The 135704-nt window shown below is 52.4% G+C and overlaps 7 protein-coding genes, 2 non-coding genes and 1 pseudogene across 22 annotated transcripts in view; 4 read left to right on the plus strand and 6 right to left on the minus strand.

The window, feature by feature from the left end:
- The first annotated feature begins 12946 nt into the window (after positions 1-12946).
- Positions 12947-14895, plus strand: LOC137221073 (CAP-Gly domain-containing linker protein 1 pseudogene; annotated as a pseudogene).
- Positions 14896-21658: 6763 nt separating this feature from the next.
- Positions 21659-26056, plus strand: EIF3G (eukaryotic translation initiation factor 3 subunit G). Its single transcript, XM_067733832.1, has 11 exons — positions 21659-21761; positions 21901-21947; positions 22448-22531; positions 22643-22731; positions 22882-22941; positions 23930-24034; positions 24124-24313; positions 25040-25147; positions 25261-25397; positions 25484-25590; positions 25940-26056. Exons 1-11 carry the CDS (start codon positions 21742-21744, stop codon positions 25953-25955), a joined length of 963 nt encoding a protein of 320 aa, XP_067589933.1. The 5' UTR covers positions 21659-21741; the 3' UTR covers positions 25956-26056.
- Positions 26057-26059: 3 nt separating this feature from the next.
- Positions 26060-33665, minus strand: LOC137222493 (suppressor of SWI4 1 homolog). Of its 2 annotated transcripts, XM_067733830.1 has the most exons (13): positions 33537-33665; positions 33278-33448; positions 32687-32788; positions 32444-32494; positions 32166-32336; positions 31420-31496; positions 31116-31223; positions 30884-31007; positions 30713-30791; positions 30464-30593; positions 30224-30390; positions 30047-30133; positions 26060-27472 (listed from the first exon to the last, which is right to left on the minus strand). In XM_067733830.1, exons 1-13 carry the CDS (start codon positions 33552-33554, stop codon positions 26367-26369), a joined length of 2391 nt encoding a protein of 796 aa, XP_067589931.1. In that variant the 5' UTR covers positions 33555-33665; the 3' UTR covers positions 26060-26366. The 2 variants fall into 2 exon arrangements, with proteins under 2 accessions (XP_067589931.1, XP_067589930.1); XM_067733829.1 differs by lacking the exons at positions 30047-30133; positions 30224-30390; positions 30464-30593; ... (7 more) ...; positions 33278-33448; positions 33537-33665 and adding an exon at positions 29356-29769.
- Positions 31303-31382, minus strand: LOC137222887 (small nucleolar RNA U105B). Its single transcript, XR_010942665.1, has one exon. It is a non-coding gene; the product is annotated as a small nucleolar RNA U105B (small nucleolar RNA).
- Positions 32557-32642, minus strand: LOC137222882 (small nucleolar RNA SNORD105). Its single transcript, XR_010942659.1, has one exon. It is a non-coding gene; the product is annotated as a small nucleolar RNA SNORD105 (small nucleolar RNA).
- A 478-nt stretch (positions 33666-34143) lies between the features above and the next one.
- ANGPTL6 (angiopoietin like 6) lies at positions 34144-43380 on the plus strand. 5 transcript variants are annotated; one of them, XM_067733834.1, is made up of 8 exons: positions 34144-34304; positions 34604-34713; positions 36535-36725; positions 39932-40514; positions 41335-41512; positions 42068-42255; positions 42335-42605; positions 43112-43380. In XM_067733834.1, the coding sequence occupies exons 4-8, from the start codon at positions 39939-39941 to the stop codon at positions 43300-43302; spliced, it is 1404 nt and encodes a 467-aa protein (XP_067589935.1). In that variant the 5' UTR covers positions 34144-34304; positions 34604-34713; positions 36535-36725; positions 39932-39938; the 3' UTR covers positions 43303-43380. The 5 variants fall into 5 exon arrangements, with proteins under 5 accessions (XP_067589935.1, XP_067589934.1, XP_067589936.1 ...); XM_067733833.1 differs by having other exon boundaries at positions 36620-36725; XM_067733835.1 differs by lacking the exon at positions 36535-36725.
- Positions 43381-43513: 133 nt separating this feature from the next.
- On the minus strand, positions 43514-48050 carry SHFL (shiftless antiviral inhibitor of ribosomal frameshifting). The gene is made up of 8 exons (XM_067733838.1): positions 47720-48050; positions 47128-47251; positions 46890-46939; positions 45475-45513; positions 45196-45345; positions 44612-44715; positions 44329-44483; positions 43514-43796 (listed from the first exon to the last, which is right to left on the minus strand). Exons 1-8 carry the CDS (start codon positions 47738-47740, stop codon positions 43591-43593), a joined length of 849 nt encoding a protein of 282 aa, XP_067589939.1. The 5' UTR covers positions 47741-48050; the 3' UTR covers positions 43514-43590.
- Positions 48051-64460: 16410 nt separating this feature from the next.
- LOC137222497 (complement C3-like) lies at positions 64461-86956 on the minus strand. Its single transcript, XM_067733839.1, has 29 exons — positions 86765-86956; positions 86307-86468; positions 85784-85913; positions 84216-84293; positions 82654-82851; positions 82360-82471; positions 81956-82041; positions 81713-81852; positions 81106-81312; positions 80393-80444; positions 80130-80216; positions 79781-79984; positions 78597-78672; positions 78200-78368; positions 75184-75279; positions 74870-75023; positions 73834-74006; positions 73506-73664; positions 72208-72267; positions 71070-71160; positions 69420-69465; positions 68265-68352; positions 67858-67944; positions 67531-67636; positions 66977-67066; positions 66476-66559; positions 66307-66396; positions 66062-66197; positions 64461-65634 (listed from the first exon to the last, which is right to left on the minus strand). The coding sequence occupies exons 1-29, from the start codon at positions 86879-86881 to the stop codon at positions 65502-65504; spliced, it is 3411 nt and encodes a 1136-aa protein (XP_067589940.1). The 5' UTR covers positions 86882-86956; the 3' UTR covers positions 64461-65501.
- A 16865-nt stretch (positions 86957-103821) lies between these two features.
- Positions 103822-109882, minus strand: RDH8 (retinol dehydrogenase 8). The gene is made up of 6 exons (XM_067730185.1): positions 109780-109882; positions 107225-107386; positions 106406-106585; positions 105096-105189; positions 104701-104884; positions 103822-104591 (listed from the first exon to the last, which is right to left on the minus strand). The coding sequence occupies exons 1-6, from the start codon at positions 109880-109882 to the stop codon at positions 104376-104378; spliced, it is 939 nt and encodes a 312-aa protein (XP_067586286.1). The 3' UTR covers positions 103822-104375.
- A 1584-nt stretch (positions 109883-111466) lies between these two features.
- COL5A3 (collagen type V alpha 3 chain) overlaps positions 111467-135704 on the plus strand; it is a 40226-nt gene continuing 15988 nt past the window's right edge. For 4 of the 9 annotated variants that reach the window (XR_010942470.1, XR_010942471.1, XR_010942472.1 and 1 more), the window contains exons 1-41: positions 111467-111704; positions 115610-115771; positions 115863-116052; positions 116128-116284; positions 116982-117086; positions 117663-117815; positions 119396-119509; positions 119614-119763; positions 120998-121045; positions 121118-121159; positions 121479-121541; positions 121991-122065; positions 122165-122248; positions 122389-122445; positions 122544-122597; positions 122747-122800; positions 123696-123749; positions 124062-124115; positions 124301-124354; positions 124716-124760; positions 124868-124921; positions 125104-125148; positions 125299-125352; positions 125496-125540; positions 126506-126559; positions 126662-126706; positions 126853-126906; positions 128726-128770; positions 128878-128931; positions 129061-129168; positions 129595-129648; positions 131926-131979; positions 132899-132943; positions 133113-133166; positions 133290-133334; positions 133732-133785; positions 133879-133932; positions 134062-134115; positions 134246-134353; positions 134527-134616; positions 134850-134903. Coding sequence is in view for 6 of the 9 variants with exons in the window: in XM_067733840.1 (XP_067589941.1) it covers positions 111617-111704; positions 115610-115771; positions 115863-116052; positions 116128-116284; positions 116982-117086; positions 117663-117815; positions 119396-119509; positions 119614-119763; positions 120998-121045; positions 121118-121159; positions 121479-121541; positions 121991-122065; positions 122165-122248; positions 122389-122445; positions 122544-122597; positions 122747-122800; positions 123696-123749; positions 124062-124115; positions 124301-124354; positions 124716-124760; positions 124868-124921; positions 125104-125148; positions 125299-125352; positions 125496-125540; positions 126506-126559; positions 126662-126706; positions 126853-126906; positions 128726-128770; positions 128878-128931; positions 129061-129168; positions 129595-129648; positions 131926-131979; positions 132899-132943; positions 133113-133166; positions 133290-133334; positions 133732-133785; positions 133879-133932; positions 134062-134115; positions 134246-134353; positions 134527-134616; positions 134850-134903 (3027 nt within the window). In the remaining 3 variants the exon portion in view is untranslated. Of the gene's footprint in view, positions 111705-111777; positions 111824-115425; positions 115475-115609; positions 115772-115862; positions 116053-116127; positions 116285-116981; positions 117087-117662; positions 117816-119395; positions 119510-119613; positions 119764-120997; positions 121046-121117; positions 121160-121478; positions 121542-121990; positions 122066-122164; positions 122249-122388; positions 122446-122543; positions 122598-122746; positions 122801-123695; positions 123750-124061; positions 124116-124300; positions 124355-124715; positions 124761-124867; positions 124922-125103; positions 125149-125298; positions 125353-125495; positions 125541-126505; positions 126560-126661; positions 126707-126852; positions 126907-128725; positions 128771-128877; positions 128932-129060; positions 129169-129594; positions 129649-131925; positions 131980-132898; positions 132944-133112; positions 133167-133289; positions 133335-133731; positions 133786-133878; positions 133933-134061; positions 134116-134245; positions 134354-134526; positions 134617-134849; positions 134904-135704 lie in introns of those variants that run through there. The other 5 variants (XM_067733841.1, XM_067733842.1, XM_067733843.1 and 2 more) reach the window with 5 other exon arrangements.

The following is a 135704-nucleotide window of genomic DNA, read 5'->3' on the forward strand; positions in this document are numbered from 1 at the left end:
GCCCTGGGCTGTGATGCCTGGCAAGGCAGCAACTGTCCTGTGACCGTGAGGCCAGAAGCCCCATGCAATGGATAGTGGAGCAAAAAGAGTCACTCGTAGCCCTGGCCTGCCACCCCCAGGCAGAGCCCTTATTTGTTTAAGCATCTGGGAGGTGGGCTTTCCATACTTTCACCCTGACTCAGTCCTACTGAATTCTGAGATGAACGACCCTTTTCTTTGATTTGTCTTTGGGAAAAGACCTGCTATAAAATGACGACAAAGCAGAAGCAGACAAAGACATGTGAGTCACCAGCACACACAACCCAAAGGGCCGCTGTTAGAATGTCAAGTAACACCTGCCCCACCACCTCTACGTGTGCTTTTAGGAAAGCACTTGGTGGCATCTCAACTGTAACTGTCCATGTAAGTCACGGGTGCCTTAATCATAAGACTAAGGGACTAGGACTTCCCTGGTGGCGCAGTGGTTAAGAATCCACCTGCCAGTGCAGGGGACACGGGTTTGATCCCTGGTCCGGGAAGATCCCACATAACGCAGAGCAACTAAGCCCGTGCACCACAACTACTGAGCCTGCGCTCTAGAGCCCGAAAGCCACAACTACTGAGCCCTCGTGCCACAACTACTGAAGCCCGTGCACCTAGAGCCTATGCTCCGCAACAACAGAAGCCACCGCAATGAGAAGCCTGCGCTCGCCGCAACTAGAGAAAGCCACGTGCAGCAACAAAGACCCAACGCAGCCAAATCAATCAATCTATCAATCTGAAAAAAAAAGACCAAGGGACTAGAGATAATTCAAATGTAAAATTTAAGCTCCTTCATGGTAATTAATATGTTCCCTCTTCTCTTGTAAACGACACTGCACTGAACATCCTTGTATGGACTCTTCCATTGTATCCTTTAAGGAAATATGTAGAGAGCTTCCTGGATCACTGAGTATAAATGTTTTCATATTTCCCTTTCAGGTCATGTGGCTGACCTACCCCCCTGGAGAGGTTTTAATGCTTCTCCCACCAACAGTGCCACCTGGACTTTACCCTACCCTGGCTTTTGCCTCTTCGATCCTTGTCAATGGAATAGTGAGTCTTGTTAGCAATTTTTTCTTTTTTTTTGGCCACATGCATGGCTTGCAGAATTAGTTCCCCAGTCAGGGACTGAACCCTGGCCCTCGGCAGTGAAAGCACTTGAACCCTGGCCCTCGGCAGTGAAAGCGCGTGGGGTCCTAACCACTGGAACACCAGGGAATTCCCTTGTTAGCATTTTTTAGGAGTGATTCAACACTCCCAAGTGTCTGGTGGCCACTGGAATTTGTTCCTTATCTCCGTGGTGACACATGCTGTAACCTTCGTCCTTGCTAGGGGCTGTCCCCTGCTTGTGTTACTTTCATCTTGAGTCATCCTATCTTTGCTGTAAAGAGACTTTATTTTTAGGGATTAGATTTATATTTGTCTGCTCTTCTATTTTTTTAGAGCCTACTCAGAAAGGCCTTCCCTACCCCTAAATCAAACTAGTGTTTTCTTGCATTATTTCTATGACGTCTTAACATATGAATCATTTTTATGTGGCGGGAAATTGACATCTCAACTTATTTTTTCAACAGGTAACGAACGCACATGGTAAACACAACAGCTCGACATGGTAAAGTTCCCCTGTCAGATTTTATTTTTTAGCTATATGTTCTGTTTTGGTTTTTTTTTTAAGCTAAAAACACATGAAAAAGTATATCGTGAGTACAGTGAAAAGTATGCTAAGTCTTCATTCCCAGGCCCCCTGACCAAGACACCAAATCCTTGTCTTTCCAAAGTCCTTCTGTGCCCGAGTGCAGGTGTGTGTGTCTATCTTTGCTACAAATAAATGGTGGCATCGATTATAAGCGCTTTGCACTTTGAAGGTTGTTCTACCTAGGAGTGTCTCACTGGATTCCCATTGTAAACTGAGGTCTAATATGAAATGCACAAGTCCTGGGTGTGCAGCAGTTTATTCCGGTAAATGAATCAGTCTGAGGACCGACATCCTTATCAGACTATAGAATGTTTCCATCACCCCAGAAGTCCCCTGTGTCCCTTCCCAGTTCAGTATCCCCCTTTGCCACCGCCACCAGGCAACTTCTGGTCCACGTCCATCTTCATGGATGACTTTCTCCTGTTGGTGCAGTGTGGGCTTCTCTGGCTGCTTTCACTCAGCCTAATGGTTTTGAGATTCACCCATGTTGCTAATGTATAATCGGTAGTTGGTCCCTCCTTCTCACTATGCAGAAGGAATGCCCTTATTTTAAACCTCATCAGTCTGTGTTTTAAAGTCTTCATACAGATATTACAAGTTTCTTAACTCAATTCCTAGGTATTTAATCCTTTTATTACTAATGTATGCAGGATGTTATTTTCCAAACAGTGGTCCTTTGCCTACAGAAAGATTATTGACTTTGTATTTTCTATTTATATTTATATATATATATATATATATATATATATATATATATATATATATTTTGTGTGTGTGTGTGTGTTACGTGGGCGTCTCACTGTTGTGGCCTCTCCCGTTGCGGAGCACAGGCTCCGGACGCGCAGGCTCAGCGGCCATGGCTCACGGGCCCAGCTGCTCCGCGGCACATGGGATCCTCCCGGACCGGGGCACGAACCCGCATCCCCTGCATCGGCAGGCGGACTCTCAACCACTGCACCACCAGGGAAGCCCTATATATATATTTTTTAACTTAGCCAACTTACTGAATTCCATCATTTTTGTGATACTTTTCCAGTTGAGGTCATCGTTTCAGGTATTCAGTATGCTACCAGGAAAAATCTGAGGAGCACGTTAGCATAAAGAGTGGAAACAGTGTTCTGTGGCTCAGCCCTTGGGTCTCAGCTGGGTGGTGGGCTGTCCCTCAGGGGTGCAGTTCCAGGGGTGGCCCAGGGTATACCTGCCTGTGAGGTATACCCACCTCCATGCACCCCGAGCTCGCTGGCCTGAGCCAGGCTTGTGGACCTAGGGGGTGCTGCTGTGCTTGGGTGGGCCAGAGTGAGGGGACACTGCTGCCAGCAGGTAGCTCCTGCCACCCTGGCCGACTGGCAGGGAAATTGTTCCTTCCATCAGGGTGGAAGTTGAGCCTTTTCTGGGGAGAATAGTGATGGTAGTAGATTGGCGTACATGTACTCTATTTTTGTAAATTGAAGTATAGCTGATTTACAATGTTGTGTTAATTACTGCTGTACAGCAAAGTGACTCAGTTATACATTTATATACGTTCTTTTTTTATATATATTCTTTTCCCTTATGGCTTATCAAAGGATATTGAATATAGTTCTCTGTGCTATACAGTAGGACCTTGTTGTTCATCCAATCTATATATAAAAGCTTCCATCTGCTAACCCCAGCTACCCACTCCATCCCTCCCCCAACCCGCTCCTCTTGTAGACCACAAGTCTGTTCTCTATGTCATGTCTGTGAGTCTGTTTCTGTTTCGTTGATAGGTTCATTTGTGTCATATTTTAGCTTCCACATGTAAGTGATATCATATGGTATTTGTCTTTCTCTTTATGATTTATTTCACTTAGCATGATAATCTCTAGTTGCATCCATGTTGCTGCAAATGGCATTATTTTGTTCTTACTTATAGATGAGTAGTAGTCCATTGTATATATGTACCACATCTTCTTTATCCATTCATCTGTTGATGGACATTTAGGTGAATAGTGACATTTATTGTGAATAGTGCTGCAATGAACATAGGGGTGGATGTATCTTTTTGAATTAGAGTTTTGTCCAGATATATGCCCAGAATTGCTGGATCATATAATTTTTTTTAAAGATTTTTTTGATGTGGACCATTTTTAAAGTCTTTACTGAATTTGTTACAATATTGTTTTTGTTTTATGTTTTATTTTTTTGGCCACAAGGCATGTGGGATCTTAGTTCCCTGACCAGGGAACGAACCCACACCCCCTGCATTGGAAGGTGAAGTCTTAACTACTGGACCTCCAGGGAAGTCCCAAATTGTAAGTAACCCCCTAGGTAATTCTATGTTTAGTTTTCTGAGGAACCTCCGTACTGTTTTTCACAGTGGCTGCAGATTGGCATACATTTAATCAATGGAAATCCACTGGTGCTCAAAACCTCATTACCGGACTTCCCTGGTGGTGCAGCGGTTAAGAATCCACCTGCCAGTGCAGGGCACACGTGTTCGACCCTGGTCTGGGAAGATCCCACATGCCATGGGGCAACTAAGCCCGTGCACCACAACTACTGAGCCTGCGCTCTAGAGCCCGCAAGCCACAACTAGTGAGCCCACGTTCCACAACTACTGAAGCCCGCGCACCTAGAACCTGTGCTCCACAGCAAGAGAAGCCACGCAATGAGAAGCATGTGCACCGCAACGAAGAGTAGCCCCCGCTCACCTCAACTAGAGAAAGCCCGTGCGCAGCAATGAAGACCCAGCACAGCCAAAAATAAATAAATAAAATTAACAAACAAACACACACAAAAAAACCTCATTACCATTTGAGGTGACTATTCACAAATGCCCCCTTTTTTTTTTCGGCCGCACAGCACGGCTTGTGGGATCTTAGTTCCCTGACCAGGGATCGAACCCGGGCCCCAGCAGTGAAAGCACTGAGTCCTAATCACTGGACTGCCAGGGAATTCTCAGAAGTTCCTTCCTTTTTTTTTTTTTAAATAGTTTTTAAAATTATTTTTTAAATAAATTTATTTGTTTATTTTTGGCTGCGTTGGGTCTTCATTGCTGTGCGTGGGCTTTCTCTAGTTGCGGTGAGTGGGGGCTGCTCTTCATTGAGGTGAATGGGCTTCTCACTGCAGTGGCTTCTCTTGCTGCGGAGCACAGGCTCTAGGCGCGCGGGATTCAGTAGTTGTGGCTTGTGGGCTCTAGAGTGCAGGCTCAGCAGTTGTGGTGCATGGGCTTAGTTGCTCTGTGGCATGTGGGATCTTCCAGGACCAGAGCTCAAACCTGTGTCTCCTGAACTGGCAGCTGGATTCTTCACCACTGCATCACCAGGGAAGTCCCTCGTTTTTAAAACTGAATAGTATTCCATTGGATGGATGGACCACATTTTGTTCATTCATCCGTTGATGGACTCTGTGGTTGCTTCCACCTTTTGGCTAGTGTAAATCATGCTGCTATGAATGTGGATGTACAAATATCTGTTTGAGACCCCCCCCTTTTTTTTTTTAATCTTCTGGCCATGCCGCATGGCATGTGGGATCTTAGTTCCCCGACCAGGGATCGAACCCGTGCCACCCGCAATGGAAGCGTGGAGTCTTAACCACTGGACTGCCAGGGAAGTTCTGAGACCACACTTGCAATTCCCAGTAGAATTGCTGGGTCGTATTTCTATTCTACAGTAATTCTATTTCTAATTTTTTGTGGACCTGTCATACTGTTTTCCACAATAGAAGGGGTTTTTTTTTGGTCTTTTTTTAAATGAAATAAATATTCAAGGCACAGCGGAAGCCCATTTGTGTAACTCTCGGATCCCCGTCTGCTACTTCCCCAGACACAACCACTATGAAAGTGTTGGTCTGTCTCCTTCCTGTCTATGTTTTCCCACAGTTATCATGTCCCTAAACTCAGTTATTCTCTGTGTGTTCAGAAACATTAGGTTAATCTATTCTACCACACATATCTATCTGCAACCTGCTTTTCTCCCTCAAGCATGTTGGCAGTTTTTAAAAAGCAAGCTATAGAAAAAGAGACACTGAATCCTACGACTGCCAAAACGAATGGTCAGCACTTGTTTCCTCTTTTTGTGTCATGAGGAAGCCTTTCTAACACCCCATCATCACCACAGTGACCATGATCACACACATGTGTAATGTGCCTGTCAGCTTTGTCCACACTGACATGCAATCGTTTGCAACTACTAATCAAAAACTTACACAGACATCGTCACACAGCCACTGATCTACCGCTGACTATTCCAGTCCTGGTTCCGGGGCTGGGCATGCACGTAGCAATAAGACAGACCAATGCCGCCCCTGTCTGTCTCAAGAACAAGACAGGCAGGCAAACTCCACAACGAACAAGGGGATTTGAAAGAGTGAGAACTGCTACAATCAAAATAAATCAGAGAATTGGGATGGAGTGACTCTGATCTTTGCTTTGTTCCTCTCCAGATTTTATTATTAAAATGCACAGATCTTACATGTGCACCTGGATCTTTTTAAAGGATCTGACCCTTTTATTTTTAAGGGTAGCTGGAGTTTTTATGTGTGTATTTGTCTGTGTCATCAACCGCCCAGATCAAGATGGAGAAAAGTCCCATCACCTGCCTGGAACCCCTCGCAAGTGGGTCCCATCCCCATTAAGAGATGGTCACAGTTCTGATTTCTGTTACTATGCATTAGTTTCGCCTGTCTGAGAATTTCACACCAATGGAATCATATGGTATCTATTCTTTTGTGTCTGTGACATGCATCCATGTCACCGTGCATCAATGTCATTTGCCCCTCTTTATTGCTACGTGGTACTCCATTGTAGAGATGGAACACAGTTTTTTGTCCATCCATTCGTTGATGGACGTTGGAGTTGTGTTATGACCTGAACTGTGTCCCCCCGAAATTCATACGTTGAAGCCCTAACCCCCAGTACCTCCGAATGTGAGTGTATTTGGAGATAGAGTCTTTAAAGAAGTGATTGAATTAAAATGAGGTCATTAGGATTTGCAGCAGCATGGATGGACCTAGAGATTATCATACTAAGTGAAGAAAGAGAAGTACCATAAGGTATCAGTTACATGTGGGATCCAAACTGTGATACAAATGAACTTACGAAACAAAAACAGATTCACGGATATAGAACACAAATTTATGGTTACCAAAGGGGAAAGGGGGTAGGGGAGGGATAAATTAGGAGTTTGGGATTAGCAGATACAAAGTACTATATATAAAATAGATACAACAGGGAATTATATTCAATATCCTATAATAAACCATATTATAGGATATAATAAAACCTCCCTGCCTCCCTGTCTCTCCCTCTCCGGGAGGGAGGGAGGGAGAGGGAGAGACAGAGGGAGGCAGGAGAGGGAGAGAGGGAGAGGGAGGGGCAGAGAGGGAGGGAGGAGAGGAAGCAGGGAGAAATCAGAGAAAGAACACACCATCTACATTTCTGTCAAATGACACCGGGGATCCTTACACAACCAGGAGAAAATAACACAGCGAGGCTCTTTCTCAGCTGGAACTGGAACTGCAGACGGGGCCAGACACCACCAGGCTGGCCACACATGTCCAGCCGCCGCCCCAGCCCCGTGAGACCCGTCACCGGGGCTCTGAATGTCTGTTCCAGGGAGCTGAGGTTCACCCTCTCGCCTGGGAGGCCGGGTGAAGACAGCAGGGCCCCGGACTGGACACACAGGGGGAAAAGCAGCCCCACAGCACAGCTTGTGCGAGCAGATTCAGCCGCCAGATTCCAGAGGCCCGGGATCCCCCTGTGGCCCGTGAAACCCAGGAGCCACGTGGGTCTTGCTGCCCGGGACAGCGGCTTGGGGAACAGAAGTTAGGGCAGCAGAAGTTGGCGTGATGGACCTGAAGCATCTGCCTGGGTCCGCGTGCATCCGTGGCTGTCCCCGAAATCTAGCCGCCCAGAGGCAAACGAGGTGTCACATCTTATGCAGCAGCCTGTTACACAGAAGCGGTGAGGATGCTCAGCCCCGTCTGAACCCCGGGCAGAGCTCACAGGCCGATGCCCACCTGGCCTGGAGTTTACAAAACTGTCCACGGGGGCGAGATGGAAGCAAGTTTGTAAAAGGCTGAGGAACCGATCAACTGGGAAGGAGCCTGTAGAGACAGGAACTAAACGCAGTGCCTGAGGCCTGGCTCGAGCCAGATGGGGCCAGGAACATAAAGACTGCCATGGCGGGGGTGGGGTGGGGGGACTTCCCTGGTGGCGCAGTGGTTAAGAATCTGCCTGCCAGGCCATTTCATGGATGACGGGTGTGAGAGAGCATCTGCGGGTGCCAGGCGGGAGGGGACAGGGAAGACCCCGCCAGGGGTGTGTGGATTTGAGCCTCTGCATTTCTAACCCGAGATCTCAAAATGCACCGTGATTCCTGTCCATTGGAGTGTAAAGTTTATGTAGGGAATCTTGGAAACGATGGTAACAAGACTGAATTAAATGAACTGTAGGCTATTAGGGACCACTCCGAAGTGTGTGGGTAGCTAGATACCCTACCGACTTCACTTTAGTTGAATTTGAAGATCCCCCAGATGCAGCCGATGCTGTCCGAGAACAAGATGGGAGAACATTACGTGGCTGCCTATTAAGAGTGGACCTGTCGAATGGGGAAAAGAGAAGTCTTAATCGTGGCCGCCTCCTTCTTGGGGTCGTCGCCCTCGATATGATTATCAGAGGATTCCTCCATCTCGCCACAGATCTCCAAGACGGAGAAGCTTCTCCCGCAGCCGGAGCACGTCCCCTTCTAGAGATAGGAGAAGAGAGAGATCACTGTCCTGGGAGAGAAATCACAAGCTGTCCCGATCTTTCTCTAGGTCTCCTAGCCGATCCAGGTCAAATGAAAGGAAATAGAAGACCACTTTGCAAGAGGAGTGGTGCACAGGAAATAACTTCATTTGACAGGAGTATGTACAGAAAATTCAAGTTTTGTTTGAGACTTCCGAAGCTTGGTGCATTTTTAAAATGTTTTAGCTGTTCACATTTGTTTGTCTCTTGGAATAGTGACACATAAAGGTGTCATTCTCTATGGTTTGAAATGGATCATATGAGGCATGTAATATGAAGAATTGTTACTTTACAATGTTCCCTTTAGCAAAATTGAATTTGCTTTGAAGTTTTGGTCTTGCCTAGACTGATAATAAAACTCTAACTCCTGCCCACCTAAAGTGTGATGCTTATTATTATGGAAACAACACTGGTAAATATTGAAAAGACTTTCTGTAGCTGGGATATGGTATGCAGCTGTAGTTAAGCAAGCAGTCTTTAAAAGATGCTGTGAACACAAGCCAGCAGGTAAAAGTTAAAGCTGCACCTTTACCCTAGATTAGAGGTTTAAAAATTCCACCAGTCTTCACACCGGACAAGAGGTTGTCCAGTGGGTTTAGAATCTAAGGAGTTTCAAGAAAGTTAGTTTACCTTTGCTTTAGGTCATAAGTTCCTTCTGTGATTGCTGTATATGAATACATAACTCTTTGTAATATTATTTGGAAATTTGAGACTATTCAAGATACCAATGTCCTGCCCATTTAAGGGTCCATTGTAGAGCTGAACTTTTGAGTTACTGTGCAAGATTTTTTTTTTTCATGCTGTCATTTGTAACATGTTGTGTGAGAATCCTTGGGGATTAATGTTTTGGTTACAAAAAACAAACAAAAAAAAGAATCCTCCTGCCAATGCAGGGGACAGGGGCTCGAGCCCTGGTCTGGGAAGATCCCACGTGCTGCAGAGCAACTAAGCCCGTGCACCACAGCTACTGAGACTGTGCTCTAGATCCTGGAATTCACAACTACTGAGCCCACGTGCCAAAACTACTGAAGCCCGGACACCTAGAGCCCGTGCTCCGAAACAAAAGAAGCCACCGCAATGAGAAGCACGTGCCCACAACGAAGAGCAGCCCCCGCTCGCTGCAACTAGAGAAAGCCCGCGTGCAGCAACAAAGACCCAACACAGACAAAAATACATAAATTAATTAATTTTTTAAAAAGACCGCCATCGGGGCGGCTGGGGGACAGCTTCCCGCTTCCCGAGGGGGGCCTGCACCCGGGGACTCAGGAGGCGCCCTTGCTCCTGGCGATGTGTCCGGAGGCCCCGGCGCAGGAACAGCACACATGGCATCCACGTAGGGGGGCCGGGCCCGAGGAGCACACGGGGTCTCCCTGGTACTATTCTTGCCACTTTCCTACAGGTGTGCAGTTTTCAAAATAAAGCATTCGGGGAAGAGGGCAGAAGCTGAAAAAGCCACCCAGGCCCCAGCCTTTCAAGACCCCACGCCGGGTCAGGTGGGGGAGGACCTGTGAGATTAAAGAAACATCACAGAGAGCAGGGGGGGGGGCGGAGTCTCGAGGGACAACTCCCTTTCGGGGCAGAATCTCGGTAGACAGACCGCCACATTCCCCTAGGAAGGATCCAGAACCTTGGGACCCAAACAGTCTGAGCACCTCAGGGGAAGAAGGCCCTCCCGGGGGTCAGGGGCACACGGACGCCTCTCCACCCCCGCGCGGGGCCCGCACGCACCCAGCTCCTCGCGAGTGAAGGGCAGGAAGGTGGTGTCCTCGTTCAGGTTCTTGTTGAAGTCGATGCACAGGAGACTCAGCTGCTTCTTGATGCTCTTGATTTTCTGAAGGAAGAAGACGGCCGTGAGATCGGGGGTGGGGGGTGGGGTGGGGGGGTGCGGGGGCACGGAGGGGGGTTAAGGGAGAAGAGGCGGATGAGAGGAGGGAGATGGGAGAGAAAGGGCCTCGGGTCCTAACTGTTAGGACCCTCCTCAGGAGTTACCCCAAGGTGGCAGTCGAAGCTTCAGCCATTTCAACGGAGCTAAGTTTCTGCCCCTTCAGGGTCTATCTGGTTTGCAGAAACAGGTAGAAATGGACCTGCCTGGGGAAGGGAGCGACGTGGGGTGCAGGGGAAGGTGCCGGTTCCCCGGGGCCCCTGCCGGGCCAGCAGCAGGCGGGGCGCCTCGAGGACCTGCCCAGGCTGAGCGCCCTGCCCAGCCCAGGACTCAGCGCGCCCGCCCCGCTCCCGGGCTGAGCAGACGTGCCTGTCAGAGGACAGGAGGGGCGCTGGGGGAGCGTGCCCGCTGGCTCTGCCAGGAGGAGGGGCTCGTCGGGCACGCTTGGCTCAGAAGCAGCCCGAGGGACACCGGGCCTCTGGGCAGCAGGCGCCGTGCCGGGTACTGGCCTCCCTGCAGCCTCACGGCCCCACCGGCCACTGCTGGGCAGGAGCACAGGGCGCCCTGGGAGGGCGGGGCGGCACTCAGGACCCAGCCCCGCGCCAGCAGGCCTCCTCTCCTGGGCACCCCCCTCCACGGGCGTCCCCGTGGTCCCTCTGGCCAGTGGTTCTCAGGTGCCAAGGCAGTCTGCGCAGCCCCACGGTCCACACCCCCGCCTCCTCCAGTCTCGAAGCTCCATGCGCCTGCCGCTCCAGAGGACTTCGGGGCCCCTGTGCCCAGAACCCACCCTGGATGCCAGAGTTCCACAGTCCTCTGAGTCCCGTTTCCTCCACCACAAGGCACAGCACCGACCAAAGCAGGACAGCATTTGTGTTGAGTAACAAGAACTGTCGCTGAGCCCTGGGTCGGGCCTGGTACCTGCATTAACCGCTTCTGTCACTTTCTGACGCAAACCAGCCAGCGCAGGGCTGCACCCCAGCCCCTTCTGTACGGGGCTCCAACACTCGGGGCCACCGCCCCCCTGCGCTCATCATGCCCGGTAGGCCCGGAGCCCCGGGTCATTCTAGCCGATCCTGAGCTGCTCCTACCGGGGACCCACACCTCAGGCTCCAATCCCCAGCCACCCCTCCCCTCCTTGCTGCTGAACCCTCGTGCTCCCGGGAGGCCCTAGGTGACGAGGTGGGCCCCTGCCCAGGACCGCGAGTGACAAGCTCTTTCCTCATCTGCTGGCCTTACTGTTCTCTGTCCTCCACACAAACCAACTCGGTCAGCGCTCATGACCACCTGTGAGGGGGTCCTCGGGTCACGCACGTTGCAGAGGGTGAACAGGGACAACGGGGTCCAGTGACCGGCCTCCAGGGACCCAGCCAGTTGGTGGCAGAGCTGGGTCTGATCCCGGCCATCAAGACACGTGCAGCCACGGCGCCACACACCCCCCACCGAGGTGACGCGCTCGACCGTGGGTGGCTCACCATGCCCGCCCCCCTCCTCACCCTACGGGGCTGCCACCCGGGAGGGGCTGGGCTGCCCATCACCTGCCTGTCCAGGGCGCCGCAGGGACCCTGTCCGGCTGGACCAGGGGTGGGAAGAGCTGAGGGCTCTGGGGTCCACGCTGGGGGCAGAGGGGTATCAGGCAGCTGGGAGGACCTGAAGGGACGGGCCCTGGGGGACTGGGCCCACTGGGACCCCATGGGGCCGCAGGGCTCAGCCCAGAGAGGAGGGAGGGGGTGAAGGCAGACGCCACACTCGTCAGTCTCCCATTGCCCCCCAGCCTCCATGCAGGAGGAAGGAGACGGGGCCAGGAGCTGGCTCTGCGTCCAGGCCATGCTTTCCAGCCGGGCGGTCCGGGAGCCCCCTTCCCTTCCCTCGGCCTGGCCGCACCTGGGTTGGCCTGCTGGACTTGGTGAGCTTGTCCAGAAGCTCCTGGGGCACGGCGCTGCCCGTGCGGTGGTGCTGGGACATCCTGAGCAGCGGCTCCACCTCCCACACCCCGTTCTCCAGCGTCTGCGAAGGTGCCTCCACGAAGTCCCGCTCCCTGTGGCGAACTCGGCCTGCAAAGCGGCCTGTGGAGCTGCAGAAGGGCCCTACCCTGGACCACAGACCTGCCCGGGACACAGTGAGGCAGAGAGGCAGCCGTCCTGCGGGTCACTGTGCCCCCTCCCCACCCACGGAGCCAACAGTCTCCAGCCAAAGCCCCGCGCCCAGGAGGCAAAGGCGCAGACACAGAGGATCCGGATGGCGGCCGTTGGCAGGTACTCGTTGTTCCTCTTGTGCCTGAAATTCTTCCTGAAGACACGGCGCCTGATGCAGTGCGGCTGGAACCCAGGCCCGGCAGGTGTGGGTCCACACGAGCCCAGTGACCCCGGCATGTCCTTCCCAGGCTCCAGGGAACAGGGCAGACGCTGCCTCCTCACTCCTGGGTCACTCGACCCCCAACTTCTGGTTCCAGCCCCAACTGCAAACAAGCGTCCTTCTCTCGGTCTGCTGAATGCCCCGATGTGTGCATTTTTGTGTTTTCGGGGTGATTTCTCTGCTCAACACGGCTCCGACCATAGAGCTGAAGTGTTGGCCGGTGTCCCAAGTGCAGGAGGGCGGTGACATGCTCACGGGGACAGTGCGTGTGTTAGATGAACTTCCTTTAGGCGAGGGTTACAGCCCCGCCGTGAGTGAATCAACAACTGCTATCAGACCAGGTGTCTCTAAACAGAAACGCATATCACATGTGACCGCGTGGGGATCGGTGGCGACAACGTGGTGACAGAGGGTGACCCCCAGCCTCACACCACAGAAAACACTCCACCACAGTGGACAACAACAAAATGAAAAGCTTGACTACAAAACTTCTAGGCAGAAAATTTAGAAGAAACTCTTAGTGCCTCGGGTTAGAGAAGGATTTCTTCCATAGGACACAAAAGGTGCAAGAAAACAGTTAATAGACTGAACTTCAAAGTCAAAACCATCTGCTCATAAACATACTAGTAATAAGATGTCCCTCCACACACGGGGACGTCCCTCAGCCACGCAGAGGGGTGAAGCCCTGACACTCGCTGCCACATGGATGGACCTTGAGAACACGATGCTCAGCGAGAGAAGCCAGACACAGAAGGACACACAGGGTGTGACACCACTGAGGAGAAACGTCCAGAACAGGCAGATCCACAGAGTCAGCGAGTGGGTTCCTGGTTGTCAGGGGCTGGTGAGGGGAAGGAGTGATAGCTAAGGGCGTGAGGGACATATTTGGGGTGATGGAAATGGTCCAAAACATGGCAGTAGTGACGGCTGCACAGCTCAGTGAACTGTCCCCACGTGCTCCGGTGCAGCCTGTGACAGCATCGCTCTCGGGACGGAGGGCTGACCGCAGGAAGACTGAGCGAGCAGTGGGTCCTGGGCCCAGCCGCTCAGCTGGGGGCCCCAGGTGGGGAAGTCACTGGGACTTGCTGAGCCTCCACCGAGACTGGCAGCAGCCCCAGGGCCTCACTGGGCGCGGCGTTCCCGGCCCCAGAGCCTTCCCTCTGGTTCTCATCACCGGCTGTCACCAGACTTGCAGGCAACAGTTCCTTTCTTTTGTCTTTTTTAAAGGCAACTCTTGAGTACATGTATTTAACATGTAGGGAACTAGCCCTGACACCTTGATCTGGGTCTTCCTGCCTCCAGAACCTCGAGGACATCCATTTCCATTGTTTACGCACCGAGTACGTGGGGTTTGATGATGGAAGCTGACCCACGTGCGGGGTGACATCAGCGGAAGAATCCCGTGGCGAGGGCCTGCCTGAGGACCACGGGCGCCCGGGCCCTCCCCGCCCCCTGCCTGCAGCTCTGCGCCCGCACCGACCTGGGAGCAGAGCAGGTGCATCGCCTGCCGGAACTCGTGGAAGTAGGTCTCCAGCTCATCGTGCTGCAGTAGGGAGGGCGGGTCGGGCGTGGGCCTGGTGAAGTTGGCCACCGTGGCCGCGATGGCGATCTGGCGGCTCCCATCCTGCTGCAGGCAGCCCGGCTGCAGGCTGAAGCAGGCCGTCTGCTGAGACACAAGAGGAGTTTGTGGATGATTTTCAAGTTGGGGAGCGAGTTTGGGTGAATGGGAATAAGCCTGGATTTATCGAGTTCCTGGGAGAAACCCAGTTCGCACCAGGCCAATGGGCCGGGATCGTTTTAGATGAACCCACAGGCAAGAGCGATGGTTCAGTGGCAGGAATTCGGTATTTCCAGTGTGAGCCTTTAAGGGGCATATTCACGGGACCTTCAAAGTTGACGAGGAAGGTACAGGCAGAAGACGAAGCGGACGGCCTGCAGACAACTCATGCTTCCAGAGCGACTTCGCCTCTGTCCACTTTGACAGCCAGCACGGTGTCCTCTTCCCCAGCCACCCCCTCAAATATTCCCCATAAATCGCCCCAGCCAACCGCAAAGGAACCTTCAGCTACGCCTCAGACCAGCAACCTTACAAAAACCACCAGGGAATCTATTTCCAATCTTTCGGAGGCCGGCTCAATCAAGAAAGGAGAAACAGAGCTCAAAACTGGAGACCGAGTAGTGGAGACGCGGGTTTGATCCCTGATCTGGGAACTGATATCCCACGTGCCGAGGGGCAACCAAGTCCGGGCGCTCTGGAGCCCGTGTGCCACAACTAGAGAGAAGACTGTGCGCCGCAACTAAGACCCGATGCAGCCAAATAAATAAATATTAAAAAAAAAACACAAACAATACAAATTTGGACTTCCCTTCCCTGGGGAGGGACGCGGGGTGAGGCCCAGCTTCTGCAGAGGAGCCCCAGCCCATGGCCGGCAGGTTCCCCCACGCACGCACCGACGTAGAGGTCCAGGTAGAACTTGTCGATGGAGGACCTTGCCCGAGGCCGCATCCCGGACCATGTAGAGCCTCACGCCTTCGTGCCACACGTTGGCGCCCTCCTCCAGGTCGAAGGTCAGCCCCAGCAGCTCCTGGGAGATGCCCAGCAGCCCGCGCGTGACCGCCTGCATGGGGAAGTACTCCTTGAGCAGGTTTGGTCCACGCGGTAGCGCGTCTCCTCCCCCTGGTTCATGTAGTAGCGCAGGTCCCAGGCGTTGATGGGGCCGTCAAAGTGCAGGCCCCGCCTCTGGCACTTGGCCTTCTTTAGCTCCAGGATCACGGCCGCTCCTGGCTCCCCGAGGGGCTTCAGCTCCTGGCTCCCCGAGGGGCTTCAGCTCCTGGGCCAGCTCATCTGTGGGCGGAGGGGAGAGGCTCGGCTACGTCCCCGGGGCGGTCCCCCAGCCGCCTCCCACCCCGCACCCCTCGAGGCAGAATGAAGGGTCTGGGAAGGTGACCCCCAGGCTGACACAGTGGGTCTCAGGCAGCACCACGTCCGGTCAAGGTCCACCTGACCCCGTCCCCACTGGGACTCAGGGAGAGGCGGGTTTACCTAGGACAGTGGCCACCACCTGGCTGGTCTTGGCCACGTTCACCTCCAGCACGTAATCGGCATGCGTGCGGAACCCCAGCAGGTGGGACTTCAGGGCCTGCAGCCTCACCAGCTCCCCGAGGATCGCGCAGTTCTCCTGGAGTCGGACCAGGTCTCTGCGGGTGGGCAGGGCTCTCAGGCCGCTGGCGGGCACAGCCAATCCCCCTCCCTCCTCCTCCTGGCCCGGATTTCTAGACACTTTGGTGCTGTCCTAACACGTGGTCTTTATAAACACAGGTCCTTTTGGAACCAGAAAGGGCATGAACCGTGATGGGTTCTAAGGCCAAGGGCAGGAAGAAATGCGGCCAGCCTCTCCAGGAGTCACCAAGGGGCCTCCCCGGGCTCAACAAGACAAACTCGGCTGCCATGCAGACAGCAGCTCATCCCCACGGCGCCCGAACACCCAGCGCCTGGATGGTGAGACACCTGTTGCTGCAGGTGGCCCGTGGCTCGCTGGTGAGGCCCGGCCCCAGGCATACGTCCCCTTCTCCGGGGCCACCTCTTCGGTTCTGTGGTGGGGTTCTCCTGGGAGCCCCCAGTCACCACAGGACCAACGTAGCCTGTGTGCAGCCCAAGAAGGCGGGGACACAGGACTGTCCCCGGTGCCCCCCGCATCCCCCGCAAGGCCGAGCGAGCACCAGTGGTGTCTGCGGGGAGGATGAAGGGCTCACGCACAGCCCCCATCTACTGAAGATGCGAAACGGGAGAAGCACAGACTGCAGCCACACGCGGTATGGACCAAACACAAGTGTCCATGCAGGACCTGATGTCTGAATGTCAAGGCTGTGCCCGGGCCACAGCGAGAAGGCCCAGCCACCACGCAAGGCACAGAGAGGGGATGGGGAGGTCACCTGTGCATCTGAGCTCATCGGGCATCACCCCAGAGGGAGAGGGAGAGGGAGAGAGGGAGAGACGTCTCTCCCTTCCCTGGGGGTTCTCTAGTGCAGCCAAGGCTGAAAACCACTGCATTTCGGGAGATGGGTCCTCGTGGAAAAGTTAAATAGTAGCTCATGGCATTATCGACACATATTAAAAAGGCTCAAATTCTTGGGGAGTCAGGGAGGGTAGCTGGCAGCTGCCTCGTAAGCAAGGAGAGATTGGGCATCAGAGGAGGTGCCTGTGCAGCCCGCCGCCCAGGGCCCCGCAGACCTCAACTCCCAGCGGTGGTCCCGGGCTGGAGGTCAGCGGGGAGGTCAGGCCGTCCAAGCATCAACGTTGACTTCAGGGCTGATCTAAAAGGCGCCTGGTTGTTGTTGAAGCAGAAAGAAGAGAAAGCAGTGGGGAGAGGATGGGAGGGGGAGGGAGTCCCCCTCCTCTGCCCCTCTCCCTCTCTCCCTCCCTCTCTCCCTCCCTCTCTCCCTCTCTCTTTGCTGTACACCTGAAATTAACACAATACTGTAAATCAACTATACTTAACTATATTTTAAAAAATAGATAAGTAGGGCTTCCCTGGTGGCGCAGTGGTTGAGAGTCCACCTGCCGATGCAGGGGACGCGGGTTCGTGTCCCGGTCCGGGAAGATCCCACATGCCGCAGAGTGTCTGGGCCCGTGGGCCATGGTCCCTGAGCCTGTGCGTCCGGAGCCTGTGCTCCGCGATGGGAGGAGCCACGGCAGTGACAGGCCCGCAAAAAAAAAAAAAAAAAAAAAAAGATAAGTAAAATGAGGTCATTAGGGCGGGCCCAAACCAATATGACTGGTGTCCTTATAAGGAGGATGTGAAGGCACAGGGAGAAAACAGCCATCCACAAGCCAGGGAGAGAGGCCACAGAACGACATTTTGATCTCAGATCCCCAGCCTCCAGAACTGTGAGAAAATAAAATGCTGTTGTTTATAAGCCATTCAATCTGTGGTATTTTGTTATGGCAGAAACGAATTCAAATTGTTCCCAGTTTTGGCCATTGTGACTAAATCTGCTATGTACACACTCTAATGCGTGGTCTTTTGTGGACGTGTATTTGTGGCTCTTCTGAAGAATACTGAGAAGTGGAATTCCACGTGGACATCCAGTGAGTCCCCGAAGCTGCTGCTGAATTTCCAAGGGATGGCACACCCCGCATGTCCACGCTCTCCTCCTCATGCCTTTTGCAGGGGTTGCTTCTGCCCTTGTCTTGGCTGCTGTCCTGTGGAGATTCTGGATGTGGAAAGAATGTTTGTGCCATGAAAAGGACCAAAAGAAGGGCTCGGGGACGTTTTTCCTTTCAGTCTTGGACTCAGGCTTCTCCCCACTGCCCTATGCTTCCCTGGGCATATTATTCCTTGGAAAATTCCTGATTTTTAGAAAAAAATAATACACACTTGATATTTAAGAAAAAGTGTTCCAGGGACTTCCCTGGTGGTCCAGTGGTTAAGACTCCACGCTTCCACTGCAGGGGGCACGGGTTCGATCCTCGGTCGGGGAACTAAGATCCCGCATGCCGCACAGTGCAGCCAAAAAAAAAAAAAGAAAGAAAGAAAGAAAGAAAGAAAGAGAAAAGAAAAAGTATTCCATACAGAAAGAATACTGAAAAGGAAGTACATGCATACCTCAGAGATATTGCAGATTTGGTCGTGAACCACTGCAGTAAAGCAAATATCAAAATCAATCAATGGGGGCTTCCCTGGTGGAGCAGTGGTTGAGAGTACGCCTGCCGATGCAGGGGACATGGGTTCGTGCCCCGGTCCGGGAAGATCCCACATGCCGCGGAGCAGCTGGGCCCGTGAGCCATGGCCACTGAGCCTGCGCATCCGGAGCCTGTGCTCCGCAACGGGAGAGGCCACAACAGTGAGAGGCCCGCGTACCGCAAAAAAAAAAAAAAAAATCAATCAATGGATCAATCAATAAAGAGAATATCATGAGTCACCGTTTTTTCTTTGGTTTTCCAGTACATATAAAAGTCACATTTACACTGTACTGTAGTCTATTAAGTGCACGATAGCATTATGTCTAAAAAAAAAATAAATCTTAGGGACTTCCTTGGTGGTCTAGTGGTTAGAAATCTGCCTTCCAATACAAGGCATGCAAGTTCGATCCCTGGTTGGGGAACTAATATCCCACATGCTATGGGACAATTAAGCCCTGGCGCCACAACTACTGAGCCCATGTGCTCTAGAGCCCTTGTGCCACAACTAGAGAGAAGCCCGCGCACCGCAGCGAGGAAGATCCCGTGTGCCGCAACTAAGACCTGATGCAGCCAAATAAATAAATATTTTTAAAAACCCTTAATTTAAAAATATTGCTAAAAATGCTAACCATTATCTGACAACACACGGTTCCCACAAACGTTCAACTGGTAAAAAAAAATCTGCAAAGCGCAGTGAAACGAAGTATGCCTGTAAAGATGAGGCCAAACTGAAACACCCAGAAGCATCAGTGTTTAGTGGTTAACGTCCTTCTGGGCAGCCAGAAATGGGCACAGTTTTCCCTCAAGGGGTGGTGCTCATATGAGTGGGGCGACATTTAGCTAATCCCTTAATCATGATGGTTGTGCAGCTTTCAATTTTCCAATCCTTTAAGCCACACTGTGCTGGACACTTTCTTACAGATAATTTAGTGCACTTGGATGTGTATTTCCTTGGGCCAGTCCTGGAAGAAGAAGTGCAAGTTCCTGGATGTGAAAAACATATTAAAATACATTTATATGTTACATCTCGCATGTATTACATGAATGTGTGCTATATATTAATATACAAAGTATAATTTTATAGTTATGTATGTGTTTGTATTTAAACCAAAAAACATCACATGATAAAAATTTTAAATACAACAGAAAAATCCGAAAATAAGCTTTTCCTTCCTAATGGCTTCCTCTCAAAACATCCCTTAGCAACAGTTTGATATTTCTTTTCCAAAAATAGTTTGCATATATTTACATATATATGTGCTATTAAAGATTTACAAAATTGTTTCCTATAGCATTTGCCATTTTATATCTTGCTTTCTCTCCTTATCATATATATATATATATATATATATATATATATATTTTTTTTTTTTTTTTTGGCCGCACCGTGCTGGAATGTGGGATCTTAATTCCCTGACCAGGGATCGAACGTGTGTGCCCCGCATTGGAAGCGTGGAGTCTTAACCGTCTGACCACCAGGGAAGTCCCTCAGATATATTTTTTAACATGACCACAAAGGGATCTACTTCCTTAAAGACTGCATAACATTTAATAGATTACAGCATAGCATGTCTTAATCTATTTAAACAGCCCCATGAACGGACAGATAGGCGTTGCTAGTTTTTGTTATCATAAACAATACTGCCCGGATAGCTTATTCTCACATCTTTGCATACATTTACAAGTTTTTCTCACAGGTTGAGTTATTAGCTAGTTCAAAGGAAAATACATATGTGCATTTAAGTTTTAGCAGGTGTTGTCAATATTCCATCCAAAGGATTTGCATAATTTCACGGAATAACAAAGCGTCGGAGTGTCTTTTCCTCTACATCTTTGCTACCATTGGGTAAGATACATCTTTTACAGTTTTGCCCATCTGCTACATTGTTTGGATTTTGCATTCCTTGGAGTAAACTTGAGTGAGTTTGCACAAATGTTTATAGGTTCTCTGTACAAACTTTATAATAGTTTCTTCTGTGTGGACACTCTCTTTCTTTCTGTCTTTTTTTTTTTTTTTTTTTTTTTTTTGTGGTGCTGCATGGCTTGCAGGATCTTAGTTCTCTAACTAGGGATCGAACCTGTGACCTCTGCAATGGAAGCTTGAAGTCCTAACTACTGCATGCCAGGGAATTCCCAACCATCCTCTTTATTTACTTACTTTCCCAGCCTCCTTCCTGGACTCCTGCTAATTTATTCCTTTCCACTCTATCCTCTACAGGCTTCCAGAATAACCTTTCTCACAAGAAAATCTGGTCACATTGGGTCACCACTCAAAACATGTCAGAGACCTCACCCACACCCCGCAGCCTGCAGGATAAAGAGCCTATGCTCTTTAGTCTAGTTTAAAAAGTCCTTTATAATATGGTTCCTCCCCCATCCCAAATGCCCATTAATTGAGCACTAAGTTCAGATACCCTGTGGGTGCTGGGGACCCAGAGATGAATGAAACAGGCAGATGTCTGCTTTCTGCAGCAGTCTACAGCAGTTTTCACTATTTTTTTCATTATTGCCTCTCTATAGGAGAAAAATAGAATTATCTTTAATTTAAATCAGTTTTAATCTAATTACATTTAATTTCTCCCTAACAACAGAAATTAAATGTTTAGGAATAAGATTTTGTCAGGGAGGGTTGGCTTTGGAGGGCCACAAGCCATTGTCATGTCTAAGGTTTTTTTGTTCTGTTTTGTTTTGTTTTCGCCACCCAAGAATTAGTTTTGGCCCTCTTGGGAGCCATATCACTCCCATTGAGAATGCATGCTCTAGAGGGAGAGCTGGACAGTAAACAAGTAAATGGAAAAGATCATTCCAGGGAGCCAAGAATGTTACTGTGAATTCCCTGGTGGTCCAGTGGTTAGGACTCTGCGCTTCCACTTCAGGGGACCCGGGTTTGATCCCTGATTGGGGAACTAAGATCCTGTAAGCCCCGTGGCGCAGCTGAAAAAAAAAAAAAGTTACTAAAGGAGGAAGAATGGTTGAGGGAGCCACGACATCTTGATCATTTGAATCAGGAAATCTCTTTCCAGACAAGGAAGACGAGCCTTGGTTTCTTCAGCTGCAAAATGGAAATAATAATTTCTCCCCACAGTTCCTGCAAACAGTGAAAGCTCAATAACTGAGCTTTGTTGTTATTATTAATTTTTAATTTTTTAAAAAACGTAAATGAGATACGCTTCTATTTAGCTACCTAGCAGGGTACCAGCTCCCAACCTCTCACACAGCCGGCGCCTCTACCTCCGTCCGTACGGTGGCGCTGTGGGGCACAGCGGTTGGGCTGCTCTAGGCAGCGGAATCGGAAGTCTCGTGCTCCTCCCACTTCCGGTCTTTGGCCCAGGCTTGGGCTGCGTGGGGAAGGTGTCCCAATGCCGACCGGAGACTTTGAGTGAGTCTGGGGTCATGGAGGGAGGCTTGGGAGGCGGACTGGGCGTTCTAGGGGGTATTATAGAATCTGGATGCGCCGAGGCCGCGGGAGCCGGGCCGCGCCTCATCCAGCCCTCCTCCTGGCCAACTTGTCCCCGCAGTTCGAAGCCCAGTTGGGCCGATCAGGTGGAAGAGGAGGGAGAGGACGGTGAGTCTGCCCTGTCGCCCCCGATCACCACAGCCAGCCCTCCAGGCCGTCACTGCTGCCTGTTCCAATCCCCCACCCTGGCACCGCCGTCTGACCCTGCATCTCCCCTCACGGCCAGCCCCTGCCCCGCGCCATCCTTATCCGGGCCAGCCTATCTCCAATTCCGGACGTTCACCTCTTCCTCCCATGCCACCGCCCAAATCCTTGATCCCAGCACAGCTGCTCCCCTTCTCCGGGGAGGAAGTTGTAACAGCCTCCCTCCTGCCTTTGTACTAGCGCCCGGGTGCCAGGGATCCCCTATGCTTGCCATTGCTGGAAGTTGCTACAGCCAGCTTCGTGTCCCCAGACGGCTATCCCAGGACACTTCCTGGCCAGTCGTCTGCCCTCGGTCCCGCCTTTCTCAACTCTTGGTGCGGACATCATCCCAAAGTTCCCTCCATTTCGGTTTGGGAGCTCTTGCCTCTTTATCTAATCCCTGTTCCCTACACTCCCTTTCACAGACAAATGTGTCACCAGCGAGCTCCTCAAGGGGATCCCTCTGGCCACCGGGGATACCAGCCCAGAGCCTGAACTATTGCCGGGAGGTGAGTGACAGACTCCTCTCCGTCCCTGGGCTGCCTCTTCTCCCCAGCCGCCTTCCTGCCTGGTCTCCGTTCCCCAGGGCTCAGTTCCTCTTGTGTCTTCCCCTCTCCCAGCTCCACTGCCGTCTCCCAAGGAGGTCATCAATGGAAACATCAAGACACTGACTGAGTACAAGATAGATGAGGATGGCAAGAAGTTCAAGGTGAGGCTGGGGAAGAGGTGGGTGCCCTTTGCTTGGGGGCATTTGGACAAGGAGAGAATGATGTGTGTTGGGTGCATTGATGAGGAAGATCCCCTGGCCCCAGGAACCTTGAGGAGCTGGAAGCCCACACGTCTCCCCTTCTGTCTACAGATTGTTCGCACCTTCAGAATTGAGACCCGGAAGGCTTCAAAGGCTGTGGCAAGAAGGAAGGTAAGGACTTCCCTGGCAGTCCAGTGGTTAGGGCTCTGCGCGTCCACTGCAGGACACATGGCTTCAATCCCCGGTCGGGGAACTAAGAGCCCACATGCCGCGTAGTGTGGCCAAAAATAGAAAAGAATAAAAAAAAAAAGAAAGGGGAGGAAGGTAAGACCCTTCTTCCCCTGTCTTGGGGGCGCCTCCAGGGCTGACTCAGAGAAAAATAGGAATCCTTTTCCCCGGTACCTTTATTTTTAGAAGTGGGGTTTAACTGTTTGCACTTGTTTTACTGGAGCAGAACTGAGGCCTGTTTGTAGTCTGTGGGGGGCCCTGAAAAGTCCAGCAGGTGCAGCAGTGGGTGGGCTTGATTCTTACTCCTCTTGGGTTGTCTACCAGGAGGAACAGAGCCAAGCCTTCCCCTCAGGTGGCTGTCACAGCAGAAGAAGTGATAGCAATAAATACATGTGGCACAATTCCCGGCGTACTTTCTCTGTGTTAGACCCAGGTGCTTTGCAGGAAGTATTTTCTCATTCAGTCCCCGTAGCATTCCTGGGAGGTGTGGGGAGCATTGTGGTCCCTTTTTTTATAGGGGAGGAAGTTGAGGTTCAGGTTGTTTAATTAGCTCAAGGCCCCTGGAAGTCTGGGTGACCCTGCACACCCCTGCGCATCACTCCATGGTGGGGGCTGGTCCGCTACCTGCACGGCCCCCACCAGGAGCTGTTGGCTGTGGAGCTGTTTCCCCCCTGAGCCTCAGTTCTCTCATCTGGAACATGGGGCTGAGAGCTGCCCTTGCCTCCTGGAGCTGGTGTGAAGCTAGGGCCTGGCAGGCACTCAGGGAACAGGAACTGTCATCACCACTGCTTTGAGGAGCATTTGGGGAGGGTGTTGAGTGGGGTTCAAGGCCCAGACACCCTGGAGGTGGCGCTTGTAAGTCTAGGGTGCCAGTGGAGGGGGTCGCATTTGTCCTTGCCTTAACCTGTCCCCTATCCCGCCCTGAGCTCAGAACTGGAAGAAGTTTGGGAACTCAGAGTTTGACCCACCAGGGCCCAATGTGGCCACCACCACTGTCAGTGATGATGTATCCATGACATTCATCACCAGCAAAGAGGTAAGTGGGCCAAGAGGCTGGTGGCCAGGGTGGTGGTGGTGTTGGGGTTGTGCCAGCCCAGTCTGAGCTGCTCTGACCTGCCCCACCAGGATCTGAACTGCCAGGAAGAGGAGGACCCGATGAACAAGCTCAAGGGCCAGAAGATTGTGTCCTGCCGCATCTGCAAGGGCGACCACTGGACCACCCGCTGCCCCTACAAGGACACACTGGGGCCCATGCAGAAGGAGCTGGCCGAGCAGCTGGGCCTGTCCACTGGCGAGAAGGAGAAGCTGCCCGGAGGTGCCAGGGCCCGGGGATGCGGCTGGCAGGCTGTGGGGTGGAGGACAGGGATTGTGTGCGCCTCTGGGAGAGTCGTGGGTCGTCACCTGGTGTCTGAACGGGACCGCCACTGCTGGGGCTGTCGTCTCCCACACAACAGTGTCCGCACTGCAAGGCTGTGACCACAGGCCACGTTCGTTTGTGTGAGAGAGACTGGCAGGTGGGTGCTCTGACTGCTGGTGATGTCACCTGACTCTCCTCACTGGGGGCCGTGAGAGCCGCTCGTGGGCACGGCCGCGTGTGTGACTACATACACCGTGAGTGGTGGGGAGACGGTTGTTCCCCGGATGTGTCTGTGAGTTTCCTGACTTGAGTGCACTGTGTTTGCACGCCCACACCAAGGAGCAGACTCACCCAGGTGAGCAGCCACTTGTCACCTGCCCAGGGGCAGGTACCTGGGGGCTGTCCCTAACCCTGTGTACCTGTCTTCCCATGTGTTGTGAGGCTGGACATTGCTGTCAACCCCTGTGGGTTCTCTTGCTCTTCCTGTGCCGCCGGCAGGGTGTTGAGGTGGTGTCAGCTTCCTGCATATGACCTTTAAGTCGTGACCACGAGGCTTTGAAGGAATCAACCGATCACCTGTGGTTTGACAGATGGTGCTTGGGCGGGGCCGTGGCTGGAGCCGCCAGCATCCTGGGGCAGGTCTGTGCCGGGGAGGCCTGACTGGGCCTTGCTTTTGGTCTCCAGAGCTGGAGCCTGTGCCGGCCACTCAGAACAAGACAGGGAAGTATGTGCCTCCGAGCCTGCGGGATGGAGCCAGCCGCCGCGGGGAATCCATGCAGCCCAACCGCAGAGGTGAGGTGGCGAGCACCCTGGCACTGGGCCGGCGGGCGGGCACCTCCCTGCACCCTGTGATTATCCCGCGGGTGGGGCCGGCCCCTTACAGATGCCTCTCCTTGCCTGCCCAGCCGACGACAATGCCACCATCCGCGTCACCAACCTGTCCGAGGACACTCGTGAGACCGACCTGCAGGAGCTCTTCCGGCCCTTCGGCTCCATCTCCCGCATCTACCTGGCAAAGGACAAGACCACCGGCCAGTCCAAGGTGGGCTGGCGGCCAGGGGGCGGGGAGGGGTCCTCCATAGGTCCCAGTTGTGCCTTGAGCGTCCCTGACCCCACCCCCTCCCCCAGGGCTTTGCCTTCATCAGCTTCCACCGCCGCGAGGACGCCGCTCGCGCCATTGCCGGGGTGTCCGGCTTCGGCTACGACCACCTCATCCTCAACGTCGAGTGGGCCAAGTGAGACCCCTGCCTTCCCCCGCCCCCCCACGGTGTCACGGCCCACAGACGCTCAGGCTGACTGCAGGTCCCAGGCCAGGTTAACAGCCGCAAAGGCTGTCCTGGGGCGCAGGTCATTTACTGTCCTTCTCCTCTTACGGAGGGGCGCACGGCCCATGCGCGGTGGGGCCTTCCCGCCGGTCTGGCTCGTCGTGTGCTCTGCGCTGCCACCCGGTCTCGTCCTGCCCTGTCCCCCTCATCCCCGTTGAGTTCCCTGTGGTGTGGGTGTAGGGTGTGCTCTTGGGATTCCCTTAGGGGTCGGAAGCCCCCATACTTCCCATCCTCAGCCACCTCGTGTTTCTCTCTCTAGGCCGTCAACCAACTAAGCCGGCTGCTGCTGCTCGGCCCCCAGCCCCCGGGACCCTTCAGTGGCAGAGGGCAGCCTCCGGAAGCAGGGGGCTCCGAGGGCAATAAAAGATCTCCACCACCCTGTGCTGTTCCATTTATTCGCAGATGTCACTCACACTGTGGTGGGCGGGGCCAGGCCTCCTCCCCGCCTTCCCCCTCTGTTGTGGGTTTGCTCCCTGGCCCTGCCCAGGGTTACTGCTGCGGGTGGCGATTCCTGCTGCTCTGGCTTGGGCGCTCCCTGGTCCCACTGCAGGCCTTTCCTTGGGGAGGAAGTTTTGACTCAGGGCCTCTTGGGGGATCAGAGCCAGGGGCCTGCTGTGCTCTCAGCCTCCATTCTGCTGCTGGGTCCCGGTGTCTCGTGATGAGGAGGGGGCTGAAGATGGGCCAGGTCACGGACTCAACTCAGGGGACTGGGGCCCCGAGGTTTTGGGGGTGGCTGTGACATTGAGAGGCAGGGCTTGGCCGGAGCACTCCATGTTCTCTGGGGCCTGCCCCTGCCCGCAGCCAGGGCAGCGTCGGCAGCAGCAGTCCAGGCTGGGCACCACAGCCATGTAGAGCAGCGGGTGTACGCAGATGGCCAGGGGAACGAGGCCCCGTGTTACCTGATGGGCCACGTACGTCCTCCAGCTCAGTGCCGCCTTAGCCTGGGCCGCACTTGCAAAGCCTGGGCAGAGGGCTCTCCAGCGCTGCCGGGCATACACGTTGAGCACCCCTGTGACGTAGTAGGGCACATAGGAACTAGCGTAGAGGGCAATGCCACCGGCCACCAGCATCATCACGTGCAGCTTGTTGGCCGCTGTCATGCCGTGGCTCTGTAGCACGGCCTGCCCGAGGGCGCCATAGGCCACCAGGCTGAGCAGCAGCGGCAGGCCGCAGCCCAGAGCCACGAGCGCCAGGCTGTAGACCCTGTAGGCCTCAAGCTGCTTGTCATCTGCTGTCCCCAGGCACTTGATGCAGGCAAGGGGCCTGTCCACAGTGCACTTGCCTTCCTGCTGTGGCCCACTCAGGTGGGAGAAGCTGAGCATGGGTGCGGCCAGCAGGGCTGCCAGTGCCCAGCCAGCAGCACTGATAGCCCAGGCGTGCTTGGGCCGCAGTTGGCTGTGGGTGAAGAAGGGGTGGACAATGCCCAGGTAGCGGTTGAGGCTGATGCAGGTGATGAAGATGACGCTGCCCAGCAGGTTGCAGGTGAAGAGGAAGCGCTCCAGGCGGCAGGCAGTCTCCCCGTAGCTCCAGTGTTTGGGTGGGTAGAAGTAGGCGGCCAGTGGGGGCAGCGTCAGGGCATAGAGCAGGTCGCTGACTGCCAGCTGGGCTGAGAAGATCACGGCTGGGTGCCAAGGGCGATGGTCCTGGGTGCAGAAGCGGTACAGGGCCAGGCTGTTGCCAGCCAAGGCCACCAGAAACACAGCCACCAGCATGGGCCACAGAAAGTCTTCCTGGAAACTGCTGAGGATGTGGTCAGCAGCCGCTGAGAAGTTGGCTGGGCAGTGTGTGGGACCTGGGGCAGAGAGCATTGCTGCATCATGTCTCTGACCATGGCTCCCACCGCCTTCAGAGTCGGAAACACTGTGACACCCATACCGGCTGTGCGCCAGGAGCCCTTTGCGGGGCATACTCCGCTGAGTACTTTTCCACACCCAGGAGCGGGGGGCCAACCACAGCTCCTTCGTACAGAGGGAATCTGTACGAAGAGGCCCAGAGGCCCAGAGCGGTTAGAAGCACAGTCCTTCATTCAGCCACTCTCTGTGTCCCGCACCATCAAGAACCAGTTGGAGCAAGAAGCAGGGATGCAGGCTTCCCCGGTGGCGCAGTGGTTAAGAATCCACCTGCCGGGGCTTCCCTGGTGGCGCAGCGGTTGGGAGTCCGCCTGCCGATGCAGGGGACGTGGGTTCGTGCCCCGGTCCGGGAGGATCCCACATGCCGCGGAGCGGCTGGGTTCGTGAGCCGTGGCTGCTGAGCCTGCGCGTCCGGAGCCTGTGCTCCGCAACGGGAGAGGCCACAGCAGTGAGAGGCCCGCGTACCGCAAATAAATAAATAAATAAATAAAAGAAAAAAAAAAAGAATCCACCTGCCAATGCAGGGGACACAGGTTTGAGCCCTGGTCCGGGGAGATCCCACATGCCACTGAGCAACTAAGCCTGTGCACCACAACTACTGAGCCTGCGCTCTAGAGCCCGCAAGCCACAGCTACTGAAGCCTGTGCGCCTAGAGCTGGTGCTCTGCAACAAGAGAAGCCACCACAATGAGAAGCCCGCCCACCACAACGAAGAGTGGCCCCCACTCGCCGCAACTAGAGAAAGCCCGCGCGCAGCAATGAAGACCCAATGCAACCAAATAAATAAATAATAATAAAAGTAAAGGAAAAGAACCAGGGACGCATGTAACCCGGCAGTGACCACCCAGAGCCATCGGGGCCTGGGGTGGAGGAGAGGGAACCCAGGTGAGTATCCCACCCACTACACAACTCCCAGTCCGATCTGACAGTCGTCACCCCCTTAGTGTCACCCAAGTCCAGCCCCCACCATCTACCTGTTGGCTGCACTCGGGTCTCCCTGCTCTGGCCCTCACCCATCTGTTCTCTCACATCCTCCAAAGGGCACCTGAGACAGGTCACATCCCTATCCTCCCAGCCCTCCCCGGCTTCCTCCTCACATGGAAGAAAAGCCAGCGCTCACCTTTTCGCACAAGGCCCTGCAGGAGCTATCCCTCCCACCCCACCAGGGCTCTCATTTCCCACTCCCAGCTCCCTGGGACCGCAGTGTCCTGGCTGTTCCTTAAGTCACAGCCTGCCTCAGGGCCTTTGCACCGGCTGAGTCACAGGCAACAGGCATCCTTAAGGCTGTCCCACTCACCTCCTCCTGGTCTGGTCCTGAGAGAGGACCTGAGATCACTCTAACGTTGTGACTGCACCCTTGGTCCCCTACCCTGCTTATATTTTTGCCACAGCTTGTCACTCCATCTGATCACTGTAAGAAAAATCCCCAGAATGTTCCCTCCTGAGGGTGAGGCAGTGCCCTGCTACTGGCTTCCCAGTGCCCAGAACAGCACCTGGGACTGAGCAGTGCGGGGGGAAGCTGAGCTCTGCAGTTGACCCTTTACACACCCCACTCAGCCTCAACTTTCCAACCTGAGAATTGGCCTGTTCCCAGTTGGTCCAGCAGGCTGGCCAGGAGCTCTGTGCGAGGTGCATGTACCCCTTCCCTGACCCGGTCGGCTACCCCACTCTCACTTCTGCCTTCCTATCCCATCCCTCTGCCCTGGGAGGAAGTCGGTCCAGACGTGATTCTAAACCCCTTCTCCCCTCTGCCCTCCAGGAGCCGGCCACCTCCACCCCCATGGCCCTGGATGTGTGCCTGGCTCACAGCAGTGCTGGCTCCTCACCTGAGGTGGTGGTGGCCATGGCCCGCGTGGCCTGCCTCTGGGTCTGCAGCCCAGTGTGCTGTGCTGCACACGGTCCTTTGCTGAGCTACTAGCAGCGCTGCTGGCCCTTCCCCTTCCCTGCAGCACCTTCTTCAGCCTGCAGAGCTGGTCTGGGCACACGCCTCACTTCCACCCCCGGTTTCCTTCCTCATGACACCCAATCCTCCAGAGCTGGCCCATCTGCTTGTGGGGGCCTTTGCTAGGCTGGGGGAGGGGCCCAGGATGCCAAGGCACCAAAGCAGGGTCAAATCTGCCCGTCACCCTTGCCTGTGAAACAAGGCCCTGCACCTCCACTGCCCAGGGTCGGGGAAATGGGCCCAGGCTTCGGGCAGAAACCAGGCCCCCCATTTCAAGCACAGACTAAGACTCATGAGAAATCAGTTTATTAGAGGGGGAGGTTAGGAAAACAGTTCTCCTTTATGAAAGGAAACTGAGGGCTGCACCTGGAGGCCCAGGAGATGGGGAGCCCAGGGCAGCATGTCTCAGGCCCCAATCTGGGGCATTCCACCTGCCACCCAGGCTTGGCCTCAGGCTACTCTCTTAGGTGGCCACGGTCGGCCTCGCCTGTGGTCCCGGGCAGCCCCTCTGGGTCCCACCTTGGCCTGGGCCCCCGGGTGTCTGCCCTTGGCCTTTGGAGGCCTCCGGTCACTGCCTCGGTCAGGCTTCCGTTCCTTTACCCGTCGCTTCTTGCCTGGGGGCCCGGCAGGCCGCCTCCACTTGGCTGCCTTTGGGAACATGTCTGTGGGAAGAGACTGTGTCAGGGCCACCAGGGCACAGGGACAGACAAGCCCATGGTGCCCAGCTACACTGACCCCTGCCTGCCACACACCCTCATCAGGCTCCTCGCCCACAGCCTGGCGGAAATACTCGGCCTCATCCTCCTCTTCCTCTTGCTGGCTGACCCCCTCTGCCTCTGCAGGGGCCCCGGGGTCCTCTGCATCACTGTCCCCATCAGCCTCTGCCTGTGCCCGCTTCATGCCCGCCAGGCTCTTCTTCCTGGAGGAGGAACACTGGTCAACGTGGCAGCCTGCGCCCAGGACCCCGCCTCATCCGCCTGGCGACCACACACCTGTGGGCCTCTCGCTGCTCTCGCTTGCGCTGAACGTTCTGGGCCTGCTGGTCCTGCCTCTGGGCCTTGAGCCGCAGCTTCTCCTCCTTGGCTGCCAGGGTGGCCTGCAGTTCCTCCTCTGTTTTGTGCACTAAATGGGAAGAGACAGCCACTGAGGCCTTCACCAAGATCCAGGTGAGCCCCCCAGTACCTTGAGACCCACCTTCGATCAGGCCTCAGACCCCGGTGCCCCTCCAGCCCCGTCCTCACCAAAACTGTGGAACAGCACGTTCCCTTCTCCTACACCCTCCTGGATCTTGATGAGCTGCAGTGTCATCCGAGGCCCGATCTGGAGGAACGGGGAAGGGGGTTGGGGGAGTGTGTGTCAGTCCCTCCTTGAGACTGGGGGAAGCCACCGGGCCTGCCTGGGCGGGGCCTCACCTCGGTGAGCCGCACTGCGCTCTGCTGGGCTGGCATGTTGCCGCGCCCTGCCACGGCCTGGGGCAGCACCGTGATGTTGTGCTCGCCGTCCGGCTCCGCTTCACTCTCGGACAGCCCTGCGCCCCTGTGTGGGGCACACACGGGGCTCAGCAGGGGATCCCGGGCTCCTGGGACAGCTCTGGGGCCCGCTGGCGTGCGGTGGCCCCCTGCCCCCACCCTGAGCCCTCCTCACGTGGCCAGCAGCTCACTGACGTCCTGCAAGCGACTCATGTTGGGGAACTTCTCCTGAAGCAGTTTCTTCATCCCACGACTTGCACCCACAGGGACAACTCTGATGCTACTGCAGGGGTCAGAGCGAGGGAGAACGGGGGTCAGGAGCCATGGGGTCGCGGGGCAGCTCCACCCCCCACACACCCTTTCCATGGTCCATCGGAGCGTATACTTTGAAACTACGCAATCACAGAGGCTCAGCAGCCGTGCTGTCATCAGCTGCAGAGCGGGGCCACACCCGCCACCCCACCCCACCCCAGACTCACTAATGGCGGAAATCCAGCTCCTGGGAGTCAGGGTTGTAGTTGATGAGAAGGCAGCGCTTGATGGTGTTCAGGTTCACCTGGAAGGGAGCGAAGAGAAGGCATGGCGCCACGTGAGCTGCACCCAGGCCCCACTGTGTGCTGGAGCCCGTGCCAAGCCCCGGCTATGGCTGCACTCCTGAAACCTCACAGTAAAAGGGCACAGAGTGCTGAGAGCACTGCAGGGATGGATGGGGCTGCAGTTGGTGTCCATGGGCTACCTGGACGTTGGCTAGAAATCCTGGGTCCGAGGCCCACTGAGGCCGTCGACACCGGACTTCCTGGTGACTGGCATCTAACAAGGCTAATTTGAGATCCACTGGTGCCACGGATTAGAAGCAGGGGCTCTGCTGCCAGACAAATTTAAAAATCTGGTCCTGCCTTCTTCTCCCTCGTATCTGACCTGAGACTAGTGACTTCACCTCTGTCAGCCTCAGTTTCCCCCTCTGTAAAATGGAGCCACAGTACACGCTACTCTACTTAGACCAGCACTCAACGTGCATTTAGGAAATAAAGCACTATGGGCATAGTTTTCCACCTGCTAGATGGGACGGCAGCTCATGGAGGAAGCCTCTTGCGCAGTGTCACAGAACGCTATGAGTGGGATTCGACCTCAGAACCCGGAGTTCTCACCCTCAATGCTAGGAGGTGAAGACTGAGCAATCAACCCAAGGGCCCGTGCGTGGTAACTGTTGCCTGGCCCAGCCCACCTTGTGCACGTTGATGGAGGGGAACAGGTTCTGGAACATGGTGGCCATGAGCTTCACATGCATGCCGTGGGGGCCAAAGCTGTTGAGCACCAGGAGAGGAGGGTGGGCAAACTGCTGCTCGTGCATGCGGTGACGTCGCAGCGAAGAAACCACATCACGCACCAAGGTGTACTGCAGGACAGGGTGACGAGTGGATAACTGCCAAGCACACGTGGCTGGGGCAATCCCCAAACCCAGCTCCTACCCCTCGGAGGCCTCATACCACCTCTAGTCCTTACCTTGTTGATCCGGAAGGTTAAGGTAGGGCCTCCCGGGAGGCGTATCAGCTTCTACAGAAAAAAAGGATCAGTGAGGGTCAAGGTGTCCAACTAGGGAGCAGAGGGAATGCGAACCTCTGCCCATCTCTTCAGAGCGTTTACTTTGAAGCCAGAATCACGGCAGCTCAGAGGCACAAGGGGTCATCATGAGAGCTGGGGGAGGAGGAGGGGGTGGGGGAGTGAAGGGTGAGAGCATCCACTCACAAAGTAGACACTGGTCTCCGTTTTGCTCAAGATCAGGAAGTGTGTGACCCCAAGGGGCCCAGCCACTGCCACACAATCTTTCAGAGAGTTTTTCTTTCGAATCTGGAAACGATAAAAAGAAAAAGGGATGATGACTGATATCCCCTTATTGAACAAAGCCTATACGCTTAAGCTGTTATGCCCTTTCTTGCATTTAACCCTCGGAAGAAGGGGGGAGGAGAGAAGAGTGCAATGCTCTTGGCCTCTAGAGCCAGTCAGACTTGAATCTGAGCACCGCCTCTGTCCCTCGACAGCCAGCTGAGGCCCAGACAGGTTAAGTAACTTGACCGAGGCTTTTGAGAGAAGCCAGCTTTGCTGATTCCTGAGTCCCCTCTTAACCACCAGTCCTAGGCTCCCAGCCAAGCTGCGCGCGGTTCATCTGCTCGCCCTCGCTGCTGCCACTCAAAGCCCTGAGAGGCAGCCACGATGGTCCCCATTAAGGGCTCCTTTCTCCAGCTAGGGAGACTGAGGCCTCGCGCGGTTTCGAGGATGGAGCCATCCCCACAGAGGACGGGGCCCACAGCGGGTGGAGATGGGCTGGGCGATGCAGACCTGCAGGCGGGTGGCGGTGAGCGGCTCCATGACCCGCCGCAAGTCCAGGCTGAGCTGTCGGACGCTGCGACCCGCACGGCCCCGAGAGAACACGAAAGAGTGCGGCTGTGCGGCATAGGCCTCGAGGTTGCGGAGGTGCGCCTGGGCGCGCGCCCGCTTCTGGTGCCGGGACTGCGGGGGCGAGAGGCAAGAGGTGAGCACGGCAGCCACCGCCGGGACCCCACCCGCGCTGCCCGCTTTCCCGGCCGCCGCGTCTCACCCGCCCCGACTGCCCCATGCCACCGTCTCTTCCTCGAGGCCTCTTCTGCTGGCTGCTTCCGGCGCCGCACAGCTCACTTCCGGCGCCGGCGAGGCGACTACGTGAGGCGCCGCTGCGTGATGACGTCACCACATGGGCTTGCGCACCAGGTCGCGGGAAACCTCGGAGGGGTTGATATGGAGACACCTGGTGCCTGTTTCTGTGGAAACCGGGGCGGGGGGGGGGGGGGGCGGCACGGTTCGAAATGAGCCATGGGTGCGAATCCCGCCTCGGCCATTTCCACCAGCTGTGCGATTTTGAGGCACACGTTCTCCACTCCAAGGCTCCTAAAGTATCCCAAAGTGAGGATGATCATCATTTCCTCTCTGACCCGCGAATTAAGAGAGATGATGTATGCACAGTACTTGGCACACTGGCGCCAGGCACTTGGGGACCCGAAAAGGGGATAGCACCTTGGCAGTTACTCATTTAGGCCCCAGGTCCTGAGGACCAGCTGTCCCCCGCGGGGGCCCTGTCTGCGGACGGGCTGAGGGATGGAAATTCCACATCACCTTCTGGAAATTCAGAGCAAGGCGGTAGCTTCGTGAATAATTCACCCCCTCCCAGTTTCCGCTCAAAGCCCCAGCCTTGGCCTCAGGCCTCTGGCTTCTTCCCCAGAACCTTCGGGTGGGGGGAAGAGATCCCCCAACATCTCTCTCCCTGTTCCATCTGTCTCTGTCTCCCTCTCCCCAGCTTTGAACTTGCCAAAAATTGTCTCCTTCGTCATCTGTAAGTTTCCATCTTTCTCCTCTCTCTGTCTGTCCCTATCCCCATTTCTCTCTTCTCATCTCTATCCCCATCTCCCATCTCTCTCCCGATCTCCCAGACGTTTCTCCTTCTCTGTCTCTCTGACTCTCTCTCCCTCCTGTCATCCCCTCTCCTTGACTTAGGAGGTTTCTTCTCTCTCTGCTGCCAGTGGGGGAAGCTGGAGGGGGCCCAGCGTGGTGGGCGGGGGGGGGCGCCAGCCCAGGCCGGGAGCCCAGCCTGGCAGCCTCTCTCAGATCTGGGACGACCATTTCCTCCTTCAGCCCGGGAGGCCACTCGGGTTACGAGTTCAGGACTGTAGGAAATGGGAGGAGACTGCTAGTCGGGGAGGCCTTCTTACAAGTCGGAGACCCTAGCCTGGTGGGGGCTCTACGTGAGTCACTTTGTTCTGTCTGTTTTCGGCCCTGCAGGACCTGACCTGTGTGAGGATGTGAGAGTGTGTGTGGGAGATAAATGGAAACTTGCGCTGGGCTGTGGGCGGGTATCAGGGGCTCGCCGTGTGCCTGATTTGTGTCTCTGCGCTTGCCAGTGTGTGACCATGTGTACCTGGGTGTGTACATGCCTGATGCAGATTTACAGACACGCTCAGCCCACGGGGCATTTTCCTTTAAGTCGTGGTGTGTGCGTGTGTGACCGCATTTTGTTTTTAGTTTTTGTTGTTTTTTTAATTAATTAATTTATTTTTGGCTGCGTTGGGTCTTCGTTGCTGCGTGTGGGCTTTCTCTAGTTGCGGTGAGCGGGGGCTACTCTTTGTTGCGTTTCGCGGGCTTCTCATGGTGGTGGCTTCTCTTTGTTGCAGAGCACGGGCTCTAGGTGCACGGGCTCTAGTAGTTGTGGCACGTGGGCTCAGTAGCTGTGGCTTGCGGGCTCTAGAGCGCAGGCTCAGTAGTTGTGGCGCACGGGCTTAGTTGCTCCGTGGCATGTGGGATCTTCCTGGACCAGGGCTCGAACCCGTGTCCCATGCCTTGGCAGGTAGATTATTATTATTAATTAATTAATTAATTAATTTTTGGCTGCGTTGGGTCTTCGTTGCTGCACGCAGGCTTTCTCTAGTTGCAGCGAGTGGGAGCTACTCTTTGTTGCGGTGAACGGGCTTCTCATTGTGATGGCTTCTCTTGTTGTGGAGCACGGGCTCTAGGCGCGCGGGCTTCAGTAGTTGTGGCACGTGGGATCAGTAGCTGTGGCTCGAGGGCTCTAGAGCACAGGCTCACTTGTTGTGGCACACGGGCTTAGTTGCTCCGTGGCATGTGGGATCTTCCTGGACCAGGGCTCGAACCTATGTCCCCCGCATGGGCAGGCGGATTCTTAACCACTGCACCACCAGGGAAGTCCTGTGACCACATTTTGAACACATAGTTGCTTCCTAAATCTGTGCTATTTCCAGTTGTGTCTTTATTTATTTATTTTTTTTGACTGTACCACGCGGCTTGTGGGATCTTAGTTCCCAGACTAGGGATCGAACCTGGGCCCCAGCAGTGAAAGCGCTGAGTCCTAACCACTGGACCCCCAGGGAATTCCCTCCAGTTATGTTGTTGTAATTGTCTGTGCCGGGAAAATCCACGGACACACACACATACACATACACACACACAGATTCCATCTGTCTATCTTTGCTGCTTTATGCAGTGGTTTCCATGTCTCATTGGGTATCCGTGTGTGTCTTTGTGCTCTACTGTTATGTGCACACACAGAGGTGTGTGTGTGACTGTTGTGGTATATGTGTGTGAGTTCTGGAGCCATGTTACCTGGGCCGAATACCATTGCCGATCCTTTCTTTGGCTGTGTGACCACAGGCAAGTTGCTCACCCTCTCTGAGGCTCCGTTCTCTGCTGTAAAATGTGGCTACATACAGAAACCAGCTCTGGTTGCTAGGATTAAATGAGATACAAAATGTAGAGTTTAGAGTCATGCCTGACAGGCTGCAGGTGCCGCTGATATTCGCTACTGTTGTTCTCTGTGGGGTGTGTGTGTGTGTGTGTGTGTGTGTGTGTGTGTGTGTGTGTGTGTCTGCCTGTCTATGTCTGAGGCTGGGATCCATGCAGCCTCCCTGGGCCTGCAGCCTCCCACGCTCTGTGCTGTGCTGTGGGGGGAACGTCCAGGGCGCTGAACTGTGTTATCAGGCTCTGGTGGCCTGGGCAGGAGGGTCTGGCAATTCTGCCTCAGTTCTCACATGGGAAATGCTAAATATTTACAGTTTGGAGCTCCTGGGCTCAGCATCACCACTCTAGTCCCAGGCTCTGGGTAGTTACCAAGCCTCCTCCCTCCTGCTCTCCCACCAGCCTCTCCCCTTCTCCAGTTCAGAGGCCCTGCTGGACCCTCAGCTCCTCCTCGGACTTCTTGTGTCTGCTGCGGGCCTTGCTGAACTCAGGGTCTTGGTCGTGAGAGGTGAGAGCGCAGGAGGGTGGGAGGGCAGGTGGAGGCTGAATCTGTCTGTTGGGAAACCTGGGTCTTGGCTTGGCTGGGGGACTCCCCAGACCTCCTCTTTACTCCAGGCTGAGATCCTGGAAGGCAGCGGATGTTACACACACACAAGTTCAAACGGGTTTGGTCCATCCCTGTTGTGGAGGGCCTGATGTCTTCGGGCGGGGGGCGGCAATGAGAGGTCCCTGCTCTGCCCTTGGTAGCTAGTGCTTGGGGTGTGAGTACAGTAGTGAATATGCCTTTCTCCAGCACAGAGCCCTCCAAGATTCCCACATGACTCAGAGTAAAACCCCAAATCCTCCTCAAGGTTCACAAGGCCCTGCACACTTTGCCCCCATCACTTCCTCCTGCTCTCCGCCTCACTAATTCTGTTGCAGCCTTACAGGCTTCCCTGCTATTTCTTGGGAATATCAAGTAAGCTTCAACCTCAGGGCCTTTGCACTTGCTGTTCCCTCTGCCTGAATGCTCTTCCCTTTCTCTCTCTTCCTTCAGGTCTTCACTCAAGTGTCATCTTCTCAGTAATGTCTGACTCCTCTATTTAAAATGCACCCCCAGCCCAGGTCTCCCACCCCCTTCCCTGTTTTTCTACTAAGCACTTACCTCTGGCCTACCCACCATCTGTTTTCCCAACCTGCTCCACAAGGGCAGGGGTTTTGTCTGTGTTGGTCACAGCTGTGTCCCCATCTCCTGGAACAGCTCCTGACACACAACAGGTGCTCAAGGAATGCTTGTAGAGTGTGTGAACAAGGCAATGTGTGTGACAATGAAGCCTGCAGGACATGCGCCTGTGTGGCCACCAGGATGTGTGGGTTTGGAATATGGTGGATCGTGGCGCGGACAGGGCCAGCATGTGGACATGTGGAACATTTTCTTAATGTTGGCATGTGCACATGGGAGGGATGTGTTTCCCCATCAGACAGCCTGCAAGTGTGTGAACCCCAGGAATGAAGACAATGGAGGCCCGCGTGTGGATCCTGCAGGGCCGCGGGTTGGTGGCCACAAGTATACAGCTCACCTGTGGGAGCCAGGGAACACCTGGCGGGGGCGGGGCATGTGGGCAGATCCGGGGCATGTGGGTGTTGCGGGGTGTGTGTGATGCCTGGCACTGTTTTAGGCGCTGCGGACAGAGCAGTGAACAAAAGCCAGGCTCAGCCTCTGGGAGCTTATGTTTTGGTGGAGGAATTCAGATCATAAACAATGGCAAACAAACAAGGCAATTGCAGAGTGATAAATGCTAAAATGAAATGGACGGACTGTGCTAGGGCGTGCCCAAGCAGGGGCGACTCTAAATGGGGTAGTCAAAAAGGGCTTCTTTTTTTTTTAATTTATTTTTGGCTGTTGGGTCGTCTTTGCTGCATGTGGGCTTTATCTAGTTGCGGTGAGCGGGGGCTACTCTTCGTTGCGGTGCGCGGGTTTCTCATTGCGGTGGCTTCTTTTGTTGCAGAGCACGGGCTCCAGGCGCATGGGCTTCAGTAGTTGTGGCACACGGGCTCGGTAGTTGTGGCTCACGGGCTCTAGAGCACAGGCTCAGTAGCTGTGGCACACGGGCTTCGTTGCTCTGAGGCATGTGGGATCTTCCCGGACCAGAGATTGAACCCGTGTCCGCTGCATTGGCAGGCGGATTCTTAACCACTGTGCCACCAGGGAAGTCCCTCAAAGAGGGCTTCTGAGGAGGAGACAGCTGAGCTGAGACCTGAATAAGGAGAGACAGGGAGCTGTGATAAATTCAGGGAAGAATATTCCAGGCTGCGGAAACAGCAAGTGCAAAGGCTCTGAGGCTCGAGGGTCCCTTGTGTGTTTGAGGAACAGCCAGGCCAGGGTGCCTGAAGCAGAGTGAGCGCGGTGGGTGGGAGGATGAATGGGAGGAGGGGAGGGCAGGGAGGGGCCTGGGCAGAGCATGCAGGGCCTTGTGGGCTGCAGGGAGGACTTGGGCTTTTCCTCAGAGTGAGGAGGAAGCCACAGAGGTCCTGAGCAGAGGAGGAGGGACGTGACCTGTCTTGGGTGTTCACGGGTATCCTCTGGCCACTGTGGGAGAAACAGAGCAGAGATTGAGGATGGAAGCCTGGAGACCTGGCAGGCAGCTGCTCTAAGGAAATCCAGATGGTGTCTTGAGCTGGGATCATGGGAGGGAGTGAGAATAGGGGGGAATGTGGAGGAAGTCAGGGTCTAAACACAAGAGCTGATAGGCCTGGCTGATGGTTTCCATCTGCCATGAAGAGACATGAATGACTCTGGAGTTTTGGTCTGAGAACATGGGAAATAGGGTGTCCGCTACTAGACTGAGTTAATGAGACTTTCTCTTCATCTCCCCTCACCCGCCCCCCCCCCCCCCCCCCCCGCCACCTGTTTCCCCATGGCTTCTGCTCCAGTTTCCTCCAGGTTCCTTTAATACATCAGGCATGGTCCAACCTCAGGGCCTTTGCACTTTCTATTCCCCCTGCCAGGGACCTCTTTTCTCCCAGATACCCCCATGGTTTCCTCCCTCACCTCTTTCAGGTCTTTGTTCAAAACTGTCACCTCTTCCAGGCCTTCCCTCCTCTCAAATTGCCCCTGCACATATCCCCATATCTCTGTCTTTTACTGTTTTTTTTTTTTTTTTTTTTTGGTAGTTGTTTGTTTCTTTGGCCGCGCCATGCAGGTTGCGGGATCTTAGTTCCCAGACTAGGGATCGAACCCCGGCCCCTTGCAATGGAAGCCGGGAGTCTTAACCACTGGACACCCAGGGAATTCCCCTCTGTCTTTTACTAAAAGTACCTTTTATCTTTAGTACCTAGGGCTGTCTAATACACTCAATTAATTCTAAGTTTATTTGGTCCTTGCTCACCAGGGCAGGGATTTTTGTGTTTTGTTCCCAACTGTATTCCCAGCGCGTAGAACTCAGGCCAGCACACAGTTAGCACTCAGAGAATGCTTGCTGAATGAATGGACGAGACACACTGACCCGCAGGGAGCCTGGAACTCAGTGGGGAGGCCAGAGCTGGATTCTATTGGCGTATCTCCAGCCTCGGGACAGGGAAAGGGATGGAGGCGGGCGTGTGTGGACCCTGATCTACGCAGGTGTACACCTGTGCATTCCCGCGTGGGACCACATAGGTATGGCCCAGCTTGAGAGTCGGGGGTCGAGCCTGCGTTCCGGGGCCCCCTCCTTCCCGTTCATCCTCTGCCTGCAGGTCCGCCATGTCGGCACCCCGGCTGCTCACGATGCAGCTGCTGCTCTTGCTGGACGCTTGGTGGGCGCGCGCAGCCGCCCCGCGCTGCACCTACACCTTCGTGCTGCCCCCGCAGAAGTTCACAGGCGCCGTGTGCTGGAGCGGGCCGGCGGCTCCGCGCCCAACTCCGGAGGCCGTGAACGCCAGCGACGTGGCGGCACTGCGCGTGCGAGTGGGCCGCCACGAGGAGCTGCTGCGCGAACTTCAGCGGCTGGCGACGGCCGACGGCGCTGTAGCCGGCGAGGTGCGTGCGCTGCGCAAGGAGAGCCGTGGCCTGAGCGCGCGCCTGGGCCAGCTGCGCGCGCAGCTGCAGCACGAGGCGGGACCGGGGGCGGGGCTAGGCCTGGGGGCGGAGCCTGCCGCCGCGCTGGCGCTGCTTGGGGAGCGTGTGCTGAACGCCTCGGCCGAGGCGCAGCGCGCCGCCGCCCGCTTCCACCAGCTGGACGTCAAGTTCCGCGAGCTGGCACAACTGGTCAGCCAGCAGAGTGGCCTCATCTCCCGCCTGGAACGCCTGTGCCCGGGGAGTGCGGGCGGGCAGCAGCAGGTAACTCTGAAACTATCTCCCTCCCCAAATAGCAGCCACTTCTTGTGAGCATCTTCAGTAGATGGGCCCCCTGAAACCCCGTGCCCTTTTTTTTTTTTTTTTTTGGCCGCGCTGCGGGGCATGCGGGATCTTCGTTCCCCGACCAGGGATCGAACCCGTGCCCCCTGCAGTGGAAGCACCGAATCTTAACCACTGGACCGCCAGGGAAGTCCCAACCCCATGATTCTCAGTTCCGAAATACAAAAAGCTCCAAAAACGGACCCCTACCTCTTCCCCAGTAACTCATTTGGGTCAAAACGCAACTGGTAGCTACTTGAAGTCTTTACTTATCTACCTAATATGAATACTCATAGGATCCTATAATCAAGCATATTATTAATATGTGATAAAGACCAAAGACCTCGTTGGGGGTGTTAGGTAATATAGAGGTAGACCCTGCATTACTGTTTCTAACTCCTGCTATATTATTCTAAATTCTGGATTATGTCTCACCTTAGGTTTTGAATAAGCAATTGTTGCTTTGTGACAGTACCTAACTTACAGGGTGGTTGGGAGGATTCAGTAAGTTAGTAATATTGGATGTACTCATATTATCCCTACTTCACAGAAAAGTTTGGAGGCACAGATCGGTTAAGCTATTAACACCAGAGCAGGAGTTTAAGCCCAGCTCTGTCTCTTCTTGACTACTAGAGTTAGGCTTGGGAAGATCAATACACGCCCCTGCTTGATCTTCCCATCTGGGTGCTAGGAGATTTACGAGCCCAGAGCGTCCTGGGCTAAGGGTTAGTGCAATCACATCTAACTCTCTTGGTTACCCCAGGTCCTGCCACCGCCCCTGGTGCCTGTGGTTCCAGTCAGTCTGGTAGGTGGCACCAATGACACCAGCAGGAGGATGAACTCAGCCCCAGAATCCCAGAGAGACCAGACCCTGAGACAGCAGGGGCCCTTGGCCTCTCCTGTGCCCTCAGGGCACCCTGCTGTCCCTACCAAGCCAGCAGGTAAGACAAGGGCAGGGCTGTTGAGGGTGTGAGGAGCCAGGAGATTCCCAGTGCAGCATGAATAGAGGGAAATATGAGTCAGGACTTTAATGCCAGATTCCTCTCATGCTGGGGGGCCTGGAGGAAATGATGCTTTTATCCTGATAATGGAACAGGGAGATATGGCTCTTACTTTGATAAACACCAAAATTCTTACTATGGTGTGAAAATAAGAGAGGTACTCTTACTTTGACAAGAGGGCAGGGGATTCAGGACTGCTACTTTGGTGAGAATTTGAGGGAATTCAGAGGGCCATGTTCAAGACCTCTATTCTGATGAGGAGACCATAGAAGGAGAATTTAAGAATCCCAGGCTCCACATTTGCTTTAGTGAGAGAAGAATGACTTAGAGTCTTATTTAGGTAAGAAAAGGGGTATTGGGGCTCTTATTCTGGAGAGGGAATAGGAGAGGCAGTTCGCCTGTTCTGGTAAGGGGACCAGTGAGAATCAGGACTCTTACTCCAGTAAAGGGTTGACTGGTCCAGGTTGTGCCTGTCCCATATCCCTGTGCCCGCAGGCCCATGGCGGGATTGTGCAGAGGCCCGCCAGGCAGGCCATGGACAGAGCGGAGTGTATGAGCTACGAGTGGGCCGGCATGTGTTGTCAGCATGGTGTGAGCAACAGCTGGAAGGTGGAGGCTGGACTGTGATCCAGAGGCGGCAAGATGGCTCCGTCAACTTCTTCACTACCTGGCAGCACTACAAGGTGGGCACAGGTGGGTGGGGCAAGGCTGGGCAGGGGAAGGAGACCTGCTGCTGACTCCCTGACTTTCCTGCCCTGCCAGGTGGGCTTTGGGCAGCCTGATGGGGAATACTGGCTGGGCCTTGAACCTGTGCATCAGCTGACCAGCCATGGGGACCATGAGCTACTGGTGCTCCTCGAGGACTGGGGAGGCCGCGGGGCACGTGCCCACTATGATGGTTTTTCCCTGGAGCCTGAGAGTGACCACTACCGCCTACGGCTTGGCCATTACCACGGAGATGCTGGAGACTCTCTATCCTGGCACAATGACAAGCCTTTCAGCACCGTGGATAGGGACCGAGACTCCTATTCTGGTAAAGAGCTCTCATTCTGGTGGTGGTGGTGGGGAGGGAGTAGGAGACTGTTAGTGAGGAAATGAAAGGGGGTGGGGTAAGACTTTCCTCTGGTAAGGATCAGGATAAACAGGAGAGTGGAGGACAGGACTCTTATTCTGGTGAGGGGGTGCGGAGTCCAGATTCATTCTCTGATTAGGCAGTAAGAGTCAGGATTCCTGCCTTTGTGAAAGGTGGTGGGGGGGTGGGGGGAATAGGGGGAGGTATGAGAGCTAGGACTCTTATTCTAGAAAGGAAGTAGGGAAGGTTGTTTTCCCTGATAAAGGAATGAGAGGTAAAGCTCCTAGTTTGCAGAAAGGGTGGAGAAAATGTGGCTTGTACTTTGGTAAGGGGATAAGGAAGGAATTAAGGCTATTACTCTGAAGAAGGTATGGGGACAGAGGATGCCTGGCAAAAGCCTTGTACTAATGAGGTGCTGGTAGAGGCTTTTATTCTGGTGAGAAGACATGGATTCTCTCTTCCCTCAGGTAACTGCGCCCTGTACCAGCGGGGAGGCTGGTGGTACCATGCCTGTGCCCACTCCAACCTCAATGGTGTGTGGCATCGTGGTGGCCACTACCGTAGCCGTTACCAGGACGGCGTTTACTGGGCCGAGTTTCGTGGTGGGGCTTACTCTCTCAAGAAGGTTGCCATGCTGATCAGGCCCCTGAGGCTGTGACCATCTGTTCATCTGTCCCCCAGGTCACAGGGGATGTGTGTCCGCAGGAGCCCAAGTTGTCCTGGCCACACCTCCTTTGTGACTCAGTGTGGGCCGCGTCCCACAGACCTCTTCTCGTTGTGGATCTGCTCCCCAGGACCCTGAAAACAGCACCCAGGAATCCCCCTGCCAGCATCTTGGACCCAGACGGCTCCCCAAGGGCATTTAGATCTCCATTTGAGCTCGTATTTTATAACAACACAAAATATGCACAGACCGTGTCTGGTTTGCATCTGCACCTGGCAGGGGTCACTCCCCGTGACCGCCCTCGTCCTCCTCCTTCAGGTCCTCCAGAATGAGGTTGTCCAGGTCTTCCAGGAGGCCCCCCTGGCTCAGGCAGGTGGCCACAGTGGAGCCACTGCTGATGTGGAGGTTGCTGGGGTGCAGGACTTTGGGCAGGTGGTTCTGCTTCCGACTCTTGGGGTGTGCGCAGGACGTCCCAGGCACGTGGGGCTCTGGGGAGGGAGAGGTTCTGAGGTCGTGGGGCTTGAGGCCACGGGGAGCTCTGGGAAGGGGAGGGGCTGAGGCTACAGGCTCTGGGGCCAGAGCTACAGGAAATTCAGAGGTGAAAGTCACAGGTGTTGAAGCCACAGGAGACCCAGGGACATGGGCGTCACCTGAGACTACAGAGGACACAACAGGAGCCAAGAACACAGAGACCACAGGGACAGAGTCCACAGGACACTGGGGTGTGGGCCACCAGAGTGAAACCACAGAACTTTATGTGAGGAGACATGGAAGGTGGATGACGCCATGGGAGGTGGGTGTTAGGAGGGGCAGGGGTCCTGAGTGACCTGGAGGTAAGGAGGCTGGAGGCCCGTGGAAGATGTGGAAGGAGGGGCCATTGCAGTGGGAGATGAAAAGGCCTCCAGGACGGAGGCCTTAGGAGGTATGCGGAAGAAGCAGGTAGAGACCTTGGTTCTTAAAGGCTCAGAGGTGTATGCCCGGAATGGGGGGGTAGGCCATGGGGACGCGCCAGGCCCTCACCTCGCCGATTGTAGCAGTCCTCAGCCGAGCAGGAGTGGGTGTGGGTGCTGCGGCGATCTGTGTCCCGGTCCCAGCGTGGAGGGAGGATCCGTGTCAGATCCACGGGGAAGCCGCACCCGTAGCAGGGGGACCGGGACCCCATCTGTGCCCAGCCCCTGGGGGCGGGCAGGGCCGTGAGGGTCCAAGGGCCAGCTGGGCCAGGGTGGGGCCGGGGCAGGGAGGGGCAGGGCTGGGGTGGGGCAGGGCCGAGGATGGGAGGTGGGGGTGGGGTCAGCGCCCTCACCGGAAGTTGTGCCGACATCTCGGGCAGTGGAACTCAGCCACGCCCCACATCTTATCACTGGGCACCGGCTCGTAGCGCTTCCGGCATTTCCTGCATCTGGACACCTGGGGGTGCGGAGAGAGGGGCAGGCTTGCTGTCTGAGGTGAGCAGTGATAGCCTGATGTTAGCCAGATCGAGATTTACACTATGGAAATTGGCAAACACTGTAAATCTGGGGGTGCCTCCGCCCCACGAGAGCCGGTTATTAGGCATTTACCAGAAGCATACCACTGGTCAGGGGGTTCAGAAGCCAGATTTGGGGTTGTGGTTTGGGGGTCAGGTTTGATTTCTGTGGTAGCTGTCAAACTGTGTAGTCAGAGGTCAGGCTCTGGGATAAGAGTTGAGCTTCTCAAGTTGAATGTCAAGTTGAAAAGTCCAGCTCAGTGGGTTGGGGTTAGGGTCTGAGATTGGGGTTGATCTCTGAGGTTGCAGGTCCGGGGTTGGGCTCTCAGAGGCTGATGTTCTTGGGTCAGAGGTTTGGACACTGAGAGTGGGGCTTTGGAGTGGAGCCGGGACAGAACCAAGGTCAGAGGTTGGGTTATCACCTCCTTCCGCTGGGGCACGCGGCGCCACCAGACATGGTCACAGGAGGAGCAGGCGAACTGCCGGTCCACGGCAGGGATGAGATCTTCCTGGGCACGTTGGAACATGCGTAGGTTGGCTTCTGTTAGTGGCAGGAGCGAGGTCGCCACCGCCTGCAGAATGGAGACGGTGGTCAGCCCTCTTCTCCCCTTCCTGCCCCTACAATGTCCCTCCTCCTCACCTATGAACACCCCCATGGATGTCCTCCCTGCTTACCTCCCTGTCCCACATCCTGGACTCACCTGGATGTCCCGGTCCTGCTTCATGTCCTCTGGGGGGTCCTGGGTGGAAACACCAGGGGCAGAAACTGGAGATGTGGTTCACGCCTTTTTTCTGGGGGCGGGGCTTCTGCACGGGGAGGCAGGGTTCTGGCCCCATATAAGAGTAGAGTGTCCCTAACTCAGGAGGAGTTGATTGAGCAGCATACACTTCCTGAGGGCAGGATGTGTGACCTCAGTTGTCCTTATAGCAACCCTGGGAGGTGGGCACACCTGTCATCCCCATTGCTCAGATGGGGATACTGAGGCCCAGAGCCGGGAGAGGGCTTGCCTGAGATTACCCTGAGTGAGCATGGCGGAACAGGCTGGACCCCATGCTCCCTTCCTGCCAATGAATGCCACACACTTGCTGGCATTGTGACAGGTCACCTCTTTGAGGCCATGCTGCTTTAGGTTAAGTGCTTGAGCTCTGGATTCAGATAGATGCAGGTTGAAACCCTGGCTTCATCACTTCCAGCTGTGGGGGTGTGGCCAAGCCACTCCTCCTAATGAGGGACATCTAAGAGCCCAGGTTCTGACTCTTGGTGGCCTGGGTTCAAATCCCAGCTGCCACCTGCATTCAGCATGAACCTGGTGAGTGACGTCATCACCCTGTGTCTCAATTTTCTCATCTGTAAAATGAACGTGATAAGTAATAGGACCTGTCTCACAGGACCTGTGGCAATGAAATAAGTCAACAGGTAATATTCCTGGAGTCCTGCCGCAGGGGAAGTGCTCAATCAATGATACTCTTGGCTATTTTTATCATACTCATTATATGTATAACTGTAAATATATAAATGTTAAGGGTATAATACGTACTTTATTATACTCTTTAACAACTCTGTGCTGGGTCTTTCAGGCAGGCCAACCGGTACGCCAGCCACCAAAGCCATCTAAGGGGCAAAGTGGCCATGCAAAGCCTTTCATTCATTCATTCATTCATTCACATGGGTTCCCCTGCCCCTCTCTCCTCTCTGATCTCCTGCTCATCCCAGCCTGTCTGTATGTTCCTTTTGTCATGCCACCCCTCTTCCAGGAAGACCCTCTCCAACCCCTCCCCTTCCCAGAGGTCACTCCTCCTTAGTCTTGAAGAACTTGGTACCACCTCCTCCAGGAAGCTTTCCCTGATCTCTTTGGCTCCTCTATAATGACAATCGTGATTCGTTTCACTGCTTAGTTTCTTGTCTCTGTCTTCTATTTAATACAGTTAGCATGTAATGAGCATCTACTGTTTACAGCCTCCCTGGCCAGATACACGACTGAGAGGTGCATAAGTGAATGAGGCTAGACCATGAGTTGTGGACTGACAAGGCACAGAGGGGGCTCACCATGGATGAGCCTGACCCTTCTGTTCTCCCTCCCCTTACCACATCCTTTGAGGGGAGGGCGCAGTTTACCTGGGCATCCAGGTCATTACTCAGTTCCTGTCCATCTTTCTGCTTTACCCCTGGTGGGGAGAGTAAGTGTAAGTGAAAGGCCTTTGAAAGATCTTGTGGGAGTTTCTGGGCCCCGAACCCGATACAGACCACCCCCCAAAGAGATGATCTCATCGCCTCTTCCTACCCTCAGCAGAGACCACACCCCCTCCCCGCTCCCCAGCGGAACCCCCTGCAGGCAGGACCCCCGCCTGCTCACCGTACACGATGGAGCGCCCCACTCCGGTATGGTCGCTGCCAAACTTCCTCATCAGAGTCCCCGCCTTCTTGGAGGATACCTTCCCATGAAACTTCTCCCGGAGGCGCCGGACGCTCTTCTCCAGCTGGGGTGGGGAGACAGGGGCTCAGATGGAGGAAGGAGAGGCGCGATTGCCCCTCCCCCATCCCTAGGCATCCTTTTTTCACGGCCTGAACTTGACCCTTGGTTTTAGCCTCCGCACCCCACCCCCCCAATCCCTCTACTGCATTTCCTGGAAAAAGCCAAAGTCCCCACAGGGCACTGGGGGAGGGAGCGGACTAAGGCGAACGTCCCACGCTAAGGGAGGAGGCCGGCTAGGTAACCCCTGGCCTCTGACCCTTGACCCAGCAGCCCCCGCTTTTCCTCGAGGAGGCCGCATTTCGCTCTGGGGCATGTGGCGGTCACTCTCCTTTCTGAGGGAGACGAGTGCCAGCCTGGGGGAAGGTCTAGGTTTCGGATGGAGTCCCCAGGAACTGCGAAGCCCCCTCCGCGTCCCCCGGCTCCTCCCCAGCATCTCTCGCGGGCCCCCGGCCCAGTTGTAGCCTTCTCCTACCTCCACACCTTCCTGAGACATGGTGGCGGCGCAGGTCCCGGCGAGGGTCCGCACTGGGCGCTCAGCGCCCCCCTACCTGGGTGCGCCCGTCTGTCCAGCTGCCTCTCAGGGCAGGGGGCGGGGCCTCCAGGCCGGCTCCGCCCTTCCTTTCCAGCCCTCCGTTTCGCTTTCGATTGGAAAGAGGGGGGACGGGGCGCGCTGGCTCCGCCCTGGCTCCACCTCTGCTCTTGCGCCCCAAACCCAGGCGGGCGCCCCCGATCTGCACCCTGCGGCGGAGCGCGCAGACCTCGGGCGGGGGAGGCGGCGCGGCCTCTGCAGTCGGTCACATGTCCCCACGCTGCGCGGGGTCCGCGTCTTCACGTCCCTCGTGGGGGCGGGGCCGCATCTGAAGGCCGCGGTGTGTCTCCCGGTCCCCGCTAGCTCGTGCTCCCCCAGTTCATCGCTCTGTCCCCTCCCCTCCCGTCCCCTCCTCTCCCCCAGGAATCAGGCGCTAATTAGGACCTGGACCCCTTTCTCACTCTGAGCCTCTTACCTCGCCACGTCCCCTCTCTGAACCTCAGTTTACTCCTCTGTAAGATGGGGATGATGATAGTGGCTACATCCTGGAGTGTGTGTGTGTGTGTGTGCGCCCGCGCGCGTGCGTGTGCCAGGATTCGAGTCCCCGGGTAGAGCACTTAGTAGCTCCTGGCATGCTGTAGACATTCAACTAGTCCCTGGGCCACCTACTATGTGCAAAATATGAAGGGGCAGGCAGTTGGCGGGAAGGAGGAGGTGCTTGCTAAAAATACTGATTCCTGGTCCCTAGGCGTTCTGCAGAATCGGGCTGTCTAGGGGTTCCAGGGTATCTGCACTGTAAAACGTTAAGGTTGAGAACCCCGGGGGGCCAGGACAATTTTAACCCAGCAAGCGGGGGAGGGGCTCTGTCCCAGCCTTGCCGCATCAGAAATGTCTTCTTGGAGGAGTCCTGGAAGTGTGACGGCTCAGCAGGTGAAGAATGGAGTGGGGGAAGGAAGCAGCTAGCCGTGCAAAACCCCCAGAATCAAGAGAGTCTAGCGCTTTAGGCCAGGGCTTCTCAACCTCAGCAATATCGGCATTTTGGGCTGGATGGTTCTCTGTGGTGGGGGCCTGCTGTGTGCATCGTAGGATGTTTAGCAGCATCCCTGGCCTCAACCCGCTAGATGCCAGCGGCACCCCTGCCCCAGTCATGACAGCTGAAAATGTCTCCAGACGTTGCCAGATGTCCTCTGGGGGTGGCAAAATTGCATTAGGATAAATGACTCCTAAAACTTTTTCAACATGCACCTCTATCAGTAAAAATGTTGAAGCTCAACCCCCAGAGGGCTATTTGTTTATAAATTATATACAAATACAGTTATACTGAGAGATTCTGTAGATCACTTTATAATAATGTATTTATTACATGATGATATTCCTTAGCAAACTTAACAAAAAAGATTAAAAAAATGTTCTAATGTTTTCTACTTGAACCCTAAAGTTTTGTTTGTGGGGTCTATGCAGCCCTCCCTGGGGGGCATGTAAACAGTTCATGGTTCTTTGTGCTGAGTGGTGGGATTTCGGGCAGGGAAGGGGGGGTGGTATAGGCAGCACAGAGGACCTGGGATTTTATCCTGAGGGAAGTGGGGAGACATGGAGGGGCTCTCCCAGTATAGTTGCCAATTACTACTTACCCAGTGGAGGGGGAGGTCACAGCTATGTCCCACCCCTTGGTCAGGGTGGGCACAGAGCAGGCAGGAAACAGGTGGGAGTCTGATCCAGCCCCCACACAACTCAGGTCTGCTAGATTCTCATCCTAATGGCCACCACAGTGAGAGCTTACTCTGTGCCAGGCACTGTTCCACTGTGGACGCAGCATCAAAGAAAACAAAGATCCCTGCCCACATAAAGCTAGCATTCTAGTGGGGGAGACAGACAAGAAACAAATATGTAATAGGATAGGAGAGAATACATGCCAGGATGAAAAATGAACTGGGGCAGGGGGATGGGTAAAGGGAGTTTAGGGAAGCCTGCAGGAAGTAACATCTGAGTGGAGACCTGAAGGATGTGGGAGAAGAGAGTTCCAGGTAGAGGTGGGAGCCTGGGACTCTTGTTACCAGGTGTTGTAGTTCTCTGTTGCTGCATAAGAAATAATCCCCAAATGTTATGACTTAAAACAATAAACACGTATCAGTTCCTACGGTTTTTGTGGGTCAGGAATCCAGCAATGGCTTTACTGAGCTTTCTGGCTCAGGGTTTCCATAAGGTCGTAGTCAAGATGTTGACTGGGGCTGCAGCCATCTGAAAGTTTGACTGGGGCTGGAGGATCTTGCTTCCGTGGTGGCTCACGCACATGACTGGCAGGTGGGTGCTGATTGTTGGAGGGATGCCTCAATTCCTCCCTACTTGGGCTGTTTGTGCTTGATACTCCCAACCTGGCAGCTGGCCTCCACAGAGCAAGCAACCCAAGAGAAGGAAAGCCAGGTGGAAATTATATATTTCCAAGACCTCACCTTGAAAGTCACGTAGCATCACTTCTGCCGCCACATCCTGTGCGTTAAAATTGAGTCACTAGATCCAGACCATGTTTAGGGAGAGGGGAATAAAGACCCTGCCCTCTCTCCCCTCCTCCCCTCCCATCTCCTGCTGGAGCCTCTCACTGGCTGCACCAGCAGGCAAGGAAGGTAAGGGAGCCAGTCGTGCAGTTAGCCTGTCAGGGCACAGGGCAGGGGGAGAAGGGTGAGAGTCAATTCAGAAGGACAAATAAAGATACAACCTGAGTATTCAATTTTGGCATTTGTAGACGATCAGAAAAACAGATTCCCAGGGAACACATGGGGGCGCTACCTACCCACCAACAGTTCTGTTTGAGCTTTGTGGCCATCTTGGTCTGTCGGGCCAGATGTAGCTTGGTTGTAGTGAGTGGTGTGAACATTTCTGCATTTTATCCTTTGTCTTTATAAAAAGGTGTGGAAAGGGAGAAAATGGATGTGCTGATAACAGTGATAAGAAATGTAGCCTCTGACACTTTAGTATAATTGAGTCAAAGATGGAGCCCATTTGATCCATCCATTCATTAATTTGACAGACATGCATCAGGTGCCTCCCATCTGGCAGGCATGGTGTCTGGCACCATTTCTGCCCTTCTGGAGTCATGGTCTTAATGGGAAAGAGAAACATGAAGCACATGATATCACAAGTAGTTATTTAATTATATTTATGATATGTACCAAAAAAGAGAAATTGAGAGATCCATGAGAAAGGACAACACATGGGACCCTGAACTGGGTAGGGTGGTCAGGGAGGGCTTCATGGAGGAGGTGCCTCTTGAACTGAATTTTTTTTTTTGACCGCTCCACGTGGCTTGCAGGATCTTAGTTCTCTGACCAGGGATTGAACTGTGGGTCACGGCAGGAAAGCTCTGAGTCCTAACCACTGGACCTCCAGAGAAGTCCCAATGAACTGAAATCTTAACACTTTCTGAAACACTGTGTCAAGTGTTTTGAACTATGTATCTCATTTGATCCTCATAGCAATCCTATAAGGGGGATAATATTATTACAAAAGGGAAGACAGGTTCAAGAACCTGCTCAAGGGGGGCCCTCCAAAGGATGAGTAGGAACTAACTAGGTGAAGAGGTGCAGGGCAGAAAGAGCAGCAAGTGCAAAGGCCCTGAGGTGGGATGGGGCAGGGTCTATTGCAGAAATCTATAGGCCACCATGGCTCTGGCTTAGTGAGCAGGGGGGAGAGTGGAGGGAGGGGAAGCTCATGCCCAAAGCAGCAAATCTTGATCTTTAGTTGAACCTTTTGAGGCATATGCTGGGTGACCATAGGTTTAATTGTGGAGGAAGTGGACCTGATTGGAGCATGTGTGTACTTTTTGCAACCTAGTCAATTTCCCCCTCAGTTTAATTAATTAATTAGACCATGCTGCGTGGCATGCAGGGTCTTAGTTCCCTGACTAGGGATAGAACCCATGCCACCTACAGTGGAAGCGAAGAGTCTTAACCACTGGACCGCCAGGGAAGTCCCCCCTCAGTTTAGCCAAATGAAGAAATTTGGGGATGCCCAGAATTGGAGATGTTGGGAAATGGGAAATCTCCAAACCGTTGGTTGGAAAGGGCATCCCTTGGTAGAACCTTTGGAGAGGGCAACTCGGCAACACTTACTAAAGCATTGTGTGCTATTTTTTTTAATAACAAAATATTTTTATTAATTAGCTATCAGACATGCCTCTCCAAACTTTTCCCCCACATTTTATGGATATGTACTCTTCTTTTTTATACATTTATTTATTTATATTTTTTATTTTTGGCTGCGTTGGGTCTTTGTTGCTGCGCGTGGGATTTCTTTAGTTGCGGTGAGTGGGGGCTACTCTTCGTTGCGGTGCGCAGGCTTCTCATTGCGGTGGCTTCTCTTGTTGAGGAGCACGGGCTCTAGGTGCGTGGGCTTCAGTAGTTGTGGCACGTGGGCTCTAGAGCGCAGGCTCAGTAGTAGTGGCACACGGACTTAGTTGCTCCGCGGCATGTGGGATCTTCCCAGACCAGGGCTTGAACCCATGTCCCCTGCATTGGCAGGCAGATTCTTAACCACTGCGCCGCCAGGGAAGTCCTATGGCTATGTACTCTTTAATTGACTCTTCATATGACAATGATTTGTAATGTTTTCTATAGAGAGAATACAAAGATAATTTATCTTTTCTCTAGCATGGTTGATCAGTATTTGTTTTTTATTATTAATAACAGAAAAAATTTTTTCATCCGCGTAGTTCATTATTCCTGTGTGTGTGCACGCGCCCATGAAATTTCAGAAGATTGTGTGCTATTTTAATTGTCTCTTTCAACTTTCGTATTCTGATGCTTTGACAGCTGGGGCCTCGCTGATGACCCTCCCTGGGCACACACACAAACCGTTTGTGTGCATTTCTGCATGTGGATCTCCACAACACCTTTACTTTCCACATGGCATATTTCTCTAACATATTTCTCTAACATGGCATATTTCTCTAACAATCAGATTTTTGGGTTTTTTTTTTTTTTTTTTTTGCAACAAGCGTCCATAACTTTTGTAATGAGAACCAAGAAAATACACAATAAGACAAATCCAATTACGTTTTAAAATAACATGTACGAAACCCTGGATATCTGTCTTTGACAATGACACCTAAGAGGTGAGAAGTAATTTGGGATTTCATAATCTGTGCAGTCCTTAGTAAATGGAATGTCCTTTACAGCACAGAAATCTATTGTTCAAGTTTTGCGAAGTCACATTCAAACATGTTTCCAAGAATGCATTATGTGCAAAAGTTGGGTAGCTTGTTTGGGACTCTGCTCAAATGAATTTGGTGAGTGGAGAAATCGCAGCGGCTAAAAGAGCCTCAGTGTACCCAGGGGCCAGCTGGGCGCCAGGCTCTCTATGGGGTGTCCTCCAGGCTTTAGGCTATCAAGTCATCCCTCAGCCTTCTGGCTAGGTGCCAGTGTCCCTTTTTCAGATGAAGAAACTGCATTTCAGAGCAATTAAGCAAATCATGCAGGTACCTGGCTTATAGGTGGCGCAGTCAGGACTTGAACCCAGGCCAGCTAACCGCAATGCTCCTTCCAGCTGGAATTGACGATGAGAAGTATAGAGGTCAAGAGGGCACACGTTGGAACCAGACAGTCTGGGTTTGAGTCCATTCCTAGCTCTTTGAGCAATTTCTTTGCCTTTCTGGGCCTCAGTTTCCCCATCTCTGAAATGGGAATAGAGTTATTGTGAAGGTTCCATAAGTTAATATAGATAAACCGTTTAGAACTGGGCTGTCTGAAAGGGTAGCCACTGGTCACATGTGGCATTTGAGCTCTCGAAACGTGGCAGGTCCTAATCAGATGTGCCGTCAGCGTCAAATGCACGCTGGATTTTGAAGATTTATGTGAAATAACACATCATTGACTTTTTGTACTGATTTCATGTTGAAATGGTATTTTGGATATATTGGGCTAAATAAAATTATTATAATTAATTTCACTGGTTTTGTTTTGCCTTTTTAATGTGACGAGTAGAAGATTTAAAATTACATATGTGGCTTGCATTATATTCTGATGGGATTTAGAGGATGCAAAACATAGTAACCCTCCACGGAGCTTGTAGCTATTTTTATGACCACACCACCTTGGTTATGTTGCTTTTCCTAAGGCATTAACTGTGGGAAAACAGTTCTCTGCTCCAGCCCTGGGCCTGGTGGCCCCGTGTCTGCTCCTGGCAGCAGAAATACCCACAGTTAATTATTATTATTATTATTTTTCCACAGTTAATTATTGATCCCACGTTCTGGAAAGTTCACAGGGAAAGTTCATGAGGTACCCTTAGCTCTGGGAGCTGGGGTGGCCAGGTGACTTCATTTCTTTGTATTTCACATTTTGAAATTTCAAATTTGTGGATAGCCCCCTCTAAAAACACAGGACACTCTGCCTTTTTTTTTTGTTCTGATTGCAAAAATTAAGTGTGCTTGTTCTTAAAAAAAAAGTTAAACATTAAGAAATATTTGTTTTAGAAAGAGGCAGTCTTTATATACATAGGAAAATAAAACCTTAAGTTATAGTTTTGCCTGTGGCCATAGAGGTGACCATAAACTGCAGGAAAGAGGACACAGGGTGTGCAAGCAAACCATGGACAGTTCTGGTTCCTTGCGGGGGAGGGGGGATTTGGATGGGGCATCACATTTTCTATCCCATATGCCTGCCTTTTGGGGAATCTGTTTGCTAGATCTTCATGTATGATTAAAAACAACAACAACAAGAAAAATAATAAAGGAAGGGATGGTAACTCCTCATTGCCTTGCTCCTAGGATAAGTCTCATTAAATTTGATGTATTGGATTGGCCAAAAAGTTTCTTCAGGTTTTTCCATAACATCTTACGGGAAAACCCGAATGAACTTTTTGGCTAACCCAATATATTCTTCCAGATCTTTTTCCTTTGAGCTACTTATTTTTCTATCTGACTTCACGATGGTGATATCTGAAGAAAAACAGTAACTTAAAAACATCCAGATTTCCAAACAGAGTTCAGAATCAAAAGAGAAACTTTGTTGCTGGGTACTCAAGGAAGATATGCACCCTTTGGGTGCCTTCCTTTTCTCATTTAGGAAAAGGGAAGAAAACAGTCCTCATTTCCTAGAGTTGCTGGGAGAAGAAAGGCATTCATGTGTGTGAAGTGCTTAGATCAGAGCCTTCACGTAATAGGTGCTCAATAAATGTTTGTTTCGACTCTTGTTACAAGATGCAGGTTCAGACGGATACCGACCAGTGGTCTTGGCCTTCCCCAATCAATAGAAATGGACTAGAGGCCAGACAAAAAATTCAGGCAAGGCTTTATTGGGGCCCCTGCTGCAGCAGCCGGGGCAGCAAGAACAAGCAACAGGTCCCCTTGCTTGCTCGCTCCCTGAAGGGGGGAAGCTTGTTCTTATATGCAGTGAGGGTGAGGGTGTGTCCAGGGGTCGAGCTGGAGGGGTGGCTTAGGTGTTTTGCCCACCCCTCTGGCGGTGTTGTGTGCCTCCAGGGAATTCCCTACCATTTTATTGTTTATTTCTGTTGGTCTCCTTTGTTTCTTTATTCTTCTCTATTTTTTTTTCTCTCCTGCCTTCTTTTGGATTACAGGCATACCTCGGAGATATTACAGGTTTGGTTCAGGATCACTGCAATAAAGCAAATATCACAATAAAGTGAGTCACATGAATTTTTTCGTTTCCCAGTGCATATAAAAGCTATGCTTAGGACTTCCCTGGTGGTGCAGTGGTTAAGAATCCGCCTGCCAATGCAGGGGACACAGATTCGAGCCCTGGTCTGGGGAGATCCCACATGCCACGGAGCAACTTAAGCCCGTGCGCCACAACTACTGAGCCTGCGCTCTAGAGCCCACAAGCCACAACTACTGAACCCATGCACTATAACTACTGAATCCCGTGCTCTGCAACAAGAGAAGCCACCACAATGAAAAGCCCACACACCACAACGAAGAGTAGCCCCTGCCCACCGCACCTAGAGAAAACCCACGCAGAGCAACGAAGACCCAACACAGCCAAAAATAAATAAATTAAAGAAAAAACTTCTAAAAAAAATACAGGGACTTCCCTGGTGGCACAGTGGTTGGGAGTCCACCTGCCAATGCAGGGGGCGTGGGTTCGGTCCCTGGTCTGGAAAGATCCCACATGCTGCGGAGCGGCTGGGCCCGTGCGCCACAGCTACTGAGCCTGTGCTCTGGAGCCTGCGTGCCACGGCTGCTGAGGCCTGCATGCCACAGCTACTGAGGCCCGGGTGCCTAGAGCCCGTGCTCCGCAACAAGGGAGGCCACCACAGTGAGAGGCCCGCGCACCGCGAAAACGAGTGGTCCCTGCTCACTGCAACTAGAGAGAGCCTGCACACAGCAACAAAGACCCAACACAGCCAAAAATAAATAAATAAAAAATAAACTAAATTTATTTAAAAAAATACTAAACAAACAGAAAACAATTACAGTAGTAATATCAAAGATCACTGATCACAGATCACCATGATAAATATAATGACGAAAAACTTTTTGTAAAAATTTTATTGATTGATTGATTGATTGATGGCTGTGTTGGGTCTTCGTTTCTGTGTGAGGGCTTTCTCTAGTTGCAGCGAGCGGGGACCACTCTTCATCACGGTGTGTGGGCCTCTCACTGTCACGGCCTCTCGTTGCGGAGCACAGGCTCCAGACGCGCAGGCTCAGTAGTTGTGGCGCACAGGCCTAGTTGCTCTGCGGCACGTGGGATCTTCCCAGACCAGGGCTCGAACCCGTGTCCCCTGCATTGGCAGGCAGATTCTCAACCACTGCGCCACCAGGGAAGCCCAAATAATGAAAAACTTTGAAATATTATGAGAATTACCAAAATGTGACACAGAGACATGAAGTGAGCAAATGCTGTTGAAAAAATGGTGGCAATAGAATTGTTCGACACAGGGTTGCCACAAAACTTCAATTGGTAAAAAACACAACATCTGCAAAACGCGATAAAATGAAGTACCATAAACAAGGTATGCCTGTATTTGAATATTTTTGAGTATTCCATTTAAATTTAGCTCTTGAGTTTTTCACAACCTCTCTCTCCTTTTTAGAGATGGCTCTATGGATTACAGTATACATACTTACCTTTTCACAGTCTACTTAGAATGAATACTTTAGCACTTCAAGTGGAGTGCAGAACCACTGTTTAGTTTCCTTTTTCCTCCCCTCTCTGTGTTGGAATTGTCACATGTGTTACATCTACATACACTGGAAAACGTCATCAATGTTTTAATTCTTGCTTTCAACCATCAAACATTTTAAAGAGAAGGAAAATAGTGTATTACCAGAGATTTATCATTTCTGTTGGTCTTTGTTCCTGAAGTTCCGACCTTCCTTCTGGTATTATTTCCCTTCTATTTGAAGAACTTCCATTAACCATTTTTTCTTTTAAAAGAGAGGATTTGCTAGCAACAAATTTTCTTAGTTATCCTTCATTTGAGAATGTCTTTACTTCACCTTCATTTCTTCATTTTCATGGGGAATAGAATTTGGGGTTGACAATTCTTTCAGCACTTGAAAAATATTATTTCCCTGCCTTCCATCCTGTATGTTTTTTGATGAGAAATCCATCATCATTCAAATCATTGTTTCTCTGTACACAATGGATTGTCCCTCTCTGACTGCTTTCAAGAGTTTTTCTTTGTTTTTAGTTTTCAGCAGTTTGATTATGATGTGTCCAGCCATGGGTTTCTTTGAGTTTGTTGTGCTTGGGATTTGCTGAGCTTCTTGAATCTGTGGGCTTGTGTCTTTTGCCATTTGGGGGAGTTTTCAGCTATTATTTCTTCAAATATTTTTTTCTGCACTTTACTTCTTTCTCCTCTCTTTCTGGGACTCTCCTGACAGGAATGTTAGACCTTTTAATATTGTCCCACAGCTCTGTCGTTGATACTGGATAATTTGTATTGCTCTATTTTCAAGTTCGTTGATTCTTTTCTCTACCATCTCCATTCTGCTATTTAGCCCATCCAGTGAATTATTAATTTTGGTTATTGTATTTCTCAGTTCCGAAATTTCCATGTGGTTCTTTAAAAAAATATTTATTTCTCTATTGAGACTTTGTTTCCATTAGTTCAAGAGTGTTTGCTCTTACTTCCTGGGCATAGATATAATTGCTGCTTTAAAGTATTTGTCTGATACTTCCAACATCTGCATGATTTTAGGGTTGGCATAGGATGATTTTCTTTTCCTTTGTGAGTAGTTGGAAATTTCCTACTGTTTCACATGTTGAATAATTTTGGATTGTATCCTGGACATTTTGGACATTATATACAACATATTGTACTATTATATTATGATACTCTAGGTCTTGTTTAAAACCCTACAGAGAATGTTGATATTTATGTTTTGTCAGGCAGTCAACTCAGTTAGGTTCAGATTGTAGGTTGCAACCCACTTTCTCCAGGCAGTGGTTCCAATATCATTTCAGTTTTCAAAGCTATTGCAGTGCTATTTGGATCCGTTCTGTGTATGTACCACCACTCTCTCCGACCCACAGGTCCTCCTTCCTTCCCTGCTCATCAGACCAGTAAGAAAGGGTTTTTTAAAGAGCCCTTTCTGTCTACATCCAGCGTGCAGTTCTGGGTTTTGGGCTGCCTTTAAGTCTAGGCTGGAAAATACCAGAGGAAAAATAATAAGGAGGGGCAGGACACCAGGCAGCTTCAGAGAAAGGAATTATTACATTTATCTATGCACTCAGATGTATAAGTGTAACCTTTTAGTGCCCTGCTTCTTATCTCCTTGGCCTACCTGGATTTCAGCTGCATTTGTTGTGGACAACTCCAATATGCGTAGAACTCCTACCTCAAGAATGCATGTGTTTTTCTATTTTCTCCTTCAGGGTCTTTGTGGCCCCCAGCATGTGCAGCTGTTAATGCCCTCTGGAGCAACTGTCAACCCTCAGCCAGACGTGATCTGGTGGGTAAATAATACCAACAAACTGAATCCAACAGTACATTAAATAGATCGTACACCATGACCAAGTGCGATTTATCCCAGGATATGTTCAGGCATTGGAAAACTCAAATGGGTATTTGTATGCCAGTGTTCACAGCAGTATTATTTACAATAACCAAAAGGTCAAAACAACCCAAGCGTCTATCAACAGATGAATGGATAAACAATGTGGGGGACTTCTGTGGTGGTGCAGTGGTTAAGAATCCGCCTGCCAATGCAGGAGCCACGGATTCGAGCCCTGGGTCGGGAAGATCCCACGTGCCGCAGAGCAACTAAGCCTGTGCGCCACAACTACTGAGCCTGTGCTCTAGAGCCCGTGAGCCACAACTACTGAAGCCCGCGAGCCACAACTACTGAAGCCCGCGCGCCTAGAGCCCGTGCTCCTCAACAAGAGAAGCCACCGCAATGAGAAGCCCGCGCACCGCAACGAAGAGTAGCCCCTGCTCGCCGCAACTAGAGAAAGCCCGCGCACTCAGCCAGAAAAAAAAAAAAAAAGAATTAAAAATAATCCACCTCCAAAATGTGGTATCTCCCACACACAGTGGGATATTATTCAGCCATAAAAGAAACAGAGAACTGTCACATCCTATTAACTTTGAGGAATCTTGAAAACATTATGCTAACTGAAAGAAGCCAGACATCAAAAGTCCCATATTGCATGAATCCTTTTTTATGATGTATCCAGAACGGGCAAGTCCATGGAGACAGAGAGCAGGTTCGTGGTTACCAGGGGATGGGAGGTAGGAGAAAGTTGGGGATAATTACATAATGGGTACAGGGTGTTTTTCTGGGGTGATGAAAAAATTTCGAAACTCGAGAGAGGTGGAGACTCCACATCTTGTAAAGATACCAAGTGCCACTGAATTGTCTACTTTGAAATGGCCAATGGTGTGTTCTGTGAATTTCACCTCCACAAAAAATAAAAACTTCAATCTATGGTGGAGTGGACATCTAAACTGCCCAAACTCTTAGGATCTAATTTAGTAATGCCCATGAAAGTTTAAATGTATTTTCTAGCAGCCAACTGCAAGAGCTCCCAGTGGTCAAACTGGAGAGATTTGCTCATGAAAATCAAGTAGTATTGGATTATAACCCGAAGTATAAAATAAGTATTCATGAATCCATATGGATATAAATAAAGGATTGAATAAATTAATAAGTGGGGGGAGAAGAGACAAATTTCTCACGGTGAATTCCAAATAATCAGTGTAGGCGCTCTGCCCTGGAGGAAGGGGAGTACAACTCCCCGCCCCTTTTGTATGGACCCTGCACAGAGACTTCCTTTCAAAGAGTACGTTATGGAAAAGGGAGCAGGGAGAATAATTTTGCAGTTAAGAAACCTGATAAACTGTACTTCAGCAGGTTGATCAAGGCAACATCAATAGTCATAAACCACGTTGATCATATATACCCTTGATATGATATGATTAAAACGGCATTTTAGGGGAATTCCTTGGCGGACCAGTGGTTAGGACTCTGCGCTTCCACTGCAGGGGGCCCGGGGTTTGATCCCTGGTCGGGGAACAAAGATCCCGCAAGCCACGTGGCACAGCCAAAAAATAAAATAAAATAAATGGCATTTTACTTCTGTGATATACCTCCCTCAGCCCGTAACCCGGTAAGCCTAATCCTGAGAAAACATCAGGTAGATCCCAATAAAGTGTCATCCTACAGGATTCATGACCAGTCCTCAGGACTGTCAAGGACATCAAAAACAAGGAGAAGTCTGAGACATTGCCTCAGTTAAGTCAAGCCTAAGGAGACACGACATCTAAATATAATATGACGTCCTCGATGAGATCTTGGAACAGAAAAAGGATATTAGGTGAAAACCAAGGAAATCTAAACTGTGGACTTCATGTAATAATAATGTATCCATATTGGTTTACTAATTATAACAAATATAGTGATGATAATGACGATGTTTATAGGAGGGGAAACTGTGCAGGGGTATATGAGAAGTTTCTCATACATGTACAATAGTCTCAATTTTTCTGTAAATCTAAAACCGACCTAAACAATGAAGTCTATTTCAAAAATTTACCCACCTTTTGCCATTGAAGGACATCTGTATAGGGCGGTGAGGGCACAGACTCTGGATCCAGATTGTCTGGGTTCAAACCGCAAGCTCTGCCACTTACTAGTTGTGGTCGGCAGCCTGCAAGATGGCCTACAGTGATCCCTGCCTGTTGCTTGTCATGCCATGTGTAGCCCTCACCCACACGGACTAGGGCGTCCTCATGTGACTGATAGGAGGTTGCAGAAATGATGGTGAGTGATTTCTGAGGCTAGGTCACAAAAGGCACTGTGGCTTCCCCTGTGCTTTTTCTCTTGGGTCACTCACTCTGGGGAAAGCCAGCTGCCATATTGTGGGGAGACTTGAGGAAGGTTCCACATGGTGAGAAACTGAGACCTCCCACTAACAACCATCGCCAACTTGCCAGTCGTATGAGTAAGGTACTTTGGAGATGACTCCTCCAGCCCGTCAAACCTTCAGATGATGGCAGCCCCAGCTGACATCTTTTTTTTTTTTTTAATTGGAGTATAGTTGATTTACAATGTTGTGGTTTTTAAAAATTTTTTATTGGAGTATAGTTGATTTACAGTGTTGTGTCCAGGGACTTCCCTGGTGGTACAGCGGTTAAGACTCTGTGCTTCCACTGCAGGGGGCATGGGTTCGACCCCTGGTCGGGTAACTAAGATCACACAAGCCCTGTGGTGTAGCCCCCCCGCCAAAAAAATGCAATAGTCAACAATGTTGTGTCCAGCTGACATCTTGATTATAACCTCATGAGAGACTGCTGCACCAAAATTATGCAGCTAAGTTGCTCCCTAACAGAAATTGTGAAATAATAAATATTTAGTGGTTTAAGCTCCTAAGTTTGGGGGTAATTTGTTTCATAGCAATAGATAACCAATGCACTAATTCAGGGGTAGGCACACTTTTTTTTCCCATAAAGGACCAGATAATAAATATTTCAGTCATTGCAGGTCATGTACAGTATCTGTCAAACATCCTTCTTTGCTTTTTAAAAATCCTTCTAAAATGTAAAAAAACATTCTTAGATCAAGGTCTGTACAAAAACAAGCCAGAGGGCTTCCCTGGTGGCACAGTGGTTAAGAATCCACCTGCCAATGAAGGGGACACGGGTTCGAGCCCTGGTCCGGGAAGATCCCACATGCTGCGGAGCAACTAAGCCCATGAGCCACAACTACTGTGACTGTGCTCTAGAGCCCACAAGCCACAACTACTGAGCCTGCGTGCCACAACTACTGAAGCCCGTGCGCCTTGAGCCCGTGCTCTGCAACAAGAGAAGGCACCACAATGAGAAGACCACGCACTGCAACGAAGAGTAGCTCCTGCTTGCCGTAACTAGAGAAAGCCCGGGTGCAACAATGAAGACCCAAAGCAGCCAAAATAAATAAATAAATTTATATATATAAAAAAAGACAAGCCAGAGCCTCCCTGACATCTTTCCTTTCATCCTTTCTACTTTCCTTCCTTCCTCCTTCCCTCCCTCCATCACTCTCTTCTTTTTTTTTTTTTTTTTTCGCGGTACGCGGACCTCTCACTGTTGTGGCCTCTCCCGTTGGGGAGCACAGGCTCCAGACTCGCAGGCTCAGCGGCCATGGCTCACGGGCCCAGCCGCTCCGCGGCATGTGGGATCTTCCCGGACCGGAACACAAACCTGTGTCCCCTGCATTGGCAGGCGGACTCTCAACCACTGTGCCAGCAGGGAAGCTCCCTTTTAAAAAAATATTTATTTATAATTTATTTTTGGCTACGTTGGGTCTTCGTTGCTGCGCGCGGGCTTTCTCTAGTTGTGGCGAGCAGGGGCTACTCTTCGTTGAAGTGCACGGGATTTTCATTGCGGTGGCTTCTCTTGTTGAGGAGCACAGGCTCTAGGCATGCGGGCTTCAGTAGTTGTGGTGTGCAGGCTCAGTAGTTGTGGCGCACGGGCTTAGTTGCTCCGCGGCATGTGGGATCTTCATGGACCAGGGCTCGAACCTGTGTCCCCTGCGTTGGCAGGCGGATTCTTAACCCCTGCGCCACCAGAGTAGTCCCTCTTCCTTTCTTTTTATCTCTCTCTCTCTCTCCCTTTCTTTTTTTTTTTTTTTTGTGCGGTACGCGGGCCTCTCACTGTTGTGGCCTCTCCCGTTGCGGAGCACAGGCTCCAGACTGCTCAGGCTCAGCGGCCATGGCTCACGGGCCCAGCCGCTCCGCGGCATGTGGGATCATCCCGGACCGGGGCACGAACCTGTGTCCCCTGCATCGGCAGGCAGACTCTCAACCACTGTGCCACCAGGGAAGCCCTCTCTCTCTCCCTTTATCCCTCCCTCTTTTCCTTCTCTCTCACTGTCTTTCATTCTTTTATTTATTCAGTCCTTCATTCAGCAAAATGAACAGCTACTATGTGCCAGGCCCTCACTGAACTGCTGCAATTATATCTGTGACCAAGACAGCCTCCCTGCTCTCCTGGGGCTCCCAGTCCAGTAGGGGAGACAGACAGCAAAGATGTAAGGAAAGAATCTAATTTATCATTATGCACTGTGATGTTTCGTCGGAAGGAAAAAATCAGGTTGCAGACAGAGATAACTTCAGGGAGGGATGCAATTTCATCTAGTGAGGGTGCTTGGAGAAGGCCTCTCTGATGGGAGACTTGAAGGGTGAGGAGAAAGCAGTCATGGGAAAAGTGTTTTGGGCAGAAGGAACAGCTTATGCAAAGACCCAGAGGCAAGAAACAGCTTGGAGTTTCTGGGAACCATGAAAGACGGCCTGTGTCCTGGAGTGGAGTGAGTGGGAAGCTGGGGGACTTGGGGTCAGGGAGGTTGATGGGGCCACATTGCAGGGCCTTGAGTGCTGCAGTGTCAGAGCAGTGGGAACCTGGGAGGGTTTTGAGCAGGGGTTGCTGTGGTCTGACTTTCTTCTCTGATTGTCGTGTGGATTCCAGCAGCTTTACTCCCTCCCCAAGGCCTCTTGTCTGGCTCATTGATAATTAGGCCAGTGAAGGTTTATTGAATAATTACTATGTGCTGGGTACTCACAAGAACTCTCTGAGGGAAGTAATGTTAGAGGTGAGGAAACCGAAACACAGGAGGTGAGTAAATGGGCTAATGTCACACAGCCAGGAAGAGGTGGAGGCAGAGTTAGAATTCAGGTAGCTGCTGCCATGCCATCCTGTGGCCCCAAACCCCACCTCCTCTTCAGGTCTCTTGCCATCAACTCAGTTTCTGCCCGTCAGTCAACTGGGCCTTTCCACTTCAGAGCTGGTCAATTCCTCTCCTGCTCAAACAACTTCCATGGCTCCCTACTGCCCTTGATAATGACTAAGCCCTCTAGCCTGGTGTTCAAAACCCCATCTTTCTTTTTCTCCCTCTCACCTTCAGCCCGTCCTTGACCTCCCAAGTTCAAGACATCCTGGATGCCTTGCAGTCCCTCCAGCACTCCCTCAACCCCCACGGGCTGCTGCATTGGAGTGGCAGTCCCCTGCTCCCACTCCAAGCCACATTGATGAAACTCATTCACCCTCCCCTGCCCCTTGTCTCCTTTCTCCAGTTGCCTGGGGTTCCCGGTCAAAGCTTACATCAGGACCAACTGCAGAGTGGGTGCTACATTCATTCATTCATTCACTCATTCATTCAACAATCATTCCTTGAACACCTACTATATACCAGCCCCTGCTATAGGAACTGGGAGTACCACAGTGAACAAGACAGACATGGCCTCTGGTCTTAAAGAGCTGATATTGTGGGGCAGGAGAAATACCCAATTAACTAACAATCAAACCAATAAATATCACATACAATATATTTTTAAGTGTTACTGAGAGTGGTGGGAGGAGGTCTATTTTTAGGTATGTTATAAAGCAAGTATCTTTTTTTTAAAAAATATTTATTTATTTATTTGGTTGTGCCAGGTCTTAGTTGCTGCATGTGGGCTCCTTAGTTGGGGCATGTGAACTCTTAGTTGCAGCATGCATGTGGGATCTAGTTCCCTGGCCAGGGATCAAACTCCGGCCCCCTGCATTGGGAGCTCGGGATCTTAGTCACTGAGCCACCAGGGAAGTCCCTAAAGCAAGTATCTTAAAAAAAAATTTTTTTTTAAATTTTATTTTTGGCTGCATCAGGTCTTTGTTGCGGCATGCGGGATCTTCGTTGTGGCATGCACGCTCTTTGTTGAGGCATGCGGGTTTCTCTCTAGTTGTGGCGTGTGGGTTTTTCTCTCTCTAGTTGTGGCTCGTGGGCTCTGTACTTTGTGGCTCACGGGCTCTCTAGTTGAGGCGCGTGGGCTTAGTTGCCCCGCGGCATGTGGGATCTTAGTTCCCCGACCAGGGATTGGACCCACATCCCCTGCATTGGAAGGCGGATTCTTTACCACTGGACCACCAGGGAAGTCCCCAAAGCAAGTATCTTTGAGGAAGTGACATTAAAACAGAGTCCAAATAAGGGAAGTGTTCAATCCATAAAGACATCTGGAGGAAGGTGTACCTGGTGGAGGGGACAGTGTGTGCAAAGGCCCTGAGGTGGGAATCAACTCAGGTGTTGGAAGGACACAAAGAAGGCCAGTGTGATTGGAATGGAGTAGGAGTGAGACGGAGGATGTAGGTCCAAGCAATGTCAGGGCAGGTTCTGCAGGGCCCCTGCTGAATGCTGAGGCAGGAACACATGTCTGGAGTTTGAGTATGATATTCCTTGCTCTTTATTTGCGGTGAAGCCCAGGGACCTGGGCATGCTTGGAGACAACCCCCTGAGAGCAGCAGAGGCCTCAGGGTCTCAGGACTCGCAGCCATGGGTGCGCATATATTCTGAAAACCCCTCCAGCTGGTCCAGCAACTCCTTCTTGCCCACTGCCCCATCCACTGGCCAGTGCATGAGGAACGTCTCCTTGCCCAGGACATGGGTGTATCTGTGGGCAAGAGGTGGCCAGGATGGTGAGGCGAGCCGGGTGCCTTGAAGGTGTGGAGACCTTTCTGACTTGCCCCTCTGCCCTGCCTGACAGACTCTCAGAGCCACAGCTTATAGCGTCCACTCCACCAGGCCATCTCAGGTCCCCCCACCTCTAGCCCATACTGCTGGGGATTAGAAAATGCTCCCCTTCCTCTGACTCGTTCCTGCCCTCTGTTGGAAATTTACAACTACATTTACAACATCTCCTTATGAATGGTGTTCCCTGGAGTTGTGCAGTGCACAGCCTGCACCTCCATTCAGGGCAGCCCTGAAACCCAAGACTCGTGTTGACAGGTGCAGTAGAAACTTTGACACCAAGGACTGGACTGGGGTAGGGAAGGGGGCCCAGGCCTGAGTCCCCAGGGCAGCAGGAGCCCCCCACGCACTCAGATTTGACTCTCCACAGGTCTGATGTCTGGCCCATGATGAGGTATGTCTCGTGTTCTTGCAGCCCCAGGGAGTCATGGCAGGTGGCGTGAGTGACGAATTTCTTCATGGTGAGGGGCTTGGCAGAGTCCGTGCCTGGAGGAGAGGAGAACCAGTGTGTGAGCTGGCATAGGCCTGGCCCTCCTCCGCGTTGGGACCCCTGGGGTAGGCCCCCACGCCCCCACCTCTGCCACCTTGGACATACCACTCTTGATGATGGCTTGGAGCTGCATGTTGTAGTAGATGTAGGGGCTGGAGGCGGAGGTCTCCACAGACTCCAGCCTGGCCTTGTACACTGGGGGAGGGGTCCAGGAGGGTGTCGTGTTGGTGTCCAGCCTGCAGGTGGGCCGCCCCCTGCCCCTCCCCACACTCACCAAAGTCCACGCCAACCTCACAGGCTGCTGCCTGGAGCTGCTCCTGCTGCAGGTGGTCGCTGTCCTTTGGGGATGGGCACTGTTCTGGAAGGTTGGGGGAGGGGGGGCGGCTGTTCTAGCTGCACTGGCGCAGGGGCCTTCCTCCCATCTGACCGCCATCCGGCCCCAGGCGGCAGCCGCTGGCTCTCTGGATCTGGCCTTTCCGATCTGTAGGGTGCTCTCTCCTCCTCTGTCTCTCCGTTTGGTCTTTTTCTTTTCTGTGTCTCTCATCTGAGTGTCCCTCCGTGTCTGTGTCTCTGATTCGCCTGATCTTTGGCTGTGCCTGAGTGTATGTGTCATTCTCTGTCTCCTTTTCTCTGTCTCTCTTTGTCTCTGTCTTGCTATCTCTCTGTCTCTCTCTCTCTCTGTCTAAACTCAGCCCAGAAGGCGCCCAGGAAGTGATGAAAAGCTCTTGAACCCCTAGCCTGGCAGTCCCAGCCCTCCGTAGCCCCATGACCTCACCCTCGGCACATCTGCACACGTCTCTGTGGCAGATCTTCCTCAAGGAAGCGTGCTCTGTGGGCAGGTTGTAGAAGGAGCTGCACCTCTGGGCTGTGAGAAGAGGCGAGTGACCGGGGTTGGCTCGGGCCAGTGCTCCTGGGGGCTGGGTGCACGTCTGGCTCCGCCCCCAGCAGGCCCCGCCCCACCTGACCTGCCCAGCCACCCCCTTAACAGGTTCCCTCCTCTTTAAAGAGCCTGCCCACTTCTTGCCCACCCTTACCCAGCGGGCCACGCCAAGTCCCTTCTCAGCTCTGCCACACCCGCTTCCAGGCCCCCCCGCCCCTCCCCGGGGCCACTTTAACCACTAAGGAAGGCCACGCCCCTCATCACCACGCTCCTTGGGTCCCTTCCGGCGCCCTCTTGGCCACCCCTCCCACGGAGCCAAGGACCCCCCTCTGCCACGCCCCATTCCCCCTTTTGGCCCCGCCCCTCACCCCTCCCTTTTTTTCTGGCCCAGTCCTTCTCAGGCCCTGTACCCTCCCGGGATAGCCCTCCACCCCAAGGCCCCTGCTCACAAGGCTCGTAGTAGTCGTAGACCATGACCTGGGCAGCCTGCAGGAACTCCGCCTGCAGCATCCTGTGGACGCGGAAGCCCAGCACCGTGTCTACCTCGTGGGAGAGCTGGAGAAGGGAAGTCCTGTCTGAGCTGATCAGGGCCACGGAGCATGGGGTACTGACCACAGGGCCTTGGCCATAACCACTGACCGCGTGGCCCTGAATACTGAGGAGCTGACTTCAGAGGGCATGGCTCTCGGACAACACTGACCAGGGTGCTGATTGTGGTTTCTCCGCCCATCCGGCTGCCCACGGACCTCTGGCAGAGGACACCTGGCCTTCCTCACCTTCTCCAGGTAAAGGACAACAGTGCTGTCGCTGGAGGTCGTCTTGGTCTCATACTGGAAGGCGTACCTCTCCACGTCGCTCGTGAGCTGGGGCAGAGGGTGAGGAATGCGCGTCGGCAGAGATCCTCCAAGGCACCCAGCCCCGGGAGCTCCAGTTAGTGTGAAGCAACTCTCAGAGCTCCCGGCCCTTGTCCAATCAGCCCCACTGTTGGGGAAACTGAGGCACAATCAGGGCAAGAATTTAGCTAAGGTCATACAGGGAGTCCCCCAGAAGTGACCATCGCCGCTGACCTTGGGGCAGGGACTGTAAGGCATTACCCTGGGGGTCTTGACCCAGGTAGATGCTGTTCTGCGCCCACTCGGGGAATGTGGGATGTTGCCAGGGCAATCCCCGCCCTGCTCATCACCTGTTTGAGGTCATCCTGGTTGGGGTAGAAGCCGGTGAGCAGGGAGACCTCCATGATGGTCATTGTGGCCTCTCGATGACCCTGGTACCTGGGGATTTCACAGCACCAGTCTCTTCCCACTGTCCCCTTGCCCCTCTCCCACGCTCCCACTGTCATCACCTCTCGCCTGGACAAGGGCAGTAGCCTTCTCCTGTGTCTGCCTGTCGCTCCTCTGCCCCCAAGAGGATACAGCTTTAGCAAACAGAAATCTGGTATGTTGCCTCCTTGCTTAACTTCCTTGCTTTACCAAAACACCTGGCCTCATCCTTTCACTTCCCCTCCTTCCCCTCTGGCCTCTGATTGATTGCTCTGAAGTGTCAGTCTCTTGCCTGCCACTGGACCTTGGCACATGCTGTTCTCTCAGCCTGGAATTCTTCCTCCCTCTTTGCCCTGAAAAATCCTGTCGCCTTTGCAATTTCAGCTGATGCATCACCCCCTCTGGGAAGCCTTCCCCAGCCGGCACACCAGATCATTCTCTAATTTGCCCTCCTGTGGCTCCGTGGACCTCTCCTTTGCCACATTTAATCACGGTTGTCATTTTGCCTTGATTCTGGGTGATTATTCGGTTATTGTTTGTCTCCCCTGATAGTCTGTGAGCTCCACCAGGCAGGGAGGAGCTGCCTTTGCTCACAGCTGTGCCCCCAGCTCCTAGAACAGAGCCTGGCACCAATTAGGTGCTCAATACATTTAAAAAAAAAAATCTGGGACAGACCTGGGTGAGGGTATTTGGGAGACAGAGCCAGACTGGGGTGGGGGCTGGAATGTCTGGAGAAGATGAAGAGAGGGGAGAGTCATGGGGTTCAGAGCTAGCCCTGGGCATCTGGGTCATGGTGCATGTTCACCGTGCAGGAGCCCGCCTTTCTGGGACAGGGAAAGCTGGGGGGCAGGGTTGGGGTAGCAGGATGGTAGGTAAGCATGGAAGGGTGGGGTAGGGGGCAGAAAGGGGGACAGGCAGGGGAGGGCAGGAGGAGAGGTAGGGATGAGGGGGCAGGCATGGAGAGGCAAGTGTGGCTGGTTCCCTCCCTCCACTCAGTACATAGGGAGAGCTGCTAAGGAGTCTGGATTCCAGGAAGTGGGTCCTTCCTCCTGCCCAGTCCACGATCCTGGTGACCTGACCTTGTTTCCATCCGGAGCTGAAAGGTCGCTTCCCCCTTTTTATTATCTGCAGAGAGAAGGCAGGAATTTAGAGGCTGGGTGACACAGCCTCTGGAGCCAGCTTCCTGGGTTCAAATCCTGGCTCTGCTATGACTTTGAGCAAGTTGTTTAACCTCTCTGTGCTTTGGTTTCCTAAACTGTAAATGGGGATCATAATATTCCCAACCCAGCTGGTTAATTTTAAGTGAGTTAATACAAGTAAAGCATTTAACATAATGCCTGATTAGTGCTTGATAGCTGTCAGTTATTATTACTATAGTATTACTACCATTATCATATTACTACTACTACTGCTGCTACTACAATTAAGAAATGGGGTCCAAACCAAAGTCTTGGTCACTTTTAGTCCCTAAAAGTCTTGGGACTGGTGAGACTTGTTTCCCCCTACCCTGACAGTGAGCTCCCAGTGGCAAAGTCCTGTCTCTTCCTTCTTGGTACCCCAGACTGGAAACTCTGGAATCCATTTCTGATCATCTCCACAGCCCCTTCCCTGGTCCGGCCCCATCATTTCCTGCAGGACCAGTGCAGTCACCTCTTCCTTGGTCTCCCAGCTCCCACCTGTGCCCTCTATAGTCTGTTTCCCCCACAGCGGCCAGAGGGAGCCTGTGCGAACCTGTGCTAGGTCATGTCCCTCTTCTACTCAGAACCCTCTCTGGCTCCTATTTCACTCCAAGCAAACGCTAGAGTCCTCACCATGGCTTGTAAGTCCCTGCCCCATCTGCCCCGTCACCTCTCCAACTCTTTCAACGAAAAATCTACCCCTTGCTCCTCTGTAGCCACACTGGCCTCCCTGCTGTTGCTCAAACCAGGTGAGTTCATTCTTGCCTCAGGCCCTTTGCACCTGCTGTTCCGTCTGCCTGGAATGCTCTTCCCTCAGATCCTTCCTGGCTCACTCTCTCACTTCTTTCATGTTTCATCTCAAATGCCACCTCCTCAGAGAGCTTCCCCTGGACTTCCTCCAAGTCTGTAGCACCTTTTCCTACTTTATTTTCTATGGTACTTATCATCACCTGCTATTATGCTTCATATTTATATTTTACAATGCAGATTCACTTATGTTATAAATAAATAACAATAAAAGTATAATATACTGTTATTGTATTGTTTGCGTCCTTCTACTAGAATGTGGGCTCCAGGAGAAGACGGGATAGTTTTCTTGTTCATGCCTACGTTCCCAGGGCCAAGAAACAGGGTGCAGCACCTAGTAAATGCTCAAAGAATATTTGTTGGGCAAGGGTAAGCTGGGACGAAGTGAGAGAGCGGCATGGACATATACACACTACCAAATGTAAAATAGCTAGCTAGTGGGAAGCAGCCGCATAGCACAGGGAGATCAGCTCGGTGCTTTGTGTCCACCTAGAGAGGTGAGATAAGGAGGGTGGGAGGGAGACGCAAGAAGGAGGAGATATGGGGATATACTTATGCATATAGCTGATTCACTTTGTTATACAGCAGAAACTAACACACCATTGTAAAGCAATTATACTCCAATAAAGATGTTAGAAAAATATTTGTTGAATGGCTGAATAAAGCCATAGAGATGCTTACTGAATGATAGCTAAAATAAAGTAATAAAAAAGAAGAGCTGGGTATCCCTGAGTCCAGGCTCACCTTTCGGGGCTGTGTGAAGAGTCACATTCAGGTGGTACAGGTTGCAGGTGTCCTTCCAGGACTCTGGAGACCTGTGGTACATGGTCAGGATCTGTCGGACGGGGAGGTGTCAGAGCCCATCCACACTAACTCCTTTCCTCCTTGCTTCAGTTCCTGCCTGCCCAGCTCTCTGCCCCATGGGGAATTCACAGCGAGGTCTTTCCCATTCAATCCATGTGTTCAGTGGCCAGAACACCCTATATAGTCTAGGCAGGCCAGCTCTGTAATAGAACTTCCCGCAGTGTTGGCAATAGTCTCTAACTGTGCTGTCCGTGTGGCAACCACTAGACACGTGGCTTTTTTTTTTTTGGTTGTGCCGTGCAGCACGCGGGATCTTAGTTCCCCGACCAGGGATTGAACCCATGCCCCCTGCGATGGAAGCAGGGAGTCTTAACCACTGGACCGCCAGGGAAGTCCGCACATGTGGCTATCGAGCACTTGAAATGTGACTAGTTCGACCGAGGAACTGAATTTCTTATTTTATGTCATTTAAAATTAGCTGAAGTTTAAGGTGGAGTGTGACTTGCCTGAGGTCACACAACAAAGGCAGGGATTCAACTGTGGCTCTGTTGCCTGAAACATGATAGCAGGCTACCTTGAATTTGGTGACAAAGAAGGCTGTCCTCCTGGGTCATAGGGCATAGGGCCAGACGATGTAATGTGTGTAACAGTGTCTGACACACAGTAAGTGCTCAAAATAGCCTTCAGATATTGGGGGAAGGGTGGGGTTGTTCTCTGGGTTTTGAGAGGCACCCTGGCGGGAGAGTCTTTCTTTTAGGGGGCAAGGAAAGAGACCCCTTCAGGGATTCCACATAGGAGGGGCAGAGGGGTCCAAAGATCTCTGGCCTCTGTCTTCCCTGACTCTTGACTTACTGAAAGTGAAAACCTCTATTTCCCCACCCGTCACATGGAGCCCATATTTTTACCAGCTTCTCAGGGGGGTTTTGAGGTGTCCTTAGATTGATGCCTAACAAAGGGTTGTGTCCTAAATGGTAGCTAAGGTTATTGCTTATTTCAATCTTGTTTTGGAGTCTATATTTGCCTCTATTTCCACCAACTGGGGGAGCCCTGGGCTCTAGCTAAGGAACACAAGACCTACCGAGATGGTGCCTCTTCCACTGCCGCTGGCTTTGATCTCTAGGTCATCCTGGGCAGAGAACTGAAAAGAGAGGGGAGAAGGATTTGAGGGGAGAAGAAGCAGCAAAACATGGCTTACACGCAGTGGGGATGGAGAGGAAAGAAGGCACGGGCACTGGGGCCTCAGTTATTTCCCTAACTTGGCCTCTAGTGACTCTCCCACCTCTCTTCATGAAGATGGTTTTACTTTTCCTTCTTTTTTTAAAAAACTATTTATTTATTTATTATTTATTTATTTAGGCTGCACCAGGTCTTAGTCGCGGCACGCGGGATCTTCGTTGTGGCACGCATGAGGGATCTAGTTCCCTGACCAGGGATCAAACCCGGGCCGCCTACATTGGGAGCGCGGAGTCTTACCCACTGGACCACCAGGGAAGTCCCTGCATCTGCTCTTGTTTCCCTCATTCATTCTTCCCTCAGCGGCCAGAGCAAACTTTTACAAATTCACATGCAATCACATCACCCCTGCTCAAATCCCATTGCTGTTCTTAGAACACTCTTGCCTCAGTGCCTTTGCACTTGCTGTTTGTTCTGCCTAGATATCCACAAGGATCACATCTGCCTTTCCCTAAGGTCTTTGCTCAAATATTACCTTCTTGGTGAGACCTTCCCTACCCAGCCTAATTACAACTCCTTGATGTGCCCACCCCCTCCCTGCTTAATTCTTTCCCATAGCACTTGCCGTCATTTAACACATTACATATTCTACTTATTCACATCGCTTTTTTGTCTATCCCCACTAAAATAAAAAATTCTACAGACACAGGGATTTTTTTTTTTCTGTCTTGTTCATGGCCATATTCCCAGAACCTAGAACAGTGTCTGACACACAGTAAGTGCTCAAAAAGGATGATTGAATAATTGAAGGTGACTATCACCTCCTTCATGGAGTAAGGTCATGGAGGTTACCTTACTCCCCATACCCAGGTTATTATGTCCTTTACACACTTATTTCATTCCCCTGTGTTCTGAAAGCTTAAAGTGGAATGTAGAATTATATTTATTGTCTTAATTTCTCTCTAGACTGTAAGTGCTTTGAGAATAGGGACCACAGATGTTTCATAATGTAACCCAGGAGAATGCTTGGCACACAGTAGGTGCTCAGGAAATGTTTGTGGAATGAATGAACCAATACATTGATAGTATAGCCAATGGTGATTGGATAATATTGGTGAGGGGAGATTTCCAGGGACAAGACTCTTGGTCTCATCTCCAGTGCAACTTCCGTGTGGACTTCCCAGCTGCCCCTTAGCTCCATACCTTTGCTGACCGCAGCTGGTAGGCATTGTTCTCATCGATGAGCCATTCCATATTCAAGGCTCTCTTGGGGGCTCTGATCTGGACGCGGAGATCCTGGACACCGTCGAAGGGGACAGCTTCGCGGAAGCGTGTGAGGGCCTCTATGGCCACGACCGTGGTCTGGGTGTTGGGATGGGGGCCTCGGATCAGCACCACTGACAGCGCACCGGAGCCCCGTGGGACACGAGCACCACGGACAGCTCCTTCCGGCGGGCCAGTAATGTCAGCACCTCTGCTAGCGACCCCCCTCCCCCTTCCCCCTCCCCCCAGTTTCCGAGGCTCCAGTCACCTGGGTGGACTGGAAGCCTCCTCCCAGCTCCCGTTTCTCCAGTAGCCACTTGGCGATGGCGTGCGTCTCATTGTGCCGACCCAGTTCCAGCTTCTGCATCAGCGCATAGGCCGTGGCCTCAATGGTGTAGAGGGAGTCCGTGTCCAGGTCGTCCACTGGCCAATGGGTTTTGTCTAGAAGATGGATGCCCACCTTGTCACGCAGATCTGGGCCCACCTACCTAAACCTGCCCTCTCCTCGTGTCACATTGCCCAGTTTTTCTCATCTGCTATTTTATTGAGCACCTACTTTATGTGAAAATCTTTGCTGAGGAGACGTATGGACATTGCATTTTTCAGAACCACTCTAGGAGACAGGGACACTATTTAGAGTTGGGGAAATTGAGGTTCAAAGAAGCCCCTCCACATTCCTCTCGGTCCCACTGCAAGTGAGTTTTTCTACCTCCACTCCTCTTGACTTGGGGAATGGAGAGGATGGGACCAGGACCCTCAGGGATGGGATAGCGCAGGCCATGGGAAGCAAACCCCTCTCAGTTACCTATGTTTTATGACCTTCTTTCCATTCTCGAACATACCAAGCACTTTCCCACTTCAGAGCATTTGCACGTGCCATTCCTTCTGCTTGGAATATCCTTGGCCTTTCACGTAGGTGAGCATTCTCATCTTTCATTCCAGCTGAGGGGTCCCCTTTTCACAGAGGCCTTCCCAGTTCTCCAGTCTATACTCCCCTCCCCTCATCATCGCTCCCACCCACCTTGTATGTTATTATCTCAGCGCCTGTCTCAATTAGTAATTCTCTTTTGATCTGTTTGTCTTCCACCTGCCTCCCCCAGGAACGCTGGGGACTTTTGAGGGCGGGGACCACATCAGTCTTGTTCACCTTGGTTTCTCAGGGTCTGAGCTCAAGGGTGGGCACACCATAGGTGCTCATAAATGAAGAATCACATTTTGCTGGATTTGAGATCATACAATCCCCCTCTCTCTGCCCCCGTGACTGTGGTTAACACATAGTTGGTTGAAAAGTGACCCCCACCCACCCTGACTGGCAACGCTGTCCAGGCGGTCGTTGGCTCGGGGGCTCCTGGTGAGGGCCAGAGCATAGGAGACTATGGCTACGGCAAAGGTTGTCTGAATGTGGGGGAGTTTTTTCTCCAGGAAGTCACTGGCTTGCTTCATGCTGGCAGCCAAGTTCTAGAAAGTCAAGAGAAGAGGCTAGAGGGAGGTGATCAGAGGAAAGGGGTCTGGGAGTTAGAAGGGAGGAAAGCAGTAAGAAGGACATGAGGGCAGGGGAGCCCGCTGCGTGCAGGGGGCGTGGCACCCTGCAGACCCTGCCCTCGTCTTTGGGTCCTACCGGTATCTTCTGGTTGCACAACTCCTTCCCCTCATTCAGAGCGATCAGGACGAGAGCTGTGAGGGATACATTTGCCTCCGAGCCTCGGTAGCCACCCTGTGGGGATGCAGAACCACAGCCATAATCTCTTTACCATCTTGGAGACACCTTCCCCAATCTCTCCTGACTGACCTTGAAAAGCTCCCAGGTGCTCAGCTCTGGGCTGGATGATGCTGAAAGCAGGATGAGGAAAGGGGTAGAGGAAGAGGACCTATCTTGAGATTTGCCTGTGTGGGGTCTGCTTTACTATAAGAAAAGTTGACAGCCGTGGAGGGTGCTGTGCTAAGCTCTCTATGCTAGCTCAAAACATTCTTGCAGCAGCTCCATTCTCCTGATGAGCAAACTGAGGGTCAGAGGGTGAAGTGTCCCCATTGCTAGTAAATGACCGACAAGGTTCAAACTCCTCTTGAGTCTCCCAAGTTCCACCCTCAATCCCTGTACTGGACTGAATAATTTCCCCCAAAATTCTTGTCCACCCAGAACCTCAGAGTGTGATCTTATTAGGAAATAGGGTCTTTGTAGATGTAATGAGCTAAGTTAAGAATAGGTTATACTGGATTAGGGGGACCCTGTATCCAATGACTCGTGTCCCTATAAGAAGGCACACACAGAAGGAAGAAAGCCATGTGAAGATGGAGGCAGAGATTGGAGTGATGTGGCTGTAAGCCAAGGGATGCCGAGGACTGCCAGGAACCGCCAAGCTAGAAGAGGCAAGGCAGGATTCCCGCCCCATGCCCCAACGAGCCTTCAGAAGGAGCATGGCCCTGCCGAGACCTTCAGCTTGGACTTTTAGTCTCTAGAACTGGGACCAAATAAATAGATTTCTGTTGTTTTAAGCCACCCAGTTTGTGGTCCTTTGTTACAGCAGCCCTAGGAAACTAATACATACCCCAAAGTCTCTTCTTCTCACAGTGGCCAGTGAAGCCTGTGAACTCTTGAATCAGTTTACATCCGTCCTCTGCTCAGAACCTTCTGTGGCTCCCACCTCACTCAGAGGAAAAGCTCAAGTCCTCCCTTTGGCTCACAAGGCCCTGCACACTCTGTCCCATCACCTCCCTGCGCTCCCCTCCTCCCCCTCTCCCCTCGCTCACTCTGTTCCAGCCACACTGGGCTCCTCACTGTTCCTCCAAAATATTGGGCACATTCCAGTCTCAGGACCTTTGCACATGCTCCTCTCTTTGCTTAGGACACTCTCTCCTTAGTTATCCACAGGACTTGCTCCCTCACCTCTCCAGTTCTGTATAAATATCATCTCCTCAGGAAACCTTCCAAAATGTCAGCCTTCCCACCTTGATCCCCCTTTCCCTGCATTTTTCCTGTCTCACTTACAACATGCCACATCACTTATGTCTCTGTTGTGCTAATTGCCTGTCTGTCCTCCACTAGAATGTCTGCCCCATGAGGACAGGGATTTTTGTCTGTTTTGTTTGCCCTGAGCCCCCAGTGCTTAAAGCAGTGCCTGGCACATTATAGGTGCCTGATACATGTTCGTTGGTGGAAAGAAACTCAGATCTGTGAGCCTGTCTTACTGTGACTGTGTTTGTAACTCCTTTAGGTACCGCCTTCCTGTACCACGTAGGGCTTTCACTCACACAGCCCTCCCTTCTTTTGGGGGTGCATTCTGTCTTTGCTGGTTCATTCATCCATCCAGAGTTTCATTCAGCATCACTTGCTGACTATGATGAACCAGACCTGCTTTTCTCCCTGGAGGACTCACAGTGTAGGAAAAGCAAACCCTGACCAGACTATTGCAAAGCCCCACAGGCTTCAGGACCTGGTGTCTTTCCTCCTTCCTAGGCCTCGGGATGGATCACCTCTTTGCCATCTTTGGGCTCTGATGACACTGGTCTCTTTTCCCCGTCCTCAAACATGCCAGAGCCTCAGGGCCTTTGCACATGCTGTTCCCTTTGCCTGGAGCTCTGTTTTCCATTCTCTCCTCCGCTGTCTCCTATTCCTTCTTCAAGTTGCTGCTTTACCGTCACTTCCGCCTGTAGGCTACCCCTGACACCCCCAGCGCTGGGCATGGCCCCTATTAAATCCTATCTCCTGCTTTTCTCTCCCATGGAACTCGGCGCAATTGTGACTTAAACAATCACTAGTTATAATTATTTGGTGAACTTCTGTCTGCCCCCCACTACCCAGCTTGTCAGTTCTATAAGCAGGGGCTGTCACTGTCTTGTTTACCTCTGTGTCTCCCCTCTCCCCAGCACAAGGCCTGGCACACAGCAGTTGCTGGATGAATGTTTGTTGAATGAGTGAATAAATCACATCCCTAACGTGATAGGTGCACAGGACAGGGCTGGTATTCGGGGAAGACTTAGGGGAGGTGGTGTCCAATCTAAATCTAATGAGAAAACATACTTTGGCTAGGTGCAGGGGAAAAAAGGGATGAGGTGTGACTATACCATGCAGAGAGAGCAGCCTAAGCAAAGATACGGAGGTGAGTTGGAAGGACCTGTGAGCAGGGAGTATTGAGGGGTGAGACTTGGGAGGAGATACAGAAGAGAAGGACATAGTAGAGAGATACCGTTGTAGGTGACTGTGTTTGTCTGTAGGTGACTGCCACAGAAGGTGTCTGAGCAGGGGAGAGACCTCCCAGGCTGTTTGAAAGCTGTTTCTGGAGGCTGGTGTGGAGGAACAATTGGTAGGGATGGGTGTGTTGGCTGGCGGAACACGGAGGACTCAGACCCAGAGAGAGGTGGGCCAGGACTGGCAACTCCTTGAAGTAGGGGTGGGGGGATAGGTCCCAGATGTGCCCAGCCTCCCCACATTGTAACAGTTGTGCCCAGCCTCCCCGCATTGTAACAGAGTGCAGCACGGTCCAGAGCAGGGAGATGTGATGCTTGGTGCCGGACCTCAGCTCTTTCCTGTTCTCATTCTACCTGGGAACACGTCAGGGGGCTGAAATTCCCCTCCCAGTGTGCAGAGCCCTTGGGTTTTGTTTGAATGGCTCAGGCGGTGTGGGGGAGGTGGGCACCTTCATGGACCCCATGACCACAGGGCTTTCCTCCAAGAAGCTCCCGTCCTTCGCCTGCCTCTGGGTGATGATCCAGTTGGCAATGGTGCAGAGAGACTCAGGGTTGAACGCCCCCATTGTCATGGTAGGGTAGGCCAGGGCGAAGACCCGGAATACGTAACTCGTGAGCCTGTTGGAAGGGAGACGGGGTGGGTGATGGCTGGCAGTAGTCACCAAGGGGGTTCTAGGACAGGGGCGTCTACACTATGGAGAAGTCTACCCCAGAGACCACGGCAACTTGGAATGCTGCTGGCTTACAGGCTGCCTGCCCCAAGACCCCTCAGTGGGGATACTTCTGGGGTCATCAAGCCCCAGGCTGGTCCCTCAGGCTTCCTCCTACCAGGGTCCTCATCCTTACCAGGTGCTTCCTGGGTTTCCCTTGCTGGTGTGGTAGGTGCTATCTGCGCTCCGGTGGGTCAGCATCCGGCTGTACCCTGGGAAAACAGGTGGATGGGAATTTACCAGGAGAGTTGGTGCTTGGGTGTGGCTGTGAAGGGGGGGGGATTAGTTACCAGGCATAATCTGGGGGGCAGGGTGTGGGTGGGACTTAGGGGTGCATCATATCTAGATGTAACCTGGAGTAGGGGACTGGTCCAGGTGCCTTAAGGAGGGAGCTGCAGGGCCCAGGTGTAAATGAAGGTCATGGCCACATGTGACAGTGGGAGCCAGGGTACAGCTGTATCTGGGGGTAAACTGGGAAACTGTGCCATTGGGGTGTGACTGGGAATTACTGCTAGGAGGGATCATGGACGGTGAAACCCAGGAAAGGGCGTATCCTGAGGGGCCACTACCTGGGTGTTTTCTTGGGGGTTGTCTCTTGGCTGTAAACTAGAGATGTCAGTGTGTCTGTGTAGTCAAAGGATGTTACTCCTGGGTGTATTTTGGAGGAGGTACCTCTTGGGTGGATTCTGAGCATTGCTGCTTGGGTATTACCTGAAGGCTACCTGGAGGTTTACTGTTTGGGTTTAACACTGGGGATGATAGTGTCTGGGTGTTACTTGGATGGAGAGCTGGTGTCTGTGTGTAACCAGGGAGACGGGGTCAGCGTCCAAACTAACTAGAGGGTCTCTGTCAGGGTGTCACCGGGGTGTGTATCTATGGTTGTTACCTGGGGGGTTTGGATGTAACCTGGGAAGGTATTAGCATTCAGGTGTAGCCGGAGGGCCACCACCTGGGATTATGCTGGAGTTTTCCCGCCTGGATGTTCCCTGGGGGTGTAGCCCAGGGCGTGGAACTGATTGGCTATAACCTGGGACAATGTCTGAATATAACATAACCTGGGAGGTTGCTGCTTTGGGGTTAACCAGGGTGTCTGTTATGAGACTTGTAGCCTGGGAGAGGGGTCAGGGTGAAGGAATAATGTGGGGGTCACAATTGGGGGTCACCTGGGGGACTTGGTGTCAGGTTGTCATCTGGGAGAAGTCAGAGTTTGGGTGCTATTGTCTGGGAAGGTCCAGTGGGGTACCCCAGGGGTACCTCAGCCACCCTCCCCAAGAGTCCCAGACACCCTCATCGAGGTCCCAGGAGGGGGTCCACTCTCACCGCTGACAATGTTCTTCATCACCTGCTCCCTGAGCTCTACCCCAACCTTGTTCCACTGGCCTGTGCTATCCAAATAGCGTGCCAGGATGATCACGGGTGCCAGGGAGCTCAGCGTCTGTTCGGGGCAGCCAGTGGGGATCCTCAGTAGCCGCCTTGTTTCTTTGGGTGTCAGGCTGCCCAGGATGGTCTCTCCAAGGATGTCACCTGTCAGGGGGGCATGGTCTAAGTTACCATGGCTCCCCGATGGGGACCATAGGTCCCCCCAGCCCCTCCTGCCCCTGTGCCCAGGCAGGCTCTGGAGGAACCGGCCCCTCCTCAGCCCCCGCAGGAGCCAGCTCTGTCTAGGCACCTTGAATGCTGACAAACACTTCTGCCTCTGTGTTGGGCATCTTGTTCAAAAAGTCCTGTTTTGGCACCAGCTCCATCTGGGTGTGACCTGAGCAGGCACAACCTTGTGTGACAAGCGGGTTCTGGGACTGGGGAGGTCAGGGTTCGACTGCAGACTCTGGGAGAATCTCAGACTGCCCCCTGACCAGATCCCCTCATTTCAGCCCCTCCCTCTACTGGCGCATGGTTCCAGGATCCCACGTGCTCCCTGAAGACCCCACAAACCTTGGGGGTTCAGGAGGATGCTATGGGATATTTGCTGTATCTGACCCCCTGCCTGTAGGATGCAATGAAGAAGAAAGTGAAAAACAAAGTCATAATGACATTAAGAGGAAGTATTGCTTAGCTATAAAGAGCACAGACTCTGGGACCCAGATATCTGGGTTCAAATCCCAGCTCTTTTGCTTCCTAGCTGCATGACCTTGGGCAAATTACTTCACCCGCTCTGTGTCTCAGTTTTCTCATCCATAAAAGGGAGAGTACAGTAGTTCCGACCTCATAGAGTTGTTCTGAGGGTGCAGTGAGTTAATATTCTTAAAGTGCTATATCCTAAGTGCTAAAAAATGTGTTTGTTAAGTAAATAAAGTATTACTGATGGGTCATGCACTGGTCTTGTGTAATTTTCACAGCTCTCTGATTACTCGTGGGTATGAGGATTATTCCCATCCTGCAAATGAGGAAACAGAGGCTCAGAGAAGTTAAGTAACTTGCCCAAGGTCACACAGAAGAGACAAGGTTTGAACCCGAGCCTGACTCCAAAGGCCCGAAGCGGGGACTCTGTGACTGAGTTTTCAGATCATTGTCTCGCACCTCACTCCTGTCCTGGAGGCCTGTTCATTGATCTTGGGCCCACCTGCCCCTCCCGTGATCACACAGCCTGGAGCTCAGGAGAAGCCCCACTCGCTGCACTGGCAGCAAGGGCTGGGGGTGCCTATTACCTGGACCAGGAGTGTCTTCCTCACGTGGTCCTGGACCCCAAAGCCCATGACCTTGACCTCCACATCCACTTTGCCTGTTTCAAGTGGGAGAAGCACGAAGGGCACCATCTTGGAGGAGGTGGGGGGCACGACAACCACCTGGCGGGAAGGGGCTCCTGGCTTTGCCGCACTGCACAGTGGCTCCTTGTGGGGGAACTCCACTCGGACCTGGGGCAGGGTGGGCAGTGAGAGGGTCCTGATGCGTGAGGAGGCCCAGGACCCAAGAGTCACAGTCTCCTCCCTGCCCCCACCCTGAGAATCCTGAGTAGGTGACAGTGTAGCATAATGATTGAGAGTCAAGACCCTGCCCGGGTTCAAACCCCTTCTGTCACTTAGGTGCTATGTGATCTCAGGAGAGCCATGCAAGTTTCCTTATCTCCAAACCAAGAACAGTCATAGCAACCATCTCCTGGGGTTCTTGTGAGGCTTAATGGGAAAATGTCTCAGAAACTTTTTCAAAAAGCCTGCCACTTCACTGGCTCCTTCGAATAATGGACACACTCCATCCCCCTTATAAAACACACCGACAGACATTTTTGGGGGGAGAGGGGAAGGCTGGGGGCTTCACCTTGACCGGGTGGACCCTGAAATTGTACAGCACAGCTTGGATCTGGACCTGCTCGTTCCTGATCACGGAGAAGGGCAACTTAAGGTCCACAAAGAATGATTTCATAACTGTCAGCTCAAAGGGGTCAGAGACGCAAAGACCTAGAACCAGGAGGGCGCTTGACGTTAAGCAGAGGCCAACTGCCCTGGGGCTGGCCAGGGCCACTGTGCTCCTATTCCTTCAGCGCTGGGCTTGTGGGGTCACCTTGTCCAGCCTTGACACTGACGGCCACAAACTTCCACGTGGTGATGGAATCTGGCACGGTCACACGGGTGCTGTAGTGCGAGATGCTGCAGACAGTGCCGGGTAGGGGGAAGGGAACATAAGTGAGTCTGTGCTGCCTGGACAGAGCCTCTGATCGAGGGTTACTGTCTTGGGCTTACCATCACTATGAAGGGGTCAGTGGGTCACCCAATTAGAGAAATTATCACGAGAGGGACATCATTTGGGGGGACCCACTGGGATCTTTATCCCCATCCAGGAAGTTTCCTGTCATGGGACAATGCTGAGAGCTCAATGTCACTCCTGGGGGCATTGGCCATGACGGATGGCCCCTGATGCATGGACGGGCCAGGGACCAGAGGCTGGCATGGGGGCCATAGTCCTACCCCGATTCACTTTTGGGCAGAGTAATCTTCTTCCAGAACCAACTTTCAGGGAACAAGCTCCGGACAGGCTGGTCCTCCTGGAAGATGTCATCAAAGTCCTCGTCTTCATCCACTGTAGGGAGGAGATGTGGGGCAGGGTTTCTTTTGCATGTCTCCCATGACCCACCAGACTCTTCAGTGGGGTCCTCCCACCTCATCCTTCCACGGCACATGTCACCCCTTGACCTGTCCATGACACTCCATGACCCTCAGTGGAGCCCCCCGACCCTGTGCCTCCTGCCGTGGCCCCCTCACTTGTCCCCAGAAGCAGCTGCTCCTCTCGGGCCTCCCGACTCAGGGCCTCAGACACATGGCAGCAGCTCAGGAAGGCGGCGATGCAGACTGGTCCATAGCGGACATGATGCGTCCTCTCCACACACGATAGCCCCACTGGGCTCTCCCGGAGCCCAGCCTCACAGCACTTTCGCTCCAGCTCTGTCTCGAACTTGTTCACTGCAGGCCAGAGTTAGTGGGACAGAGGAGGGGCTGGGTAGGACCTGAGGAAGCAGGGACCCATCCACCTCAACGCCATGTACACCTGACCTCTGTTTAGCCATATCTCTGGCAATGCTGTCCCTAGAACTTTGCCTGTATCTTTCCCCTGAAGCTTCACATTGAACTCATATGATGAGTTCTGATGAGGAAGCTGAGGTACAGAGAGGTCAATTCACTGGCCCAGGGTCACACAGCTCACAAGTGGCAGAGCTGGGACTGGAATTGATGCTGCTGCTTCTTCTCCTTCTCCTTCGTTTGGGACAGGGATTGGCAATGCCATGTTTATTTATTGAAGTTGGGATTTTGACTCCTGGTTTTCGTTGTGTGTTTTAAAAAAATGAAAACACAAAACTTGCTGTAGAGCATGATGTCAAGTTCAATGCTTCTAAATTAGCGAACCGAAGGAATGCACTTAAATATAAAAAATATTATAGCAATTTAATAATCTTATTGTCTACCATATAACATGATTAGAACATCTATTGTTAAGTGATTGTTACCATAAATAAAATAACAGTTTATATTATGTACTGTTCTCAGAAGGTTAGCATGATTTTCGATATTGAAATTAGAGTTAGGGTTTTATCTCAATTTTTATTAGATTTCACTTATTTTCCCTTTATTTAGATCCACAAAGTCATTAGTGCTGCTTTAAAAGACTGACAAATCTAATATTCATAGAATCCATGCTTCTAACAATACCCAGTGCTGCCTCTCATCTTCCTTGAACTCTGGGCTTCTTGGTCCTGTCCACGCCCTGGTCTTGGTCTACATATTATCCATCTCCCCTTTCATCTACCTTCCTTCCGGTATCACAGAAGTTAGACATCTAAAAACTACATTTCCCAGACTCCCTTGCTGCTAGGGTCCTGGATGGGATGAGAGTCTGCCACCCAGACGCTCTTGTATAGAATTTGGAAAGTGGAAGAGAGGTGGAGACCATTTTCCCTGCAACGGTGGTAGCTGATGGGTGGGCTCCAGTCTACGTGTTTTTGTAATAGGCAAAATTCTGTGTTTCACTATCTACCTGCCAGCTTCATGAGAGATATTGGCAGAGTTTCCTGAGATTCCATGCACTGAAACCTAGATTTCATGCATCGTAAGAACTACAATGGAGTGATCTTGAGTCTCAGCAAGCAGCCTTCCAACTTCCACTCCTAAAGTTCAGCTAATGATTTTGAAAGCACCAAACTCACATCATGAAATCACCTCCCCTCCCCGTCCCCCGACTGGAGTACCTAGAGTGGTTTCAGTTTTCTGTTCTAAGCCCTGATGAATACAGGTTAGGGAGCCAGGAGGGCACATCCAGCTTTAGCTCTGACCTGCATTCCTCTTGGTCTCCAGGCTCTTCAGGGAGCGGCGGTGACGGCTGGGAGATGGGCTCTGGGGGCAGTGCCAGTCTGGGGATCAGAGGGAAGAATGAGAGAACAAGTGTCAAGATCATTATCAACATCCTTTATGCATCACCTCACTTTATCCCACAGCCTCTTCGTAGTCAAGATTTGCCACTTAAAAGTTGTGCAGGGCTTCCCTGGTGGTGCAATGTTCAAGAACCCGCCTGCCATTGCAGGGGACACGGGTTCAAGCTCTGGTCCGGGAAGATCCCACATGCCGCAGAGCAACTAAGCCCGTGCGCCACAACTACTGAGCCTGTGCTCTAGAGCCCACGAGCCACAACTACTGAGCCCACGTGCCACAACTACTGAAGCCCGTGCACCTAGAGCCCATGCTCTGCAACAAGCCGCCGCAATGAGAAGCCAGCGCACCGCAACAAAGAGTAGCCCCCGCTCACCACAACTAGAGAAAGCCCGCGTGCAGCAACGAAGACCCAATGCAGCCAAAAATAAACAAATGAAATAAATTTATTTAAAAAAAAAAGTTGTGCAATCTTCAGCAAGTCACTTAACCTCTCTGGGTTTTAATTTCTCCAGCTATGTAAAATGGAATAATCATAGTTCTATCTATGAGATAATGCATATAAAAGTACTTAGCACAGGGTCCAGCTTGTAGTAAATAGAAATTGTTATTTTTAAAAAAATATTTATTTATTTGGCTGCGCCAGGTCTTAGTTGCAGCACTCAGGATCTTCATTGCAGCATGTGGGGTCTTTTAGTTGTGGCATGTGGGATCTTTTATTTGTGGCATGAGGGATCTTTAGTTGCAGCATGCGAACTCTTAGTTGCGGCATGTGGGATCTAGTTCCCTTACCAGGGATTGAGCCCAGGCCCCCTGCATTGGGAGTGTGGAGTCTTAGCCACTGGACCAGCAGGGAAGTCCCAGAAATTGTTATTAAGAACACTATTTATAGCTGAAAGAAGACCCTCCTAGTTGTCCCCAAAATATCCATTCTCCCCTACCGTTTGGGGCAACTAAACTTCCATCTTTTATGTATCACTCAGAATGAAGACTACATTTCCCAGTCTCCTTTGTGCCTAGATAGGGCCATGTGACTGAGTTCTGGCCAATGAGATGAGAGAGAAGTGTACTAGTCTTTCCACTTCCCTTCATCCTGGTGCCTGGCAGGAGGTCCTGGTGAGACTTCATCTTGGAATATGGCAGAGCAACAAGCTAGAAGGAGCCTGAGTCCCAGAACGACCTCTGGACTGTTACTGAGCAAGAAATAAACTTCTACCTGTTTAAGCTACTGTTAATTTGTATCCCTGATACACATGGCCAAAACTACATCTTAATTAGCACACAGTAAGTTACTTCTATTATTACGTACATTTTATGGAGAGATAAACTGAGAATCAGAGAGGAAACATGACCGGCCTATGGTAAGTGGCAGGGTCCTAGATTTTAGCTCATCTGTTTCACACCAAAGTCCATGTTCCTAACCACTAGATAGCACTTCCCCCACCCCTGCCGTCTTCCTGCCCCCCTCATGTACCTGAGCTTGCCAAAGTGTCCATGCCTGTGCTCATCTTCATGTCCAATCCAGCATCCTTGAACACAGCAAGTCTGTCTTTCCCACTGCCTGCTGTGCAGCCAATGTCATGTTCCTCCACCGTATCCCAGACCTGAGGGTCAAGAGAGGAACCTGGGGCTTCCCTGGTGGCGCAGTGGTTGAGAGTCCGCCTGCCGATGCAGGGCACACGGGTTCGTGCCCCGGTCCGGAAAGATCCCACATGCTGCGGAGCGGCTTGGCCCGTGAGCCATGGCCGCTGAGCGTGTGCGGCCGGAGCCTGTGCTCCGCGACGGGAGAGACCACAACAGTGAGAGGCCCGCGTACCGCAAAAAAAAAAAAAAAATTCACATAATCACCCATTTACTGAGCCCTTACTACCTGCCAATCTCTATGCTGTGCACAGGCTCCTTGAATCCTTGCAACCACTGATGTTGTTCATTTAATAGTTGAAGAAACTGAGGCTCCAGCTAGAATCTCTTTGGGTCCAAAGCCCACATGTTCTTACCTTCTTCTGTGTGAGCTTGTGTTTGCTGTTCAAGATATAGACAGCCTTGTCCACGGCCACCAGCCCCACTGTGGCCTCTGCATCACCTGTCACCTTCAATTCCACCTGGCTGCTGGGCTGTACAGGCTGGAGGTATCCTTCATTCTTCATGCCAACCTTCAGCTAGGCAAGGAAAAAGAGATGTCAGTATAAGAGGCTCATAGGTCACCAAGGGGCTTCCCCAAGTCCATTTTCAAGTTCATGCTCCCTCAGCTCTGATGGAGCATCTGGGAACTCCACCAGGCCAATCTCAACTCTACATATTTACTTGCATCTTCTCCGCCTCTTAAGTTGAGGTTTTAAGGCCACATCGTTTCTCCTTCCTCTCCTCTGCCTCTAGACTGAGAGCCCTTGAATTTGTACAGACCATCTCCCAAGCATTATGATGGTGGTGTACAACTTCAAGGAGTTTGACTCACCTTCTCTTTGCATTTGTCATTCACAGGAATCCAAATGGAATCAGCCACCAGTTCAGGGTCCTGCCCTGTTCCCCTTGGCAGTAAATAAAAGGCCAGGATGCGGAAGGAAGGAAGCATCTCTGAAGTCACGTCGATAATGGCTGACGTGTAGATACTCCCATGACTTTTTAACTGATGTTTGGCATACACGATCTGGCCCTTACTCAGGACCTTGGAGACAAAGGAGACTGTGGATGAGAAGGGATGAGAACCAGCCCTTCCCCTAGGCTATCCCAGCCCACAAGGGAGCCCCCTAGTCCCTTTGCTTCAGCCCCTATAGGTCTGAGTCCATCCCAGATGGCTCCCACCGGCTCAAGTCCTGGCCTGACCCCTCACCAGGATGGTGAAGTGAGTGATCCAGTCCTTGGCTTCAGGATTTTGATGCTTTGTGTTGAGACTCAGCTGGATGTTGCTGCCAACCTCTGCGCCCAATGTCTTCACCTCAATGTGCAGGAAGTTCCCTGACCCATCCTGGGTTGCGTAAGGCCAAGCCGTCATCCTGGCTGAAGCCTGCTCCTCTGGCTGGAGAGGTGCATCAGTTTCCACCTGGAGAGCATGATGGGCAAGTAAATCCCTAATAACCCTTCCAGCTCACACAGTCCCAGCCCCACTATCCCTGCCCCATAAGGTTGGTACCAGGATAGGGAGCTCCTTCAGATCTCCGTTGGTGTTGATGGTCAGAGTGGCCACCCCACTGGATGAGGTATGTACTTTGTGGTTTTGGCAGCGGACGAGGACTTTGGAGGCTGGGGACCCATCAGGATTTGAGACGAAGACCTGCAGTGGAATCTGGCATGAGATCATGGACAGGCCTGGGGGTGGCCTGGTGTAAGAGGTGGGAACTGGGAATGCAATCTGGATAGGACTGCCTTGTACAGCTGTACAGGTTGTGCACTGAGCAACACCAGGGGCACCTCTCATTTAGAGCCTATGAGTGGAGCCCCTAGAGTTTTGCAGAGTACAACCGTATGTGGCAGCCCTGGGTGTTGGTGTACCGGGGGGTAAGGGTGGGGGGAACTGAGGGTGAAAAGGGTAGGAGAAGACGTGGAGGGCTTGGGGAAAACTTGGAGTAGGATTGGCACCAAAGGATGTCTCCAGCTTTTCTAATGCTTATCAGACATTTCAAAGTGTCTCCAGCTTTTCTAACGCTTATCAGACTTTTCAAAGTCACCCCAAATGAATGTATGTAAAAAGAGCATGCTTTCTGGGCAAATGTAGCCTTAAGATAAACTTCTAAGCATCACTTTCCAGCCTGACTGTGATCCCTGACACCCCCAAAGAGAAATTCTGGAGCCATCACTGTGCTTTGGGGGCACCTGGTTAAGACTTGAGGGAACCTTGGGATTGGTCTGGAGGCATGATGGACTCAGCTCTCAGACAAATGAGCTCTGGGAGGCAGGTGAAACCTGTGTGGGTTTTTGTCTCCTGGGAAGGTCTGTTTCAGGGAGGGGCCCAGAGTCCCTGTGTGGAGTGAACCCAGACTCTGACCCTAAAGTGGAATGGCATCCCTGGCTTGAAATACTGGGGTGTCCTGGTGAACTTGACGTTGTATGGGCTCTGGACAATCTTCACCCCGGAGGTCTCGGCCTGGACCATCTCACCCCCTGGAGAGACAGGAGGATCGTTAAGTTCTGCGGCAGAGGTTCAGTTTCCTGGGGAAAGAGCAGGCTGGTATGGGAGGCCCATCTTGGTGAAGGTAGGAAAAGACAGTAACACGATTTCAGTTCCTCCCAGCCCTTCCAGCATTTCCCCATTTCTCTGATGAGGAAACTGAGGCAGGAGGTGGCCCAAGGTCACATGGGTGGAGTGTCTGGGTTGGGAAAGGACACAGTGTCCTGACCTCAGCCAGGGCCCTGGGTAAGGGTGGCACCTGTGGAGAAGACAGTGACGTTGACAAAGATTGAGGCCCCAATGAAGTCCTCTTCCGGGCCTTGGAATGTGGCCATCAGTGTGCCCTTCTGGAGGGAGACGTGGCCGAGGCCTTCAAAGATCTGCTCTCAGTGCAAGAGAGAGGAGGGGAGATGGTTTCTTGGGAAATGAGCGATAGCAGAGGAAGGGGAGGTGGGGAAGAGGGAAAGAAGGGGGAGGAGGTGGGGAAGGAGAGACAGGGGAGGGGTGGGTCTCAGTCACCTCCACCTTCTGCAGGGAGCTTTGGATGGGGATCCGATGGGAATCCTGCTTCACCCCAAAGATGGCCAGAGCGTGTCCATCCACTGGCTTGTTGAATATATATCTGGGGGATGGACAGCCATCTCACTGGCTCTGAAGCACCCACACAACCTCATGTATCTGCAGAGACAGCCTGTGTAATCTCATGGGGCTGCAGAAATGGCTGTAACACTTTGGGAGGGGCAGAAGTGGCCCTTGGTAACTTAGATGTTTCCATTACTGACCAACACAAGCCTGGGAGGTGACAAATATGTCCCTTAAGGCCTTGTTGGGTTGCAGATGAAGCCTGTGCAACCTCACAAGATGGTAGAGGTAGGCTGTACAGCCATATGGAGCCACAGAGAAATCTGAACAAGGACTTCACTGGTGGCGCAGTGGTTAAGAATCCCCCAGCCAACGCAGGGGACACAGGTTTGATTCCACATGCCGTGGAGCAACTAAACCCGTGCGCCACAACTACTGAAGTCTGCATGCCTAGAGCCTGTGCTCTGCAACAAGAGAAGCCACCGCGATGAGAAGCCCACGCACCACAACGAAGAGTAACCCTTGCTCGATGCAACTAAACAAAGCCCGCACGCAGCAATGAAGACCCAACGCAGACAAAAAAAAAAAGAAAAGAAAAGAAAGAAAGAAATCTGAACAGCCCCTGGGATGGCAAGGATGACCTATGAAGCCTCGTGAGGCAGTCTAGGTGACCTGTATAGCATGATAGAGCTGCAGAAATGGTCTGTATAATGGGAAGAAGTGGCAGACATGGCCCTTACAACCCTAGGTGGACAATATGGCCCGTACAGCCTGGTAAAGTTGTGGGGATGGTCTGTAAATCCCATAAGGCAACATATGTGACATTTGCAATTTCATAGAACTTCAGAGATGGTCTGGACAACCTCACAAGATGGCAAAGGTGCCTATGCAACCTCGTGGACCTTCAGAGATGGTCCAAACCATGAGAGGTCGTATAACTCCATTAGGTAGATAAGGTGGCCTGTGCAACCCCAGAGACCTGAAGGGATGGTCTGCATAACCTCACGGGACAAGATTGTGTCATGGGTGGCAGAGAGTGCCTCTCCTATACCCTAAGAGCTACAGAAGTGGTTCATTTCTCTCTGACCATTCAGTTTCCTGGCATTTCTGGTCCTCTGGCCAGGCTGGGGGTAAAGGAACTCACCGGGCCTGGATATTCACACCCAGAGCCTCATCGTTGAGGTAGAAGAAAGTCTTGTTTGGTGTCAGCTGGACCTCAAAAGATGGGAGCGCTGGGTGCAGTAAAGAGAGAGTCACCCTCAGCGTTTCACTGTCACCCCCCCACATCCCCTCCCTGCCCCACTCGCTCCTTCCTCAGTGATTCTGGCAGCCCCCAAGGGCTGCAACACATAGTCGTCAGGCCCCGGCACACAGTAGGTGCACTGTGAGACCTCCTTTGCATTTCCAGCCCCGGTCCTGGCGAGATCCACCTTGCCCACCCTGGCACACCCTTCTCACCAAACTCCTTCACTTCAAAGGTTGCCTTGAACTTCTGCTTGGGTGCACTTTGGTATCTGGCTTCGATGCTCCAGGTCCCAAGACTGAGGCACAGAGAGTTAGGAGAGATGGAGCCTGAGAAGGAGAACCTCCCTCCCTCCACCCCTAGGGTTCCCAACAGGGCACCTGATGAGCTCTGGGAGGTGGAAGGAGTTTGCGAAGACACTGTCCCTGGCCAGGAAATCCTGGCTGATCACAGTGATCCCCTCTGGGTTCTGCGGGGACACAGGGGGTGGTTGGCTCATGCCCCAGGCCGTCAGCATGTGATATAACCCCAGTGCCTGGGATCCACCCGCCCCTCGGGAGAGATCACCTTGATGTCCAGAGTGAATGTCCTGGGCACAGGATCCATCCTGTGGTTCACGGTGTACACCCGGTATTGAACTGGAGGAGGAGGGAAGGCTCTGAGCAAGGGATAGAGTTTGGAGGGGGGGGTGGGTGTAGTCATTAGGATCTTGGGCAGTGGGGGGACCTTGGACAGAAGGACACCCTGGTAGGTGGAACATGTGGGCATGGGGGAAACTGGGGATGAGAGTCAGCACCTGCCCCAGGCCAAGTGCCTGGGGGCTGTACCCAGTTGCTCAGGAGTGTAGATGGTCTTGTCTGTCTGGATGAAGATGTAGCCAGCATGGGGAGCCACCAGCACCAGCTTCTCCATTAATGCGGAGGCCGAGGTGGGTGCCCAGGTTGCCTGGATGATGACATACTGCGTTCCTGGTTGTGGCGGGTAGACCAGGCTCTCGGGAATCTGGGGAGAGATGCCCACACTCCTCAGGGCCTGCTGGGGTCTCCATCCCTGGGGGCAAAGCCCTGGACCAGATCTTGGAGAAGCAATTGAATGGGAGCTCTCTGGTTCTGCCCTTGGGAGCAAGGCCCCCACGTGTGCCGCCCAGGTTGCTGCTGAACAAGGGTATCCAGCCTAGCGCGGGGTGGGGGGGGGGGGTGGGGGTGGAGGGGGGGGGATGCGATCCCGTTTAGGCTCAGTTTCCCAGACTACCAGCAGAGGGCGCCTTTTATTAATTCGCACAGAGACGCTACACGGACTAATCAAGGCCTTTCTCGGAGCCCAGACCTACGGAACTTTGAGTTTCTGAATGGATAGGACATGCAAATTGGTGTATATAGAATGCATAAACAACAAGGTCCTACTGTATACCACAGGGAACTGTATTCAGTATCCTGTGATAAACCATACGGGTAAAGAATAAGAAAAAGAACAGAGGAATGGATAAAGAAGATGTGGCACATATATACAATGGAATATTACTCAGCCATAAAATGGAACGAAACTGAGTTATCTGTAGTGAGGTGGACGCACCTAGAGTCTGTCATACAGAGTGAAGTAAGTCAGAAAGAGAAAAATAAATACCGTATGCTAACCACATATATGTGGAATCTAAAAAAAAAAAAAGTTCTGAAGAACCTAGGGGCGGGATAGGAATAAAGACACAGACGTAGAGAATGGACTTGAGGACACGGGGAGGGGGAAGGGTAAGCTGGGACGAAGTGAGAGAGTGGCATGGACATATATACACTACCAAACGTGAAATAGATAGCTAGTGGGAAGCAGCCACATAGCACAGGGAGATCAGCTCGGTGCTTTGTGTCCACCTAGAGAGGTGGGATAGGGAGGGTGGGAGGGAGATGCAAGAGGGAGGGGATATGGGGATATATGTATATGTATAGCTGATTCACTTTGTTATAAAGCAGAAACTAACACACTATTGTAAAGCAATTATACTCCAATAAAGATGTTAAAAAAAAGAATAAGAATGTATATGTATGTATAACTGACTCACTTTGCTGTACAGCAGAAATTAACACAACACTGTAAATCAACTATACTTGAATTTAAAAAGATGGATAGGACATAAAAGAAGCAGTAACTATATCCAGGCCTTGCATCTCTCTTTTTTTTCAAAAAGATTTTTTTTTGATGTGGATCATTTTCAAAGACCTTACTGAACCTACTACAATACTACTTCTGTTTTGTGTTTTGTTTTTTTGGATGTGAGACATGTGGGATCCTAGTTCCCTGACCAGGGATCGAACCTGCACCCCATCCAGTGGAAGGTGAAGTCCCAACCACTGGACTGCCAGGGAAGTCCCACAGGCCCTGCATCTCTTCTCCAGTGTGCCGCTTGGGAAGTCCCTCTAGAGTCTGCCCCTCTCTATCCTTGCTGCTGACCCGGAGATTCCCTTTATGGCCACCCAACCCGGCCTGTCACCCACCGTCACTGGTGCCTGGTCCATAAAGTGGTTTTCTGGTGATAGAATGAGCTGAACCCTAGCCACTGGCATCTTCTTCATGGGGAAATCCCACACGGTGAGGTTCACCTTGAGGGTCCTGGTGAGGGGCTCTCTGGAGTCCGAGTGAGCCTGCACGTGGATGTTCTCCGGGCTGCCGACCCGCAGGACCCGGGGGGTCACCAGGATGTACCTGTCAGCAGACAAACATGGGGGCACAGGGGGACTCTAGAGGTGGAAGTGATGGACGGGGGTCACATGCAGGGAATCATAGAGATGGCAGATGTTCCCTCACTTCTCCAGACTCACAGCGGCTCAGCATGGGCAACGGGGCTCCCCAGGAGGAGCAGAATCAATCCTAGGAGCCAGGGCACATCCATGGCGGTGGGAGGACAATGTAGGTCCACAGGGCACAGATGCCTGTCCTCTTGTCCACCCCAGGTCTGGTCTGTTTGCCTTGGCTTACCCTGGCCGAGTTAATGTCTAAATGAACATGGGGAGGAAATTCCCATAAATCCAATGGGTGACGAGGGGGCTGCTCCGCCCTCCTCAGCCAGTCCTCCGCAGGGTGGGGGGCTGGGGACAGTTGCATTGAGAAGTTTTCCAGGCCCCACCCACGCCTTGGGGGCCAGGGTGTTAGGAGGGCTGCCTTTCCCATCAGCCATGGGATCCCATCCTGAAGGCCTCTCCTCCCCCAGCAGGGAGCCTGGGCCATGTGGCCCTGGGCATGCACTCAAAGCTTGGTTGGGATTGGCCGGTAGGGGCAGAAGGAAAGAGGACTGTCCCCTCCTCTGCCCTTGTGAAGCTGGCGAGAGTTTCTGGGGTAGTTGTTCCAACTGGGGCAATGCAGGCATTACGTTTTCATTTCCCAATCACAGGCATGATCAGCCATATGGCGTTTAGCCATCTGACCGCGGGGACCCAGTGTAGTGGAAGCTTCTGGGAAATGCATGGGTCAAAAGCTCTTACCGAGCTTCAGATCCCTGTGAGCCCAGCATGCACTGCATGGCTTTTCTCCTTCCTTGCAGGCACCGATTACCCTTGGTAAATGGTCCCCTGTCTATTGTTCCTAAATCATGCCAATCTCTCTGGGCTCCTTTCCCAACAGGCAAATTATACATATTAAACCAGGGAGGAAAACACATCTTGCTTGAAGCATTCCTGGAAGAAGGCTTTCTCTGGCCTGAAATAATTCTCACTGGCTGTTTAATGTGCCCTATTAAAGACGTTGAACCCAATCTGTGGTGTCTGCCCCTTCGAAGCAGGTGGGGCTGCAGACAAGTTTGTCTGGTTCTTTCTTCTTCAGTGAAGTCAGTACTGCCGGCTTGGAGAGTCTTGCCTATTGGAGGGACCCAGACCTCCCCAAACAATGACAATATACATTCATCCCACAAAAATTCATTAAATATTTACTACAAGCTTGGCCCTACTTAGCATGCTGAGGACACAGCAGTGACCACAATAGACAAAGTTGCTGATTGTGTGGAATAGACTTTTTTTTTTTAATGAATTTATTTATTTTATTTATTTTTATTTTTGGCTGCGTTGGGTCTTCGTTGCCGTGAGGGGGCTTTCTCTAGTTGTGGTGAGTGGGGGTTACTCGTCGTTGCGGTGCGCGGGCTTCTCATTGTGGTGGCTTGTCCTGTTGCAGAGCATGGGCTCTAGGGGTGCGGGCTTCAGTAGTTGTGTCACATGGGCTCAGTAGTTGTGGCGCACGGGCTTAGGTGCTCCACTGCATGTGGGATCTTCCCAGACCAGGGCTCCAACCCACGTCTCCTGCACTGGCAGGTGGATTCTTAACCACTGTGCCACAGGGAAGTCCCTGGAGTGGACATTTTTTGAGAACTTACTTTCTCCTTAAACCTCATAGCCTCCCGTGACTTGGGTTCACTGTGTGCCCACTTTCCAGACTCTTATCTTTGTAGAGATTTGGGAAACCGAGTGTGTCAGACACAAAGTGGGTAGTCATTTATTCCTCAGGCATTTATCGTGCACCTACTGTGGGCAAGACACTGTTCTACATGCTCTATGTACACTCACAGAAGTCTCACAGCTGAAGTAAGGATTACCACCCATTGTACAAATGAGGAAACCGAGGCCCCGAGAGGATGAGCAACTTACCCCGGGTCAGGCAGGTGAACCACGAGGATGGGTAATGCTCTTAAGTCTACGGTAAACAGTCTCTTACGAAGAAAAAATCAACAGAATTGAATTAAAGCCTGGATCAGGGATGCAGGTGAGACCTAATTTAGAAAGTTCTAGAACACTGGTGTCCATTTGGTGTGGCATATTCCACCATTCTCCCAGGCTCTCAGGGAACCTCCAGTGGTTCTGTTCAGCTCTCTCTTGGCTGGGGGTGAGCTCCCCCCCTTCACATCTTCATTCTTATACCAGGTGTCCACATCCCTGCCCCCAACCCAGGGGCTCCCAGGTGTCCAGGACGGGGGATATCCAAAGGTGAGGGGCTTGAGTTTTCTTGAGTTTCTTTTCTTTCCTTTTTAATTTTTTTTATAGCAATAAGCAGAATTTATTTATTTATTTATTTATTTATTTTGTGGTACGCGGGCCTCTCACTGTTGTGACCCCTCCCGTTGCGGAGCACAGGCTCCGGACGCACAGGCTCAGCGGCCATGGCTCACGGGCCCAGCCGCTCCGCGGCATGTGGGATCTTCCCGGACCGGGGCACGAACCCGTGTGCCCTGCATCGGCAGGCGGACTCTCAACCACTGCGCCACCAGGGAAGCCCCTATTTATTTATTTAGACCACACTGCAAGGCTTGTGGGATCTTAGTTTCCGACTAGGAATCGAACCTGTTCCCCCTGCAGTGGAAGTTGTTAGCGTCCTAACAACTGAACCATCAGGGAATTCCCTTGAGTTTCTATTTTGACTTGGAGGTGGGTCCAGGAAGGGAAAACTGCCCTTGGGTACCAATAAGCAGCAGAGGAAGCAGGAGAACAACTAGTGTGGGGTCCTTTGGGATACAGCCTTGCCACCCAGTGAACTAATGGATGGAGTCAAAAATGGATGCTAAAAAAAAAAAAAAAGAAAAGAAAAGAAAAAAAAGGGCTTCCCTGGTGGCGCAGCGGTTGAGAGTCCGCCTGCCGATGCAGGGGACATGTGTTCATGCCCCGGTCCGGGAAGATCCCACATGCCGCGGAGCGGCTGGGCCCGTGAGCCATGGCCGCTGAGCCTGCGCGTCCGGAGCCTGTGCTCCGCAATGGGAGAGGCCACAACAGAGAGAGGCCCGCGTACCGCAAAAAAAAAAAAAAAAAAGAAAAACATGGATGCTGAGTGAATGAGTGATAGCAGGAATTCATATCTCATGCACCTGATCCCTCCACCCCACCCCAGTCCAGGTCCCCCAAAAGAAGAATGATAAGCATTTGCTCAATAATTAATAATGAAATAAATAAAATAAATTTGAGCACCTACTGCATGGCTCGCTTTGTTGCTGGGGACACAGCAGTGAACAGGATGGAAACGCCCCCTCATGGAGTGGGTATTTACTGTAGCCACGTTCACCTGGACTCACTCTTTGAATCCTCTCAGCACTATAATGACCCACTGACCCATTTTGCAAATGAAAAAATCACAGAATGAAGTGTCCTGCCCAATACTGTACAGCTAGGTAACTGAGGCACAGAGAGGTTAAGTGACTTGCTCAGGGTCACACAGCAGGTAAAGAGATGGAACTGAGCTTCTGAATCCAGGTTTAAGAGGGAGCCCAAATTAGCAGATACAAACCATTATATATAAAATAGATAAACAACGAGGTCCTGCTGTATAGCACAGGGAACTACAGTCAGTATCCTCTGATAAACTGTAATGAAAAAAATATGAAAAAGTATATATACATATATAATCACTTTGCTATATACCAGAAACTAACACAACATTGTAAATCAACTGTACTTCAATAAAACAAAACAAAACAAAGAGGGAGCTCAAAGAGGGTAGGAGATCGGGAGAGTAGCTATGGGCTCCACCAAGGTCTGCTGGCCGCTGTCAGTGGTCAAGTCCAACCTCTTGAACGTGGCCACGAGAGGGCGCCAGCGAACCTCCGGCCAGACGCAGAGTAGCGCTCGGCCTCCTCCCGCAAGAATGTCAGTGGAGAAGGGAGGGGACTTTGGCCTCTAGCTTAGAGCAGCTGCTGCTGCAGCTCAGATTCCGTCCGCCTTCCCCTCCCTGGGACAACAGGTTTGCAGCGAGCCCGGGGCGGGCGGGACGGCCTTGCAGGGATGTGTGCCCTCTGTTTTCACCCCATCCTCCTGGGCTCCCAGCCCGAGGCTTCCCGGGAAAGGCTGGGCAGGACCCAGGTGTCAAGGAATAACACCCATAGCCACATAACAGCGAACGTCTGTCATTGATGGTACACCTACTAAGTTCCTGCACTTACTGGGACTTTCTCTCCATCAACTCTTCCATTCTACGGATGAGAAAACTGAGGCTCAGAGAGGTACAGTTGATCGCTCTGGTAGGAGGTGTCAGGAGCTTCTTAGCATGTACGGTATGCCGGGAGGTGCCCAGTTTGGTCACTTCCAGTCCCAGCCACGGCTCCTTGGGTCATTTCTTGGTTTCCTCAGGGCTTCAAGAACTGGCTTTGCTTCCAGATTCCTCAGGGAATCGCATGCCTCCTCTGCGGGTCAAAGGAGGTTTCTGAAGGCAGTGAGAGTTTTCAAGAGAAGCTTATTGCTAAGAGGGGATAAAGAATAATTTAGCAATCATGTTTGGGGTTGATTACTGGGTCTGAAAGCACCATGGAATTTCAATGATATGTGTCCCCACAGAGCTCACAGCCGGGCCAGGGAGAACTACCCATAAATAAGAAGCTGCAAGGGCCCAGAGGAGCCTGCTCATCTCATCTAGCCTGGGGAGTAAAGGAAGGCTTCCCGAAGGAAGTGTTATTTAGGTTGAGACCAAAAAGTTTCAGTAAATTAAGAATAATTGGATGGGACTTCCCTGGTGGCGCAGTGGTTAAGAATTCGCCTGCCAATGCAGGGGACATGGGTTTGAGCCCTGGCCCGGGAAGATCCCACATGCCGCGGAGCAACTAAGCCCATGTGCCACAACTACTGAGCCTGCACTCTAGAGCCTGCAGGCCACAACTACTGAAGCCCACTTGCCTAGAGCCCGTGCTCTGCAACAAGAAAAGCCATGCAATGAGAAACCCACACACTGCAACAAAGAGTAGCCCCCACTCACCGCAACTAGAGAAAGCCCGTGCACAGCAACGAAGACCCAACACAGCTAAAAATAAAATAAATAAATAAATAAAATTAAATTAAAAAAAAAAAAGCAGGTTCAGGGGATAGAGAGGGGGCCTCTCTGAGGAGGTGACATTTGTGTCCCTATGTCAGTTGAAGGAGGGAGACATGTGGATATCTAGGAAAAGTATTCTAGGCAGAGGGAAGAGCAAGTGCAAAGGCCCTGAGATGGAAGTGTGTGTGGAGTGTTTAAGAAACAGCAAGGAGGTCCGTGTTCTGGGAATGGATTGACTGATAGGGAGAGAGTGGGATATAATCTGAGCTGAATATTCAGGGATCAGATCGTGTAGGAGGCCACATCTTTGTGGATCTGAATCTAAGTTAGAGAGAGAACCAGTGGAGAGTTTTGAAAAGGGGAGTGACATTTTCTTTCTGTGTTAAAAAATTAGTCTGGGGATGTCCTTTGTTCCTATGACTCAAATCCAAAAGTAACAACGCCGAAAAAGATGAATAATTCCACAGCATAAAAATAAGACCAAACACCACCACAGAAAAGTTTAAAAAAAAACTGAGAAAAAGTATCTGCACTTCCTACTATAGACCCCTTAATGTTCATAATATGTAAAGAGTTTCTAAGAATTAATAATAAAATATAAACAATTCCATAGAAAAAAATTGAGCAAAAGTTGTAGTCAGAATGTCCACAAAAAATGAAACACAAATATTCTTTAACGCACTAAAAGACACTGGGCTTTACTCATGATAAGAGCAATGCAAGTTAAAATAAGAGAAATGTGAGATACTAATTTTTATGCATTAGATCAGCAAAACTTTGGAAGATCAATGATGCCCAGTTTGGTGAGGCTGTGGGGAAGTAAGCATGTTCACATGTGGACATCAGTCCTCCCCAGTAGAGGTGAAATTGATGATGTTCATAAAAATTACAAATGCTTAGTTTCTTTGGCCAAGTAATCCCATGACAGAAATGCTTGCACATGTGTGAAACGAAGTATAAACACAAGGTTATTCATTGAAGTCATTTCTATCATAGCCAAAGATTGGAGAGAGCCCAAAGATTCATTACTACAGGATCAGTTGCATAAATTATTGTCCATCTACACAGTGGAATATACTGCAGCTGGACCAAAGAATGAGGAAGTCTTTTTGGGCTGCTGTGAGAAACTCCTAAGACGTATCACTCAAGGAAAGAACCAAAGTTCACACTTACGTGTATAGTATGTCGCTTTTTGTGAAAAAGTTAAAAAAAGTGAATATTCATGTTTTTCCACTCCCAAACTAAAGTTCTGTCCCCGTTAAACACTAACTCCCCATTCCCCCTTCCCAGCCTCTTTGAACCACTATTTTACTTTCTGTCTACGAATTTGCATACTCTAGGTACCTAATATAAATGGAATCACGCAATATATCTGTCCTTTTATATCTGGCTTATATTGCTAGGCATAATGTCTTCAAGGTTCATCCATGTTGTAGCACATGTCAGAATTTCCTTCCTTTTTAGGGCTGAATACTATTCCTTTGTGTGTATATACCACAGTTTATCCATTCATCAGGGTTTTTTTTCCTTGCATAATCAGAAAGAAAACCTGGATAAATAACTCATGCAAGTTATAACAGGCAGTGGTGGGGGATCAGGAATTGGGCAGTTGAGGAAAGATGAAGGTAAGAGAATTGTTTAACAAATATTTCTTCATATATATTTTTTATTTTTAAAAGCATTGTGAGGGCTTCCCTGGTGGCGCAGTGGTTGAGAGTCCGCCTGCCGATGCAGGGGACACGGGTTCGTGCCCCGGTCCGAGAAGGTCCCTCATGCCGCGGAGCAGCTGGGCCCGTGAGCCATGGCCGCTGAGCCTGCGCGTCCGGAGCCTGCGCTCCACAACGGGAGGGGCCACAACAGTGAGAGGCCCGCGTACCGCCCTAAAAAAAAAAAAAAGCACTGTGAATGTTTTACCTCTTTGAAATATATTTTTATATCTATAGGCAGGGAGGAAAATGCAGAAGAGGAGGAGGCTGGTGCGATATTCCAGGCGAGAAATCATGGCGGTTGGAGTAGGTTAGGGGCCAAGAAGGTGTTTTGAAGTGGTTGGTTCTGAATATACTTTTCAGGTCAGGTGAAAAGGATCTCCTGATAGATTAGCTGTGAGGTGTGAAAGAGAGAAAGTAGAGACGACGCCAAGATTTTTGGCTTGAGCAGCTAGGATGTAACGATGAGGTGGGGGGGGGGGCATGAGTGTAGAAATAAAGAGTCAGGGCTTCCCTGGTGGCGCAGTGGTTGAGAGTCCGCCTGCCGATGTAGGGGACGCGGGTTCGTGCCCCGGTCCGGGAAGATCCCACATGCCGCGGAGCAGCTGGGCCCGTGAACCATGGCCACTGAGCCTGCGCGTCCGGAGCCTGTGCTCCGCAACGGGAGAGGCCACAACAGTGAGAGGCCCACGTACCGCAAAAAAAAAAAAAAAAAAAAAAAGAGTCAAGGGTTCGCTTGTTATTATCACCTTCTGAGCTTTGGCCAATCTCTGCTGGTCACCAGTAGCATCCACCTGGAATTTAATAACAGTATCCCTCCCCACACTGCATTTGTTTTTAGAGTTGCCACCTGGATTGATGATGATTCTTCCTTATATGCAACAGAAACTGACTCAGTGTGATTTAAGCTGCAAAGGAATTTCTTGGGTAGATCCTGAGGGCTCACAGAATCACCAGCCTTGGAAGATTGAAAGGGGACAAAGTGGCAGCTCAGGGCAGCAGCTAAGATCCCAGCTTAAATCATCCCCCTGAAACCAACCAGAGGCTCTGGCTTTTGCTGCCAACGCTGGCAATGCCACGCTCCTGTCCCTTCTGCTACCTCCTCTTCCTGACCCCTTCTGTGGGTGGCCAACTCTCAATTCTAAATCCTGTGCATCTGCAGAGTGGAATCAGGGTCACATGCTCACCCTCTAGCTGCAAGAGAAGCTGGGAGAGAAGGCCTGGTGTTTTCTTGCACCAGGAGTCTATGCGTAGGGGGTTTGGAATACTGTACGCGCCATCTGCAAGTAAATATCGAGTTCAGCTTCACTCATGGTGGGTATGATGGCCTTTTCTTCTTGGTAAGGAGATAAATGTGTCTTTTAAAATAAATTATTTAAAGGAATTTTTAAAATACATTTTCAAATTTAATTTTTATTTTTTATTGGAGTATAGTTGATGTACAATGTTGTGTTAGTTTCAGGTGTACAACAAAGTGATTCAGTTATGCATATACATGTAACCATTCCTTTTCAGATACTTTTCCCATATAGGTTATTACAGAATATTGAGTAGAGTTCTAAAGGATTTTTTTTTTAAAAAAACAAGAGAATGCTGGACATAAAATCCAGGACAGTGGAGACCTTTGGGGTGAGGCAGACAGTGAATATCGATAATGTTCTAATGGTAGAGTCTGATGGTGGGCTAGTGTGTATGCATTTTGCCCCTCTGCTCTTCAAGTGCATATGTTACATCAGTCAGCACCTTGGATGGAAAGAGACAGCACACTCACAGTGGGTAATTTGGGAAGTGATGAAGACAGGAACGATGGTTAAGGGAAGGGTCGGGGGTAAGGAGACGTGCCGCCCTGCTGGCAACTGTGGGGTCCCATCACCATCTTTAGTTGAAAGGGGCAAAAGGAGGGAGTGGTTCTCAGAAACTGGAGCTGGGGCTGAGATAGAGGGATGCCGCGAATCCACAGTGACCTGCATGGAAGGAGCGTGAGGGACAAACGCCGTGGCCTTTCCCCTCCCACTGGCAGAACCCAACGTAACCCGAAGCCAAAGGTGGAGGAAATTGATTGATGTAATCCTGGGGTGAGCCTCCTGGGTAAAGACCTCTTGCACATGTGCATTTCATCTATTCTTTTAAAAAATTAATTTAATTTAAAAATTGACACAGGGAACTCTACTCAATACTCTGTAATGACCTACATGGGAAAAGAATCTAAAAAAGAGTGGATATATGTATATGTATAGCTGATTCACTTTGCTGTACACCTGAAACTAACACAACGTTGTAAATCAACTATACTCCAAAAAATTAATTAAAAAATCAATATTCAGGTCATGTGAAATAGAATGACTGGGATAGACTCCAAAAAAATAAAAAAATAAAAATTGAGATATCATTCATATACCATAAAATTTGCCCGGTTTAAATGCACAATTCAGTGGTTTTTGGTGGATTCATAAACTTGTGCTACCATCACCACTATCTACTTTCATATATTCTTTTTCAGGTATTACAACATTGCTTCAAAAGTCCAGTATGGGATAGGGGAAGGGAGGAGTTGATTTGAAAAATTATTAAATAGCCCCCATTATCTCTGCAATGACTCAAAGAGACCTCTTCTGAGGGTCCTGGACTCAGTTTCTCTTTTCTTAGAAAAGATCACAAGAGATCCCTAAAGACCAGCATAGACTGAGTTGGACAGCCCCAGACTTGATTCCTGCCCCTTCCCCTCTGCCCCTGGCAAATGGGGATGTTCTGAGTGGCTTCATCTCATAAAACTGCAGAGCAAACATAAATTAAAAAACTTTGCCCAGAGCTTGGCATTCTAAGGTTTGGACACAAACCACAACAAAAACTGCAAGTGAAAGGAAACAGTCCAGAGGACTTTCGTTTCAGCACTGTTATTGCTAACCCTGCTTGGTAGAAGATGACATCAGGGGAGTCACCTGCCTGGGGCCACCCACTGAATGAGAAGAAGAGCCAGCATTTATGCCCAGAGTCCATTCACTTCCGAATTCTCAAGAGGAGGGCCAAGAAATTTAGGGACACTGTCTCAGGGGTTCAGATGAGACCCCTATTGATTTAAATTTTTAAAAATTGGGCTAAAATACACAGAACACAAAATTGACCATCTTCACCATTTTTAGGTGTACAGTTCCTTAGTGACAAGTACCTTCACATTGTTGTGTAACTGTCACCACCATCCATCTTCAAGAACTCTTTATCTTGCAAAATTGAAACTCTGTCCCCATTAAACACTAACTCCCTGTTCCTCCCTCCCCCAGCCCCTGACACCCACCATTCTACTTTGCCTCTATGAATTTGACTCCTCTAGGGACATCATATAAGTGGAATCATACAGTATTTGTCTGTTTTGTGTCTGGCTTCTTTCACTCAGCACAATGTCCTCAAAGTTCATCCATGTTGTAGCATGTGTCAGAATCTCCTTCCTTTTTTTTTTTTTTTTTTGCGGCACGCGGACCTCTCACTGTTGTGGCCTCTCCCGTTGCGGAGCACAGGCTCCGGACGCGCAGGCTCAGCGGCCATGGCTCACAGGCCCATCCGCTCCGTGGCATGTGGGATCTTCCCGGACCAGGGCACGAGCCCGTGTCCCCTGCATCGGCAGGCGGACTCTCAACCACTGCGCCACCAGGGAAGCCCAGAAACTCCTTCCTTTTTAAGGCTGAATAAATATTCCATTGTATGGGTGGATCACATTTTGTTTATCCAGTAACCCGTTGATGGACATTTGGGTTGCTTCCACCTTTTGCCTATTGTGGACAAGGCTGCTCTGAACATGGGTATACAAATATCTCTTCAAGACCCTGTTTTCAATTCTTTCAGGTAATATCCAGGAATGGAATTGCTGAGTCATATGATAAATCTATTTCACTGTTTGAGGAACTGCCGTACTGTTTTCCATAGTGGCGGTACCATTTTATATTCTCACCAACAGTGCACAGGGTTCCAATTTCTCTACATTCTTGTGAACACTTGTTATTTTCTGGGCAATTTTTTTTTTGATGTAGCCATGCTAATAGGTGTGAGATAGACCCTATTGCTTTTTAATTTTTTATTTAGATGTAAGAAATTGAACTTTATTAAATACAGTGATTGCTAGTGGTTACAAATATATATTTTGTGAAGACATATACATACATTGCTGGTGTATGCACAAACACATTTTACTGATGGAGTATGTGACCAGAAAAGTCTGGAGACCCCTTAGTGAAACCAGCTTTGGCTGTGTGTATAGGTGGGGAGGAGGGATGGTGATGTTTGGATCATCCCAGAATCCACAGACCGAAGATAGCAAAGTCCAGAGGTTGACTGAGGCAGTCTATCTCACCCTTCAAGGTCCAGCAACAATGCCCCCTCCTCCAGGAAGCCTCCCTTGCCTTCCCAGACACAACTCCAGCTCTCTGATCTGGGCTCCTCAGCCCAGGGTTCCTGAGTCCCAGGGTCCCCTCTCTCTGCCCCAGCCCTGACCGCAGAGGGGTCTGTGTCTAGAGGTTGAGGGCTCTCTGGGGTCCCAGCAATGCCCAGGCACAGAATGGGTCAAGCAGAGTTTGCTGAATGAATGAATGAATGAGTGGATAGTCTGTATGGCCTGAGATGGATGTGAACCAAAGAGGCTTGGCTGTTCAGGGGTGAGGAGGGTTGGGTGAGGCTCTGCTCACCGGGGCCACACTGGGGTACGGAAGCAGCTGCAGGCGAGACATCGAAGGCCAAGGTTGAGGAGGCGTGGCCAGCGGAAGAGCAGGCGATGGGAGGTTTGCACATACAGGCTGCCGGAGGGGTCCATGGCTTTGAGGGCGGTCAGCGGAGTGTAGCGGGCGTTGGTCTGTCTGCGCAAGGGTGGTCTGGCTGAGCCGATGACCTTGACAATTACCTGCGGGGTAGAGCCCTGAGCTTTGGGACCCAAGGAGAGGGGGTTTCTGTAGGGAGGGGCCCCCTCACATACCTGAGCCATGTCCTGGGGCTCTGGGCCCCCCACTCACCTTGGCCACATCCTGTGGGCTCTGTCCCACAGAGTGAAAGAGCTCCCTGGAGGCCGGGAGGTACAAATCCCGAAAGTAGCTCAGGGTGTCAGCGTCAGTGCCTGGGAACTCGGCTGTGGAAACCTGCTCCAGGAGCTTCCCTTCAAATTCGGTGGCCACCGGGCCCGGCTCCACCAGGGAGATGCTGGGAACAGGGGTAGGGGGAGAGGGTCTTGAGCCCCAACACACTCGCTGCCCCATTTTACCCATTACTGCCCATCTCTCCTCTTCACCCCCCTGCTTCTCCCATCATTGTTTCATGCCTCCTTGCTCCCCCATCTCCTCGCTACTCCCCTTCCCTTGTCTGTCCCATCACTGCCGTCATTCCCCTGTCACTGTCCAAGTGCCCGCCTCACAAGATGTTGAACTGAAGCAGCTGGACAGCCAGACTCTCGAAGAATCCCTCCATGGCGAACTTGGAGGCCGCATAGACTTCATTGAACACGACACCTGAGAGGATTACAGGAAGGTGGGCTCTTTGGGGGTCTGGGTGATGGGCTTTATGGGTCCAGAGGGATGGGGTCTTGGGAGACAGAGCAAAGAGGATTTAGGGATCACAGCATATCTGGGGCCAACCTGATGGGTGTATGTGATGGGAGCATATGGGGTCAGGATGAGGTTGTCTTGGGGTGCCAGGTCCCATCTCTTCCTGGCAGTGTTCCATCCACCCTCAGCCCAGGGAACTCTCCTATTTCCCTCTATCCTCTAAACCCTTGGGCCACTTGGGCATAGGATGCCCAGGGTCCCCAAGGGCAAGCACCATTCAGCAGGATCTTTACTGGTCCCTGTTGAGCAGTGAATGTGTCCCCCTCCCTTCCAAGATCAGGAGATTCAGCTGGAAGAGAGGCTGAAGGGATGGGGCTGAGTAAATGCAGCTTTTCCCTGATAGGGTAACAAGTAGGGTGGATTCCTTAGGGGACTGCTGGGGAGGGGGGCAGATCCGAGGAAATTTCCAGGGAAAGGAAGGGAGTCTAGAGAGGTTCAAGGAGAAAGGGCCCGGGAGAAAGGATGGCAAGTAGATGGCCTCCATAGTAGGCCCATAGCAGACATCATTAGTCGATCACTGCTCTTTTTCCTGCAGAACCGCAGAGTCCCAAATCCAGACATCTCTGGAGCCTGGTGGGAGGTGTTTGGCAAGAAGGAGCCTCAGGAGGAGTGCTGATGGTTCCTCTGAGTTTTGTGGGATGGTTGGAAGAAATTTTTGGAGGTTTCCAGAAGTGGGGTTGAAAATGGATGTGGATGGCCTTTGGCAGCATCTATACCACCCCTGTCTACTCCTGTACCATGGTAGACATAGTTAATCTATCCCAGAACTTTTTTTTTTGCGGTACGCGGACCTCTCACTGTTGTGGCCTCTCCCGTTGCGGAGCACAGGCTCCGGACGCGCAGGCTCAGCGGCCGTGGCTCACGGGCCCAGCCGCTCCGCGGCATGTGGGATCTTCACGGACCCGGGCACGAACCCGTGTTCCCTGCATCGGCAGGCGGACTCTCAACCATTGCACCACCAGGGAAGCCCCTATCCCAGAACTTTTTCCTTCTGAGCTGCAGAATGCTTCTCAATGCAGGCATATTTAGGGAATATGAGCTAAAACCTAGTTGCCATCCTTCCAGCCGGGGGAGGGTCTGACGCTGGGAGGATTCCCAGGGGTGCATCCCCAGGGCTCACCTTGCAGCCCCATGACACTGCTGACCACCACGATGTGGCCCTGTCGTCTCCTCTTCATGCCAGGAAGTACAGCTTTGACCAGACGGACGGCCCCGAAAAAGTTGGTATCAAAGACGTTCTGCATGGCAGCTAGGCTGAGCCCCTCCAAGGGCCCCACCAGGCCCACTCCAGCATTATTCACTAAGGGGGTAGGGCTGAGGGTTATTTTGAAGTCCCCCAACCCTTCTAGTGTCACTCCCCCAGGGACACTCCCTAAATTACCCCACCCCTCCCCCACTCCAATTTCAGGGCTAGTCCAAGGTATCTTGGGCGGACAAATATGTAGCATTGATAATCTTTAAATATAGTTCAGCATTTGTTATAGGGGACTCTGAGCCCTGGGTGGGGAAGAGGGCTGCTGGGTACAGCCTCTACTTTAATGCATGAGCAATTCAGCTCTGACCCCAAATTGCATCAAAACAGCCACACCCTCCTTAGAAGACCGTTTAGGGACCATGAGTTGCTTCTTCATCATGCTCCTTTCCCACAATGACTCATCAAATTAGTTTTCCCAACCACATATGGTTTTCTCCATATGTGAGAATTTCTATTTGATAAAATCCACCCTATCCCCAGGTCTCAGTATATTTCCTATATCGCTAATAAACTGAATGGTGTCCTGGGCTCTTAGCCAACTGATCTACCCCTTCTCTCCAGGGTCAGAGGTTATTAGGGAAACAAGAGAGTTAGTGCCCAGACACTGGAAAGAACTTGCTGTGATGAGGATCTGTGCTTAGGCCAGGGAGGGGGCGAGTGACCCCAGGGGATGCTCAGACTCACCCAACACGTCCACTTCTCCTCCCTGGATGCAGCTGAGACACTGGGCCACTGACTCATCACTGCACACGTCCAGCTGGGCCACGGTGAGGGTCTGACCCAGAGCCTCCCCAGCAGCTGCCTCCAGTGTCCCCTTCTTTCCCAGGTCCCTCATGGTGGCCACCACTGGGGACAGAGAACAGAGTTGGAGCAGGCACTAGGTTCCTTTACCCTGTGTGTGGACTTACATGTTCCTGTGATAGTTTGCATGAGTAGTCACAGAGGAATGGAGACCCACAGATTTATACACCTACATTTGCCATACAGCCACAAATGCACACTTGTGTACAGATATTTGTCTATACTTCCATCCATCCATCCACTCATCTAGCAAACATTTATTGAGCATCTACTACACCCTATGCACTATTCTAGGTGCTGAGGCTATTGCATGAAATAAGATAAAGTCCCTGCCTTCACAGAATTCAAAACCAGTAGGTAAGACAATAAAATAAATACAGAACAGATGGCTTGAGAAGAGAAATGCATGCACACCTAAAGTCAACATAGGTGCAAATATGCACATGCAAGTATGGATAGCCCCATTTACATCGTCAACGTAGGTTCCAATTTATTGAACACCTACTATATGCCAGATAATATGCTAAACACATTTATAAACACGAACTCTAATCCTTACAAGAATCCTATGATCAGGTCACTGACTTATTTTCCAAAGATGGCCTCAACATCTTTTATCACACATGCTGTTCTAGAACCTAGCTGCTCACCCATCAGCCCATGAAATCTGATTCCTCTCCCCTTGAATCTTGTGGCTAGCTGGGAATCAATAGACGATGGGAAAGGTAACCCTGTGTGGCTTTTGAGATTAGGATGGAAAAGATGTTGCAGTTTCTGCTTTGCTTGCTGGAATACTCACTCTTGTAGGCTTCAGCCACCCTATAGGAGCCCAGCTGTCCTGAGGCCACCATGCTGGGAAGAAGCCCAAGCTGAGCCCAGATAGAAAGACCACATGTTCCAGTCTCCTCTGTGAGCCTTTGACCCTGAGCCCAAAGCGCCCAGCTGAGCCCTTCCAAATTCATGCCCCTTGTAAACCACGAGACATAGACAATTGCAGCTGTTTCACGCCATACATTTTGGCGTACAGCTGTGTACGCCATACACCCCATGCATTTTGGGGTGACTTGCTTTTAGCGATAGGAATCAGAACACGTAGGCAATATTATTATCCCCATTAACACACTGAGGCTCAACACAGTGAGGTTTCTTGCCTGCTCCAACCCCTAGCAGGTGTGAGAACTGAGATTTCAACCTGGGTTCGTCTGAGTGCTGAGCTCACGCACCTGTACACATGTTTGCACCCGCCCCCCCCAACGCCTGCACCCACAATCACACACACATTTGCATGTTGTCTGTGAGCCCATGTAATTCGCAGGTGCTGCACACATGAATGGGACCACGTTCATCTACATATGGTGACAAGCATGGGCCCGGGGGCTGGGCTACCTGAGTTCAGATCCAGACTCTGCCAAGTTCCAGCTTGGGCAAGGACCTTTGTCAGTCGGTGCCTCAGTTTCCTCATTTCTAAGATGGGGCAAATGATAGTGTCCACCTTATCGGGGTGATGTGGGGATTAAATGACTTTCTAATATGCAAAACACTTAGATGGAAGCCTGGCACATTGCAAACAGTCAATAAACATCACCCTTCAGCAGTGTTAGACACTCATCTGCCAGCCCACAGGGGCACACGCTGCACAATTCCCTCTCTGCACACTGGCACCCAGACTGTCACACCCGAAGCTGTGCACGTCTCTAAGACAGAGGGTAGAGGGCTGGGAGAAGCAACTCTGCCAACTGGGGCAATGCCCTCACGCCTCCATCCTCCTCTTAAGTAATGGCCCTTTGCTTACTTCGACTCCAGTGTGCACTGGGTCAGAGGTTCCCATGGGTGGGGTGAAGATTGGGGCTATTGATCCCAGAGTGGCAGGGGACCGAGTCTCTAGACCTAGAGCCCCCTCCTCCTTAAACCCTCAAGGTCAGGGTCACTTAAGAGGCTTATCTTGGAGCGTTAATCTGAGAATGAGTGGGGGTGGGGACTCTTAGGGAATGACTAAGTGAAACCTCAGAAAAGCCCTCTCCAGCCAGCCCTTCTAAAAAATAAATATCACCCACACCCACCCCACTGGCTTTATTTTGCTTCTGACCACTTATCTGCACTAGCCACCTAATACGATTTAAAAATCTGTTTATTGTTTGTCCTCCCTCACCTCCCCCACTACATCACTACCTAGAACAGAGATTTTTGTCTATTCTGTTCGCAGCCGTGTTTCTAGCACCTAGAATCTGGCACCCAATGGGTGCATTAGAAATATTCTTTGGATGAGGGGATGATTCACAAGCGGAGGTGGGAAGGGGGCCTCCGTGTGTCCTGGGTCCTCCCCAAGCCCCCAAATGCAGTCGAAGTCATGGACTAGTGGAACTAGTGCTGGGAGAGCTAAGGGTCTTGGGAAGCCATGCCCACTCCTGTCCTTCCCAGCCTCACCCTGGTCCCCTTACCCTGGTAGCGCTGCCTGGGGTCACGAGCCAGCTGCACTGCGAGCTCCAGGCCAATTCCCGAGGAGCATCCTGAGATCAGTACAGTCCGGGGTGCGTCGGCCATGTTGATCCCTTTCTGGACGCGTGACCTCTGCTGGCCGGCACCTGACTCCCGCCACCCATCCTCTGCTCATCTGTCCCCTCCTAAGCACACCCCACCTGCAGGATGAATGGGCCCTGGGAGCCCTCAATTATGAACTGACTTTGGGCAGGCAGCTGGGGGGAATCCCTTCACTTCAATATAGTGCCTTCCTTTTATCTGTCAAAAATGTCCTCTCGCTGCTACACTCAAAACTGGGGGCTTTTGTTACGATGATAAATTATCCAGGGCTGGGGGGAGTTTCAGGCAGTGTGGGGAATAAGTGGAGGTGTTCTCTTGCTGTCTCTACTCTGGGCAAAGAATCTGTGATTGGAGAGAGGTGACCGAGAGTGTGGTCCCAGAAGGGTCCGTTCAAAGAGAATGGGCAGAAATGTCAGAAGGTGCGATAGACTATAGGAAGAACTTCCCAACAGACCAAGGCAGGGCATGAACTTTATGAGTGTTTTAGCCAGAAAAGTCTTAGTCTCTGATGTCCCTGGAGAGAAAGGAGGAGCAGCTTGGGGAGATTCCCTCTCCTCCCCCTTCTCAGGGCCCCCCTCCCCCTCAGGCCAGATGGGGCCCCACCCCCTCCTCCCTAAGGACACAGAGTCTCTTTGTCTGAGGAGCCAGAGGCTGGGAGGGAGACACTGCCGGCTTCTCCCTCTTGGCCTCGGGGCGGGGGAAGTGGGCAGTTCAGGGCCCGGGATATGCCCCTTGGGTTCCTCCCTGCGGAAGCTCCTTCAGATCCAGCATGTCTGTGCTTGTTCAATTGCACAGACAGCTCCACCTGACCTGACCCGCTGGGGCCTCCTCACATGGGGGCGGGGGTGTCCCAGTGGGGTGAGGGGGGGTTCCGCCTCACCCCAGGAATGGCAGGGGTCCACCCCTCCCTGTGGCAGTGCCCTGCTTAGGGTAGGGCCATACTCCCTGATTTAATGGGCCATGTGTGAGAATGGAGCCGGGGCCTCCATCTGGGGCCTGAGTCAGGGAGAAGAGGGCTAGGGATGGAGATGGGAGCCTTTATTTTAAGATTAAGAGTTTGGGGGAAAGAAAGAACTGTGAGAACTGTGTCTTGGAATCTGTGGTGAGGGTTTGGGGGTGGGGCTAGGGACCCCATTTTGGAATCTGGGGTGGAGTTTGAGGCGGGGTGAAGATCCCTTATTTAGGGACCTGCAGGGAAAGTATGGAGTGAGGTCGGTACCTCTTATTGTGGGACCAGGCAGGTGGGTGAGAATTTGGCATCAGAATTTGGGGGCCTGGCTGAGACAGAAAGGATCTGGTATAAAGCTGTACCCCTAATTCCAGGGCCTGGATGGAGGCTGAAGGTTAGGAGGCCTGTTAGGAGAAAAGGGTTTGGGCTAAGGCTGGGACCCCGGATTCTAAGGGTGGGTGGGAGTGACCCTCCTCCGACCCTGTCGGGTGAGGCAAGAAGGGCCCAGCTCCCGGCCCACGGCTCCACCCCTAGCTGGGCAATCAGAGCTCAGCACAAACTTTCCCAATTCCACCCACCAGCTGTCAGCTACCCCCCCCCCACCCCTTTCCGCGAGCTCCGCCTGGCCCGGAGCTGGAGCGCAGGGCGAGGCCAGGGCGGGGTCTCGGGCAGTCTCCTGTGGATCCCGAGTGGAGCCGGCCGCCGCGAGAGTGCCCTGAGCCCGTGGAGTCGCCGCGCCCCGCAGCCGCCCAGGCTGGTCCCCCGCCTTGAGTGTGGGTCCCGTGGGAATGGGGAGTCGCTGGGCCCTGGGCCAGCCGCGGGCCGGCCTCTGCCTGCTCCTGGTGTCTCTGCAGCTTCTCCCCCGGACGCAGGCCGGTGAGCCGGGAGGGAGAAAATAGGACCCGGAGTGCAGGATCCATCGAGGCCCCCAAAGACGGCGTGGAGTCGGGAGTCGGGGGCGTGCATGGGGGTCGTGCACGTTGCCCGTGGCTACGGTGTGGTGTTGCGGGGCGAGTGTCTGACTCTGGGCGGTTTGTGAGTGTGACAGCTTGGTGGGGGGCGTCAGGGAAACGTGTGACCATGTTTCCTGGTGGGTGCGTGGCAATGAATGCAATTTATAGGTATACATGTGTGTAACAATATGCATGCGGCCATTTGGAGTGGAACTGTGTGTGTTGGGTGTGGGAGATGACGATGATTGTACACCTGGGTGATGGGATATGGCCTCTGGGCGAGTATGTGATTGAGTTGTGGGTAGGGGAGTGTGTCTGTGTGGGGGGCTGATTTTGAGAATAACCGTGTGTGTGTTATGCGTGTGATTGTGTGTCTCTGGGTGACCCTCTGAGGACTGTGGTTGTGGTTTGGGAAGCTAAATACTTGCCCATGAGGATGAGTCCCAGGGGGATGGGGGATGGTGAGCGGGGACTAGTAGGGAAGAGGGTTGATCTGGGATTCAGAGTTCCCTTTGCGTCTCCCCAGATAGCTTCACCTTATTCCCCCTCTTTCCCCTCTGCCCCTAATTAGCGCGCGCCCACCTCCTTTCCCCGCCATCTTTGCCCCTTTCCCCCCTCCCCGCACTCCCCTGAGCCGGGATCAGCACCATGGACAGGGCCGCGGGAGGGCCTTGGTGAGGGGCGAGGCGGGGCGGGGCGCGGGGCGGGGCGGGGCGGGGCGCGGGGCGCGGGGCAGTGCACGGGCGGGGGCGGGGGGAGTGGAGTTTGCTCCCCCAAGCTGAGCGAGCCTCGGGTGTTTTTCCTGAGGAATTTCTCAGGGGCCCCCCAGGGGTCCCGGGGGCCGCCGGATGGGTGAGTCAGCGCTGACGCACGCCCAGCTGCACGAATCTGGCTGGACGCCGCGCCCCGCCCCCGAGGGTTCTGGGTCGGGGGCGCCCCGGGGTTCGGGAAAGTCGTGGTCCCTCAAGTGGTGATTGAGGGGACTTCCCTGGTCTGAGATACCCCAGGTCAGGCCCTCCCCGTAATCCCTCCCTAAGGTGAACTCAGGACCCCAACACACCCACCCCCACTTTCTCACTTTCTCCTTTTCTCCGTAGTCCAGAGAGGTGTGTGTTTACGCGGATAATCCCAAAGTGGCCTATGCCCCACTCCCACGGTCACACATCCGCACAGTCGTGCGATCTCAGGCGTGCACTCAGAATAGAAGGCCGCTGGGACACGAAGAACGTTAAACACCTGGGGCCCACGCCAAGGCAGCCCCATCCGCCACCCGCCCCACGGTCACAGCTTTTGTCACCCACCTACACTTTCAAACTCTCACACACGCTTCCACTGGCATCCATACAACGTAGTCGATGTTCTCAACCCGTCACCCACTCGCCAACTTGGCCACACTCTCACGTATAGCCACACTCCTCCATCTGGAGTCTGAGCTATTACTATCACAGGCTCCCGTGCACCACCTGCAGGACCTCGAGCTCACTGCCAGGACCCCAGGACAAGTCAAAGGACTGCACCTAATCCCTCCATCAGAGGCCAAACACCCACAGACATCGACACGCCGCAAAGCACATGCTCAGCTAGTCCCTGGTCCGTACAGAGTCACACACGTGCTCGCACAGTCTCATGCATGTACACAATCGCGCATGTACCTATTTGCACAGACACTCACACCTAGGCTCTCCTACTCATCTGAGAGGGTCCCAGCCATGTCCCAGCCCGGTCCCTGCCTGCCTTCTTCCACATCCTAGACCCCCACCTAGCCTCTCCCTGGGGTCCTGACCAGCGCAGGGGAGAATCTGTGGGGGAAGGGCAAGCCAGTTACTTGACAGACTGCCGCCCCCTGGCCCTGCAGGCAGGACTCAATGCCTCTTGTGTGTCTCCTTGTCACAAAGCCAGCCATGGAAAGAAAGGGCAGTTGGTTTCTGAAAGGTCATTACAGAAGGAACACAGATTGAAGCAGGAGATATTTGGGTTAGATGCTGGGAAAGACTTTTAAAATGTTAACGAGCAGTTGGTCAAGGAGAGACCCCCTTCCCAGTGCATAGAAAGTGGAGTCTGGGTGAAAGGAGAGCCTGGGAGAGCCACACGGGGGGGAATCACGGACCTCAGCCCTCCCCTGGGCCCCCGCCCGGAGAGGGGGCAGCTGGGATGATCATTCCACGGGAGAATGACCCTTGTGGTCAGCAGAGCCTGGGAGCCCAGATTTTAGCCCCAGGGGGCTGTAACCCAAATACCTCTTAATAACAACCCAGCCACAGAACAGGCAATTAGAGATGGGGCCGGTGGAGGCAGCAGGGTTAGGGGAGAGAGAGAGAGAGAGAGAGATGGAGGGAGTAATCCACACACAGAGATATAGAGAGGCACAGAGATAGAGGTATGCAGAGAGAAACAGATGTGAGACCGAGGGAAATACCAATAGGCAGAGACAGAGAGCTAGAGAGTGAGGGAGAGCTGGGAAGTAAGAGAGGGAGGGAGAGAGAAAGACTGATTCAGAGTTGGACACAGAAAGTGGGACAGAGAGAAGGCAGGGAGGGGGAGAGAAGAAAAAGAGAGCAGAACAAGGTTGGGGGCAAGAGAGAGCTGAGGTTGGAACAGGTCTCTGGAGAGTCTGAAGACTGAGGGGTCTGACCCAGGAGGAGCTGGGATGGGGGCGCCCTCATCCAAACCCCTGTCTCCCCCAAGTCTGGCCCCCTACCCTGGATCCCAATGGTGAGATCAGTAGAGCCGCCCCTGGGGTGAGGTCATGGCAGAATCCGGCTCCTGCCAAGAGGCTGGGTCAGGGGGTCAGTGGGACAGTCTGCTGTGGGGAGGGGAGATCAGGCAGGAGTTTGGGGCTCAGGGGAAGACCCCGCCCACCTTTGCCCAAGCCATGTGGTTCCACTTAGCACTGGCCAGGCTGCACCGGGTGGGGCTGGTAGGACAGCCTGGGTTAGGATCTCACTGGACCAGTCCCTTCCTTTGCTGGGATGAGAGGGAGAGGGTCAGAGGGAGGAGGTCAGGAGGTTATCAGAGAGAGGTGATCAGAGGATAAGGTCAGAGGGGGTGATAAAGTGGGGAGGTCCACAGGTCAGATGGAAGAAACTGGGATAGGAAGAGGGAAGAGGTCAGGTGGTAGTCAGAGGGTGGTGGTCAGGGTCAGGCAGAGGAAGGTCAGAGGAGGTGGCCAGGAGAAATCAGGGAAAGAATGGTCAGAGGGAGGAGGTCACGAGTGATGAAGGTCAAGGAGGAGGTCAGAGGGAGGAGGTCACTAGTGATGAAGGTCAAGGAGGAGGTCAGAGGGAGGAGGTCACGAGTGATGAAGGTCAAGGAGGAGGTCAGAGGGAGGAGGTCATGGGTGATGGTGGTCGAGGAGGAGGTCAGAGGGAGGAGGTCATGAGTGATGAAGGTCGAGGAGGAGGTCAGAGGGAGGGGAGCCCAGGGAAGAGGTGGGGAGAACACACTCAAGGAGCCCCTCCTCTCTAAGCGGGTTTCCCCTGGCAAGGGGGGCTTCAGGCCTGGGAAGCAGCCCCAGGGAGCTGGTGCGGGGGAGTGTGGAGAGGGGGACAGTTTGGCTCTGGGGCTCAGGCCAGGAAGCTTTGATTCATCCCAGAACTAGGTCAGCTTTTTTTTTTTTTCTCACCGAAAACCAAGGGAAAAAAACAGGAGTCAACAGGCTGATGAGGCTGGAACAGCTGTGGAGTGGTGAGGGGGGTATGCGTCCCAGGCCTGCTCCTTCCCCCTGACCCACAAACATAGCTGGGGGGGGCTGAGTCCCCCAAACCCGAGCCACTCACGCAGAGTGCTGGGCTTGTTGTAACTGCCCCGCACCCTGGCTTCTTTCCGTAGCAGACCCTGTGGATGTGCTGAAGGCCCTGGGCGTGCGGGGGGGCCAGGCTGGGCTCCCCGAGGGTCCCGGCCTCTGCCCCCAGAGGGTCCCGCAGGGCGACCGGGCATTCAGGGTGGGCAAGGCCAGCACGCTCAGTGTCCCCACGTGGGAGCTCTTTCAAGGTGAGTCAGGGTGAGAGGGGCTGTGGTTCATCGTGGGAGCATGGGTCACAGTCGGGCCATCTGAGCTGCCCCTTTCCCTCTGCCCTCCCAGCAGAGCACTTTCCCGAGAGCTTCTCCGTGCTGATCACTCTGCGTGGCCGGCCAGCCAACCAGTCTGTCCTTCTATCCGTCTACAATGAGGCCGGTGTCCGGCAGCTGGGCCTGGCGTTGGGGCCGGCTCTGGACCTCCTAGGTGACTCCTTCAGCCCCCTCCCCCAGCAGGTCAACCTCACGGATGGCAGGTGAATATGGGGAAGGTGGGAGTCCCAGGAGAGGTGAGATGAGCGCGCGCCCCCACTGAGACTGTCCTCTTGCAGGTGGCGCCGTGTGGCGGTCAGTGTGGATGGTGGGATGGTGACCCTGGTGGCTGACTGTGAACCTCAGCCCCCCGTATTGAGCCAGGGACCTCGATTCATCAGCACGGCTGGACTTACCGTGCTGGGGACCCAGGACCTCGGGGAGGAGACTTTTGAGGTAGCGCTTCAGTGATGGGGGAAACTGAGGCAGGAGGCAGGAGGGAGATTGGTCCACAGCCTGAATCTGGAGAAGAGAATGGAGAAGGGAACTATCCAGCTTCAACTTAGCGCCAGGAAGCTGAGGAAGGGAGCGCCGGGCATCACAGTGCATCTTTGTGGCATGTGCCTGCGAGACTGTAAAGCCATGAACTGATCATTTGTGATGGTGCATACTTGGCTTGTGGTGGAAGGATAAGGTTGTGATGTGTGACGGCGCTGCTGGTTGTGATGGTGTGTGATGCCAGCAAGGCATGGAGTCGTGTGGCTCTGGGACAGATGTGTTTTCGATGTGGTGATTGTTATGCGTGTCATGACAGTCCAGGGACCTCATCATCTTGCTTCCCTCCTTATCCCCAGTACCTAGAAGGGCACCTGGCACACAGTAGGTGTCACCATGTGCCGCGAGTGAAGGAACAATTGTGCCTCTGATGGGACAGAGGTTGTGGGGTGTGGCTTGTGGTTGTGGTTTGGTGTCACCCTGATAGAATCTTCCTCCTCTCAGTTTTCTGGGGCAGAGGGATTTCTGGGGCTGTGGTGGGGCTTCCTCCTCCCTATACTTAGCCTGCTTTGGGTGGAAAAACACCAGACCTTGATGCTTGGAATGGGGGTCGGAGTCAGCCTGCAGACCCCTTCCTGGACCCCCACTGTCTCCCCAGGGAGATATTCAGGAGCTGCTGATAAGCTCAGATCCTCAGGCTGCCTTCCGAGCCTGTGAGCAGTACCTTCCTGGCTGCGACGACCTGGATCCTGTAGCCACAGGGGTGAGTAAGGGGCTTGTCCTGAGGTCGCTGGCTGAGTCATCCCTGGCTCCAGGTCTCAGGAATGAATGAATTCTGAGCCCTACCCAGGGGGCTGAGTGACCCCTGCCCTTAAACTGTTCTTAGGCATGAATGACCTTGACTTCAGGTCACATAACTGACCCTTGGCCCCTCATCATATGATTTACCTTGACCCCAGGTCCCAGGGCTGAGTGAGCCCTGGCTTTAAAAGATAGGACCAGGGCTTCCCTGGTGGTGCAGTGGTTGAGAGTCCACCTTCCGATGCAGGGGACACGGGTTCGTGCCCAGGTCCGTGAAGATCCCACATGCCGTGGAGCGGCTGGGCCCGTGAGCCACGGCCACTGAGCCTGTGTGTCCGGAGCCTGTGCTCCGCGACGGGAGAGGCCACAACAGTGAGAGGCCCGCGTACCGCCAAAAATAAATAAATAAATAAAATTTAAAATATAAAATAAAATAAAAGATAGGACCAATGGACCATGTGCCAGCATGACCCCAGGTGATCTGAGCGATAGGGCCTCCAGTCAGGGAATCTGGACCCGACTGGAGTCCTCTTTCCAGGTACCCCAGCGGGAACCAGAAACCCCTCCCCGTCGGCGGAAGGGGAAGGGAAAAGGGAAGAAAAAAGGGCGAGGTCGTAAGGGGAAGGGCAGGAAGAAGAAGAACAAGGAAGTTTTGGCCCTGAGCCCACCTCCCGTCTCCCTGGAGAACCAGGTAAGGGGTCTGCGGTATCTCCCCTCTGTTCTTTGACCGCCCTGCTTCTGGCCTCTGATCCCCACCCATCCCTTGTGCCTCATGCAAGGTCTCTGCCTCTTGTCTCCAGTAACTGACCTTTGACTTCTCTCAGCTGACCGATCACTTGTCGGTGGGGGGGGGGGGTCTGGTCCTGTCTTAGGTGCTCTTTCATATCTCCCTCCCAACTTCCAGTTCTGCGGGGGGACTAGAGAGAGGGAGCGCACCCCGTCGGGTACCTTATGATGAGGGGGCTCTTGATGAGGGCTACTGTTTAAGGGGAGCCACTAGCTGGGGTGAACGATGGGTTCGTTAGTTAGTGTGTCATTGTTTGGGGTTGACTGGTTGGGGTCATGGGGGAGGGGTATTCATTGGGGGTCGCTAGCTGGGGGGGACACTGATGGAGGTTGCTTGTTGGGGGGAATCATTGTAGAGAGATACTGACTGAGGTTGATGTTCAGGGGTCCCCTAGCTGGAGGTCACTGTTAGAGGTCACTGATGGAGGCCGCTGTTGGTGTTATTGGAGTCTGTAGTTTAGGGTTAATGGTGTGGGGCTCACTGCCAAGGATCACTAGCTGGGCAAGTCCCCAGTGGGGGACCACTGATTAGAAGGCACTAGTGGAATCACCAGCTGGGGTCACTAGCTGGGGGAGTGCCTTTCAGGGAGTCATGGATGAGATGGTTAGTTTGGGAGTCCCTGATGGGTAATTAGTTGGGAAGTCATTGATGGGTCACTGGTTATAGGAATAACTGGTGGGAGGCCAATGATTTGGGTTATTCGTAGGTGTGTATGGGTCATTGGTTAGGTCCCTTAGTGGGGATCACTTGTCACGGGTCATTAATTGGGGGTCATTAATGGGTCACTGGCTGTAGGAATAATTGGGGGCCATTAGTTGGGGGTCACTGGGTAGGTGTCCCTGGTGTGGGCCACTGGTCAGGGTCCTTGGTTGGAGGGTCCCTGGTTGCACTACATCTGCTCGCCGCATCAGTGGGGAGAAAAAGGGTTATCACTTCAGCCTAGAACAGAGACACCAGGAGTAGCCTACCCTTTCTCAGCCCCTTCCTTAGCCTTCACCTGGGCCCCCATCACCTGCTGTGCGCCCTTAACCCAGTTCCTCTGCAGCTGTCCAGGCCAGGAGGACCTCCCACTCCTTCTCTGACTGTGGCCTGGCTGGCTGACAGACTGCTGAGATCTGCCTTGAGAGAGGACGTATGGGATAGGCTTCCGGGAGTCTGGCCCTGAGGGGTGGACATTGACCCTGACCCCTGGGCTTTGGAGCCAGCCCCACTCTGCCTTCCAGGCCTTCCAGACCTGCCAGCCCTGCCCCTCCTCCACACACAAGGGCTCTCCCTGCTGGCTGTCCTTGTCCAGCCAGCACACCTTCGCCTGCACTGGCCAGCCCCCTGCCCCATACCCCTGTGATGGTTTTTTTTGGGAATCCTCCTCTGTCCCCCTCCCTAGACTGGGTGCTCTGGGAGAGAGAGTCTGTCTCCTCCTTTGTCTCCCTTTTGTCTTGATTGTCCTGACCCCAGACCTGGTACCTTCTCTGTCCTTCCTCCAGACCTCCGCTGACATCCCCAAGACAGAGACACCAGCTCCAACTCTGCCTCCAACTCCCACGCCTTTGGTCATCACCACGACTGTGGCCATTGGCAGCAACGTCACCGTCCTAGAGGTTGTGGGAAGTGGACGAGGCTGGAAGGGAAGGTCCTGGGACAGTGGTGGTGGCAGACAATGAAGAGGCCAGGGGTAAACTTTGGTCTGTCCCAATGTCCTCAGGAGAGCTTGGACCCCGACAGTGGAACTGAACTGGAGAACGTGGAGACTGAGTTAGCCAGAGAAGAAGAAGAAGAAGAAGGTGGTCCCACCATGGGCCCCCACTTCCGGGCAGCAGAACAGTCATGGAGGACTGAGTTGCAGATCTTTCCTGTGCGTCTGGGTGGCTGGGTTAGGTGCAGGGGGAGGGACTCCTACCTGGAGCCACACATAGCTGCCTTCTCTTTCTTGCTTTCTTTTTATCTTGCCTAGAATGCCTTCCCACCACCCCGGCGCAGTTGACAAATATTTATCTACAGACACTACGCTAATGTGACAGGCATTGTGCTAATGAATGGCTCTGTGGGTAGGGTGATTCATCTGGTTTTTAGCCTAAGCATGGTGAGAAGCCACTTGAGATGGAATACGATCTGACTTGGGAGTTTTCAAAGCTCTCTCTAACTGCCGAACAGCAGATGGACTGTAGGGGGAGCCAGAGGGGCAGCAGGGAAACCAGTAGTCTATGCAAAACAGAGTGGTGACCTGGATGAGGGTGGTGGCTGTAGCGGTGGTGGTGGGGATAGAGAAAAGTTGGACAGATTGGGGACGTGCCCCGTTTTGCTCTTGCTGCTGTATGTGGAGAACAATTCAAAGATGACCGGGTAGACGCACAGTGGCGCCACTGAGTAGGATGGGGAAGCCTGACGGAGGAGCAGGTGGAAAGTGTCAAGGATCTCATTTTGGTTGTGCTCAACGGGCAACCCTTGTCTGATTGTCAATGCAAGTGATGGGTTAGAAAATTCTGGAGTTCAAGGAAGATGGTCTAGCCTGGAGATAAAGACTTGGGACTCATCAGCGGAGAGATGCTATCTTCAGCCAGGAGATGAGATTGCCTAGGAGCTTAAGGCAGACAGAGAAGGTGTCTAGGTTCTAGCTTTGGTGTTGGACAGGGGAGAAGGTGAATAATCCTAACCATCTTACTCCGAGTGCCTGTTATGTGCTAAGCATTGTTTTAGCTTCTTTATCTTCCCGTGGGATGTATACAGTCGGCGTTCACCCACACGCTATGCAGGTGAGGCCATAGGAGTTGAATAAGTGGCCCAACATCACTCAGCTTTTGAGAGGCAGCTCCAGGTTGAGGACTCCACTGTATGCCCCAGGGTTCATGTTCCTGACCCTGCTGCAGCGTGGCCAGCTTGAAACTGGAGGATGAGCTGCTCAAAACATACTGGTTGAAGAAAGGACAGCAGAGACAGCTCAGAGGGGGGACGCTGTGCACGCATGCGTGCCTGTGTGTGTGTGTGTGTGTGTGTGTGTGTGAGAGAGATGAGTGGGAGGTAAGTTAGCTGAGAGTTCTATGTCTGAGTTCCAGGGCTCACACCTCTTCTCTTTCCATCCCCTGCCCCAGGGCGCTGGGGAGAAGGGAGAAAAAGGAGAACCAGCCGTGATTGAACAGGTGAGGGGCCTGGGGCTGGAGGACGTGGCGGGGTCTGTGCTAGCATGGGGGTCACACTTATTTCTCCCCCAGGGACAGCAGTTTGAAGGACTTCCAGGAGGCCCAGGACCCCAAGTGAGTCATGGCTGCATTCCCCTCTTCTTGTCTTTTCCTTCCAGTGGGGGTATTTGATCCTCTGGGCTGGGGAGTTAGGGTGTAATGTTGCCAGATCATTTGAAGACGATTGGATATTTGAGGCTCAAAAGATGAGTAAAAATAGGGGTTGAGATGTAAAGTTGGGGGTTTATATGTGTCAGTATAGTATTGAGGGGCCGGGGGTGGCTCGGTGATGGGGTAGGAAGGTCAGTATGGGGTCAGTGTCCGTGGTGGTTTGGAAGTCAGCCTGGCTCAGACTTTGCATTTGTCATGACCTCTGTTCCTCTGTCCCCAACAGGGGGTGGTTGGCCCCTCAGGTCCTCCTGGCCCGCCAGGATTCCCTGGGGACCCTGGTCTACCGGTAAGAGACTTCCTGTGCGGTGTGAACTCCTGGGAGAGTGAGGTTTCAAGTTGGCAGCATGGCTGCGACTGGAGCTGGCTCTGACCCTTCCGCTTCCTCCTCCTCCCCGTCTGGAAATTATCATTCTGTCTCCTCTTCTGTCTCTGGGAGGGGGCGCTCTCCCCTGCCTTTCTCCTTCTGTCTCCATCCCTGAGTGTCTTTCATCTCTGTCTTTCTCCCTATGTCTCTGTGCCCGTTTCCTCTTCTCTCTTTTGTCTGTCTGTCTGTCTCTTTCTGTTTTTGTCTCTTCCACTTTTTATGACTCTTTCTCCTTCCCTCCATTTCTCTTTCTCTCACCGTCTGTCTCTTCTCTCTCTCTCTCTCCCTGCCTCCATCTTTCTCTGTCTCTCCCTCCTTGCCTCTCTCCATCTCTCTACCTCCATCCCCCTCTGTCTCTGTCCCTCTCTCAGGGCCCCGCTGGCCTCCCAGGAATCCCTGGCGTTGATGGGATCCGGGGTCTACCAGGCACTGTGATCATGATACCGGTAAGAGGGAGAGAGGGTGGCACAGCCTTGGGGAGTAGAATCCTGACCAAGGAGGAGGGCCTTTCCTGGAGGCTTCCCTCACTACCAGTTGCCCCCTAGTTCCAGTTTGCAAGAGGCTCCCTCAAAGGACCCCCAGTCTCCTTCCAGCAGGCCCAGGCTCAGGCAGTCCTGCAACAGGCTCAGGTGAGTGGAGGACAACTGGGAGACTGTCAGGGGGTGATGGGAGGAAACTGAGAGAATGACAGAGATGGGAGATGGTGAAGAGTCAGGAGACAGGTGTATATTTAACTTCTGATGATGGCTTTGTTCCCCTGTCTCTTCAGCTCTCTATGAAAGGCCCCCCTGGCCTGGTGGGGCTCACCGGGCGCCCAGGCCCCGTGGTGAGTAAGGAGGCTGTGTGGAGTGGGGAGTACATAAGTGGAGATGACTCTAACTCAAACTCCCTCTAAATGCATTACCTTATCTTTCTTCCTCCAAGGGTCTCCCTGGGTATCCAGGTCTAAAAGGAGAGATGGGAGAAATGGGGCCACAGGTGAGATTTGTGGGGGTGGGGACAGGGTTGATGGGAAGGGTCTTCTCACAGGGCTACAGGATAAAGTGCTAGCTGGGGAAAATGGCAAAGCAGCTGGGGTTACCCTTGCAATTACTGACATTTTTCTTCTCCTTTCCTTTCTCTTCTAGGGCCCCCGAGGACTTCAGGGACCTCGTGGACCCCCTGGCAGACAGGGAAAGATGGTGAGTGACTCCTAGGTCCTCAGGTCATCCCTTATCCATCTCCCAACACCCAACAGGAGCCTCAGCTCTGTGCTCCCAGGGTCTGCTGGTGTCATTGGGGGGATAAGAGCACTGAGGACAGGGAATGACAGTACACTGAGGGTGTGACAAAGGAATCTGGCCAAGTCCCCGAGTCTGGGAGGACTTGCAGAGGAATGATGCTTGAACTGAGATCTGAGGTACAACCAGGGGAAAAGGAGAGGAAGGGCATTCCAAGTAGAAAGAACAGCACATGCAAAAGAAAAGACTGGCACATTGGGGGAAATGATGAACAGGATAATTCCAGATAGGTTTTTTTTTAATTTATTTTTTGGCCGTGTTGTGTTTTTGTTGCTGCATGCATGCTTTTCTCTAGCATGCGGTGAGCAGGGGCTACTCTTTGTTGCGGTGTGCGGCCTTCTCATTGTAGTGGCTTCTCCTGTTGTGGAGCACAGGTTCTAGGTGTGTGGGCTTCAGTAGCTGCAGCACACGGGCTCGGTAGTTGTGGCACATGGGCTTAGTTGCTCTGCGGCAGGTGGGATCTTCCCAGACCAGGCACCGAACCCGTGTCCCCTGCATTGGCAGGTGGATTCTTCACCACTGCGCCACCAGGGAAGCCCTCCAGATAGTCTTAAAGCACCATGAGGAACATACAGCAGGGAAATTAATGGAGACTGAACATGAGTGTTCTTAATTTTTGTGATGATGATAACTTGAACTAGAGAAAGGGCACTAGGGCTAAAGAATAATGGATGGGTTTGAGATATATTTAAGAGGTTAAATTGGTACATGTAGAAGCCCCCAGCATAAGACACTGCATGAAGAAGGTGCTCGATACATGGTAGTAGATATCTTGATGATGTCATCTCCCCCATAGGGCCGCCCTGGAGCAGATGGGGCTCGAGGCCTCCCAGGGGACACAGGACCTAAGGTAGGTGATGGGGCCAGGCCTGGGACTTGGAGGGACTGTCAGGATAGAGGATTCAAAGCTCAGCTGGCGTTTCTTTCTTTCTTTTTTCTTCTAATTTATTTTAATTAATTTATTTTAAAATATTTATTATTTCTTTATTTATTTTGGCTGTGCCAGGTCTTAGCTGTGGCATGCAAACTCTTAGTTGCGGCACGCATGTGGGATCTAGTTCCCCGACCAGGGATCGAACCCGGGCCCCCCTGCATTGGGAGCACGGAGTCTTTCCCACTGGACCCCCCAGGGAAGTCCCTCAGCTGATGTTTCTTTGTGCAGGGTGATCAGGGCTTTGACGGCTTGCCAGGGCTGCCTGGAGAGAAGGGCCAGAGGGTGAGTGTGTGAGACCCCTTCCGCATATGCAAGCCCCCTCCCAATGTTCATAACACCCTCCCCACCCCCAATATCAGAGCCTCCGTTCCTGGGTCTGAGTCCTCACCCCTAATACCCCATCTCCTTTCCTGGGGGCTGGTCTCCACTTGTTGACTCTGAACTGCCCTCTGTGTTCCCCACTCCAGGGTGACTTTGGTCATGTGGGGCAACCTGGCCCCCCAGGAGAGGATGGTGAGAAGGTAAGTTTGGAAGAGAGTTAGGGGGTGGTTTGGAAGCTAGAAAGCCAGGACAGGAGGAGTAGAGCATTCAGGAACCTGGGGGAGGGGTGAAGGTCTGCACTGGAGAGTCAGGAGACCCCGGTGGGGCTCAAAGAGACAGGCTGAGAGTTGTGGGGTTAGGACTAGAGTTAAGGGGTTAAACCCAGGATTGCAGGTCCAGGATCGGGGTCAGGGGCCTGAATCAAATCACGTATACGCAGTTGGCTGGATCCTGCCACACACTCTGACTCTGAGATTCCCTGGAAGGGGCTGCCGATATGAGAGAAGGTGATTCTCTGAGGGTTATACCTCCCCCCTCCCCAAGTCATATGCTTTCCCACAGGGAGCAGAGGGACCTCCTGGGCCCACCGGCCAGGCTGGGGAGCCGGTGAGTATCAGGGACCCCTGGGCCCCTTGCCTGGCACAGGGGAGGGAGTCAGCACTCATAGGACCTCAGAGCAGTGATGCTGGAATAACTTTCCTACCTCCTTGCAGGGCCCCCGAGGACTGATTGGCCCTAGAGGCTCCCCTGGCCCCTTGGGACGCCCGGTGAGAATGTCGCTGTCTCTCTACATCCTGTTTGTCTTTTTCTCACCTTTATCTCCTCTGCATGTCCATTTCTGTTGCCTGGATTCTCTGTCCACTCACCTTTTCACCTGTGCCTCTCAGTGTCTCAGACGCAGGCTCCTGTGCCTGGGTCTGCCCTGGTCTCACACCCTCTCCTCCCCCAGGGTGTAGTTGGAAGTGACGGTGCTCCAGGTGCCAAAGGAAATGTGGTATGTGTCCTGATCCCTGATGCGTTCTGACACTCTGACCCTAGGACCACCCATATCCTTGTCCACTCCCATGATCCCCCGTTTCAACTCCCCTGACACCTCAACACCATAATCCCTTCCAGCTTCACAGAACCCTCACTTTCTCCCCAGGGTCCTCCAGGAGAACCAGGCCCCCCAGGACAGCAGGGAAATCCCGGGTCCCAGGTTTGAGCTATCTTTCCTGACAGAGGGGGCGGGGTGTCGTGGCGCTCAGCGGAGGTCATAGACCGCTCCTGGCTTCCCCAGCCTCTGTACTTGCTGCCGCTTTCTCATGCTTTCCTTCTCCCCTTTTTAAAAAATATTTCCAGGGAATCCCCGGCCCCCAGGGACCCATTGGCACTCCTGGGGAGAAGGTGAGTGACAACTCTCCCTCCCTTCCCTCTCCTCCCCCAACATCTTTTCTCTTCAACTCTGCCTGCAGGAAAATCTTCCCACCAGGGCCCCTTTTGTAAGCCCTGGATAATGCAACATTCCCTAAATAAGCTCAGAGTTACCAAATGTCATTGCTGGGGAGGGGTTGATGGCCAGAAACAGAACTGCACCAAGGCTAGATCAGACGGGGATATTGTCAGGAGAGAGGAGAACCCTCAGGAGCCAATCATAGAAAATATTACCAAGGCTCACGGGCCAGGAAATCCATTTGTCTCGGGTCTTGTGGTGTCATCTTTCTTCCTCTGCACATCTGTTTCCATCTCCCATGAAAAACAGGCTTCTTTCTATTTCCATCTTAGTCTGTTCTTACCCCAACTTCTGTTTCTACACACCCTTGTGCTGCTCTGTCACTGTTTCAGTCCCCAGTTCCTTATGACCTTACAGTTTCTTTATCCAAATCCATCTGGTCATAGTTTCTATGAGGCAAGATATCCCTTACCTCAAAATTTCAGGAGAGAATCTGATTGGCTTATCTGGGCCAAGTGCCCGCCTCTGGACTTGTCAATGGTTTGCAGGACGTAGGGGGTCACCTCAGGCCTGCCTAGGCCCACACCCACACCTCTTCAGATGGAGCTGTGGGTTGGAGGTGCTTCTAAAGGAAGAGATGTGGCTGGGGAGCCCCCCACCCCAGCATGTCTCTCACACTGTTTTTACATCCCTTGTCTCAGCCCTCCCAGAAGCAGAGGATTTCTGAGGCACAGAGAGGGGAGAGAGCTTGTCCAGGGTCACACAGCAAGTTTGGAAGAGCTGAGGATAGGTTTCCTGGCCAGTAGGATCTGCTTTTTCTCTAACCTTGAGGTAGCTGTATGTCTGAGTAGGGACGTTCCTGGTGGAATGGCCAGGCTCTGAGACCCTCTGTCTCCCCCTACTGTTCATCTTCTTTCAGGGTCCCCCTGGGAACCCAGGAATTCCAGGCCTCCCAGGATCTGATGGCCCTGTGGTGAGAACTAGATTCTGGGAGAAGGAGGAAGGAGAAGTGGGGAGGCTTGGGAATTTGGATGGCATATCAGGTCTCGGACAACTTAGAATGTTTATCTCCTAGGGTCACCCAGGTCATGAGGGCCCAACAGGAGAGAAAGGGGCCCAGGTAAGTGACCTGGAGACGGGCTGATTTGGGGATGAGGGTTGGCAGGCAGGGCCAGGAGTCAGGGGCTATTAATGAGAAGAGAGATGAGGGCACTGGGAACATGGAGGGGGGAGAACAGGATGGCACTCATCTTATGTCCATCTCAGGGTCCAGCAGGGTCGGCAGGCCCTCCGGGCTATCCTGGACCTCGGGGTGTGAAGGTAAGTGATACTTGGGACCTGCAGATAGAGGTTTTTTTTTGGCCGTGCTGCACGACTTGTGGGACCTTAGTTCCCCGACCAGGCATCAAACCCAGGCCCTCGGCAGTGAAAGTGCGGAGCCCTGACCACTGGACTGCCAGGGAATTCCCTGCAGATAGGGCTGATCCATCAGCATGGACCTCTGGAAGCCAGCTCTATCAGAAACTTCTGTGTGTGTGTGATGAGAGGAATCAGTCTCCCAGGCAAGGTGTGGTAGAAGTGACAAGATATAGCTACTTTGGAGCTGAAAAGCCAAAGGGTAACGGTACAGCATGGTTGTCACCTCGTAGTCGAGAACAGTTATACCCGTTAGAGGCTGAACCCATTTCACTGGAAGCACACACATCACGTCCAGGTCCAGGTCAGCACACTGTGATCAAGCAGAGGGTTGTTTGAAAGCTCAAGGCCAGAGCCATACCATGTGCAAGCCCAGGAATGCTAAGACGAGCTGAGAGCTGAACTGAATAGAGATTCACTGTTGACCCAGCGCAGGGACATTGGAATTCACATCTATATGGTAGCTGAGTCCAGTTACATTGTAGCCAAGTACAGGTATCCATTACCTGTAGTCTAAAAACAGAGTTTGATGGTAGCCAAGAGCTGGCTCCTCCTATTTTTGCATTATAGACAAGCTTAGTTACACTATAACCAAGGAGGTGGTTCTATTGTAACTGGCCACAAAATCCTGTGTCCAAACTCAGAGTTCCATTGTAGCCAGGCATGGTTTTCTATATATAGTTGAAGGCTATGTTGTTGCTGAGTCTAGTTACATGGTAGCCGTGGCCAGAGAACAATTGTAGCCAAGCTCAGTTACACTGTGGCCAATGAATTGCCCTGTGCCTAGAGACAGTCATGCTATTGTCAAAACGCACGGTTAGGGCTTCCCTGGTGGCGCAGTGGTTGAGAGTCCGCCTGCCGATGCAGGGGACACGGGTTCGCGCCCCGGTCCGGGAGGATCCCACATGCCGCGGAGTGGCTGGGCCCGTGAGCCATGGCCCCTGAGCCTGCGCGTCCGGAGCCTGTGCTCCGCAATGGGAGAGGCCACAACAGTGAGAGGCCCGCGTACCGCAAAAAAACAAAAACAAAACCACATAGTTATATTGTATCCAAGTATAATTTTGTTGTAGTCACTGAGTTCGGTTAATATCGTGTCTCCCTGTGGCTGGAAACAGTCATGCTATTGTGAAAACACAGTTGTATTGTATCCAAGTACAATTTCATTTTAGTGGCTGAGCTCAGTTACACTGTAGCCAAGTGCAGCTTTTCTTGTGGCCCAAGTCCAGAATTTGGCTGGAGCAGCATCTGGGCTTGCACTGAGCAGTCTTGCTGTAGCCAAGCACAGACTCCCCTTGTTGCCAGGCACAGAGTTGCATTGTAGCCAGCACAATGGGAAACATTCCTTTGCCTTTAGAATGCAGCCGGGGCCTGGAATGTTCATCCTCTTTCTCCTGCCAGAAGGAACCGTGGACACAGTGTCCCCGGGAGATGGGAATCAATTACTTGGAAATTTGGCCTTCCCTGCACTCCCCCACACAGATGACCTTGGGAGGCTGCCAGTGGGAAGGGGTGGGGGGAGAGGCAGCCTCTTGCACACCATACTAGCAGACTTTGGGGAAAGATAATTTCCTCTGGGGCTGACCCTCACCCCCCTTCCTCCAGTCTGACATCCGCTTGGGACTCTCCTGGCTGTTTCAGGGCAAGGGACTGAGTCCGGGGCCCGAGTCTGGGGCCCTTCTTAAGTGGGGGGAGTGGGGGACCTGAGAGCTTTTATATTTTTCAGGGTACCTCTGGCAACCGGGGCCTCCAGGGGGAGAAAGGAGAGAAGGTGAGAAGGGAGGGGATTCCTTGAGGGTGGAACCCTAATAAAGGGGCTCTGGCTGTGTCCCTTCCCTGAAGCCCTGACATCTGATCTCTGTACTGTCTTCCACCCAGGGAGAGGATGGCTTCCCAGGCTTCAAGGGTGATGTAGGGCTTAAAGGCGATTGGGTAAGATGACCTCCAGAGGAGGGGTCTGGTGGATCTGGGGGACTTGGGAAAGAGAGGGAGGGGGTGAACTGGGGCAAAGACAGGAATGACAAAGGGACTGATGTCAGGACTTCTCCTTTTCTATTCCAGGGGCAACCCGGACCCCCAGGTCCTCGGGGAGAGGATGGTCCTGAAGGGCTGAAGGGGCAGGTGGGGCTTGCTGGTGAGGAGGGGCCCCCAGGCTCAGCTGGGGAGAAGGTGAGTGGACCTGGTCACCCCCTCCAGTCTATACCCCAGCTTCTAGCCTGCAGGCAAGGTGTTCCCTGGCCCTTTGCCTTCTGCCCTCTGCTCTTTTATCTCCAACTTCAGGAGGCTCTCAGCTCCTTCAATTCCCCAGCTCAGCATTACAGAGCAATTCCATGCACTTTATCTTATTTTTATCCCCATAACCACCACAGGCAACAGACTTTTTTACCCCCATTTTACAGACAAGGAAACTGAGATTTGGAATGGTTGAATGAGTTGCCCAAGGACATACCCCTAGCAGGCAGGGGCCAGGACTTGAACCCATGTTTCCCTGAATCCCCCACCCCTACCCCTGCAACCATGCCCCAGCCTTCCTGCCCCTCCCCCACTTACCTCCAAGTTGCAGTCTCTGACCTTTGTCCCATAATCTCTCTGCAGGGCAAGCTTGGGGTGCCGGGTCTCCCAGGTTACCCAGGACGTCCAGGCCCTAAGGTCAGAAGCTACCAGGAGGGTGGTGGGCAAGGGCAGGGTTCAGAGACTGATTAACATCTGGGGGTCCGGGCTGTGGTCTGAGGGTGTGAGCTGTCCACCCCATGGAGCATTGAAAGTGTAAGATGTGGGCTTTGGCATCAGACAAACTTAGGCTCAAACACCCAGCCTTATCTGCTAAGTGACCTTGAGTAAGTCACACCTTACCTGCTAAATGATCTTGAACAAGTCTATTGAACCCATTTTCTCAGTTACGAAAGGGAGATACCAGTAGTATCTACCTCATCAATTTGATGATGATAAAATTGATGATTTTGGCGATAATAAAACTGTAGGATCCTTCTTATTTGGTATGATTGAGGTTGGTTCAAACAAGTCAGTAAGGAGGAGAATCATAAAAAATACATAGTTTACATATCTTGAATTAATTATAACTTAGAACGTACTTATGTAAAACTGTACATTTGGCTGCCAATGTTTTGATGAATGAGGCTATTGGTAAGACATGTCTTTCTGCCTAAACCACACCCATATTACATCACTGATGATTTATAGTTTTTTGTTACATAAAGTGGAGCAGAAACGCAAAGACACTTGGGAAGAAATCTGAGTACAGAATCCTTCTTGAGTTCCACACTTTTAGTATCTCGATCTAGCAGTTATCTTGCCCATGCCTAATTTGACAGTGTTTTTTTTTTTTTAGTGACTTCCCTTTACATTGAGTCTTTTCCATTTAACCTAGATTTTACAGATATCTTTCTTTTCCCTTTCTACATTTCATCAGTTTTTGTAAGGTTTCATTAAGTCACATGACCCCAATAGCAAGGGCAACTGATATAAATAGGTTTGGGATTAACTCAAGGTATCAAAACTAAGAGCAGAACTCAGCCTGTTGGAACAGAAATTCATGGGAGTTAGAACAAAGCCTCATGGCCAAGACTGATCAGTGTGTCTTGGGCAACAAGCAATGAATACTTTACAGGAGGCCTGATATGTCGGCCTGGTTGAGGTCAGTGTCTTATTCAGCTTGGGTTGCTAGAGTAAAAATACCTTAGACTGGGTGATTTAAACACAGAAATTTGTTCTGGAGGCCAGAAGTCTGAGATCAGAGTGCCAGCATGGTTGGATTCTGGTGAGGGCTTTTCTCCTGGTTTGTAGATGAACATTTTCTGTCTTTGTCCTCACATAGGGGAGAGGGAGAAGGGGGGAGAGAGAGAGAGAGAGAGAGAGAGGGAGAAAGAGAGAGAGAGAGAGATCTAGTCTCCTCTTCTTCTTATAAAGACACTAATCCCATTCACGAGGGCCCCACCCTCATGACCTACTTACTTCCCAAAGGCCCAACCTCCAAATATTATCACACTAGGGACTGAGGCTTCAGCATATGAATTTTGGGAGGACACAAACATTCAGTCCATAGCACTTACTAATAGTCAGCATGAATAACAAAGACAGCTAATATTTCTTGAGCACATACTATGTGCCAAGTACCTTTAAAAAAAAAAAACCCCACTTTCTATATATATCCCATTTAATCCTAACGAAAACCTTGTGAAGGAGGTATTGTTGGTATCCCCAGGCTACAAAGGAGACTGATGCTCAGAGGGGTCAATCCATTTGTCCAGGGCCACACAGCTAATTTAGTGATGGATCTCGGATTCAAAACACAGTGAGGGGTGAGAGGGGATATCAGAGCATATGATGTTTTCCCCCAGGTCAAGCGACGATGGGCAGGAAAGCAAGTACTGGAGGCAGTTAATTAGCAAGTATTGAGTAAGACACCACCATGTGCCAGGCAGTAGGGAATAAGACCAGAGCATTATGTCCTAGTCATTGAATAAGTAAACAGATGAGCAGGGTCATTTCAATACAAATATTATAGGGGAAACAAAATAGGACGTGATAAACAGAGCATGACTTGAGGATGTGGTGGTCAGGATGATGGCGGAAAGCTTCTCTAAGGAGGTGATGTCTGAATGAGATTTAAATGATGAGGAGTAGCTGGCTTTGTGGGGATCTGAGAGAAGAGCATTTTAGGCAAAGGCAGCCAGTGCAATGGCCCTGAGGCAGGAATGTACTGGTACCTGAGTAGCATTAAAGAGGCCAGTGTGGCTGGAATGGAGTGAGCAAGGGAGGGGCTGCTCACTGGGGCTGGAGGGGCCAAAGACTTTCTGGAATCACTGGCCTGGAAATGCCTGAAAAGATGGGGTGGCTGAATGCGGTGAGGGGCTAACGTCACCCACTCCTCACACCCATGTCTTCTCTCTCATTCTCTTTACTCAGGGATCTACTGGCTTTCCCGGGCCCCTGGCACCATTAGGAGAAAAAGGGAAGCGGGTGAGGTGCAATCCAGGGGTCAGGAGAGAGGGAAGGGCTTGCATGAGAGGAACAGAGTGTATGGCTGTGCGTGATAGCACGTGGGGCCCTAGGTGGCTGTGTCTATGCCTGGAAGCACTTGTGTGCACACATATTGCCATGTGCAATGCAGGGCACATGTAGGTGATCCCACCTGGCATTACAGCAAATGTGCCTGCGTGTCTGTGTACGCATGTGCCTCCCGTGTGCCTTTCAGTACAGATTAGATGGGATCTGGGTGCTGCAGCCTAAGGGCCTGTGACTGGGTGAACGAGGGCACCAGCTGCACGTACGTTGTGTGACTATGGGCATACATGTGTGAGGGGGTATGTCGAAGTGTGTGAAAGAATAGGGAAATACACATATGTGTGTGTTTCTGCACACCTGGGGGATTGTGTATACGTGCATGCGTTGTTTCGCTGTAGGTGCACTGTAGCTATGTAAATGGACATTGTGTATATGCACACGAGGGTTTGTATACTGCTGTGTTTATCAGGACCGTGTCCTCACATGAATCCATGCACATACGTGTTTACACTGGATAGACACGTGTGCAAGGGACATATTACATGACAGGCTCCGAGTGTCATCTCGAAGCTGCAGTCCCCCCTTGCATGCTGTGTTGGCACGCAGTCATGTGTGCATACCATGCAGCTGTGATAAATAGGTGTCTGTGTGAGCAAATGTGCTTGTATGTGTGGACCTGTAGGTGCAATCGTAATATAATTGGGTGCCTGTGATCTTTGCGTAGTTGCATGTGTAAGCTGTACTGATGCGTGCGTGTGAGTGAAAGCCTTGCAAATGAATGTGGGGCAGGCATCTTTCCAGGTCTCTGACTGGGTGCATTTGTGTGTTTGTGTCATGTATTTGCACCATCACCCTCATCTAATTTACATTCCAGGGGAAGGCTGGGCAGCCAGGTCTGGAAGGAGAGCGGGGACCACCAGTAAGAAAATGGGGGCAGGGCTGGAAGGAGGGGCTACGAGAGGAGAAGTGGGCGGGAAGAGGGTTTGGGTTACTTCAGGTAGTCATGGTGGGGGGACCCAGAGGACTCATCCTCATCTCCTAGGCTCGTCTACCCTCTCACTTCCAATGTTTGCTTCTTTTCTATTCAGGGCTCCCGTGGAGAGAGGGGGCAACCAGGTGCCACAGGGCAACCAGGCCCCAAGGTATGGGGTGGGTGGGAGGTCAGGCCCCCCAAGCAGGCCCTCTGCCCCGGGCTCACCAAGTCCCACCCAATACCTCCTCGTTGAGTTCGTTCTGCAGCCTGAGTCTCATTCATTCCATCCTAGGGTGATGTGGGCCAGGACGGAGCCCCTGGGTTCCCTGGAGAAAAGGTGAGTGAGTGAGTGAGTGAGTGTGTGTGTGTGTGTGTGTGTGTGTGATTCTGGGTAGGAGACAAGCCCAGAAGGTGGGGAGACATTATAATGCAGAAAAAGCACAGCCTCTGAAGTCAGAGAGCTGTGAGTTCAAGTCTTAGCTCTGCCATTCACCTGCGGTGTGACCTTGGGTGAGTCACTTAACCTCTCTGTGCCTCAGTTTCCAACTCTATCAAATGGGAATAACCACAGTCCCCATCCCAAAGGGCTGCAGTGGTGAATGAAATGACTTCCTGTGCATAGAATGCTTGACCCCATGCCTGGCCTGCAGGAAGCACCCAACATGCTGTTGTCATTATGTGGGACTCAGGGGCAGGCAGGAGGGATGAGTGAATGATTTCTGCTTCCATTTCAGGGCCTCCCAGGTCTGCAAGGCCCTCCTGGGTTCTCTGGACCAAAGGGTCCCCCTGTAAGTGAGCTCGCCCTGCTGGGGGGAAGGGGGAGCCAGGCAGTGGGGGGACTCCTTGTTTGTGCCTCAACTCTCTCCCACCTTGTCCCTCAGGGCCCCCAAGGGAAAGACGGGCAACGTGGGCACCCTGGACCTAGAGGAGAATTGGTGAGAAACCCTTTGACCTCTGGCCCATGACCCCATTAGGCTCTCCATTTCTTCCCCTCCATGACACCTCCATTTTGTTTTTGTTTTTGTTTTTTTTTCATGACACCTCCTCTTAATGTTTCTCCTCAGGGCTTCCAAGGTCAGACAGGCCCACCTGGACCAGCTGGTGTCGTGGGTCCTCAGGTCAGAGTGGACCCCACAGGTCTCCCTAGTTTTGCACCAGTTCGGGGATATTTGGGGGAGGGGGAGGTGATCTCAGGCAGACCCCCACCCCAGGCCACCTCCATTCAAGATGAGCCTTCTTCCTCTCCAGGGAAAGACGGGAGAAGCAGGGCCTCTGGGTGAGAGGGGGCCCCCAGGCCCCTCTGGATCTCCTGGTGAACAAGGTCTTCCGGGCCTGGAAGGCAGAGAGGGGGCCAAGGTGAGACCCTGCCCCACGGGAGATCTCATCAAGTGACCCCAAAGGTCCCTCAACATCCCCACGGCACCTCCAGGCTCAGAATCAACACCATGGGGCAGGGGGCCCAGACTCACAGATTGAGGGGAGATGCCCTCTTCTCTGGAGTCTGACCTCCCTCTTCTGCACTCCTCCAGGGGGACCTGGGACCACTGGGACCCTTTGGGAAGGAAGGGCCACCTGGACACAGGGGCTTCCCTGGTCCCCAAGGAGCCCCCGGGGACCCAGTGAGTATCATTTGAAGCCCCTCCTGAATGTGCCTGGCTGGGCTGTGAAGCAGAGGAGGAAAGGGGGGCCCAGGGGAGGGGCAAATGTGATAGTAAAGTAATGGCTGCAGGAGGGACAGATCCCTGAACCTCAGTGGCCGGGAAGCGGGTGGGAACTCTGAGCCCCCCAGAGTGAAGACAGGACCCAGGGGCACCCCTGGGAGTCTCTCGACTGTGAATCATCTCCTCCTCAGGGACCTACTGGTTTGAAGGGTGACAAGGGCCCCCCCGGCCCCGTCGGGGCTAACGTAAGTGTAAACCCGTCTGCTGTGTGGCAGGCAGGGTGCAGGGGTCTCAGGGTTTCTGGGAAGCTGGGTATTGTCCTCATCAAGTCTGTTATTTGGGGAGCCAAACAGGTCGGGGTCACGGCCAACTCTGCCGCTCACTGGCTGGGCAGTCGTGTCACTGCGCGAGCTTCCGTTTCTATGTCTGTAAAATAGTCCCATCTCCTAGATGATAGTAAATCTCAGTGAGATGATCCGTTGGGCACATACTTACCTGCGTAGCAGACATCAGCGTTTAAAAACCTTCTTTCAAAAACAAACAAACAAACAAAACCCTTCTTTCTCCTGGAGTTTACTACAATCTAGCCAGGGAGATAGGGATCCGCCGCGATGAATGCCACAAGGCAAAATAGCGCAGAGTAAAGGGGAGAAGGGGAGAGCCGTTGAAACAGGCAGGCCAGGGAAGGCCTCCTGAGAAGGTGACATTTGAGCTGAGACCTGAAGGCGGTGAGGGAGGAGCCATGTGGGTGTCTGGGCGGAAGAGTGTGCCAGGCGGAGGGAACGGCATGTGCAAAGTCCTGAGGCTGGAGGAAGCAGTGAGCAGGGCCGTGTGGCTGGAGGGGAGTGAGCCTAGGGTGAGTGGGAGGAGATGAGAGCATAGTCGTGCAGGACCTTGTGGGCTGCCAGGAAAACCTTTTTTTCAACAAGTGGGGTGGGATCCGCAGAGGGATGTGGGCAGGGAGGGAGGGGAGGCACGTGCGCTGACTCAGGTGTTCACAGCGCCCTCTGGCTGCTGTCTGGGGGAATAGATTGGATGTGCTGGTA

The sequence above is a fragment of the Pseudorca crassidens genome, chromosome 3 (assembly GCF_039906515.1).
Source record: "Pseudorca crassidens isolate mPseCra1 chromosome 3, mPseCra1.hap1, whole genome shotgun sequence".
NCBI classification, from domain to species: Eukaryota; Metazoa; Chordata; class Mammalia; order Artiodactyla; family Delphinidae; genus Pseudorca; species Pseudorca crassidens.

Coding starts and splice junctions, on each gene's coding strand:
- LOC137222493 (XM_067733830.1), bottom strand. Junction 32,495..32,686: donor CGGAGACCAGTGTCTACTTT/GTGAGTGGATGC, acceptor TTTTTTCTGTAG/AAGCTGATACGCCTCCCGGG. Junction 30,792..30,883: donor GCGCAGTGCGGCTCACCGAG/GTGAGGCCCCGC, acceptor CCGTTCCTCCAG/ATCGGGCCTCGGATGACACT.
- SHFL (XM_067733838.1), bottom strand. CDS start 47,740: ATGTCTCAGGAAGGTGTGGAG. Junction 44,484..44,611: donor AGATGTCGGCACAACTTCCG/GTGAGGGCGCTG, acceptor GCCCGCCCCCAG/GGGCTGGGCACAGATGGGGT. Junction 43,797..44,328: donor GGACTGCTACAATCGGCGAG/GTGAGGGCCTGG, acceptor CTCCCTCCCCAG/AGCCCCACGTGCCTGGGACG.
- EIF3G (XM_067733832.1), top strand. CDS start 21,742: ATGCCGACCGGAGACTTTGA. Junction 22,942..23,929: donor AGGCTGTGGCAAGAAGGAAG/GTAAGGACTTCC, acceptor CCCTGAGCTCAG/AACTGGAAGAAGTTTGGGAA. Junction 24,035..24,123: donor CATTCATCACCAGCAAAGAG/GTAAGTGGGCCA, acceptor CTGCCCCACCAG/GATCTGAACTGCCAGGAAGA.
- ANGPTL6 (XM_067733834.1), top strand. CDS start 39,939: ATGTCGGCACCCCGGCTGCTCACGATGCAGCTGCTGCTCTTGCTGGAC. Junction 41,513..42,067: donor TGTCCCTACCAAGCCAGCAG/GTAAGACAAGGG, acceptor CTGTGCCCGCAG/GCCCATGGCGGGATTGTGCA. Junction 42,606..43,111: donor GGACCGAGACTCCTATTCTG/GTAAAGAGCTCT, acceptor CTCTTCCCTCAG/GTAACTGCGCCCTGTACCAG.
- RDH8 (XM_067730185.1), bottom strand. CDS start 109,882: ATGGCCGACGCACCCCGGACTGTACTGATCTCAGGATGCTCCTCGGGA. Junction 107,387..109,779: donor CCCCAGGCAGCGCTACCAGG/GTAAGGGGACCA, acceptor CTCTGTCCCCAG/TGGTGGCCACCATGAGGGAC. Junction 104,592..104,700: donor GCCCACAGGATGTGGCCAAG/GTGAGTGGGGGG, acceptor TCTACCCCGCAG/GTAATTGTCAAGGTCATCGG.
- LOC137222497 (XM_067733839.1), bottom strand. CDS start 86,881: ATGCTTCCTTCCTTCCGCATCCTGGCCTTTTATTTACTGCCAAGGGGA. Junction 82,042..82,359: donor CTGCCCAAAAGTGAATCGGG/GTAGGACTATGG, acceptor CACTGTCTGCAG/CATCTCGCACTACAGCACCC. Junction 66,198..66,306: donor CCAAGCCATCATCAAGAGTG/GTATGTCCAAGG, acceptor CCTCTCCTCCAG/GCACGGACTCTGCCAAGCCC.